This window comes from Panthera tigris, chromosome A1, assembly GCF_018350195.1.
Source record: "Panthera tigris isolate Pti1 chromosome A1, P.tigris_Pti1_mat1.1, whole genome shotgun sequence".
Classification (NCBI taxonomy): Eukaryota; Metazoa; Chordata; class Mammalia; order Carnivora; family Felidae; genus Panthera; species Panthera tigris.
Genome location: NC_056660.1, coordinates 26,476,473 through 26,620,651, shown reverse-complemented (window position 1 = coordinate 26,620,651; position 144,179 = coordinate 26,476,473). Strand labels below are relative to the sequence as shown.

The 144,179-nt window shown below is 37.7% G+C and overlaps 2 protein-coding genes and 1 pseudogene across 15 annotated transcripts; 2 read left to right on the top strand and 1 right to left on the bottom strand.

Annotated features, from left to right (window-relative positions):
- Positions 1-56,202: 56,202 nt before the first annotated feature.
- CCDC122 (coiled-coil domain containing 122) lies at positions 56,203-87,933 on the bottom strand. Of its 10 annotated transcripts, XM_042976604.1 has the most exons (8): positions 87,515-87,579; positions 85,526-85,615; positions 82,606-82,691; positions 78,634-78,722; positions 78,004-78,119; positions 68,129-68,527; positions 67,250-67,366; positions 56,532-56,681 (listed from the first exon to the last, which is right to left on the bottom strand). In XM_042976604.1, the coding sequence occupies exons 4-8, from the start codon at positions 78,677-78,679 to the stop codon at positions 56,532-56,534; spliced, it is 828 nt and encodes a 275-aa protein (XP_042832538.1). In that variant the 5' UTR covers positions 78,680-78,722; positions 82,606-82,691; positions 85,526-85,615; positions 87,515-87,579. The 10 variants fall into 10 exon arrangements, with proteins under 10 accessions (XP_042832590.1, XP_042832538.1, XP_042832758.1 ...); XM_042976656.1 differs by lacking the exon at positions 87,515-87,579 and having other exon boundaries at positions 56,203-56,681; positions 85,526-86,180; XM_042976824.1 differs by lacking the exons at positions 85,526-85,615; positions 87,515-87,579 and adding an exon at positions 87,818-87,872.
- Positions 87,934-88,043: 110 nt separating this feature from the next.
- LACC1 (laccase domain containing 1) lies at positions 88,044-121,122 on the top strand. Of its 5 annotated transcripts, XR_006214014.1 has the most exons (8): positions 88,240-88,553; positions 89,249-89,885; positions 90,771-90,949; positions 91,688-91,853; positions 94,622-94,847; positions 96,243-96,403; positions 97,390-97,509; positions 121,052-121,122. XR_006214014.1 is itself a non-coding variant. In XM_042976375.1 (7 exons), the coding sequence occupies exons 2-6, from the start codon at positions 89,303-89,305 to the stop codon at positions 96,400-96,402; spliced, it is 1,314 nt and encodes a 437-aa protein (XP_042832309.1). In that variant the 5' UTR covers positions 88,044-88,128; positions 89,249-89,302; the 3' UTR covers position 96,403; positions 97,390-100,809. The 5 variants fall into 5 exon arrangements, 4 of the variants coding, with proteins under 4 accessions (XP_042832309.1, XP_042832400.1, XP_042832452.1 ...); XM_042976375.1 differs by lacking the exons at positions 88,240-88,553; positions 121,052-121,122 and adding an exon at positions 88,044-88,128 and having other exon boundaries at positions 97,390-100,809; XM_042976466.1 differs by lacking the exons at positions 88,240-88,553; positions 121,052-121,122 and adding an exon at positions 88,053-88,137 and having other exon boundaries at positions 97,390-100,809.
- Positions 118,592-118,950, top strand: LOC102956381 (annotated as a pseudogene).
- Positions 121,123-144,179: the final 23,057 nt, after the last annotated feature.

Below are 144,179 nucleotides of genomic sequence, written 5' to 3'. Positions count from 1 at the left end.
TTTCCAGACAGCTTTCCATCACAACCCATCCTGCATCCTTCCCCCACCTCCATCCCCACAGTTGCCACCTTCACTTTGGTGCTGACCATTGCTTGCCTGGGCAATGCCACCTCCTAACTGATCTCCAGGCTCCTGACTCTTCCTCCATGAATCCACTTGCCACACACCTGCCAGCATGATCTTGCTAAGAAGCAAATGAAAAATGACAATGCCTACGTCTTAATCCTTCAGTGGCTCTCCATCATCACCTGAGACCAAGTCTCCCAAATTTGCCTCTTTATAAAAACCAGTGGGGGCATTAATAAAAAAATAAAATTAAATAAAGCAGATTCTTCAGTATCTTATGTTGGGATCCTCCAGAAACAGATCTTGAGACAGAATGTAAGTACAAGTTATTTATTTAGCAGATGATCCTAGAAGCACTGGTAGAGGAAAGAGACAGTCAACAAAGCACAGATATCTAACAGATTGCCATTATGGGCAACTGAGGTTCAGTTTCACTAGGCAATTTGGGGACACAGTGTGGAACGTGTGTCAGTTATCACACCAGAAAGTCCAAGATGCTGGTGTGTTACCTCCCAGCTCCCTTCTGTCATTGGCCTAGGTCCAGTCCTGAGGCCATTAACTTCACTGCCCAACCATGCTGCCCTACATGTGGGAGAAAAAGCCTTCGCGTAGAGAACAAGAGGTACTTGCAGAAGCATTCTGCAGACATGAACTGGAGCAGTGGGCATTTGGGCAAGTAAGTATGACACTGACCATGTCTGCTCCAACAGGCCATGTCCCTGAAGATTTTGGTACAGTGGGTCTGGGGTAGGACCCAGGAATCAGTAGTATAGCAGGAATTGCATGGAATTGTGTTCAAGAGGCAGATTGTGAAACTAACATCATGAAGCTCAAAATCTTGTATGGGTTTCACTAGGTCCGCCATTGTGTGTCTCCCGTCCTGCTCTCCAGACCTACTGATCCTCCTGCATAGTTACCTTTAAAGTCACATTTGTGCAACTTCCCTGCAAGCAACATATTCTCGTCTATGAGCAGGAACTGTGCCTTAAGAATCTTTATGATACCCAGGGCCAAATACTGTACCATTCATGCAGTAAATGCTCAATAAATGTTTGTTAAAGAAATAATCCTAAAAGAAAATAATACGATATTATTTAAGTGTTCCCTGGACAAAACTATCTTCCCTATGCATCAAAATAGTAGGTACAATTCTACTAGTGAAACTAAACACATAATTATATTAATATATATGTTATATTACATAATTATATTTAGAACACAATGTATGCAACATACTCAGGAATCTCTCCAGGAAAGTATTATAGCCTTTTAACAGTATACACCTTAATACATTTTTCCCCCAAAAGGGAGTCTTGATAGAGATGGGCAAAGAGGGGACATGACTTGGCCCTGGTCAACAGATGTGGTAGCTCCCTCTCCCCAACCTGGAGTGACCCGAGGTCGGCCATGGGAGAGGTGTTTTTTAAAAACATAGCAGGACTAATTCTCTCACAGAAAAAGGGAACTCAGGAAGCAGTCTGCTGGAGCTTTGCTGATACGAAACTATTAATTAAGCCCTACAAGGGAGATAAACAGCTGGGTAGTGGTGGAAAGCTGAAGGATGTTTGAGACTAATTGGAAGCATGTTAAATTTTACCTACCTTGTGATCCTGCCATGGTTGTCCCCAGAGACACTATCACTCTCCACCTACTTCACAAGGATGGCACAGGACAAAGAAGAAAGACTTATTTCAATGTCACTGAACTCTTGGGATTATGACTTCATCCAATGACCAGAAATTTGGTACCTGGGATCTAGAATGGTAACTCTGGGCTCAATCCCTTAAGTGCAAAACAGTTGTTGTGGTTTTTAAGCTACTAAAAGTGCTCTCTTGCAAATGAGACCAAAGGAGAGGTCTGGCCACTCACAGTCACTAAAGACCTCATCCATGGCTTTTTTCCCCACTGTTTGCGATGTTAACCACAGCCCCTTGGCCACATTCCAGTCTGGATAATTACACTGGGGCTAGCAAACCTCACCCTCTAGCTCCAACTAAATAAAGTATTCCTTTGGACTAGCTGCCATAACCTTTGTTCTGCTGCTGTGGGCTATTAAAGAGCTATTCTGTACTTAGGATGGCTGTATTTGTGAAAAATCAATACTCCTGGTATAACTTTCTACACTGACAAGAAGTATATTCCACAATATCTCACTAAGTTATTTTTTTAATATAGTGCCAGAAACAATTAGAAAACTACAGTAATTTCTTCTCCATCTTCTCAACTTATACTATTCATGCAGACACCGACTGAAGTGTTTGCAACATTATATATACAAAAGGAGGGCAGGTGAATATTCCACAAAATAGGTACTGTGTGTCTACTACATGCCAGGCTCTATTGTAGGTACTGGGAACTGTCGTAAGGGTTGTGGGTTATGTTCTCAGCATAATTTGGAAATCTTACAAAGGGAATAATTCAATGAAATTCTTCCTATGCTACTATATTTCTGAAAATCTGAATATATACACTTTACTAAATATACCAGCATTACCATGCACAGAGCTCCCAATAAACACACTATTCCTGTCCACTCTTAGAAGAGTCTATAGGACCTTAAACTCAATGTCTATGTAGGTATGTGTGTGGAAGGATATGTGTGTCTAAAAATAAGAAAATATGCTTTCTTGGCTAGCTTGGAGGGTAACAAATGGGATGCTGCCTATATATACGTATATATACCTATATACATATATATAAATATATATACACGTATATGTATATATACGTATATATACATATACGTATATATATATATATATATATATATATATATACACACACACATATACACGTATATATGCTTGTTTTTAGCAATCATCCTATTAGTGTGGGTGAGAGTTTACATGTTATAATAGCGGAAACAGACATAAGGAAATTGAAAACATAAATATCTTTTGTTTAAAGTTTCTCTTTACTGTATGAAAAAAAACCATAAATCAAGTCTTTTAGTGTTCTTCTACAAGGATGAAAACAACAAAAGGGGGGAAATGTAAGTATTGTGTGTTTGCACATTCACATACACACACATTATCTTGGACTTGAAGATAGGATAGGGAAGTTAAATATCAAAATTCCAGTGAGTGAAATTAAATGCACAAATGACAGAATATTTAACATCCCACCTTGCAAAGAAAAATGGCTCAGAAATTTTAAAAAATAATAATAGCAATCTTGAAATTCCGATTAATCCTAGAGGATCCGAAACAAGTACTTGCCCTGGACAAACTATAACCAGACTGTGGAAAATAGTTTAAAAAATTCAGTGAAGTTCACTTGAATCTGCCAAATTATTATTCTGCTTGAAAATTCTCCTAGCTAGAACAAGTTAATAGCAGGCTTCCAAAACTAGGTTAAACATGCTCTAAATCAATTTATTCCCCCCTATAAATCTGCTAAAGTGCATGCTTTTCTGGTGAAAATGGTTCTTCAATGGTACTTAATACTGTCACTTTATTGTTTCTCCAACCAGACCACTTCAAGTTTTTCTACTGCAATTGTTACATTAAAGTTAAATGCCTATCTTTGACATAAATAATAAACAATGAAATACAGATTCTTTAAAATAGCATAAGGGACCTCAAAATGTATCACACAGGCAATACATTTCCTAAGTTCAGAAGAAATGCCTAATGATGCATCTGTGATCCAAGTTTGCCACCCAGTAATTTATTCATTATCATCTTAGAGTTAAGAAACAATCGGCACGATTACATCTCCCACAGATACGCGACTTGTCCTCCACCAACACGCTTCAGGTAGCATCTTTGGCAAGACAGCTTTGATAAAAGACTGAAATGAATATTGTAGCAACACAGTCTGCCCCATGTACTTTAAAGACCCCAAATCACTACACCAACAGTATTTCCACCACGTTGCAGACAGAAGACCAGAACGAGTGATTAATTAGCTGTAATGTTTAAACTCTCGCTGGTATACAAGCTGACCAACACAATCTTCAATCTCATCCCTGTTTAAAATTCACTCAGAGAATAATAGATCATTAAAGATTGTCCAAAAGTATAAACAATTACCAAAGCAAGGGATGGGGCTTCCCCACTTGGGGGGAAAAAGACAGGAGTCCTAGGACTTTTTATATTGAAGGGAGAACACATGATATACAATGCCTCTAACACCATAATCTAGCCTGGTGTCAATACTGAATTTGTACTCCCAAATATTGCTGTATTTTCTAAGTATCTTTATTAGGATAAAAATCTTTTTTTATAAACTTTATGTAACTAAAGGACAAGAATAATTCCCGGGAGGAAATGGGGGAAACTTTCCAAATGTGACCCAAGGGAAGACATTCTAGAGATGGTTCTGTCACCAGGGTCAAGTCACATGACCTCACTGTGCCTCAGTGTCCCATGAAATTAAAGAATGAGGCCAGAGCACAAATCTCTAATTCCCTGCTAGCAGTGAAATCCAGCTATCTATTTAGGTGTCACGGAGAACTCAAGTTTTTGTAAAACCCCAAAAGCATCTGACAGCAGCAGAAAATGTGCTTACAGTGTCTAACGACTATAAAGGGAAGAATGAGAAGGGTCTAAACAAGTCACCCTATCTTGCATCTTTCAGTTTATACTAGGATTAAGAGGGCAACTGAAATTAGATGCTTCATTTCATCCCACAGTAACAATGTAATTCTTATGACAAAAAAAAATGTAAATACTCTTTTTAAAAACATCCCCCAAAAGAAAGAGCTTCACCTGACTCAAATGAAACTTAGATCTGTCTCACTTGGAGGGCTTTGATGCTTGAGCTACAGTATGGGTATCAGGATGTGGAAGCAGCTGTCACTGCTTTGTTTTTCATTCACAGTAGGTGGTTGCCAAGCAACAAAATACTATTGTCTGTTTCCATGATCTATTGGCCAATTCTACTGGTAATAATGCTTTCTACAGTTTAAAACAGGGCCACCTTTCGGACAAGAAGAAATGAGAAACAATTTAAGAATGACAATAACACATATATAAATAAATACACTGAATGTACCCCAAAATGACGTGTATACATATATAGCTGTGTGGGTCTATACATACATATATTTTGCAGATATACATATGTGCGACTATATACATTCATCTTCTACCTACCTCAAAAGCCATCTAACTTTGATAGGCCAAAAACTAGAATCTAAATCCCTTGAAGGCAAATCAAAGTATGACCTAGAGATACAAAAACATAGTAAGACCTATTTTTTCAACAATAGCAATAATTTCCAGTTTGCCAGATGTATCAAATCTGCCCCTTCCATACAAAGTCCTACAATCATAAAATCAATTTTGTCTACTTATATAAAAATAATATCAAATGGAAAACCTTCACTATCTATCTACTTTGGAATTACCTAACATATTTAACATGCTGTAGGACTTATTGAGTTTTTATGTGCTACCACTGCGTACAAAGATAATAATTGAAATGGGAAAATACTGTTGCTGCTTACACCCAAGAATCTTAAAATACATTCATTTTTAAAATAATTGAATTGTTCTCCTTGGAATAGCCTCATGTGATTCCCCACTTTGTTTTGATACGGGTCCCTGGGGAATAACAGTCATGCTATGTTACTCTTGCATATTTCACTAGCTTGCAAATAAAATAACACACAGTGTACTCAATATAAAGTTGTCAACATTAACTTGCATCAGTTGCTGTTTGTTTTGCATTGACAAGGCTTCTAAAGATAAGAATTACAATATTCTTAGATGTACAGACACAACATCAAAACGGCCTGAAGGAATTAAAGCTTGAAAATGCTAGAGGCAATCACGTTTTGAAATAAAGAGAAATCAGTATCATTTATACATAATTTATACATACATATATGTATGTGTGTGTATGTATGTATGTATTGCTGCAAAGGACCTAAATAACGCCAGAACAATCTTTGGATTTTATGCAATGCTCATCCGTCTTCCTTCCCAATATTTCAAAAGCACTTTGCCTTAACTATTTAGTGCATCCCTCTAAAGGAGCTTTTAAGTTCACTTTTTGAAATTCATTGCCACTTGGAAATCTATATATTACAACAAAACGGGAATAAGCAAAATCCATTACATGGCTTGACATCATTACTATAAAGTCTCCTATCAAAAGGACAACGCCAGCAAAACAGAAACAAAGTGTGCTAATAATGAACTAAATATTATCGAAAATTACCCGTTTCTGGAACGGAGACTTCTTCAGCAGAACCCACTCACCTCCCGGGATGCCCGTATGGGTTTCTCCTTCACATGTCACCCCATAAATGACCCAGTTGTTTTTTTTCCCCTTAGCTTCCCAAGTTCACCCACCTTTGTCTTTATCCAAGAAACAATTTCCCTCCCACTTTCTGCATCTTCAGATCTCTTAGCCACCCATTACTTTCTCCAAACTACTGGACTCAAACTGCAGCCCAGTCTGCCACGAACCGTCCCCAGATGCATTTGTTTCCCTCATTCTTCTAGATATGCTTTCCAAATCTCTACCACCAAACAAATGCAATACTGATAAAAGTAGGGTTTCAAGCCAGTTTTTGTTTTTGTTTTTGTTTTTGTTTTTTTGTTTTGTTTTTTACTTACAGGAGCAAAATGTTGAGAGAAAAGGAGAAGAGCAGGAGTGTATTCGGAAGGAGAAGGGTGGGACACGGGGATCCTACCAACCCGGGCTTCCCCACCTGTCGACCCCACTTTCCCCATGTGCGCGCCGCGGGATGACAACCACAACACTCCAGAACCACCCCCTCCGGGAAGGAGGCGGGGTTACGCCTTCAACCAATCAGGACCCGCGAACTCCGGGTGTCCAACCTATGGGGTGGCCGTGGCCGTGCAGGGGGAGGACGTGGGGTGGTCGGGGAGGGGCCGCGTCCGTGGGAGGCGCGCACGTGTCGAGTCCAGAGAGGCAGGGAGGCGGAGAGGCGGCAGGCGTCCAGGACCTGAGGCGCGGACTCTGCACCCTGGCAGCCACCGAGTCCAGCTGCCCAGTGCCTCTTTTGCCTTCGACTCGGCGGGCCAGGACCTGCTCCCGCCGAAGAAGACACGTCCAAGGTGTCCGGGTTCCCCGTGTAAGGGGACAGTCACAAAATAACAACAGTACCTAGCGCAGACGAGAAGGGGAGTAAAGTTTCCGGCCCGCACCACAGCGGAGTCCGCCAAGACAGAGAGGACAAGTGATGCAGGGCGAGAGGGTGACAACCTGACAAGAAGAGGGTAGCGGGAGGGCTGCGCGAGCAGGGCTCCGTCCCGGGTGCCGTGCAGGGGGCGGCGGGCGGCTGGGTGCGCTGTCCAAGGTGCAGGGGAGGTGGGAAGCGCGCGGCGGGCTCGGAGCCCAGAGCCAACACCGGCTGGCGGCGGCGGGGAGAGCAGGACACAGCTGTCTGGAGCGCCGGGCACCTCCAGGCTCGCAAAAGTGACAGGGCTGGAGCTGGTGTAGAGCGGGGAAAGGCGCGGGGGGCTGCGCGGAAGCCTCCACGCTTCCACGTACCCCTCCCCACCAGCCTCACCTCTAGCTCTATTCCCCTCCCCCTCCCGGGAGCCCACTCCCCTCCAAGCCTCCGTCCCGGGGCCATGGCGGGGGCGGGACCGGGGAATCCCGGCACCAAGCCCGGACACCCCAGGGATGCTGCGGGCCCCGGAGCTGCTTGCTTACCTGGATCCGCGATACCGGGAGCGGGGGCAGCCCGCCGCGCGGAGCCGGGAGCCGGGCGCTGGGCGCGGCGCGGCTCCTCCTCGCCTTGTCGTCCTCCTCGTCCGCTTCTCCCGGACTCCGTCCCGGACACGAAGCTGCAAGACGCGGCCCGGCTGCAGCTGCGGTTCCCTGTGCTGCCTCCGCCGCTGCTGCCGCAGACAGAGGACGCCCCGTGGCGACTGGAAGCCTGTGTGAGTAGCGGCGCCCGAGAGAGTGGGATCTGCTGGAGACTCCGCGGCTCGGGGCGCGCGGGCGTGCGCACGCGCGCCTGCGAGTGTGAGTGTGTGTGAGTGTGTGTGTGTGTGTGTGTGTGTGCGCGCGCGCGCGCGCCCACGGGGTGGGGGAGTCGCGAGGAGAGGGGGGGAGAGGCCAAGAGATGCTGGTAGGGACTGAGGCAAAATTCTTTGCCCCCGGAAATCCGTAAATCCGGCGAAGGAGGATCGAACGTGCGTCTCGCCGGGGGGAGCTGCCCGCGGGGCGGCGGCAGAGGGGGAAGGGAAGGCAGCGCCGCGCGCGGGCTCCGGATCCGAGCGGGTCTGAGCCGAGCGGAGCGCGCAGCCACGGATGCAGCAGAGGCGGTGCCCGTAGCCCTCGGTCGCGCGGCCCCCTCTAGGGAGGGGCCGAGTCGCTCTCTCCCGCCACCGCCGCCGCGGTCCGGACTTCTCGGCTAAGCGCGGAGGGACAGAAATCGGGACACTACGGTTGCCACAGCCACCTTGGAGGCGCTCGGCCCCTTAGTGGGCCGATCGGAGACCGGAGCGCACGTGGCCGACTACCGGCGGGAGTCGGCGTGTGCAAGCGCTGCGGGCGTGGAGTGGGCGGTGGAACCCCACCGAGCGCGGCCCACCGCCTCGCCAGTGTAGGGATGCGGGGCGGGGAGCAAGGGTGAGGTCAGTCGGGAGGGAGGTGGGCTTGCACGGTCTGGGGGAAAGGGAAGGCGCTTCTTACTCCAGGTAGAATGCTGCCTCTTTTCCTCCTCGGAGGCCACTTTTCCTCAAAGTTAATCCACTTCCCAGGTAAAAGTGCCTCTTTGTTCGGATTCAGCTAACTGTGCAGGATCAGAGCAGCGCCTTTTTGAAGTCAGGCTTGGCCAAGAAGGGGCCCTTGTGGCCAGCCTGGCGCCGCTCTTGGCCTGTTAACTCCCATACTCCTTCATTCATCCAAGCCACGTTGTGTATACCTTAGAAACAAAAATTTTAGACACATTTACATACCTTCTTCCTAAAAGACATAGCGTCTTTTCCATTACTTGCTTTTCCAGTTCTTGCTTATTTTAAATTAGAAGTGCAATTTTATTCACCCAAGAATTTCTTGAAGGATCATAAGGTCTGAGTAATACTTGAAAATACCCTTCCTGGCGGGATTCCTCCACGCAGGGATTGTGTTTTGCATACTTTCGCATGCCCTCCAGTACTTCGCACAGTACCTCGTACATTGTATGTTTTCTATAAACGTTGAATGAGTGACATTGTTTTTTAGCTTCACATATCCTGAAGGCAAAGACTTGGATGATGGGAAAGTCATTACCACCCCACTAGGCTTACTTGATTTTAACTTGCACCATTTCCCTGTGTGTGACCATTTTCCCCTCTGGCTGCCAGAGACCCAATGTAAAAAAAGACTACAGACAATAGTGACCCATTGTGCAGCCTTACCAAAGGGTGCAAGAAGAGAGCACTCTGCAGGGAACCCAATGGGATATCCTGTGTGTAAGAAGGGTAAAGCACACTTTATTTTAGTCCTGGGGGAATCTAATCTCTTAAAATGTGAAAGTCACTGTTCATTAGCAATTTATAATGTCCCTTCTAGAACAGAAGGACAGGAAAAAAATAACTTTTAAGAGAAATGCACATTTCTACTAGCTTGTCGGGTGCAAGCTTTTCTCTTATAAAGAGCATTACTTCATGGACACTGACCAATGCAAGGTCACCCCAGACTATTTCTGCTGTAGCACCAAACCCACGTCCTTCACCCTTGGTATTTCCACAACCATCCTCTTAGAAGTAAAAGCCCTCAGTTTTACATTCCATGCTAAATTTCAATTTCTTTGAACTCAGGCTCTTGTATGAGCTGCTTCCCTCTCCACTCATGATATCACAGCTTTAAAATGTAGTGGAAATAAAGTGACAATTAAAATGGATTTGTTTGGGTGCTGCCAGTGTGTTCTCTAGGGGGGGTCCTTTTAAATAACTTCTTCTCTGTCCCTCAGTTTACAATCTTCTTAAGAAGCCAGGTGCTTTTTTGTTATGTAGAACACCTATATATTTAAAACTTTTACTTGAAAGGAAGCTCTGGAACTTACAGGAGGAGCAGAAAAACTCTTGACACCCCAAATGGGTTCCTGACAGCCAACCTAAAATAGGTATGAGTCAAAGTCTTGCAAAATAATTTTAAAGCTTTGTTTTCCTTAGAGACATGCCTTTAGGCTTCCCAAGTGCTTGTCTTGGGATGCAGAATGTAACCAAGTTTTAACTTCTCTGATGACCACCAAAGGGGGCAGTCTTCTCTTTGTAAAAATAAATGCATTGAGAAGAAGCCAACATTTAAAAATAATAATGGGAGCGCCTGGGTGGCTTAGTCGGCTGAGTGTGCGACTTTGGCTCGGGTCATGATCTCACGGTTTGTGAGTTTGTAAGTTCGGGCCCCGTGTCAGGCTCTGTGCTGACAGCTCAGAACCTGGAGCCTGCTTCGGATTCTGTGTCTCCCTCTCTCTCTGCCCAGCCCCATTCCCCCCCCCCCCCACAGCTCATGCTCTGTCTCTCCCTCTCTCTCAAAAATAAATAAATATTAAAAAAATTTTTTTAAATAAGAATGTAGGCTTATAGCAATCTTAATTTATGTTCACTTAAAAGATAACAGAAAAGATAACAACATAAGATATATAGTGTTTATGACCCACTTAAAGATAAAAGTTTAGAGGGACAGCCAGGATCAAAATGCCATAAACCATAGGCCCTCACGCTACTTACACACTACATAATAATAAAATGTACTGCTGAGAGATTCACTGTTATATGTTATCATAAGTAGGACTGAATCAATAGCATAATCATAAAGGTCCTATTTTTCTTCCTAAAAAGGGCATGCTCCTTAACAGTAACTGCTTTTTTCAATTTGCAACAATGCAATACACTAGTCAAACATTAACTTTCTTAAGAACATAGTACTGGGGAAAGGTGGAGTAGGTAGAGAAACACTTTAACCTGATTTGACCACAACTAACTAATCTATTCTGTCAGTCTAAATTAAAAAAAAAAAAAAAAAGAAAGAAAAAGCTTTCTACCTCTGAACTCATAAATTTTGGGTGTGAGATGTATCATGGATTCTAAAGTCAACTTCTGCTGCTGGGAGCACATGGCCTCACATTCTCTGAAGTGAGGTGGCAGGAACCGTTAGTTGAAGTGCTGCTGTTGGTTTTAAATGGTTGTGAGCATGCATAAGGAGACAGGTAATTTCCCCCCATAATCAGGTCCCAGATCACTTAGTCCATTAGAACTTTATATGATTAAAAAAAAAAAAAAAAAAAAAAAACAACCTTGACCTGCACCTGGACTCAAAGTGCCACTTTGGTACAGAGTGTCACTCGGGAACAAGGAGAAGACAGGAGCTATCCTGTTTGCATCCGTGCTTTTATACGTTGCTTTATTCCTGGTACTACTTACGGTGCTAATTCTGAATAAAGATCTTTAAGAAAGTCAAAAATCAGAGAAAAAAAAAAGTTATACTTTATTCCAAGCAAAAGTAGATAGGTTTCTGTCATCATCAGTGCTGACATTTGTGGTACAGGTGAATATATTAAATAACACCCATTTTTAATAGTTTCTGATAGAGTTATGGATTTCCTGGAAGCTGAAGAAAGCTATGTATCCTCTCCTCAGGAAAGTGAACATATGAAGATGTAAAAACAATTTTTTTAAATTTTTTTAATGATAGTTTTTGAGAGAGTGAGTGGTGGAGGGGCAGGGAGAGAGGGAGACAGAGAATCCTAAATCGGCTCTGTGCTCTCATGGGGCTCAAACTCAGGAACCCATGAACCATGAGATCATGACCTGAGCCGAAATTGGACGCTCAACTGACTGAGCCACCCAGGCTCCCCTGAAGATGTAAAACATATTTGAGTAAAATTTCAGGAGTTAAGGGAATCCACTCTGAAACTGAGGTAAGGAATCCCTAACATACGTCCTTTGCACATTGAGATTTACAGCTATAGAGAGATGAATTGGTAGATTTACTAATATCCTCATTTCTATTTTTAACCTGATAATTTAGTTGATTGTCAACACCAAGAAGATGCATAAACAAATCAGGAAACCAAGCAAGTATTTATTGAGTACCTACTTCATAATTAATTCTGTTCCTTATGCTGTGGTTTTTACCAAAAAGTATAAAGTGCAATCTATTTCTGCCTTTAAAGAGCCTATCATCTAGCTATCATTATTCTTAGGAACAAAAAAGCTAACATAAGCATACTTTAGCACTTGACCAGATACAACAAGCCTCAATTTGAATTAACTAATACAACTTTTTAAACCAATTGTTAAACCATTCCGTTGAAAATTGGTTATTAGCGACCTATGTCTAAATGCATGTTTTTATATTCATACACCCCTAGTAATAATCACTTAGACTATTGCATGATGTATAATGTAAAAAGCTAGTTTATTGCTGTATTGTGAATTTTAGATTAGAGGTAAGAATAAAATTGCTGGCAAGAAAAAATGGACTATGTTGGCAATGGCAGCTATGGATTATCTATCACAGGATCCCTGGGCAAAGTGGAATTGATTAGGATATATTAGAGCTAATATTTCCATTGATCAAAGAATTGGGGGGGGTACCCATGCATTTTGAAGAGTCTAGGTCTACAGAGACCCAGCAGTCTATTCTTGGAGAATTTTATATAATATTTTATTTTAAATTATAAATGAATAGAATATAAATATAAAATAAATATTATAATATTTATTATTTAACATAACATACTATTAACATAATATTTTACTAAGGACTCTCCTTAAAACTTCTTAATTTTTGTCTTCACGGTTTCTTTTGGCTTGCTGACACAGAATTACTTTTGGTTAATATAATTTTTAAAACTGCAACTCCTTCACTTAATTCATGACAGAATTATGAAGAGTACAAAAGCACCAACATAAGGAAACAAGAAGTTTCCAGTGGTTAGAGTGTTACCATGAATTCCCCCTCCCACTTATACAGTGGCACAGACAGAAAGCCAGTCACAAAATTAGAACTGTGGAAAGCCCAACCATCCACGTGTTGAACATTTTACACAGCCTGCCTCCCCAAGGACCCCAGAGGCTTTCATGTGGGGAAAGCAGGAACATCAATCATATCTTTTTACTTTTCCGGCATCTTAGCATCATATAAAAATAGTACTGGGCACCAAGTCATAAGATCTAAGTTCAATCCTATTCTGGCCGACAGCTTACTGTGAGACCCGGGGCAACTCACTTTCGAAGCATCAGGTGGCCCTCCCGTGTAATGCGGATAATAATAACTGACTCATTGGTTAAGACAATTACATGAAATAACGTGAGAAAGGATCCCTCACGTCGTAGGAGCTAAGTAACTCTGTGAAATCTTGGATCTAAATAATAATTTTTTTAAAAAATGTATGTGGCAGAAAATTGGAGCACGTACATGAATGGGAGGCTCCTGAAGAAATTTTGGAAGTTTTTGTTAGAAGATAACTCAAATAATGTTGAATGATTTGATGATTCCTGGGAGTCCCTTCCAAGGATATTTTAGGAAAACCACAGACAACCAAAAGTTGGCAGAAACAGACACATGCAGGATATTGTGGGTTCCATAATTCTAGAGGTGCTGTAATTCTATAAATTCTACTGCTATTGCAAAACCCAAGCTTTTGTGTTCATTTGTTTTTAATTAGTCTCTGTTTTTTTTTTTCAGTCACACAGATTCTCCTTTCCCAGTGATGGTTTGCCCTGCTAACTTGCCTATGTGAACATTTATTTTAAAAATTAATACCAATAGTAATTTTTTAAATCAAGAATAGTTCACTGTTTTCTGCCCCCTCCCCTTAACTGTAAAAGTGGTGTATGTGTTTGTTGGGTTAAAAAAAAAAAAAAAAAAAAAAAGGCAATGCAGAATGTATAAGGAAGAAAAAATTGCTGTTACATCACCTCTCAGGGACCAATCACCATTACTGTTCTGGTATATATCCTTCTAGACATTTTATTTGCATAGATTCATTCTTTAAAAAGTGATTCAAGTCAATGTTCAGCCATTTAAATGCATACTAGCATTTTAGTAAAAACGGTTCACAAAAAAGTTCAACAGTTTTGTTTTGTTTTGTTTTGTTTTTTCCTTTCATACACTTTTCTTCCAAGATGGGCCCTTTGTTCATCACGCAGCTTAAACAGGATTTTAACCAATCATCTTTGAAAACTTCCCTTCCTGGGGCGCCTGGGTGGCTCCGTCCGGTGAGCTTCTGACTGACTTCAGCTCAGGTCATGATCTCACCATTCCTGGGTTTGAGCCCCATGTAGGGCTCTGTGCTAACAGCTCAGAGCCTGGAGCCTGCTTCAGATTCTGTGTCTCCCTCTCTCTCTGCCCCTTCCCTACTCATACTCTGTCTCTCTCTGTCTCAAAAATAAACATTAAAAAAATTTTTTTTTAAAAGAAAACTTCCCTTCCTATTTCCCCACTTTCACCACTTCTAACAATGAGTCCTTTTTAATGACCCTTTAAAAACTTAGTCTCACCTTGAGCTGACGTGATCTGGAGTCACAAGCCCTGCTCCTTGGCCTCTGGCCATTCTGTGGGTGCTTTGCATTACTTAGCCTCCACCCCCAAGATGAGGTCCAGCTCTGACCTTGGATCTGGTACTGCATTCCCTGATGGAGCAAAAAAGATTCTTGATTTCAATAAGTAACCAGAGTGTGCATTGGAGTGACCATCTACTGGTTCAACAGAAGGTCTGTGTAGTGGTGAATTATTTGAGTTCATGTTTTATGTCAATTGCTGCAGGCAAAATTTGGGAAGTTTGTTTTATTTTGCTTTTAGGAGTCTATAAACAGTCCTTCGCAATGCAAATGCCAGCGATAATTCCAGTAGAATCTCCAACTTTCGCAATTGAGCATGTTCACTATTTTACCCAGAAGCTATCATTATTAATGAAACATATAACAATGTTTGTTTATAATTTTGCTGGTTCGCTAGTTGTACAGAAGGCTACAGGTTCCCAAAGTAAAACAACCACAACCCAATCTGTCCCCCTACAAATCCAAGAGACCAGGCCCTCTGCCACCGCTCTTAAAACGAGCGCTAAAGAACTGACAGAAGGAAAGAAAAAAAGAAAACGAGGTGAGATTAATTACATATAGTTCTCTGAGAAATATATGCCCTACATTGTGAATTACAAAAGTTTTAAGTAAATAAGTTACAACATTGTATGTACAACTCATAAAAGAAAATAATGAGATAATAAAATGCAACATATGAGACAAGCTATAATCTTAGAAATTGTATACAGGGAATAACAATATGTATTAAAAACTTTCCAAGAATTGATAGCATGTGTCTGACATTAATCAAAGGAGAGAGCCATCAAATTTAGCAAATGAGAGAGTTTCAGCAACTAGAAAGGTATTCCCTTATTGCACATGATTACTTACCTTGATTCTTTCCTGTGCCAGATGTCATAAGATGCCATGTTCACACCATTAAATCTGAAAGGTAAGGTGAGGGCAGAAACAGAAAATCTGAGACTGGGAGACAGGATGAGGCCAGTGCTCCAGAACCAAGTCCTTGAGAGTTGAGTAGCCATGAAATGATCCTCGTATGTGATACACGGCTTGGTTGAAGCTCCAAGAGATGGATGCTATGCACTTTAAATTTGTTTGACTCTATTCTCAAAAACCAGCCTTTGAATTATTATAATAAAAACATTTGACCAGAGGAACTAAGAAAAATTGAAATAAATGCAACAATAATTTTAATTTACTTTCTGCTAAAATATGGTATGTTTTATATCCTTTAACCTAAACTTCACAAATTAGAATCACTAGAATATTTTTTATAGTTAGCATAGAAAAATAAAAATATGCAATTTAAGATCAGATTAAGCTAGATTTAAGTCACAGGTCTGTCACTCTCTGAGTAAACTTGGGTATGTTTCTTAACCTCTCTAGGCCTCAGTTTCTTCATCTGAAAATAGGGATAGTTTAATACCTAACTGTTAAAACATTTTGTGATGATCAATGAGACAACACTAAGCATTTCCCAATGTTGACCTGCCCCTGGGGGATACTAAGGGCATATAGAGTTTACTTTCTGTGATGGTTAATTTTATGTGTCAACTTGACAGGACCATAGGGTGCCCAGATATTTGGCTAAACATTATTTCTGGATGTGTCTATGAGAGTGTTTCTGGATGAGATTAGCATTTGAATCAGTAGAGGAAAGCAGATTGTCCTCCCCAAAGTGGGTGGGCATCATCCCATCTGCTGAGGACCCAAATAGAACTAAAAGGCAGAAGGGAGAATTTGTTCCCTCTGACACCATTGGTTCTCCTGATTCCCAGGACTTTGAACGCCAACCAGAACTACACCACTGGCTTGCCTAGGTCTCCAGCTTACACACAGCGGATTGTGGGACTTCTCAGCCTCCATCATCATGTGAGCCAATTCCTTACAATAAATCTCTTTAAATATAGATATTGGTTCTACTTCTCTGCAGAACCCTGACCAGCATACCTTCCTCCACCACCAAATGGACTTTTGAGTTCACATGTCTGTTTTCTCTACATTTCTTCAAAATGTCAGTTATCTCTTCTAGTTTGTATCAGTGCAACTGATCATAGCTTCTCCTCCGCTCCAAAGAGAATTCCATTTCACAGACTTGGGAACATCTATTTTTCAATACAAATAGTCTCGCTTTACTTACTTCCCATGTCTAGACTGTATTCTGAATACATAAAGTATTTATTGGAATTCAGTTTTTCAGATACACTGACATCTGTAAAAGAGCAACCCAAGCAGAAAGGCATACATCTGACCTTCCTCCTTCCTGATCAACTCTGCTCACCCTTCACGTCATACCACATATTCACCCTGAAAGGAATCAGTTTCTTGTGATTTCAGCTAGTATGAATCAGTTCCTCAGGGCCAGACCACTACTCAGTTTTTTGAAACTGCAAAACTGTGGACCAAGCCCCAGACCATGAAGGTTTCATTAAGGGTTACATCCTATGTGATCCAGCCTGAAACATTCAGTGCTTCCTATCATAAAAATCACAAGTTTTTGGAAATAAATGAACTGAATTTCTTTTTCATATTTAAGATACTCCAAGAGTTTGCACATGGAACATGTGTATATTTATATTTCTTAATCTGTGGCATATAAGGGATTTATAATCAAAGTATGAAGAAGAGTTTCCTGATAAAGTGATTCTATCCAAATTGAGTTAAGAAAGACAGTGGAATTGTCCTTTTATATATGTCCATATGAAGCTCTTTATAAACAGGTCTAAATAAAAGTGTTTATATACAGTACTTACTAAATCCAGACATTAGTGGTCAATCAAGTACTCTTTGTTTTTAATGTTTATTTATTTTGAAAGATAGAGTATGTGAGCAAGGGAGGGACAGAGAGAGAGGGAGACAGAGAATCCCAAGCAGACTTCACGCTGTCAGCACAGAGCCCCATGTGGGGCTTGAATTCCCAAACCGCAAGATCATGACCTGAGCTGAAATCAAGAGTCAGTCATTTAACCGACTGACCACTCATGCACCCCTCAAGTACTCTTTTACTCAGATGATTCTCTGATACTGTAGTATAGGAAAAGCCAGACCAAGATGTTATTGTGATACATTTTAATGGTTTTATTCAATGACAATTATAGAAGGAAAAATGAAAATAAATAGCAGTTGGACTTTAGCAGCTGTTTTAGTGAGATAATCTCCATTTTAGATTTCTAGAATAGCGATAGTAGTCTGGGAGAGAAGAAACAAGATTTTGTTCTTACGTGGTAAATGATCTTGTGTTAAAGATACTGTTTTTATTGTAGGAGGGTGGGGAGAGAGGGAATATGATATGCCAGTCTACCTGCTATGGATGGAATGTGTCCCCCCCAAATTCACATGTTGAAATCCTACCCCCTAAAATGACGTTATTGGTATTAGGATGTGGGACTTTTGGGAGGATACATCTAATAAGGTCATGAGGGTGGAGCCTTCAAGAAAGGGATTAATGTCCTTACGAGAAGAAATACAAAAGCTTGCTTTCCACTTTATGAGGGTATATGGAAGAGATGGTCATCTGCAAGCTAGGAAGAGAGGCTTCACCAACTCCAGAATCAGCCAGCACCCTGATCTTGGACTGACTAGCCTTCAGAACTGCAAGAAATAAATGTTGGTTGTTTTAGCCACCCAGTCAGTGTTATTCTGTAATAGCCTGAACTAAGACCCTACCCCAAGAGTTAATGTAGTAGTTGTGTTGTCTTTTACTTTAACTGCCATGTAGTGATCTGTTCTTGGACTAGAAGACTGTTAGTTCCAGGGAATCATTAACGTCTTGCTAACAACCATGCATAATTATGTGAATGTGTATGTGTTTTACTCATATAATCTTTGTCATTAATACAGTTAACTAGAACCTTGTTTCATTCTTACAGTGGAAATGTCAATTATGACTTTGGGTTTATCTTATATTTTTCAAAGCCATTTTTACTCTCTTTTCAGATTCCATGTTATACATTACTACTTATAGCTGGATGCAAATAAAATAAATGCTTTAAATGTTTTGGTAAATCTCCCATCAAGGCTCTTTTTTTGAGCATCTTAAATATATGAAAGAAATATGTACTATAGGTATGCAAAACCATAATCACAATCACACCTTCACAGTTTGGGCGCCTAGGTGACTCAGTCGGTTAAGCGTCCAACTTCAGCTCAGGTCACGAACTCGCCACTTGTGAGTTCGAGCCCCGAGTTGGGCTTTTTGCTGACAGCTCAGAGCCTGGAGTCTGTTTCCCATTCTGCGTCTCCCTCTCTCTCTGCCCCTCTCCCACTCATGCTCTGTCTCTTTCTCTCAAAAATAAATAAACGTTAAAAAAAAAATTAAACCTTCACGGTTTAATTGACATTCCTTAAGAAGGCAGTGTTTGCTCAGAACTACCATTTCACAGAATCCTTCTAATGACTGCATCACTCTGGAAACCAATGCAATTGACTTATAAATTCTACAAGTGGAATAAGATGAGGGGTACAAGGGACGATGCTTCCAAATTCAATCCATGCTTTGAATTTGCTTTTTAATTTATTTTCCAGGTCTTTCTTTTCCTAGCCTGTTATGATGGTGCTTTGTTGTAGACTGTTGATTTATTTATGAGGAGTGAAGATGGAAAATATATCCTTGTGTCAGAAAGCCTGGGTTCAAGCCATGCGTCTCCCACTTACTGTCTTACTTTGAGTAAATTATTTTACCAGCTCCTGCTCAGTATTTTCATCTCTAAATTAGAGAAAATGGTAATGCTCATCTCCCAAAGCTATTATGAAGATTAAATTGAATTTTTCACATAAAAATTTTGTAAAATCTAAGGCATCGTATAAATGCTAAAACATTTGGAGGGTATTACTACAGTTGTTACTATTTTAAAATATTAATATTTTCAAAGCTAAATATAGTAACACAGTCAACCATGAACTAATTTACTTGGCATAGTTTCTAGAGCAAAATAAAGAATGCATTTGCAAAGTGAGCTGCTATTCGTTCATCTCACACCAGTGATTCACTCTTCTAAGACTCAGCCTGGTACAAAGCATGTAGTAAGGTGTTCAGTACATCATGTTATTTATCCCCTTCTTTTAAAAAAAAATTTTTAATGTTTATTTATTTTTGAGACCGAGACAGAGCATGAGTGGGGGAGGGGTAGAGAGAGAGGGAGACACAGAATCCGAAGGAGTCTCCATGCTCTGAGCTGTCAGCACAGAGCCTGACGCGGGGCTCGAACTCACAGACCGTGAGATCGTGACCTGAGCTGAAGTCAGACGCTTAACCGACTGAGCCTCCCAGGTGCCCCTCCCCTTCTTTTAAAACAACTTTATTTCTTTTCAATCCTCCCGTACCTTTCCTCTTGGTTTATATTATTGGGATTATATTTTTGCAGTAAGCAAATATCCCAAGGACTATGAAAAATGCTGATAGCATTTTTCCATCTAAGAACCACATTGGCCCTTTATAAACACATTAATGATCATCACACAACATTGTCTATCTTGAATGTTTTCGCATCTTTTTATCATGCATGTCTGCCTAGTTTAAAATCACAGGGCAGGAACTCTGTCTAATTCTATTTGTAAATCAGAGAGAGAGCATTGTTGTTCAATAAATGCCAAGAAGCGACAGCATCCATGTGAGGTGAATAGGTGGAAATTATTATTTCTGTGTATAGAAAGGTGAAAATAAAATGGGTACTCTACAATTTTCAAAGCATTCTCATATCGATTATCTCGTTTGTCTATCACACCGACATTGTGAGGAAGCTAGAGAGGGCAGCTTTACTGTTAGCCTCCTTGTATGAAGGCAGAAAGTGAGACTAAGAGGTTAAATGCCTTATCCAAGACCCCTCAGCAAGTCAGCAGCACAGCTGGAGGGGAATCCAGACCTGCACAGTCTCTGCCCTGTGGTCTTCTCAGCTGATGCTGCAGGAACTTCATAGCAGTAACCGTGACGGGTCTGTGAGCATGTCAAGAAGCATCAAGAAGCTTATCTATTTTCTTCCCTTTGGGTCTCAGCACTTAACTCTGACCCTGGCCGACAAGTGCTTCATAAATAGTTGTTTAATTAATTAATATTATGACTATTCTATCAGCAGGACTCAAGAGTTAATTATTGAGTCCTGATGTCCTTGCGGTCCAGACCGCTGTTCAACCCACAAAACTATTCTGTATTGCTACTTTTCTGTTTCATTTAGTGACCCTTGTGATGCCAGTTTTCAGTACCACTCTCCGTCCTATCATTCTCCTACCAGGTTGCTACCTCTATTCAGCAGCTCCCCTACATACTACCTCTCTAATAGACTCGGCTATAACCTGAAAAATCCAATAAATGAAGGGCCTAAAAAAGTGTACGTCTAACCTTTCATTTCATTACGAAAGTATGTGATATGTTTACTGCTAAAATCTTCAGGGCTGTCCAGAAATCAGAAACTGATACGAGGACACACATGACTTACAATTGAGAGTCTGCTATGAATGTTCTCTGTTCATGCTAATGGCAAATGGAAGGTCTAAGACATTTGTGTGCTATATTGAGCTTTGGAAAAGTGTGAAACACACAAGCTGGATTGGGCAGTAAATGAGTTGGGGAACAGTAATAATGAAGGGAAGGGTGTGAGAATGGCTGTGCACACAGTGGCTACTTTTCTTAGATGTGGTAGGAAACAGTCAGTAATCCAAGTAGCTAGACCAGATTTGAACCGAAGGCATTGCTCATATAGTAGTTGTAGAGTGTCTTAGTGGTGCTAGAATCAAATGACTGCACATATTTGATATGAGCACTAGTTTAGGGACCAAATCGTCATCCTCGACATCCTTTCTATGTATGCTGTCATTTTGCAGATGTATTTTAGTCTTTTAGTAGCATTTTGGCTAATTATCTTTTCAAAATGGTTCATCAAGGAAGCCAGTGGTTGAACTCACTAAGTCTTATTTCTTAGACTCAAAACCAACTCAACAGACCAACAATCCTTTCTCACCCACACAGCCCCTATAAAACGCACATATTGTTAAATTACAACTAACCTTATGTCTGTCCTCAGTTCAGTTCTTCATTTTCCAGAGAAATCCACAAAACATGAAACTATTTCTCTTAGAAGAAAATCTTATTTAAAATGGATAACTTATAGTAATATATTCTAATAACATTTTGAGTATTAGAGAATATACAACCCCTGGATTCATTAGTGAGTCCAGTATCAACATGTGCCAGTTCAATTTCATTAACCCTTCAATAAAACCTGAAATTTTAGGTATGTACCCAACTTTTCCTATCAAGTGAGAGATCTGAGAGACATCAGAGAAAATGACAGGAGAAAGTGGGTCTAACTCCCTGAAGTCTTCTTTATGTTTATTGTGCTTGACCTTAATTTCCATGTACTGATTAGGCACACATTAAGCAATGTCTCTGAACAGGGCAAAAGAATATACATACATACATATTGACACTAGCTAAATGAACAAACCTCAATATCTATTAACCTGTCCTATTCAAAGTAAAACAGAGAAAAATACTTGTTAGGTATTACTCAAGGATGAGGAACTCATTTTTACTAATAGGAATGAACAAATGAATGGCCTAGGAGCAGCAGAATCATGATTTTCCCTTTGGTGTTCTGTTAATTCTACAGTATATTTCACTCTACTTAATGTGTTTTGTACAGCATTATTTTTGTTAAACTTCAAATGTACCAATACATGCTTTTGAAAGTGATTCTATTGTTATTTCTCTTAAAGTTGTGTTTAAAAGTAATTAACAACTCATTTTTAGTTGTTGTCTAGCCAGATTCTCGTATATGAAGTTGTTTCAGGGCTCACCTTTGTTCTAATTTCTAATCAAGTATTGAGCCTCTCCTACATTTCAGGTATTGTGATAAAATACACTTTCTGTAGGGCATGCATGATTATTCTCATTTTTTATAGATGACAAAGTTCTGTTCTGGAAAGGTTAAGTAAGTTTACAAGGTAAGAAGACTAATAATGATTAGTATGTATCCAGGAATCCAGATCTGTGTTCCTCCAAGGTCTATACCTTTGTCAGTATATCCTGTGGGCTGTTAAATTTTAAAACCATCAAGGTTTAATATGTATCTGTGTAGTTGCACACATGCAAACACACACACAGCAGGATGCTTTTTCCTTTTTAAAAATAGTCTTGGCATTCGAAACACAAATTGCATTGGAAAGACAGGAGTATCAGTAGTGAACTTCTGACATTTTGGTACATGCCTGGCTTAACCTTTGCAAAATCTTAATTAGCATTGGGCCGACCTTGATAAATCATCCTTACTCTTAGTAAAATAAGTATGACTTGTGGAAGAGAGAGTTTCCCATTCTCTGCACTTTTAAACAGTTCTGGCATCAGGTATAAAAACTACCAGTAGATTTAATAAGCTATTTATTTCTATAATGAGAGAAACCCTTATTATTCACTAGGAATAGACTGCATTTGGGGATACTATAATAGATGACAGAAACAACAATTGAAATTCTGAATACATTAGAACCACAGCATGTTGCAGACCAATTAAAATTGACAACCAAGTGAAGCAAATACACATGGATAAATATAGAAAATTCAAGTTGTTGTTAGGGTGATTCCCCTCCTCTCTGTTCTCTTTTCTGGGTGGTATTTTTCTTTCTTCTGAATATTCCTGTTCATTTTGTTAATCTTTTTCTGCTCTGCTTCTGAATTTTAATCAAATTGAATGCTCACAGATATAAAATTTTCATTCATAGAATACCTTGGCACTTGGATGTATTTAGTGCCCTGGTGTTGGGAAACTATCACTAACTGGAAACACTAACTTTTGTAGATAATAGATAATTTTCATAATCTTAAACCAAGATGGGGAAAGTAGATACTGTGCTAAATGTTTCAGCCACGTGTTCACCTTTCTGTATTAAATTAGTATTGGCAGCTGGGTAGGAGATTACAGGGTACAGTTGCTTTAACCTTCAACAGTAAATGGTGCTTGCTGAATTGCCTCTATGTACCTCTAAAGCCCAAGAAGCTTAAAAATATGCGTTTGATGCTGATGATCAGAAAACACAGTAAATTAACATCACTTAGGTTGATGGGGGTGGTGGGGGGAGAGTGGAGACTAAGTATATTGCTAATGGAAATAATGGAATTTATGTTTCTGAAGTTCTAAAAGTTTTGCATAAGGCCTCCCCTGATTCTAGGAGATTAAGTTTAATAGAACAACATAAACAACAGTCTGAGTAGCTACTGTGGATCATGCATTGAACTGGACACCCAGGGTCATGGGATTAGAGGTCATAGGATTAGGGCACCATACCAATGCCCCTTCTGATTCCAGTGACCTACCTACATTAACTGCACATTAGTTCATTCTCGTGTCAAAAAATACGATAAAGTATTTGTTCATAATGTGTCACACTGTTTGAAAAAAATGAAGTGAGAGAACTAGGTGTAATCCTAATACAAACATAATTTCATTGAAACACAGGTGCCGTTCTGGCCTGATATTGATTTTTAACCTACATAGTTTTTGAAGACAGAGTATCTGCAATGTATATGAGGACTAGTGAGGAGGAGAAATACAGCTATCTTGGCAGCAAGTGAAAGAAAGGAGCAAGTTAAATGCTTTCTACTCTCAGACATGATTAATAATCCTTAAGTACTGTTCTGTTTAATAAATTGTGACAGAGTTACTCAATGTGAGTCTGGAAAAGGACATAATGATCGGGCTCCTTGTAAGTAATGCTTTTTAAAAATGGAGGTTGGATTTATATTATTGTAAAAACAAATAGGTTTGGGGGTGAGGGGAATGTTTCCTTACTGAATTAACTTGTAAAAAGTAGCAAACAGTGCCATCTACTGGGATTTAATTTTCTCTTTTTTACAGGTTTTTCAGAGGATCCTTAATTATGCACATTGAATACGTGCACACAATATAAATAAGACATAAATTTTAAAAGCCCTTTGTTACCTGTCATGAAGATTGCAAGATTTTTTAAATGGCTGTGTTTGTTTCTTACTAGTACATTCCAAGTCACTTTACTATTAGTATTTAAAAAAATATTCAATAGAAATAATTGCCATCACAGTAATCTACTTTGACATTAAAAAAAAAAAAAACTTTCTGGAATGAAAGTTAAATTACCTTACATGGAAGCATAATCAAATAAGAATTGAGGAAAACCTCCACAGGTCTGTGAAATAACCCTCTCCTCTGCTCGGCTGACAACTCTCTGGTCCATCCTCAATCTGATCTACCCGAGAAGCCAACGTATTACCTTCTTTACAAAGAAAAGGAGGGAAAGGGGAACACTTTTCTTAGTGAGGAGAGCCAGCGGTGTGTACAAACGTTCATTTCATGCTACACACGGTGGAGAAGAAGGGGTTGGAGGTGTCGTCCCCAACACTTCCCCGGAAAGACTCAGCGTGCTGGGTCATCTGAGTTCTCTACCAGCCAGCGTGCCCTCGGTCGTACACAAGATGGCTTGTGAGACACACCCTGGCAACATGCCAGCAGCGTTTCTCAAATTGTGGTCCTCAGTCCACCTGTATCAAGATCCTCTGAGGAGCTTATGAAAGACACATGTTCTCAGCCTAGTCCTAGGACATGCTGAATCCTAAACTTCTGGTCTGGCACCCACTTTTCACTTAACAGGCTTTTCTTATGCACATTGGAGTTTGATGACCACTGTCTAGAACCCTGAAATTCTTTACCCCGTAACTTCTGTGGTGCCTAAGATCAAACTGCAGGTGGGTGAGCCTCCAGTGATCCATTCCAGGCCTCTTTTGGGAGAATTTTTCTAGAACAGGATGTGCCTGCACATTAGCACCATCTGTGGTACTTTTAAAAGTTGTACATTCCTGGGTCTCCTGTCAGTGGTTCTGATTCACAGAGTAGCTCCCACCACTGTCCACAGTGATCCTGCTGCTCTAGGGAAACTCCTGGACCAATCCTACAAAGACAGTTCTCAGGAAAACCATGGAGCCGATAGCATTTGCCGGCTGTCTCCCCACTGGCTTTTGAGTGCACCCTCTTCCTCTTGGCACCCCGCCCCCCTGTGGGCCGCTCTCGTTTCACTTAGTCCTCATACTCTGATTCCTTTCAGTTATCCCATTCTTGATAAAGCTTGTTGGCAACTAACCTCTCCCAGAGCATTAGCTTTTAATGAACTTACATGCACACGGGGTAGCCATGAAGTCTAGAAACATAAATATTATCTTGTCATATGCTTGGTATGATAACAATAAACCATTTATTTTGTATCTAACTAGGTTTTCAGACTTGATGCTCTTCCTTTAGTTAAAACGTCACTGACTTTGACTTGGTCAAAAGACATGGAGGCTTTTATGGTGATGGGCATGCATGGATCACAGAGCACACCGTGAATGGTGTGGCAGTGTGGACAGAGGTTTGATTACCTATCCCTTTGTGGAAGTTTGCTCGTGTGAGGTATCACCTCTCCTGGCAATGCTGGTGCACACCAGGAAGGCATTGAGGCCTCCTGAGCATCAGCAAACCATTCATGTCTCTGACCCCTACACACCACAGTGACACCAGGGAAGACATCTCCAGGACCAAGAACCCCCTCTTTCCACTTATCCACACCCAATTCAGCCATCAAACTCAGCTTGGGTCTAAGCCCCTATGAAGCCTTCTTCTAGGTGAGTCGTATCCATAGTGTCCTCTTCCTTCTCTAAAAGCAGAGTCCTTATGGTCTGAGCCACTACATGACAACCAATTACAGACTGTTTTTAAATAGCTCTTAAGTTGTGGTGAAGAAGAGTATAAAGAAGAATGATTCAAAAGTGAAAATTTGCGATGATTAGTAACATGAGTATTATCACAATTGATCTTTCCAGCCCATTGAAAATATGCTCATTGGAGGCAGGGACCATGTCTTATATTTATTTATATCTTCCACAATATCCTGCAAAGGCCATGTACTTAATAAATAGCTGATTTTAGGGGTGCCGGGGTGGCTCAGTCGGTTAAGTATCGACTTCAGCTGAGGTCATGATCTCTCAGACAGTGCGTTTCAGCCCCACATCGGGCTCTGTGCTGACAGCTCAGAGCCTGGAGCCTGCTTGGGATTCTGTATGTCCCTGACTCTCTGCCCCTCCCCTGCTCTCTCTCTCTATCTCTCTCTCTGTGTCTCTCTCAAAAGTAAATAAACATTCAAAAAATTTTTAAATAAATAGTTCATTTGATGCGACTTTTCCTCTCATATCTCTCCTTAGGAATTCAAAGTCTCTTTTAATGTAGGGTTTGTTGACTATTCTGCAGATTGGTGATTACAGAGTCAGAGTAGGGTGTGTCTTAGATTAAGAGAGTCTCTGGGCATTATTATCTTTTTATTCAGATTCAGCCCCATCCCAGACCAAGTCCTTCTTACTTAGTGGTTTTAGAAACCTGTGTACTTCATTCGATCCAGCTCTCATTCGTTCTCCACACTACTCCCTTTATACAAAACAGCTCCTGAGGCAATTCCATTATTATCCAAGTGGAACTTTTGTCCTATTTCCCATAGTCTTCCACAGCTGTAAGACACATCCGCTTCTCAATCATTGCTGGTTTATCTTTTCCAGTGGTCACAATTCTAGCTACCCATCAGAAACATTGGGATAACTTTGTAAAATGCTGATCTCCAAGCCTCCTAAACAGGTTTGACTTAATCAGTTTGGAATAGGACCACGGTTTCAGTATAAAAAAAAAAAAAAAAAAAAAAAAACCTCTCAGATAATTCTAATATGTAGCCAGAATCGAGAACATTCCATTTTTCTTGTGCTCAGCTAAGAAGATCCAATTTTGCCTTTCTCTTCCAATTTAAGTCAAAATTCTTGGCTTTAGGTTTAACTATTAAAAATTAACAAATGCAAGTATAGACATTTACAAAAAGTAAGCAGACAGTGATATAGAGTATCTCTACCCTACTTTCATCACCTTAGGGAGATACTAGAATCCTCAGGTATTTTAAAGGTTTCAAGGCAAGGGATGCCCTAAATGGGTTTAAGAACCACTTTGTTAATGCATTAATTATAAAGTGGCATGACATGGAAAGCTCTGGTAAAACGAGATCTCGAGAATCCTCACCAATACTCTCTTCCCAAGCATTTTTCCCAATCTTTAATGCCAGAGAAATGAAGGAATCAAGAGATGTAATTTGCTGTGAGGAGAGGGTTGCTTTGAATGGAATTTAGAAATAGGACTCCCACTCAAAGGTACTGCACACTGGCTGATGTTGCCAGCTATCACATCTAACCCGATTTAGTGCCCACTCAGTGCACTGTTTCCAAGATTTTAGATGTTAATTACCATTGAGAACAATAGCATGGGATATTTTTCAGCCCATCACTCTGCTTTGCCTAGCACATAAGTGTGCAGGGGATATGTGAATGGCTAATAAATATATGTGTGTAATAGGTTTCACTAAAATAAAATGATTCATATTTGGACAAAATGCCCTCCTCCATCCATTTGAAGTTGTTTCGTTTAATTTTATTCTACACTATTGGATCCCTAATATTTCTGTCAGTAATCAATGGAAATGATGATGGCTTAAAATCTGCATGTCTAACATTTACTTCATCAGGAAAAATTAGCATATCTGAAATACATAATTAGTTTATCAAACGTGTTTTTAAACACATTTACAGAATGAGAGTTTTTATCTGCCAATTTCACTGAAGAAGCGTTTATGGACATCTAGGGAACTTAGAGTATGATTATGAAGGAACTCATAACCAATTGAGGGATGAGCCTGGGAAGAATAGAATGAACTATTGATCTGAAATTACTGCAAAACTATGTCATCCTCCCAGAACATATGTGCTGGGAGCTGAGAACAGCCATTTCTGTTTCTGTTGCATCTTCCTTGCTTTTTGTTTCTTGCTTTTTTCTTTTCTTTTCTTTTCTTTTTTTTTTTTTTTTTTGAGAATTTTAGCAGATTTGAGAGGTTTAGGTTTTGTTGCCTTCCTAAGGATTCAGGGATGTGTAACTGAAAAATCAAAAAGGTTTGACAAGTCAGAAAGAGTGAGAGGCAGAACACATAGACGTGTGATTCTTGAGAGACTCCCAACCATGCTGCCTTCCTTTTAATTTGCAGACCCATTACGTAGGTTTATTTACTTTGTTCTCTCTTTCCCGTTAACTAAGCATGTCCGAGTTGACCCAGCAACATTTAATACCTCTTTAGTGATAAAGAGGAATCTAGTGACACAACAGCATCATATACTTTTAAGTATGAAATTTTGTTGTTTTAGAACTGTTAATATTGGGTAAAAATGCCCAGCTAACAGTTTCTCCTCCCCAGCACAGAATACAAGGTTTTCTTGGTAACTATCTTGAAAATTATAAGAGAAGATCAATGGAACAGAAAAGTATCAAACATGATGGTCCCCTGATGCCACAATAAGGACAAGATAAAATCTATAAAGTGGATCATGAACAAAAGTCAACTTTGTGACAATTAGTGATTAGCAGTAACTTGAGGATTTTGAGCTACTACTGACAAAGGAGGAAAGAGGGAGGCCAGTGTGGGGAGAGGAGGGAAAGAAATCTCTTTCTCCATATTGCTCTACTAAAGAAGACTGTTTTTCACTCTTGTTATGAGGAGCACACTTTTTTTTTTTTTTTTTTTTTTTTTTTTTTTTTGAGTTGAAATGGTTTCTGGTTGGGAACCACTGAGCTTTCTGTCCCTGCCTCTTCTGTGGTGGCATTTATCATATTTTCCCTTCTGTTTCGGTATCTGTGACATGTCATACCCTCTTCTACTTGTTAAACCATATAGTCTTCTTTGAATCCTATAGCCCTTGTATCCAGTAGGAGCAGAATGAATGTTTAGCGAATGAATATCTTTTTAAAAGAAGACTGTTTTTAAAATCTTGAGTGAGGGGGTGCCTGTGTGGCTCAGTCGGTTAAGCGTCCAACTTCAGCTCAGGTCATGATCTTGCAGTTCATGAGTTCGAGCCCTGCATCAGGCCCTTTGCTGATAGCTCGGAGCCTGGAGCCTGCTTCAGATTCTGTGTCTCCCTCTCTCGGCCCCTCCCCCAGTCACGCTCTGTCTCTCTGTCTTTCTCAAAAATAAATTAAAAAAAAAAAAACTTTTTTAATCTTGAATGAGAAACCAGAAGGTACTCTTCATTGTATACCATAATTTCCGTGATTAAAATTAGTTAGAAAGTAAATTGTTCCTTCAACCTCCTACTTTGCCTAGGACAATGGCAATTGACTTCTCCTATGTAACTTTCAAAAAAGTCCAAGGAAATGTATTGTAATAGGCAACAACTTCTTGGCATACACTAATAGATGATTAGAGCCATGTGTTACACAATTCCAGAGGCAACATTCATATAAGGGACTTACCATTTAGCAGGTGAGATTCTCAAACTGTAAACTTAGAAATGCAATGAATATCGATTTATTTTCTATAAGTCATCTTAATTTCTGACTCTGGACTTTCTATCGTTCATGCTTGTGAGGAAATTTAACCTCCACCTCTCTTGGAAACTTCCCCTTCCCCAAATGTGCCACTGTTCTGGGATTTTGTACATCAGCAAGTGAACTCCACAGGGGAGCCAGGTTTGAGCCAGCTCAAGGACCCCAGCAGAAAGAGGCTGTGTGTGCACCACTAGAAGGCGACAGCTGCAGGGGATGGTAAGAGGTCGTTTGGAAGGTATCCACTAGGGAAAGGTCCAGACTAGAGTTCCTTGAATGAGGGGTATTTAAATAATCTGCAAATATAACCTAAGAGAGAGACTCTACATCTGACAGAACTACGAACAGCGACCTCTGAGTAAATAAGCCTTTGCTCTTTCTACTCAGCCCTCCTGCTCCACCTTGGGGTGAGGAGAAGAGAAGGTCCTGTCAGCAGTTGAAGTTTAGAAGACAGCAGTAGGGACAGCCTGCCTGTCCTACTCCTAGTACCTAATTAAAGCCTGGAGTCAGACCTCACCTGACAGAAGAAAAGCTTTAGTCAAAACAGGAAATTAAAGTTAGGCCTATTGCTTACCTAGGAGACTGTAGCTATGGTTGAAATTGTCCAGAAATGCTATAGGATCTCTCTGAGATGTTGCCAGGTGGTAGGGAGGAGACACCCACCAGGACACAGATGAAGACAGTGGTTTCCTGATTGGATCCTACTGAATTCATGCTCATTGTCACGTTCCACATGCTCTGTCCTTTCCAGTGTGATGGCCTTCTGATGCTACCATGCTCTCCTTCCTTGACAGTCATACCTATGACTTGAAGGTGTTCCACACTAGGCTCTTCTGCCTCCCTGGACATTTCCAGAAGACTGCATCTGACTCCTGCCCCAGGACCTCCGTCCTTGGGGAAAGCACTTTCCTTCCTTCTACTCTTTTCAAAAGTTTGCTCCTGCAAACATTTTCTCCCTAATGCATCCTCTATAAGCATTGGAAGTTCTTCTAGGGGCTTTGTTTTATTTTTAGAAAGAAAAGCCAGAAAGGACAGGGACAACTTCCTATACCTGAGGCATAAGAGCACAGAGCCAGCTATTGGCTTAAATATGGAAAGGGTAAAGGAAAAAATAGGTGAGAAAAAAATGTAAATCATATATCAAAATATTATCCAGCTCCATTTTGATTTCTGATGGATTTTAGTGATCTTAGATTTGATTGAATTTAGCTACTGGATGCAGAAGACAAATGTACATAAGCTAATCCTAGCATATTTTATACCTTGATGTGCTTGCTTCTTCCCTTATGCTTTATATGGACTATGGAACAGAAGCATCACAGCATGGTGGTTGAGGGCATCTGAATCCAAATCTTAGCTAAGCCATTATGTCATTCTGTGACCATACACAAGTTCCTTAGCCTCTATGTGCCTCAGTTTCCCCACATATGAAATGAGAATGATGATAGTAATAGCATCTGCTTCATAGGTTATGAAGATAGAGTTAAGATTCATAAGGTGCTCATGAGAGTGTATGAGACATTGTTGATGATAATTTTCTTGTTCTTTACATTCTGGAATCTCTATGGGGCAATAAATTGCTACATGTGTAGCATTCCTTAGTTGGACAACTCAAGACTTCCTTGAGTCCTCCAGACTAGGTCATTCTCTTAGCATCTCCACGTATTACTTTTTTAGAGCACTTAGCATCTTTACAGTTCAATAATTAACCTTGTAGTTATTTAACATCTGCTTTCCCTGCTCGGTTATAAGCTGCATGACTGCAGAGAGCACATGTATTTTTTTTTTTACACTGTATCCTAATAGCTTGCACAGAGTGACTGCTCATAAGTATTTTTGTTAAATGAGTGAATCTGTTGAAATGTTAGGTGTAGTGGGAAGTGTGGGCCAAAAGGTGTGACAGCATGGGCCAGCCTACCGATCTAGCTGCTTTGCTTGTATGAAGATACAAGGATTTGGGGAGGTGAGTTGGCCTACATTGACTCCTGAGACCTCTTACAACTCATACAACTGTCCAAGGCTTTCTCTCACAGTCAGCATGGTGTTCTATCTGACCTTGTGTAGGTTGGGGGTTATAGGATATATTCTGGAAGGTTTTATTCAACCATTTGTCAAAATAAAATTTACCAGGCTATTTCTTTTTTATTTTTAAGAGGCATGATAAAATGGTATCAACCCCTTAGCTACTTTTAAAGCTATAAACACTAAAAACATCTGAACTCAGTTTTTGGCTCTAGGAGAGAAACTTAAAAACTTAAACTGCTACATATTTATTTAGTATAGTTTAATATTTAAAAAAGAAAAAAAAATCCTAGGTTACTTGAAGGCCTTGTGGCTTGCTCCAAAGTTAGTAGTTTCCAGTTTAACTTGCACTAATGGGTAGGTCAGCTGAGGACTGCTTGGGGGAGAGGGAATTACATTAATGATTACAGACAACACTGACTCTTTCAGACTTCATGTTTTGAAAATCCTTATGGGGTACCTTGGTGGCTCAGTCAGTTGAGCATCCGACTCTTGATTTTGGCTCAGGTCATGATGCCATGGTCGTGAGATTGAGCCCCATGTTGGGCTCTGTGTTGATAGCACGGAGCCTGCTAGGGATTCTCTCTCTCCCTCTCTCTTTGCTCCTCCCCAGCTCATGCTCGCTCTCTCTTTCAAAATAAATAAACATTTAAAAAAAGGAAAATCCTTATGATGGAATAATGTTCATAGAACACTATATAAAAAACATGGCATGGTCAGGATTTCATGTCCAAAACAACCTAGAGGAGCTACAACTATCAGATGAACCCATGGTGCAGACTCTCAGGGATATGTTTCTCTTCTCTCTTTGCACCAAGCAGCCCTCTCACCTGCCACCCAGCCTCTGAATCTCAGTGTATCTGATTCAAACTTTCTCTTTTACTTCCCAGAAGTAGTTAGACCTATGTACTGTGGTCATTCTAGCACGCAACAGCTGTGGTCTGAAATATCCAAGCCTTTCCTCTCCACTTCATCAAAATCCTGTCCATCATTCCAAAAACATCTCATGCTCTTCATTCCTCTGAAAATTTGTGAAACATAGTGATACTTCATTGTACTTACCCTTTCAATGTTGCTAAAGTGATTAATCTGTTTCATGTATTACTGGCACAACTGGGTGTAAGATAAAGGAGAGAAAGAACTATGTACTGTCCATTATATTATGTTGCAGAGGTATGCAGTTAGTAGATGCACAATTGTTGAATAAGTGATCCAGAACTTTTAAATAAATGATCCAGAACCTTGGAATATTTAATTAAATCAAGTTACATATGTGTGTGGTGCCCAAGCAAATGTCTAATATTTCTCAGGTGTTCAATAAATATTAGCACTCCACTTGTAATCTGAGATACTGAATTTAGTTTTAAAATATACCAACAGGGGCGCCTGGGTGGCTCAGCTGGTTAAGCATCTGACTCTTGATTTCAGCTAAGATCATGATCTCACAGTTCATGGGATCAAGTCCCACACATTGGGCTCTGTGCTGACAGCATGGAGCCTGCTTGGGATTCTCTCTCTCTCTCCCTCTCTCTCTGCTCCTCCCCTACTTGCTCTCTTTCTCTCTCTCAAAATAAATAAACATTAAAAAATAATAAAAGAAAATAATAAAATAAAATAAACCAACAAACCAAACAAACTACTTCCCAGGTATGTTTTGAGTTCAGCCTTATCTTTTATAACTTATATATTTAGTGCTATACTACCATATTAAGAGAATAGCTATTTAAAATCCATAATTATTAAGAAAGAAATGTTAAAATGTGTTTGATGTACTGAATTTATTTAATCCAATTTCCATCCCATCTTTTGCTGTGCTTCCTTATCCTGGACAACAGAACATACCAAAATAAAAATGGCAAAACTGAATTTAGTAGGTTCACTATGGATTTACTCTAATCTGTATCACTTAGACCATTAATGCCAATCCCTCTTTCATAGCTTTATATACCATTTCATCGCTCAAATGTGCTAACTCCACACCATCACCCTCAGCTCTTATCCTTCCTCCATCTAAACAAGAACTCCTTCCATTTCCCTCCTCTCTTTAAAATTTAATTTTCCTGGGGCACCTGGATGGCTCAGTCCGTTAAGTGTCTGACTCTTGATTTGGCTCAGGTCATGATCTCACGGTTTGTGAGATGGAGCCCCATGTGGAGCTCTGCACTGACAGCATGGAGCCTGCTTGGGATTCTCTCTCTCCCTCTCTCTCTCTGCTTCTCTCTCTCTTAAAATAAAAAAGTAAACTTTAAACAATAAAATTTTATTTTCCTTATCTGACTTTTTTCATTTAGCAAAGTACTCTCTAGCTCCATCTACATCATTGCAAATGGCATTCACTCATGTGGAATTAAAGAAACAAAACAAGCAAAGGGATGAGAAGAGAGAGAGGCAAACAAAGAAAAATACTCTTAATTATAGAGAACAAACTGATGGTTACCAAAAGGAGGTGGGTGGGAAAATGGGAGAAATCAGTGATGGGGATTAAAGAGTGCACTTGTGATGAGTACCGGCTGTTGTATGGAATTGTTGATTCACTATATTGTACACCTGAAACTAACATTACACTGTATTTTAATGAACTAGAATTTCAATAAAAAAGAAAGAAGTTTCCTTTTCCTTTAGTTATTTTCTCTTTTTTTTTCCCCATTCTTTCTCGGATGTGATTTTTTCCTCAAGGCTACCCCCTTCCTCTCTTCCTCTCTTACCATCTCGTATGTGCAGTGTTGCCCTTTTCAAGAGCTCTACAAGTATGGTCAGATTTCCCAGACCCTAGAAAATCCTCTTCCTAACCCTTTTGGCTATTTTATAAATTATTGTTTTATGTTTGGCTTCTCATTTAGTATCTTGTTTCTCAAAAATGCAATCAACATGTTATCTACATTTATCTGATTTTTGTTTTGTTTTGTTTTGATGCGTGGAATCTCTCCAGTCCTCACACCTAAGGCCACAAATCCCAGTCCTATGGGAGTGAGCTTGTGCTTAGATTCTAGGTTAAATCTAGTCATAAGGAAGCAACTCTCACTCTTTAGATTCCCAGTTTCAAATCTCCATGTCAAGTGCTCCAACCTGGAACTAGATTCTGCCTATATCACTACTACTAGAACTTACTAAAGCCAACCACCTATCAGCTTCAATTTCTGCCTGTTGCTGACCTCTGTTACACTCTTTTTTTCTCCTTTCATGTTTGGACAAATACACATCAAAACATTAACTTCATTATTGATAAAGCTGATTGGGAAATGTGTCTGTAGCTGTTTGGGCGAATAGCTTTATTACATGGGATTGTGTCCTATCATAGCAGCCTAGAATGTACCCTGTCTGCACTTGGTTTGCAGGCTAGCTTACAGGGAAAAGGGGCTAAGCCTTCTTCCAAATTAATTAAAAATATGTTACTCATCTACTGGGATGAGAGATAAGCTAAAAATGTTCCTCCCATAATTTTCCATTCCTGGAGAGTAGATTGGACATTCTCTTCCCTTTATGGAAATATGAGTCACGGGCAATAAATGTTCCACACCATCCATCTTCTGCCTCCCTGCTGGGGCTTCTCCCAACTCCTGCTATGCCCCAGAAAGCTTGTCTAATCTTAGCCACCATGCCAGCCCTTCTGTTGCCAAATACACTCACTCCTAAACCCTACATACCATGATTTCTGCCTCAGAAATCAACCATAGGATCTTAATTACTTACTCTGGTGACACCTTTTCAGTCCTTATCTTCTCTGACTTCTCAGCTCTAAAGTTTGTGGAAAAAGAGGCAAAGATCATGGATTCAAGTATTATGCTTTTATACACTAAGTTTCTTATGTAATTGCCATTGTTTCTAATCAGAAGACAATTCTCTTCATAACCAAGTCCATCTATTGTAGGCTTTTCTAAAAATCAACATTCATGTGAAAATGACTTTCAATTGATGTAATAGAGAGATAGGAACTTTGGAGTAAAAACAGTCAAAGGTTAGGTTCAAATCCCAATTCTGACCTTATTAGTTATTTGACTTTATCTACTTTCTCATTGCTTTGGTAATCTTATTTATAAACTGAGAAATTTATGAAATAATTAGTACTAATTTTATTAACAGTAGTTAATATATATTAAATACTTAATTTTAATCTCTAAAGACTTTATATACATTATCTAATTTAATTCTACAACAAGTCCATGAAGTAAATCCTATTATTATTCCCACCCTACACATTTAAAATTGAGACTTAATGAATGTAAGATATTTGCCCAAAGTTGCACCACCTGTAAGTGATAGTTTGGAACTAATCTAGTAAAACATGTATTAGAACTCAGGCTTATATAACTTCAAAGTTAAAGCTCTTAACAATTGAGTTTTTCTTTTTTCCCTATACTTAACTGTATACAAAGACTTCCTACAGTGCCTTGTACAGAATATGATAGTTATTATCATTATCATCCTCCTCATCATTATGGTTATTATCATTATCATCCTCCTCATCATTATGGTTATCTCCATTACTATTAAGCAGAAGATTACATTCTAACTTGACCAGCAGTCTTTGTATAGTCTTTTATCATGTTTCTACCAAAAGGGGTCAACTCTTCCTCTGAAAACCTTACAGTGTTATTCATGCACAAATGAAACCATGGGCATGTTCCATTATAAGTTAAGTATAGGCAGACACATGAAAAGATGCTCAACGTCACTCATCATCAGGGAAATACAAATCAAAACCACATTGAGATACCACCTCACACCAGTCAGAGTGGGTAAAATTAACAACTCAGGAAACAACAGATGCTGGCGAGGATGTGAAGAAATGGGAACCCTCTTGCTCTGTTGGTAGGAATGCAAACCAGTGCAGCCACTCTGGAAAACAGTGTGGAGGTTCCTCAAAAAGTTAAAAATAGAACTACCCTACCACCCAGCAATGTCACTACCAGGAATTTATCCAAAGGATACAGGAGCGCTGATTAATAGGGGCACATGCACCCTAATGTTTATAGCAGAGCTTTCAACAATAGCCAAATTATGGAAAGAGCCCAAATGTCCATCAACTGATGAATGGATAAAGAAGATGTGGTTTATATATACAATGGACTACTACTTGGCAATGAGAAAGAACGAAATCTTGTCATTTGCAGCAACATGGATGGAACTAGAGAGTGTTATGCTAAGTGAAATAAGTCAGAGAAAGACAGATATCATATGTTTTCACTCATATATGGAACTTGAGAAACTTGACAGAAGACCATGGGGGAAGGGAAGGGGAAAAAAACAGTTTCAAACAGAGAAGGAAACAAACCCATAAGAGACTCTTGAATGCAGAGAGTAAACTGAGGGTTGATGGCAGGGGGTGGAGGGGGAGAAGGGACAATGGGTGATGGCCATTGAGGGGGGTACATGTTGGGATGAGCAGTGGGTGTTGTATGTAAGCGATGAATCACGGGAATCTACCCCTGAAACCAAGAGTACACTGTATACACTGTACGTTAGCTAGCTTGACACTAAATGATATTAAAAATAAATACATAAATACATAAATACATCAAATACATATGAAATTTAAAAATAATAAAATTAAATTAATTAAAATAAAAAAGTGCAGGGAAATTTTCCTATGAGACAAAATACAAAGGAAATAAATAAAAACAGTGATAAATTTAACTACATAAAATTAAACAACTTTTGCGTGGAAAAGATAAGTACTGTAAACAAAGTAAAAAGACAAATGACAAACTGAAATAAATATCTGCCACTTGCATGACAAACAAAACTTTATTCTGGCATCAAGACAGACACACAGACTAATGAAGTAGAATACAGAGCCCAGAAACAAACCTTCACATATATGGACAATGATTTTTGACAAGTGTGAAGACCATTCAATGGGGAGAGGAGGGTCTTTTCAACAAATAGGGCTGGAAAGTGGATTTTCCCATGCAAAAGAATGAAGTTGGACTATTACCTTACGTCAAATATAAAAATTAACTCAAAATGGATCAAGGACCTAAATCTAAGAACCAAAACAATAAAACCCTTAGGAAAACACATAGAGGAAAAGCTTCATGACGCTGGATTTGGCAAGGATTTCATGGACATGATACCAAAAGCACAAGCAAAATGAAAAAATAGATAAATTGGATTTCATCAAAATTGAATATTTCTGCACATCAAAGGACAGAGTGAAAAGTTAACCCATGAATTGGGAGAAAATATTTTTGAATTATATCACTGATATGGGATTAATAATCTAGAATATATAAAGAACTCCTACAATTTACCACCACCAACAAAAATAACTCAATTAAAAAAATGGACAGGGGCGCCATTGTGGCTCAGTCAGTTGAGTGTCCAATTTTGGCTCAGGTCATGATCTCACAGTTTATGAGTTTGAGCCCCACATTGGGCTCACTGCTCTCAGCGCAAAGCCTGCTTCAGATCCTCTGTCCCCCTCTCTCTCTGCCCCTCCCCTGCTCACGCTCTCTCAAGAATAAACACTAAAAAAAATTCATAAAAAAAATGGACAAAGGACTTGAACAGACATTTCTCCAAAGAAGATATACAAATGGCCAATAAGCACATGAAAAGATGCTCTATATCACTAATTAGGGAAATGAAGATAAAAACCAAGCGAAATACCACTTTATATTCATAAGGGTGGCTATTATAAAATAAGATAAGCGGTTGAAAAGATGTTGAGAAATTGAAAACCTTGTGCATTCCTGGTGGGAATATAAAATGGTGCAGCTTCTGTGGAAAAGGCAGGGTGGTTTTTCAAATAAATATAGAATTACCATATCATCTAGCAGTTCCACTGCTAGGTAAATACTCAAAAAGAATTAAAAGCAGGGACTCAAACACGAACGTTCAGAGCAGCATTACTCATAACAGCAAAAAAGTAGGAAAACCTCAAATGTCTATGGAGGGGTAAATGGATAAACAAAATGTGGTACATACATACAATGGAATATTATTCAGCTTAAAAAGGAAGGAAATCCTGACGCATGCTACAATATGACACTATGCTAAGTGAAATAAGCCTGACACAAAAGGACAAATGTTACACAATTTCACTTACATGAGGTACCTAGGGAAGTCAAATTCATGGAGATGTAAAATAGGAAGGTAGTTTCCAGAAACAGGAGGGAGGAAGAATGGAAAGCTACTGTTTAATCAGTACAGAGTTTCAGTTGAAGATGAATAAGTCCTGGATATGGATGGGAGTGAAGTTGCTGGTTAACAGCACAATAATGTGAATGTACTTAAAGCTACTGAACTGTACACATAAAAATAGTTAAAATGGTAAATTTTATGTTATATATATTTTACCACAGTAAACAACAACAACAAAGGATTATTATTGCTTATACAAGAGGTCTCAAAGAATTGAGAAGAGCCATCAACTCTAATTTTTTAAAGGGGTAAACATTTTAAAAAGAATTCACAGAAAAAGAAATGTTTATGGCCTTTGAACATATGAAAGATGCTCAAATTCAATTATTAGAGAAATGTGAATTAAAATGAATTTATATAAAAGTTCACTCTCCTATCATGTGGGCAAAAATCCAAATGCTTGACAATGTACTCTGATGGCAAGACTTTGGAGAAGCAAGCAGTCTCATACATTGCTGTTGACAGGGATACAAAATGGTTCAACACAATGGAGAAAAATTTTATAACATCAAGCAAAATTTTGTGTGCACATTATACACTTTATGTATATTTTTATATGTAAAGTATATATAAATATATGTATTTATTAAATATATATAAAGTATATACAAAATTCAACTTAGCAATTCCACTTCTAGAAATCTATTCCAAAGACATACTGGCTAAAATAGAAAATGACATTTTCACAGGAGGCATTCATTACAGTACTATTTATTATAGCAAAAGATTAGAAAAAAACTCAAATGTTCATTAAGAGTTGAATAAGCTAGAGGGGTCAGGGGAGGGTAAAAAAAAATTGAATTGAGGGGCACCTGAGTGGCTCAGTTGGTTAAGAGTCCGACTGTGGCTTACGTCATGATCTCACTGTCCATGAGTTCAAGCCCTGCGTCGGGCTTTATGCTGACAGCTGCTTCGGATTCTGTGTCTCCCTCTCTCTCCCACTCCCCCACTTGCGCTCTGTCTCTCTCTGTCAATCTCTCTCAAAAATAAATAAACACTAAGAAAAAAGAATAAGCTATGGACATCCATTAGAATGGAAAGCTATGTAGCTATAAAAAATAAATTAGATTCTACAGAAAAAATTAACTTGTAATTATATTATTAAAAATAACATCATGATATTTTGAAAATAAATATTCATAATAATGTGATTCAGCAACTAAGATTTTCAGCATTAGAGGGAAAAAAACATACACCTATGAAATTGAAGGTAAAATTGAGTAAAAACTACATGTAATCTTTGAATTTAAAATACAGTATAAATTCAATTTTTTTTTTTTTGTCCAAAATACTGATATCCCCTACCTCCACCTACTGAAAAACCCTAGGAACAATGACAGCCTAAGTTGCCCTTGTAAACTTAGTTTGCATTATTAGAAAACTAGCCTCATATAGGATGAAATATGTTTCTACAAGCAGCTGATGAGACTGTATCTTAATTATCAAATCCTGGTCTGTACCTCTCACAGGACAATATCCAGGCAGAATATAACCAGAGATGACACTAGGATGTTGAAGGGACTTGAACTTATATAAATTGTTACAAAAGAACTGGGAATATTTAGCCCAGAGAAACAGTCTTTGGGCTGGATATGGGCTAAATATTCCTAGCTTTTTGAGACAAAACTCACTATCACTTTTTAAAAAATGGAGTTAGAACATATCATTCATAATGTTTTATAATCTACATTTTGTCTTAACTCAGTCAATGAATTCAGACTCTTGGTAATATGCATATTAATAAGCTCTTTTTTCCATTATTTAATTAGGTATATTTGGCCTTTCACTTTTTTATTCCCTCCTCTCCAGTGCCCATCATTTTAAATAGTGCTACATTTTAATTCAGATTCAAAGAATGCTTACGATTTCAAGGACTTAGGAGAATATCGAACTTATTTGCCTAAATCATGATGTATTAGCAATTACAATAGTTAATATCACAGAATACACATTTTCTCTTTGGTACATGGGATATTAAACCACGTTACTATGGTTGCTTATCAGCTACTTGGTGCTTTTCCATTTCTCTACGTAGATTATTTTTCAAATAACCTTGTTAAAGCAGCCATAATTGTACTAAACTGTATCTGAAAATTAAAGCATCTGGGAAACATCCTAATGAAAGCTCAAAACTCCCTTTGTATGAGAAAATTAGCACTCTCTAAGGCCTAATAAGCATGGCTAAAGATACCTCTGATGCCAAAACTCTGAAAAGTACTCAAAACCCCTGTGCCATCAGCTAATGGAATATTGTAATTTAAGGGGAAAAAGTAAAGAATATTTGAAAGTGATTAACAGAGAGGCTATTTTCAGTGGTGTAAAGAGTAATAGAATAGACACAGAAAGCTGGTTTCCTGAAAATGATTTTGCTACAAATGTAATTAGGAAAGATATAAAGTGTGTCATTGGGAAAATTACATTAAAATTATAGTTAAACTTCATAACTATGCATAACCCATAGAGAAACAATAAAAACAAAGTGAAATTTCCCCAAATTACCCTAAGTATGCATTAAATTTATGATTAATGTACAATATTAAGAGAAATATTCTGGTTTTCATTTTTAATACAGATTTTCTTTCTATTCCCATACAGTCTCATTTGTTGAGTTGTATTTTCATAAAGCTTATTACCAGCTTTCTTTTTTAAAGGATAGAACATTTTATCTAATTTTTCAATATATAAAAGCATGGTTATATATATAAAATATATATATAATATATAAAAGCATCTTATAAAGCATGGTTCAATCAAAGTATTTATAATTGAAGAAGACAAAAAGCATATTTCTTGTGGCTTGTTAAGCATGTTTACTTTCATTAGGGCTACACTAAAAACATAATTTCATTTTCTAGAAAGGCATTTTTTAAAACAGTTTGTCTTTTTTTTTTTAATTTAAATTCAAGTTAGTTAACATACAATGTAGTCTTGGCTTCAGGAGTAGAACCCAGTGATTCAAAAAAGTTTGTGTTCATAAATATTCACATTTTGATTTAAAATTACAAAAGTAGATTTTGGAATAGTCATGGAACAACTAATTCTCATGTTCTTTTATAGATGATAAATGAAATTATCTGTTATTTGGTATTATCCAAACAATTCCATGCCAGACTGTTCATAATAAAGCCCAATATTTAGAAGTCTAAAATTATTTTATTTATTTATTTTTTTTTAGAGAGCCAGAGAGCACCAGCAGGGGAGAGAGGCAGAGCTCCGGAGAGAGAGAGAGGATCTTAAGCAGGCTCCACACTCAGTGCAGAGCCCCACACAGGTCTCAGTCCCGTGACCCTGCGATCATGACTGGAGCCAAAATCAAGAGTCAAATGCTCAACTGACAGAGCCAACCAGGCATTCCTTAACCTGTTTTAAACAAGGATTTGTACATAAGTTCTCTAAGTTGTAAGCAAATATTTGTGTTGATTCAGAAATCATAATATAGGTTTCTTAGTATTTCTAAGCCGTGACATTACAGAGAAATTGAGGCTGAAGACTGAGTTAGAGTTAATTCCTGAATGTAGGCGAGAACTTCAAGGCAAAGAGAATAATATGTGAAAATACATGCTTACAGAAGAGTTAAAATTTTGCTCTGACTGGAGTATAGGGTTGTTAGGTTGAACAGGAAAAAATGAGGGTGAACAAGCGGGTTGGGACAGATTTGTAAGTGTTTACTATTTAGTGATGAAATGGATTTTGTGTCCACGTAAAGTTTTTCTTTTTTCTTTCTTTTTAGGAGAAGCATTGCATGCTCAGTTTTTACTCATAGAAAAGAACTCAAGTAATAGCATTAACAATAGTACTAGAGCTAAGAGAGACGGAAGATAGGAATGTTGGGAGATATCAATAAGAATATTGGTTGATTATCTTATTCACTAACTCATTCAACATACATCAGAGTACTATTTATACACTCCAAGTATCTGCTAGGTTGTGGAGATGCAAACAGGAATAAAAAACTTTCAGGGTCTGATGAGTGGAAACAATCACAAGAACTTATAATGCTTTGCAGTTCACCTCAGACATCATGTCTTCTTTTAAGCCTCCCTGCCTCCATTTGGAATTAAGCGCTCCTCATTTTGTGTTTCCAAAGTTGGGTTAATTGTTTCTATTGCAGGGTGCTGTACATTGTATTTGAATCTGTTATATATATGTCTCTCTTGCCAACTAAATTGATCTCTTGGATGAAAAGAATCATGCCATGTTTATTTTTGGCAGTTACCTAACACAGAGAAGGTATAACTTGAAAATTGTTTCTTTGCAATTAGTTCAGTGTTTTGAGCTATAACCTGCACTAGTTAGCTTCTTTTTTAGACGATGTTACAAAAATGAAAGTCTGTATTCAAGTTTTGATCCTATTGCTGGGCCTCACTTGCATTTGCAGTAGTTTTAAATTATTCATATATCAGCTAGAAGTTTTGAGGACCAGAAACATTAACTTTGAAAGCATTCTGAAGCTCAGAGCAAAAAGGATTATATTTACTTTAGCTTAGGATAAAATAATTTTCACAACAGCAATAATTGTTTTTGAGAATTATTAATTTTATATTTTGAATGTTGCTATGGTAAAAATATCACAAAGATATAATATATTATTAGCAGTAAATACTCTCAAAGTTACAAATTTTAAAAAACCATGCTGGCAGATGCTTGACTTTCATATTTACAATGTTCTGTCTTATAGATCCATATGTCTTGGTAGTTTTCTGAGTTAATTACTCTTAGTCTGCAACAGACTATTATTCCAGTGTTCTTGAGCTATAGGTAGCATAATGAATTATTAAAAAGGAGAATTACTAATTTAAAAAAAATGGAAAAGATGGGAAAGAATGGCTTGAGAGAACCAGAATGACTATATAAAGAAGTAGGGTCTGTGGATGTGCACACATGATTTATTCCTGTCTCTGTCTTGGCATCTGGTTGGAATGAGAGTAACATAGATGTTTTCCATAAATATTACCCTTTTGGTCTGCTTGCATGAGTCTTCTAATACAGCTGTATAAAGTCATGTGACTTTAACACAGTTGGAAAAATATCCTACACTTTGAAATTGGGATCTCAGAATCAAGATTTATTTAATAAATTATCGTATGCACCAACATAGTAGTTCCTAAGAACACTAACATCAAAAAAGATAAATGCAACATAGTGATTTATTTACTATATTTGAAGGCTAATAGTGTAATTTTATATTCACACTAAATATATGGAATAAAGTTTGTGCCTTTTGGCTTTTTAAATTTAAAGCAAATAAATGATATCAAAATTATGCTAAATGGGACAGTGATTCAATTTCAAAGGTGTAAGTTTCTTCCTTTTTTTTCCTTTTCTTTTTTTTTTTTTTTTTTTTTTTTTTTTTTTTTTTTTTTTTTTCGCTGCTGCTGCTGCTGCTACTGCTGGGAGAGGGATTGATCTGGAATGAGCAGCAGGAGTAGAATAATTGTCATCTCTTGAAAATAGATTTCAGTGTGTGATTATTTTTGCAAGGGGACTTACTTTGGGATTCCCAGAAGCAGACTCTGAGCAAGTGATTTATTACTGAAGCCCTCCCAGGTGAAATTGGTAAGGGAAGCCAAACTAGTAAGGAGAAAGCCAAGCAAGGCGGCAGTATCAGGCAAAGTCTTTTTTGAGGGAAGCAAACCTCCCACAGGAAGTCTTAGGTGAGAGCTATTGGAGGCAAAAACATGTCTTAGTTGGGAGAAGGATGCTCATAAAGGATAAAAGAAAGATCTGAGAGGATCTGGGCAGAGTCCGGACCATGTCCACTGCACAGTGTTTCTGAGAAAGCTGATCTCTGTGAAGCATCTCAAAGTAGAAAAAAGAGATTCTCTTGCGTAAGCCAGTTATAAATGAAGAGATTGTTTTCAATGTTCAGGATCTAACTTTAAGCCATGGATTAAACTTTGGAGTTACAACAAAAATGAGAACTGGAGCCTGAAGATGACACAGCTATGGCTCTGCAGAGACCGAAAACAGGTGAGCTCTGAATGAGGCCATGGCATTTTTAATGGAAAGGAATGTAAGAAAAATGAGAGAGTTACACTAGTTATTAAAAAACTGTGCAGGGGTAAATTACATTGACAGATTGAGACTGAAAGGCTTAGAAGATGAACAACCCAAATTACTGGAAGATTAGAAAAAGATTGGACCTTTCTGCAAGGTGAGTGCTTAATACAAATCTGTATGAACCACAAATTAAAATAATATCAACGTTATCTAACAGCCCAGCAAAGTTAATGTTACATCTAAGGGATGGAAGTGTCTCCAAAGAGGTCTCACTCTAAAGAATGACAGACACTTAAGGATGGCTCTATACAGTCTCTGTGGATCAGGCAGATGAAGAGAAAACTGTGATATTTTCAGCCAATTGGATGTGCTGACATCTGGTTGGATCACTGTGCATGAGTTAGTTAACATTAGTCACTGAAGACAAAACAACTCATGCAGATTGCAGGCTTGCTAGCTAGCTAGCTAGCTAGCTAGTTATTTATTTATTTATTTATTTATTTATTTATTTATGCCAGGTACACAAAGAAAGCAGCACTGTGGACTCAAGGAGACATACATAGTCTTGAGAACACCTTGATGAAGCTTCTTCATTACAAGCAAAGTGATTACATTTGTCTATATACTATGTCAAATAATGTCAGGGGGAGTAATAAGTAATAGTAGATGAGGGGGATCATATGTCTTGAGTTAAACATTTTGGACAGAAACTATATCTTAGATTGTTAGTGTATTATCACTGTCTCTAAATTACCTTGTGCTGTGTGGACTGAGCAATACTGGAACACATCTGTTATTTATGTGTTTTATTCCAATTTGGACATGACTGTTATGCCAGGGAACTTTTGGGTAATAAGCCTTTTAAAACTATTTATTGCATGAACTCTGATTTTCCTTTTGAATACATCATCTCATTAATTAAGAGATTTAAATTTCATTACTTCATGTCTCTCTTCACTAGATTATGTAAACAGCTCTGCCATTACCAAATCACATACTATTTTTATTTTTCTAAAGTTTTAGATCTCAAAGCCATCGTTTAAATTGAAAATTACAGAAAAGAAAAAGCAATTTGGAGCATCCCATTCTTAGCTATGTATTGAATAAAGCTATCCTGCTATTAGTATCTGTTTCAATTTATTTTTCCTGGTTTTGGTCATAGTTCAGCAACATTCAGGAGAATATTATATGATAAATAATGTGATATCGAAAACCCATTACTCACACTGCCAAATTTATCAGAAAAGGAAAAAAAAAACCCTTTCCTTAGAAATACATTATAAATTCAAATAAACAAATATAACATAGATTATTTTTGAAAGGCATATAGTTTTTAGATTCATTAGCATTAGTTATCCTTAGCTTAATGAAAAATATGTGTAATATTGAAAATATAAGCAACTAACAAATCAAATAGTTGCAAAACTACAAGCTCTTCTCAATCTACTGATTCCTCCTGCCAAAAAAATGGTCTCAAATCTCCATATCATTAATATAGGCCTGAATGATTTTTATATGAGCAATGGATTCCACATTCACTGTTAGGTGATACAGGAACGTAGAGTTTTCATTGCAGTCACCTATATGAATTTTAAAAGGTTCCAAAGTAATATTTATAAGCAGGATTTCACTTCACTTAGCAAAATGTTTACTGATACTGACCTTGATGTAGTGTTAACTACATTTGAGTGCTTTTTAAAAAGACTATTTTTAAGAGCAGTTTTAGGTTTACTACAAAATTGAGAGGAAAGTACAAGATTTCCCATATACTCCTTGCAAAGCTTTCCTCATTATCAACTTCACTCACCAGAATGGTACTTTCACATCATAATCACTTAAAGTCCATTGTTTACCTTAGGGTTCACTCTTGGTGTTATACTATGTACGGATTTGGATAAATAGTATAATGATATATATCCATCATTATAATATCATACAGAGTATTTCTACTGCCCTAAAATTCCTCTGTTCTCTGCCTATGCATCTCTCCCCTACCCTTCCCCCGACCCTAGCAGCCACTGATCTTTTTATTATCTCCATCGTTTTACCTTTTCAGAATGTCATATGGTTGGAATCATGCGGTATTACTGCCTTGTCAGATTGGCTTCTTTCACTTAGTAATATTCATTCAGGTTCCTCCAAGTCTTTTCATAGCTTAATAACTCATTTCTTTTTAGGACTAAATAATGTTCCATTGTCTGGATATACCACAGTTTATGTAGCTAATCACCTACTGAAGGACATTTTGGTTGCTTCCAAACTTTGACAATTATGGATAAAGCTGCCATAAACATCTGTGTTTTGGCGTAGACATCAGTCTTTAACTCCTTTGGATAAATACCAAGCAGCACAATTGCTGGATTGTATGGTAAGAATATGTTTAGTTTTATGAGAAACCACCAAACTGTCTTTCAAAATGGCTGTATATTTTGCATTCCCACCAGAAATGAATGAGAGTTCTTATTGCTCCACATCCTCATTAGCATTTTGGTGTTGTCAGGGTTCCTGACGTTGGCCATCCTAGTAAGTGTGTAGTGTATCTCATTGTTTAATTCACACTTCCCTGGTGACATATAAAGTGGAACACCTTTTCATATGCTATTTGCCATCTGTCTTCTTTGGTGAGGTTTCTGTTAAGGTCTTTGGTCCACTTTCAAAATCTAGTTGTTTGTTTTCTTGTTATTGAATTTTAAGAGTTCTTCATTTTAAATAACAGTCTTTTATCAAATGGAGCTTTTGCAGTATTTTTCCCAGTCTGTGGCTTGTCTTATCATTCTCTTGTGACAGTGTCTTTTACACAATAGAAACTTTTAATTTTAATGAAGTTTAGCTTATCAACTATTTATTTCATGGGTTGCCTTTGGTGTTGTATCTAAAATGGCAACACCAAACCCAACATCATCTAGATTTTCTCCTATGTTACCTTCTAGGAGTTTACAGTTTAGCATTTTATGTTTAGGTCTATGATCCACTTTAATTTTGTTGTTTGTTTGTTTTTAAGCTTATTTATTTATTTATTTTGAGAGAAAGAGAGAGAGACAGCAGATTGAGTGGGGGAGGGGCAGGGAAAGAGAGAGAGAGAGAGAGAGAGAGAGAGAGAGAGAGTGAGAGAATATATCCCAAGCAGGCTCTGTGCTGTCAGCAGAGAGCCCAATGCGGGGCTTGACCTCACAGACCATGAGAGCATGACCTGAGACTAAATCAAGAGTCAGTTGCTTAACCAATTGAGCCACCCAGACACTCCTTGAGTTAATTTTTGTGAAGGGTGTAAGGTCTGTGTGTAGGTTCATTGTTTTGCAGGTGGATATCCAATTGTTTCAGCACCATTTGTTGAATGGGACTATCTTTGCCCCACTGTATTACCTTTGCTCCTTTGCCAAAGATCAGTTGATACATTTATGTGGGTCTCTTTATGTGGCTGTCTGTTACATTTACCTATTATTTCACCAGTACAACACCATCTTGATTACTGCAACTTGATAGTATGTCTTGATGTCAAATAAGGTCAGTGCTCCAACTTTGTTTTTCCTCTTCAATACTGTGCTGGCTAGTCTTTAGTCTTTTGCCTCCCTCTATAAACTTTACAATCAGTTTGTCAATATCCATAAAATAACTTACTGGGATTTTTATTGGGATTGAATTGAATCTGTAGATCACCTTGGGAAGAACTTACATGTTGGCTATAATGAGTCTTTCTACCAGTGAACATGGAATATCTCTCCATTTATGTAGTTCTTCTTTGAACACCTTCATCTGAGTTTTTTAGTTTTTCTTATATAGATCTTGCACATATTTTATTATATTTGTACCTAAGTATTTCATTTTTAGGGGTGCTAAGTAATTGGTATTGTTTTAAATTTCATATTCTACTTGTTCACTATCATTATATAAAAGCATTGACTTTTTTATATTACCCTGAAACTTTGCTATAATTGATTATTGGTTCCAGCAGCTTGTTCTTTTTTTCAATTGTTTTCAGTTTTATACCTAGATTATCATGTCATCTATAAACAGTTTTATATCTTCCCTAATCTGTATACATATTATTTCTTTTTCTCACCTTATTGCATCAGCAAGGACTTATGGTGTGATGTTGAAAAGGAATGGTGAGAGAAAGTATCCTTGCCTTGTTCTAATCTTAATGGGAAAGCTTTGAGTTTCTTACCATTAAGTATGATGCTGGCTGTAGAATTTTTTTGTGGTTAGTCTTTATCAAGTTGAGAAAGTTCTCCTGTATTGTTACTTTACCGAGTGTTTTTATTATAAATGGGATTTGGATTTGTTAAATGATTTTTATGTATCTATTGATATAATCACATGATTTTACTTTTTTAAGTCTGTTGATGTGATGGATTATGTTAATTGATTTTTGGATGTTGAGCCATAATTGTGTACCTATGACAATTCCCACTTGATCATGGCATACAATTTCTTTTATACTTTTTTGGATTTGATTTGCTCACATTTTGTTGAGGATTTTTAAATTTATGTTCACGAGAGATATTGGTTTATAGTTTTATTTTCTTGTAATTTTTTTTGTCTGGTTTTGGTATTAGGTTAATGCTGGCCTCATAGAATGAGTTAAGAAGTATTCCCTTTGCTTCTATCCTCGGAAAGAGATTATAGAGAATGGGTGTAATTTTTAAATGTTTGGCAGAATTTACCACTGAACCCTCTGGGTTTGGGGCTTTCTGTTTTGGAATGTGATGAATCATTGATTCAATTCCTTAAATAAATATAAGCCTATTCAGATCATCTGTTTTTTCTTGTGTCAGTTTTGGCAGATTATATCATTCAAGGAATTAGTCCATTTCATTTAGGGTATCAAATTTATGGGCATAGAGCTATTCATAGTGTTCCTTTATTATCCTTTTAATTTCCATGAGATCTATAGTGATGTCTCCTCTTTCATTTCTGATATTAGAAATTTGTGACTTGTCCTTTTTGTCTTAGTTAATGTAGCTAGAGGTTCAGTAATTTTACTGATTTCTTCAAAGAACCAGATTTTGGTTTCATTGATTTTTCTCTACTGATATCCTGCATTTTATTTCATTGATTTCTGCTCTAATTCTTATTTCTTTTCATCTACTTACTTTGAATGTAATTTACTGGTTTTTTTTCTAGCTTCCTAATGTGGAAGTTTAGATGATTAATTTTAGATTTTTTTTCTTTTCTAATATATGCATTCAATGCCATAAATTTCCATCTAAGCACTGCTTTTACTGTGTTCCACAAATTTGGATAAATTGTGTTTTCATTTTCATTTAGTTCAAAATATTTTATAATTTCTTGAGATTTCTTCTTTGATCTATTTATTTGGAAGTATGTAGTTTAATCTCTACCTATTTGGGGATTATTCCAGTTATTTTTTGTTATTGATTTCTAGTTTAATTCCATTATAGTCTGAGAGCAAATGTTTTATGATTTCTACTCTTTTAAATTTGTTAAGGTATGTTTTATGGCCCAGAATATTGTCTATTTTGGTGAATGTTCTATGTAAGCTTGAGAAAAATCTGTATTCTGCTGTTGTTGGATGAAGTAGTGTATAGGTGTGAGTTGTATCCAGTTGATTGGCGTTGTTGAATTCAACGATGTCCTTACTGAATTTCTTTTGGTGAATCTGTCCATTTCTGATAGAGTTATGTTGAAGTCTGCAACTATGATAGTGGAGTTATCTATTTTTCCTTGGCAGTTCTATCAGTTTTTGCCCCACATAGTTTGATGCTCTGTTGTTAGATGCATCCACATTAAGAATTATTATGTCTTCTTAAAGAATTGACCCCTTTCTTACTATGTAATGTCCTTCTTAATCTCTAATAACTTTCCTTACATTGAAGTCTGCTCCGTTATGAAAGTATATAGCTACTCCTGTTTTCTTTTGATTAATGTCAGCATGGTATATTTTTCTCTATCCATTTACTTTTCATCTGTATGTGTATTTATATTTAAAGTGGCTTCATATAGACAACATATGACTTGTGTTTTTTGATCCACTCTGATAATCTCTGTCTTTAATTGGTGCATTTACATCATTGACATTCATAGTGATAACTGATATAGCTGGATTCATATCTAGCATATTTGTTAATGTTTTCGATTTTTGCCCTTGTGTTTTGTTCCCATTTTTGTCTCTCACTTTTTTTCCTGCCTTTTGTGGTTTTAGTCAAGCATTTTATATGATTCCATTTTCTCTTCTTGGAGAATATCAGTTACACTTATTTTTTAACTTTTCTTAGTGCTTGCCCTTGAGTTTGAAATATATATTTACAACCAAACCAAGTCCACTTTCAAGTAACACTATACCATTTCACTGGTAGTATGAATATCTTTTAATAACAAAATAATCTTAATTCTTTCCTTCCATACCTTCTATCATTGCCGTCACTCATTTCACATATAGAAGCATTCATAACATATTTGTATATATATAAGCATGTATATTTGAATACATTGTTGCTAACATTATTATTTTGAGCAAATTGTTATCTGTTATATCAATTAAGAATAATAAAAACATGGGGCACCTGGGTGGCTCAGTTGATTAAGCGTCCGACTTCGGCTCAGGTCATGATCTCGCGGTCCGTAAGTTCGAGCCCTGCGTTGGACTCTGTGCTGACAGCTCAAAGCCTGGAGCCTGTTTCAGATTCTGCGTCTCCCTCTCTCTCTGACCCTCCCCCTACTCATGCTCTGTCTCTGTCCCAAAAATAAACAAACGTTAAAAAAATTTTTAAAAAAAGAATAAGAAAAATACACCAGGGGTAAGGGAAACAAAAGCAAACATGAACTACTGGGACTTCATCCAGATAAAAAAACCTTCTGCACAGTGAAGGAAACAATCAACAAAATGAAAATGTAACCTACAGAATGAGAGAAGTTATTTGCAAACAACATATCTGATAAAGGCTTGGCATCCAAAATCTATAAAGAACTTATCAAACTCAATACCCAAAAAAACAAATAATCCAGTGAAGAAATGATCAAATGACATGAATAGACACTTTTCCAAAGCAGACGTCAAGATGGTTAACAGAAACATGAAAAGATGTTCAACATCACTCATTGTCAAGGAAATACAAGCCAAAACCATAATGAGATACCACCTCACACCAGTCAGAATGGCTAAAATTAGCAACTTAGGAAACAGCAGGGGTTGGTGAGGACCCTGAGAAGGGTACAATTGCACTATTAGGTATTTACCCAAAGGATACAAAAGGTGTATATGCATCCCAATGTTTATAGCAGCATTATCAACAATAGCCAAACTGTGGAGAGAGCACAAATATCCACTGACTGATAAATGGATAAAGAAGATGTGGTATATATATACAATGGAATATTACTCAACCATCAAAAAGAATGAAATCTTGCCATTTGCAATGACATGGATGGAGCTAGAAGGTATTATGCTAAGCAAGATAAGTCAAACAGAGAAAGACAAATACCATATGATTTCACTCATATGTGGAATTTAAGAAACAAAATAGATGAACATATGGGAAGCAGGGAGAAAGGAGAGAGGGAAACAAACCACAAGAGACTCTCAATGATAGAGAACAAACTGAGGGTTGGTGGAATTAGGTGGGTGGGGAATGGGCCACTTGGGTGATGGGTATTAAGGAGGGCACTTTTTGTGATGAGCACTGGATGATGTATGCAAATGACAAATCACTGAATTCTACTCCTGAAACCAATATTGCACTGTATGTTACCTAACTAAAATTAAAAGAAAAAAAGAATGAGAAAAATAAAATGTTTCCTTTTACCTTCACTTATTCCTTCTTTGATACTCTTCCTTACTTTATACAGATTCAAGTTTCTGACTTATATTATTTTTTATTTCTCTAAAGAACTTCTTTAACATTTCCTGTGAGGTAGGTCTACTGCATTAAATTCCCTCAATTTGTCTGAGAGTCTTTATTTCTCCTTCACTTCTGAAGGATAATTTCATAGGGTACAGAATTCTAGGTTGGTGGATTTTATTCTGTCAACACTTTAAATATTTCACACCACTCTCTTCTTGCCTGTATGGTTCCTGAGGAGAAGTCAGTTGTAATTCTTATCTGGAGATAAATCTCACAGTATTGTGGGGACCTACCTCTGCCTGGGTTCCCCTGGGGTTTTTAACTCTTAGAGTACGCCAGGACTCCAGAAATTTATCAATTACAGTTAGGTTTTCCTGTCCTGACACTGTTTCCTATGGCGGTTTGTGAGTCTCTGCTCTGGCCAGCAGTGCCTTGTTGTATTTGCCTACCTGTGTCTCCATCTTCAGAGACAGTGGTTTCCCTTGTGTCCTCACCTCTTAGGGATCCAAGAAGAGTTATTGATTTTTCAGCCTATTAACTTTTCACTTGTTAGGACGGTGTGGTGACCTATATGTGGAACTCCCCCCTTTTTTTAACCATAAGATTTCTCCTTTAAGTTAAATTTGTCTTATGCCTTGTAATTTATTTTAAAAATTGATTAAATATGCAAATAAAATATTTATTTAATAATAAAATTGTAAAATTGAGGCTTGCTTTGGGATCATTTCTTGCAGGATATTTTATGTAGCTAAAAAAAATAGGGCAATGAATTTCAACTCTGCCCCTGATGAGCTGTGTGATAAGATCTTAAGCAAGTCCCTAAGCCTCAGTTTCCCCATCTGTAAGTCAAGGACAATAATATATACTTTAAGCCATTATTCTCATTATTCTGAAGAGTAAATGAATTAATGTATGCAAATTGCCAAATAGGGCATTGCATAGTTGCTCAATTATGTTACTATTGTTGCTATTTCATATCTTTAGTCTTTTAGAAAATAACATGAGTAATCAATTGACTAGAATAACATGGCCTAACAGATAACATATAGATCATTTATACTGTCCATGACAGTGCCTATGATAGCTGCTTTGACAATGGAAATCACCACTGTTAATATATGACTTAAAAGTAGATATCAATTTATTCACATTGGTCAACTATAATTTGCCTATAGATTGCACATGTAGTAAGTAATATTTTGATATATAACTGTATGTTTTTTTTCCTCCCACTGCTTCCTTGTACTACTTACCTTTTCCTGATCATTTAGATAAGAGAACTTAGCAGGCTAGAGTCAGGACACAACTACTCAGAATTTAGAAGTCATTTATCAGCTTTGAGCGTCACATTAGGCTTTTGAAAGAGTCCACAGTAGACACAATAGGGTTAAAATCATAGCTTTCCTTTGCAGAACACGGGGCATTTTGAGAGAAAACTTTGCTGAGCTCCAAAGCACTGAGAGACTTGAAAGACTCATTTTATACCAGGAATCAAAGAGTAAGGAAGAATTCGTGAGTAGAATAACAGGCCCCAACGAGGTAAAATTTGTCCTACATACAGAAAAAGAGAAGTAAACATGAGCAGAAGAGACCTTGTGATTGGGTGAGGAGGCTGACCACATTAATTAGAGACAACAACTGCAGGTGTGGCATAGGCAAACTCCTCAAGACCAAGAAGATGGGTTACAGCTCTGCAGAGGCCAGTGAGAATGCTGCTTGGACCAGGACCCTTCCCCTGATGACAAACAATGTAAGTGTACTGCCCATCCCCTGCTCCAGGAATTTAGACTACCTCCAAGAAGAAAATGAGAAGAAGGAGAATCTGAACTGAATGATTACTCAAAATAGACTGAGTTGTAAGGTAAAAGTGTATGTGACAAAGGCCATTAAGCAGAAGAGCTCATATTCTAATCTAGATTCGGCTATAGAGAAATTTAAAAAATTACTTCATTTTCTAACTTCAGAGTTTATGATTATGTTGAGATATCATATCCACTAACTATATGATCAGGCTTGAGGATACCTCAAGTTTTAGTTCTTCTTGGTTAATCTGAAAGCCTCCATCATCTGAAATGATTTTCAAGATTAGAAAGAGAAAGGAAAGAAAAGAATTTCTCTTTCAAATAATTCTTTCATCTGTCACAAAATTTAAAATAGGTACATGTATTGTTATCATGGGTATTTCAGAAAACTACATTAAAAACAACTTTCTCAAATAGAACACATTATCTTAAGCAGATTAAACCTATTTTTCTATCTTAATTTAAAAATAACTTTCACAAATATAACTCAAGGTGTTTAGCTATCACATACAAATATTTTGAAACCTATTATAAGCTTAAAAAGTTTAGAAAGCTAGAATTTTCCTATTATAAACTGTAAATAAAATTATAAAGTATAATTATAAAAATAACCTTTTAAATATGCAAATTACACTGAAATATTTTTTATATCATCAGCCTTTGTGTCAGCCTTGTCTTCCGCTGAGCATAGTGGATACTCTCTACAATCTGCAGGTTTAGCCATTTTTAGTCTAACTGCATTTCTGAGTCATGCACCAAGGCTGATTGTGTTAACAGCAAAGATATTTGACATGTTAGCCATATTGAGCCATGCTAATTCATAATAGGATTATTAATGTTAGACATAACAAGATTATTTATGTCAGGTTTTATATCAACTATCCTCTTACTTAGTCGTAGGCACAAAGAAAGGTGAGGAGAAAATGGACTTGAGATACCTTTTTGATGTTGTTGCTTTCAAAGCATTAAGTCCTAAAAGTAAATATTTAAAAACCATTATCTTCAATACTTTTTTGTTCCTAAAAATTTGATTCAATGGAGCCATAAGAAGGAGGATTTTTATCTTAGTATCAAGTTAAATTTTGAAATGTTGCCATGGACATAGTATATGACTTTCAGTGAGAAAAAATACATGGTAGTGTATACTGGTTAATATTCTTTTTTTAAGAGCTCATATTTACCTTGCACGATGCTATAACATCAATTTCATCACAGAATATTACTAACAAATTTACAGACAGAAAAGTAAAAAATTTTATGCATTGCAACACTCTAAAATTATGTTATCTAATAACAAAGAAAAAAATGATTGCTACCTTCAGAATAAAAAACTGAGTAAAGTACCTGAAGCACTGAACATATAACAACATTATTATAAATGTCAATATTTATGGACTACTGTGAAGGCAGCGGTAAAAAAGCAAGTTTTAATAAAATGTTTGAAACAATCATTTAAAATAAATCATTTAAAATAAATCATTTAAAATAAATCATTATAACTTCAAGTGTTTCTTTCCTTCTAAATTTTTACCTCATATGATAGTGCAAACAACACATTTATAAAATAAGAATCATGAGTACAGTTTATCTTATACACTCAAAGTGTTTATATAGAATCTTGCACTATTCTTACATAAGCATTCCTATTGTCTCTCTACTGTTGTCAATTGTAGGCTTGGAAGGTAAACAGGTAACTGATTCAAAAAAAAAAAAAAAAGAGAGAGAGAGAAAATACATCTGTTATTAAGACAGACCTCTGGTAGTAGATGCTGGTTGTTAAGAATCCAAAGAATTTTCTGTTTTGTTGGCACAGTCTATGTTCTACATTGCCCTTTAGCCACGTTAGTATTTCATTCCAATGCGTTTTCTCAGTTCAGCTGCAGTTTTTTCCAGTTGTTGAATGTTCGATTGCCATTGTCTTCTATTTGACCGAAGCTTGTTCACTTGACAATGCAAACGCTTAAGAATTGCATTATATCTCTTATGTTGTACCTGTTAAAACAAGAGTACACATCCTGAATCTCCCCTCTGCTTTTCCCCCACCAAAGGTCACTCGTTTTGTTTCCAAGTTCCTGCCTTAGCTCAGACCTTCTTTACCGTTATTATGCCATGGGTCCTTTTGACAATATGGTGAAGACTACGGACTCCTCAGAATAATGCTTTTAATGCATAAAATAAGACATACATGATTACAAAAAAATAAATTATATCAAAATACAGCTCTGCAACAGCATCAGGGGAATGGGAACAGAGACATCAAAATACTACCATAAAGATAAAGTGAAAACTTGTCAACTGACACTTCAAATAAAGTTCTATAAACTTTATGTCATTCTAAGTTTTCATTTTTGTTAATTCTTTAAGTTCAGATAATTCATTGAAACTGGTGAACTAACCCTGCTAATATGTTTACAAAATAAAACATGACTTGAAAAGGATTAGAAATAAATTAATATAAACTGAAACATCATATTAGATGTGAAACTATATTCAAAAAGATTTTTTATACATTGAATATACTTAAGAGGATATATATTTATATCTATATTTCTATATAAAAATATACATACCCACTATACATAATATATTTATATATTATATCCACTGGTATATTAAATAGAATATATTCATAAGGAGAGAATAGTTGCTGAATGTGCACATACTGCTGTTCATAGAATATATTCATAGTAATAAAATAACTAAAACAAATTTTTGTTTAATCAGTAAATTTGGTCAGTTGCATAGTAGCATGCTTCTAAAATTATTCTTCAGTAGTAAGCTACGAAACTAATACACAATGGATCAGAGTAGAGATGTACAAGGTACCCTTAGTGGGACTCCAGATCACCAGTCATAGCTAGATGTCACAAAAGGTATTAATACACCTAAAGAAAGAATGTATCATTAGAAGAGGTTTTGTGAAGAATGTAGCACACACATAGGAAAGTTAAGGAGTCATGTGCTGGTAGGAACTGTTTATCTGACAAGTATAATTGTGTTATGGGGATTGGCTCCTTGAGCACCCAGAGCCAGAGGCCAAGAACATTCAAACTCAGATGACTGACTTGATTTCCATGCTCACTAACCAGCTCCTGGCTTCCAATGTAGTTCCCTTACAGGGAGAAGCACCAATGGCTGACATAAGTTATCTGGTTTCCTTGAGAGTTTTATTATTGTAAATTAATAAGCTGATATTTGAGTTATATACATCAGTTTCTTGTGAAATTACTAGCATCTCTCTATGTCTAAGCAACTCTGGGATACTAACAAGATTAAGTTTCTAAGCTCACAAGGCTAAAAGGCAGTTTGGCCAAGAAGTGACTTTATTTTTTTCTTTTTCACATGCCAATATTTCATTTGTCTTATTTTGTATTATTTTAATTCCAGCTAGTTAACATACAATGTTATATTAGTTTCAGGTGTACAATATAGTTACTGAACAATTCCATACATCATGGAGTGCTCATCATGACAGGTGCACTCCTTAATCCCCATCACCTATTTCACCCATCCCTCCTCCACCCGTTTCCCTCTGGTAACTAACTAGAATTTAAATAAAAACTTGAAATTAACAAATAAACAACCCCCCCATGCATACAACAAATGAAGAAAGGGAAAAAAGAGAGAGAGAGGGAGAGAGACAAGAAGTGACTTTGTAAAGGCAAAGTTCACATTGTGAGCCTTCTTGAAAGTCAGCCATTTGTTCAGCCTCTACTGATAACATTCAGACTTTGAGATGTGTCTTAATGTTCAAATTTGATTATCTGTAGGCAGCCAAGGATGTAAATGGTTCTGTACAGAAAGTAACTTTTTTGCCTCTAGGAAGTGGATGGGCCACTACTCTCATTTAGTTACTGTTTGTGGCTAGGAAGAAACAAGCAATAATGAAGGAGAGGTGGTGGTCACAAAACACAGTGGCAAAAAGAAAACAAGGCCCTGTATAAGCCAAATCTGACCTCATCCACTACTGTTTTCTTCCTTCCCTCCATTCTAGCCACACTGCTCTTCTAATCTCTGAGCCCAGGAATGGTCTCATCTTAAGACCTTTGCACTTGCATTTACTTTTTCCTGGAAAGCTCTCACTCAGATCTGCATGCCTAGCTCCTTCACTTCTTTTAGGATTTTTGCTGAAAGAGACCTTCTCAGTGCAGCTTTTGATGGCTAGAAGATATAATATTTCGCCTTCTCTCTCCTTACACCACATATATTACATATTCCCTTCTCTGCTCCATTTTTTTGTCCTTAATCCTATCCTTAGCTAACATGCCATATATTTTACTTACATATATTGTTTATGTCTATGTCTCCAACTAGAATGCAAGTTCAGGAGGACATGTATCATTAGAAGGGGTTTTGTAAGGAATGTAGCACACACATAGAAAAGTGAAGGAGTCATGTGCTATTTGAGACAGTTTTTGAAAATCAAATGGCTGCTTCCCTATTTTGAGAAGAATGTTATATAAAATATATTGCAAAATTCCGTATTGTTCATATACAGAGAACAAATTGGTGGTTGCTGAAGGGATATTGGATGGGGGAATGGGTAAAGTAGGTAAAGGGGATTAAGAATGCATTTATTGTGATGAGCACTGAGTAATGTATAAAACTGATATATTGCATAATACCCAAAATGATGTTGTTATGTTATGTTATGATGTTATGAAGTCTGTATGTTAATCAAATTTCAATTTAAAAAAAGAACACCTCATCTATAGGGAGAAAAACAATTTGGATGACAGGATTTTTCATCAGAAATCATGGAGGTCAGAAAGAAGTGACACAGCATTTTTCAAATGAGGAAAGAACTTTCAATCCAGAATTATTTTATTTTATTTTATTTTATTAAATATAATCTATTGTCAAATTGGTTTCCATACAACACCCAGTGCTCATCCCAACAGATGCCCTCCTCAATGCCCATCACCCACTTTCCCCTCTCCCCCACCCCCCCATCAACTCTCAGTTTGTTCTCAGTATTTAAGAGTCTCTTATGGTTTGCCTCCTTCCCTCTCTGTAACTTTTTCCACTCTTCCGCTCCCCCCTGGTCTTCTGTTAAGTTTCTCAGGACCCACATATGAGTGAAAACATATTCAACCCAGAATTCTATATGCATCAAAAATATCCATCAGGAGTGAAGGGGAAACCAAGACACTCTCAAATGAAAAAAAACTAAAACACTTTGTCACGAGCAGACCTATTCTAAAAAGAATGAATTTATTTTTCTAAAGAGACAGGAAATGATAAAAGAAGGAATTTTAGAGCATCAGGTAGGAAAGAAGAATATGGTAGAGCAAAAATATAGGTAAACAAAATAGACAAAAGAAGAGGTCACAGCTACAGGGTATGATGTTTCCTTTTTGAGGTGATGAAAATTTCTAAAATTAAATGTGGTAATGGTTACAAATTATTGATAAATATACTAAAAACCATTGAATTATGCACTCTCAATGGATTAATTATATGGTATGCAAGTTATATCTCAATGAAGTTATTTTTAAAAACCAGAATAGTGGTAGCCTGGGGGAAGGAGCACAGAAGAACTTCGTAAGCATGATGGGTAGGTGTTCTATCCTGATCTAGGTGATGGTAATAACAGGTGTAAATATATATCTTAGTCAAAATTAGTCAAACTAAACCTTTTCATTTGTGTACCTACTCTTACAACAATTTACCTCAAGAAAGAATATTAGAGTTAAAAATTACTAGGTAATTTCAAATTCCTTTCCAAAATACTTTTTACCAATTTACACTCATACCAACAGTATATTAAAATGTAGGTACTCCACAGAGAACTCCCTTCAGATGTAACTTGACTTGATCTTCTGCACAACATATCATAGTGAAACTGGCAAAATACAAAGATAAAGAGAGAATTCTGAAAGCAGCTAGGGATAAACAGGCCTTAACATACAAGGGTAGACACTTAAGGTTAGTAGCAGACCTATCTACTGAAAGTTGGCAGGCCAGAAAGGAGTGGCAGGAAATTTTCAATGTGATGAACAGGAAAAAGATTCAGCCAAGAATCCTGTATCCAGCAAGCCTGTCATTCAGAATAGAAGGAGAGATAACAGTTTTCCCAAAAAACAAAAACTAAAGGAATTCATCACCTCTAAATCAGCCCAGAAGAGATCCTAAGGGAGACACTGTGAGTGAAAGATTGCAAGGACCACAAAGGACCAGACACATCACTACAAGCATAAAACTTACAGATAACACAATGACTCTAAACCCATATCTTTCAGTAATAACACTGAATTTAATGGACTAAATGCTCCAATAAAAAGACATGGGGTATCAGAATGGTTAAAAAAACAAGACCCATCTTTTTGCTGTCTACAAGAGACCCATTTTAGACCTGAGGACACCTTCAGATTGAAAGTGAGGGGATGGAGAACCATCTATCATGCTACTGGAAGTCAAAAGAAAGCTGGAGTAGCCATACTTACATCAGACAAACTAGACTTTAAACTAAAGACTGTAACAAGAGATGAAGAAGGCATTACATAATAATTACGGGGTCTATCCATCAGGAAAGCTAACAATTATGAGTGTCTATTCACTGAATTTGGGAGCACCCAAATATATAAAACAATCACAAACATAAGCAATCTTATTGGTAAGAATGTAGTAATTGCAAGGGACTTTAATACTCCACTTACAACAATAGACAGATCATCTAGACAGAAAATAGATAAAGAACAAGGGCCCTGAATCATAACTGGACCAGATGGACTTGACAGATATATTTAGAACTTTTCATCCTAAAGCAGCAGAATATACATTTTTCTCAAGTGCACATGGAACATTCTCCAAGATAGATCACATACTGGGTCACAAAACAGCCCGCAATAAATACAGAAGAATTGAGATCATACCATGCACACTTTCAGATCATAATGCTATGAAACTTGAAAACAACCACAGGAAAAACTTTGGAAAACCTCCAAATGCATGGAGGTAAAAGAACATCCTATTAAGGAATGAATGGGTCAACCAGTCAATTAAAGAAGAAATCAAGAAATATATAGAAACAAATGAAAATGAAAACACGATAATCCAAACTCTTTGAGATGCAGCAAGGCAGTCCTAGGAGAAAAATACATTGTAATCCAGGCCTATCTCAAGAAACAAGAAAAATCCCAAATACAAAATCTAACAGCACACCTAAAGGAACCAGAAGCAGAATAACAAAGAAACTCCAAACCAGCAGAAGAAGAGAAATAATAAAGATAAGAGCAGAACTAAACAATATAGAATTAAAAAAAAAAACAACAGTAGAATAGATCAATGAAACCAAGAGTTGACATTTTGAAAAAATAAACAAAATTGACAAACCTCTAGCCAGGCTTCTCAAAAAGAGAGAGGGAGAGGATCCAAATAGATAAAATCATGAATTAAGATGGATTTATCACAATCAATCCCTCAGAAATACAAGCAATTATCAGAGAATACTAGGAAAAATTACATGCCAACAACTGGACAACCTGGAAGAAATGGACAAATTCCTAACACCCACACACTACCAAAACTCAAACCAGAAGAAATAGAAAATTTTAACAGACCCATAACTAGTGAAGAAATTGAATCAGTTATCAAAAATTTCCCAACAACTAAGAGTCCTGGACCCGATGGCTTGTCTGGGGAATTCTACCAGACATTTAAAGCAGAGTTAATACCTACCTTCTCAAGCTGTCCCAAAAAGTAGAAATGGAAGGAAAACTTCCAGACTCATTCTATGAAGCCAGCATTACCTTGATTCCTAAACCACACAGAGACCCCACAAAAAAGGAGAACTACGAGCCAATATCCCTGATGAACATGGATGCAAAAATTCTCAACAAGATACTAGCAAATTGAATTCAACAGCATATAAAAAGAATTATTCACCATGATCAAGTGGGATTCATTCCTGGGCTGCAGGGCTGGTTCAATATTCACAAATCATTCAGTGTGATCCATCACATTAACAGAAGAAAAGATAAGAAACATGATCCCATCAATAGATGCAGAAAAAGCCTTTGATAAAATACAACATCCTTTCTTAATAAAAACCCTCAAGAAAGTCGGGATAGAAGGAACATACTTAAACATCATAAAAGTCATATATGAAAAGCCCACAGCTAGTATTATCCTCAATGGGAAAGACTGAAAGCTTTTCCCCTGAGATCAGGAACACGACAGGGATGTCCACTCTAACCACTGTTGTTTAACATAGTGTTGGAAGTCCTAGCCACAGCAATCAGACAACAAAATGAAATAAAAGGCATCCAAACTGGCAAAGGAATCAAACTTTCACTTTTTGCATGATACTCTACATGGAAAACCCAAAAGACTCCACCAAAAGACTCCTAGAAGTGATACATGAATTCAGCAAAGTCGCAGGATACAAAATCAATGTCCAGAAATCAGTTGCATTTGTATACACCAATAACGAAGCAACAGAAAGAAATAAAGAAACTGATCTCATTTACAATTTCACCAAGAACATAAAATACATAGGAATAAACCTAACCAAAGATGTAAAAGGTCTGTATGCTGAAAACTATAGAAAGCTTATGAAGGACTGAAGAAGACACAAAGAAATGGGAAAACATTCCATGCTCTAGGATTGGAAGAATAAACATTGTTAAGATGTCAGTACTACCCAAAGCAATCTACCCATTCAATGCAATCCCAGTGAGAGTGCACAGAGCTAGAATAAACACCCTAAAATTTGTATGGAACCACAAAAGACCCCAAATAGCCAAAGTAATGTTGAAAAAGAAAACCAAAGCGGGAGGCATCACAATCCCGGACTTCAGCCTCTACTACAAAGCTGTAATCATCAAGACAGTATATGGTATTGGCACAAAAACAGACACATAGACCAATGGAATAGCATATAGAACCCAGAATTGGACCCACACATGTATGGCCGACTAATCTTTGACAAAGCAGGGAAGAGGATCCAATGGAAAAAAGACAGTCTCTTTAGCAAATAGTGCTGACAGAACTGGACAGCAACATGCAGAAGAATGAAACTGGACAACTTTCTTACACCATACACAAAAATAAACTCAAACTGGATGAAAGACCTAAATGTGAGGCAGGAAACCATCAAAACCCTCGAGGAGAAAACAGGCAACAATCTCTTTGACCTCAGCCACAGCAACTTCTTAATCGACACATCTCTGAAGGCAAGGGAAATAAAAGCAAAAATGAACTATTGGGGCCTCATCAAGATAAAAAGCTTCTGCACAGCAAAGGAAACAATCAACAAGACGAAAAGGCAACCAACGGAATGGGAAAAGATGTTTGCAGATGACATACCAGATAAAGGGCTAGTATGCAAAATCTATAAAGAACTTATCAAACTCCACACGCAAAAAGCAAATAATCCAGTGAAGAAATGGGCAGAAGACGTGAATAGACACTTTTCCAAAGAAGACACCCAGATGGCCAACAAGCACATGAAAAGATGCTTAATGTTACGCATTACCAGGGAAATACAAATCAAAGCCACACTGAGATACTACCTCACACCTGCCAGAGTGGCTAAAATTAACAAATCAGGAAACAACAGATGTTGGCAAGGATGTGGAGAAATGGGAACCCTCTTGCACTGTTGGTGGAAATGCAAACTGGTGCAGCCACTCTGGAAAACAGTGGAGGTTCCTCAAAAAGTTAAAAGTAGACCTACCCTACCACCCAGCAATAGCACTATTAGGAATTTATCCAAGCGTTGGGGCGCCTGGGTGGCTCGGTCGGTTAAGCGTCCGACTTCGGCTCAGGTCATGATCTCGCGGTCTGTGGGTTCGAGCCCCGCGTCGGGCTCTGAGCTGACAGCTCAGAGCCTGGAGCCTGTTTCAGATTCTGTGTCTCCCTCTCTCTGTGACCCTCCCCCGTTCATGCTCTGTCTCTCTCTGTCTCAAAAATAAATAAACGTTAAAAAAAAAAAATTTAAAAAAATAAATAAATAAATAAAGGAATTTATCCAAGGGACACAGGAGTGCTGATGCATAGGGGCACATGTACCCCAATGCTTATAGCAGCATTTTCAACAATAACAAAATTGTGGAAAGAGCCTAAATGTCCATCAAGTGACAAATGGATAAAGAAGATGGTTTATATATACAATGGAATACTACTTGGAAATGAGAAAGAATGAAATCTTGCCATTTGCAGCAACATAGATGGAACTGGAGGGTATTATGCTAAGTGAAATAAGTCAGTCAGAGAAAGACAGATATCATATGTTTTCACTCATATGTGGATCTTGAGAAACTTAACAGAAGATCATGGGGGAAGGGAAGGGGAAAGAGAAAAAGTTACAGAGAGGGAGGGAGGCAAACCATAAGAGACTCTTAAGGACTGAGAACAAACTGAAGGTTGATGGGGGGTGGGGGAGAGGGGAAAGTAGGTGATGGGCATGGAGGAGGGTACATGTTGGGATGAGCACTGGGTGTTGTATGGAAATCAATTTGACGATAAATTATATTAAAATGTACACACACACACACACACACACACACACACACAATAGAATACTACTTGGCACTGAGAAAGAATGAATTCTTACCATTTGCAGCAATGTGGATGGAACTAGAAGGTATTATGCTGAGTGAAATAAGTCAGTCAGAGAAGGACAGATATCATGTTTTCACTCATCTGTGGATCTTGAGAAACTTAACAGATGTCCATGAAGGAAGGGAGGGGGAAAATTAGTTACAAACAGAGAAGGAGGGAGACAAACCATAAGAGACTCTTAAATACAGAGAACAAAGTGAGGGTGGATGGGAGGATGGGGGAGAAGGGAAAATGGGTGATGGGCATTGAGGAAGGCACTTGTTGGGATGAGCACTGGGTGTTGTATGTAAGCCAATTTGAGAATAAATTATATTTAAAAATAATAAAATTCAGGTGCTCCATATCTTCCCAACTGTAATATTGATAATCTAAGGGACTAAATATGTCACCCCATTGTGGTTTTAATTATCAATCCATTATTATTAATTAGGTTTGTCAATTTTACCAGTGTTTTTGGATACTCATGTTTCAAAAAATAAGACTTCATATTTTATCCAGTGTTCTACTGGCTTGTTTGACATCTTTTATCTCTTAGTCACTTGTATAAATTACAAATACCTTCTATGAGTCTTATCTTCTTTATTGTAATGGTACATTTTAATAATCCAGAAATTTATGATATTGTCAAAAGCAGTATTTAATCATGTGGTTGTGTGTGTGTGTGTGTGTGTGTGTGTGTGTGTGTGTGTCTTTTAAAATAAATAGTTCTCTGACACAAATGGTTAAGTTTGTTTCCTATATTGTCTTGAATCTTCCTGGAAGTAGTTGTATGTGTTATAAGATAGAAATATAATTTTATTTCCAAATTTGCTTTATTTTCCCACATGGCTAACTTATTTTGTTTGTACCATTTATGATGGATTATATCCGGAGTCTTTTTTCTATTTCATTAATCATTGTACTTCTATTTTGATGCCGCTGATAGTGTCTTACTGTTTCTAGTTTTATAATAAATCTTGATCCAGAAGGTAAAAAAGTAATCATTTATTTAGGTTACTACTAAATATATGATAAAGTAATGGTATTTCTTAGAAAAATGTTTTGTAAAGGTGAGGATTTTTATCTTCAAATTCCTCAGATGCTTTTTTATTGTGTTAAATTAGCCACAAGCAAACATATCTTTTTAGTTTCAAATTAATGTCTTAAGGGTGAAAATTATTTCACATAATATTTCACATATTATTTCAAATAATAATTTCACATAATAATTTCAAATAATAAATAATTTTTTATTTCCTCAACAACATATTCTTTTCTATTTTTGTTCTCCATTTATTTAAACAATAATGGTCATAGAAGTCTACTAGTGGTACCCCCAATTTAATTTCATTTTCAATTTTGCATATCAGTTTTTTTATTTGATTCTTAATAATTGAAAATGTGAAGTCAGAAAGGATTAGGATACTAATGACTTCCATTGCCTTTTACTCTATTTCAAGGAGTTTCTGATGTCTATCTAGTAACTTGATAGCCTCTACTTTCTAGCTACTAATTGAGTACCAAGTTGTTGATGGAATGAGACCTGGAATAATTCCCAGTCACATTTTAAATTTTTTTTAAGTATTTATTTATTTATTTATTTATTTATTTATTTATTTATTTATTTAGAGCATGCACAAGCACACACACAAGTGGGGGAGGGGCAGAGAGAGGGGGAGAGAACCCAGGCTCTGTGCCTTCAGTGAAACCCAGATGTGAGATCATGACCTGAGCCAACGTCGAGTGGGATGCTTCACCAACTGAGCCACACAGGCACCCTCCCAAGCCATATTTTAATAGGAATGAGTGTTTGCTTTTTTGAATACATTTCACATATTTAAGTATCTGAATGAGAGAGTTATTTCTGGTAATGATTTGAACTTTATTGCTTTTTATAGTTCTTTTTTGTTCTCTAGCTGTTTTAGGAATTGAAAATAAACTATGTAAATTATAAATATAGTATATGTTAAGAAATGATACCATAAAACATTGAAATCCAGATAATTAAGACTTACCTCTATTTCTTTTCTTAATTTTTCATGTGTCTTTTCTTCTTCCTCAAGAAAGAAAGTTTTTTCAATGATAGATTCTTTTACAGCTATAATTTTAGCCTTCAGCTTTATAATGTCTTCCTGCATATTTATAAAATTTAAAATATACAAGTCAAACAATGAATGATCAATATAAGTCCAACATTTTCAATGTTTCTATAATTTAAAAAAAACTAGACATCGTATTTAATTTTGGTAAACAGGATTAGAACATTACTTCTATAGGTACAAAGAATAAAGAACTGTTATTCAAACAAATAAACCTTTGATTTAAAGACATAAAATTAAAACTAAATGTAGATAAGACATAAAAAAAAAGTGGTAGTCATAGTGGCAATTGCCCAGCAACAGTATAAAGGATACTTTTAAATTCTCTAGCAAGAAATGATAGATATTTTAAATTTATATCTCCCCATCTTCAAACAATACTCTAAAAAATAGAAAATGCTTAAGGTGCAATTATTCATTGATGCTGTTTGTATAACAGCATTACGCATACTAAATTGATTTGAATTGGTTGGATCCATTAGCTTAAGCTAGGGCTTCAACGTTTTTGTGAGTCACCAGTTTCTGCAAAAAAATGGATTAATTGTTCACTGCAATTGTTTGAATTTTTTTATTAATCCACATGGGATTTGAGAACAATTCCTTTATGCATTTGTTCATTTGGCATAGCTGTTATATAACTCATGTATTTAAGTTTTTAGAAGTTGTGAAAATAGTTTCTAAATCTAGTTAAAGCAGCTATGGGTGTTTTATTAAGTTAATGATAAATTTATCACTTAATAAGTGTGCTTGAAAAAAGGAGTAATAGAAAAACTTTTGGTAAGTGATATTTCAAACCTGTGCTTGTTTTATGTGGTTTCCTTCTGGATTTTTGAGATTTTGCATAAGTTCCTCTTTCATTGTTTTTAGTTTTCTAACAAGATCTCGTTTTTCATGGAGTGTAGTCATGAATGACTTTTTGCTTCCAGCCTCCCACAAACTATCTTTATGCTCTTTTATTTTTGCATAATATTCATTATATCTTATCATGTGTTCCTCAAAGTCTTCTTGAGCTCCTTCTATGTCAAATTTAAGCTTTACATTTTCTGTATGTAAGGATTTGATTTGAGTTTCCAGGTTCCCACACTGTAGTTTGGTATTCTCGATGGCAGCATCTTGCTGATAAATTTGCCTTTCTGTTTCTTTAGTTTCTGCAGAGACAGATGCTATTTGTTTTTCAAGCTCATGGAGTTCATCCTGTAAAATATTTCAATATTATTATTATTAATTTATGATACTCAAAAAAGAGGATACTATTGTTTTGATCCATAATTCATGATGTAAAATCACAACATAAAAATACATATTTATCAGATATTGAAAAAGTTATACAAAAAGAACCATTCAATAAGTAACAAATTATCTTATAATCTTGAAGTGAGCCCAGAATTATATATTTCTTACTTTTTAATGTTCATCTAATTCAAAATATTAAAATTTATCATTTGTGTTAACATTTCATACTAAAACGTACTTTACAATCATTTAAATAATATATTTATGGAATCAAAAGTATGCACTGAAGAAAGATAATATGATGAAAATTATAAAGCCCTAGGTTAAAAATCAAAAGATCTATATTCTAGGGCCCTTACTTCCATTTACTAGTTGGTATGATCACATATAGCAAATTTAATTGCCCTATCTAAACCTAAACCTCACTTTATTCATTTATAAATAAGTATAAAGATGTCTACCTTACCTCTCTGGGGCAGTTGGCATTTCTCACCAGCACCTCCTTTTTTTTTTAATGTTTTATTTATTTTTGAGAGGGCATAAGTCGGGGAGGAGCAGAGAGAGAGGACAGAGAATCCAAAGCAGGCTCTAAGCTGACAGCAGCAAGCCTGATGTAGGGCTTGAACTCAGGAACTCCTAGATCATGACCTGAGTTGGAGTTGAATGCTCAACCGACTGAGCCACCCAGGTGCACCACCAGCACCTCCTTTTTATTTTTTTAATTATTATTTTTAATATAATTTATTGTCATATTGGTTTCCGTACAACACCCAGTACTCATCCTAACAAGTGCCCTCCTCAATGCCCATCACCCACTTTCCCTTCTCCCCCACCCCCCATCAACCCTCAGTTTGTTCTCATTATCCAAGAGTCTCTTATGGTTTGCCTCCCTCCCTCTCTAACTTTTTTTTCCCCTTCCTCTCCCCCATGATCTTCTGTTAAGTTTCTCAAGATCCACATATGAATGAAAACACATGGTATCTGTCTTTTTCTGACTGACTTATTTCACTTAGCCTAATACCCTCCAGTTCCATCTATGTTGCTGCAAATGGCAAGATTTCATTCTTTCTCATTGCCAAGTAGTATTCCATTGTGTATATAAACCACATCTTCTTTATCCATTCGTCACCTGATGGACATTTAAGCTCTTTCCATAGTTTGGCTATTGTTGAAAATGCTGCTATAAACATTGGGATACGTGTGTCCCCATGCATCAGCACTCCTGTATCCCTTGGGTAAATTCCTAGTAGTGTTATTGCTGGCTCATAGGGTAGTTCTATTTTTAACTTTTTGAGGAACCTCTACAGTTTTCCAGAGAGGTTGTACCAGTTTGCATTCCCACCAACAGCAGCACCTCCTTTTTAAAACATAGTTTTCACACCACCATTCTTCTCTGGTTCTCCTCAGATACCTGAACATTCCTTCTCAATCTCAGTCATTCCTTCAAATATAGGTCTTCCTCAGGGTGCAACCATCGTCATCTCCTCCTCTCATTCTATGTATATTCCTTGGGTAATCTTACCCATACTTACATCTAGAGCTACATGTATGCCAATGATTCACAGAACATAACTGGCTGTTAAGTCCTATACCCAGGTATCACCGGCCATTTCAAATTCACCACGTCCCCAAATCAGACTTATCTTTCTCCCCTTCCCATAGTGTTCTTCCTTGCATTACTTATCTATTGTCAGGACCACAAAACCTTAGTGACATACAACAATACATACTTATTGCTCACAGCTGGAATTGGCTAGATGCTGACATTGGTTAGATTTGCTCAAATGTCTGAGAATTGACTGGCTGTAAGATGGTTTGGCTTGGCTGACTGGGCTGGCTGTGATGTCTTGGCTTTGCTTCATATATATCTTACCCTCTAGTGGGCCAGACCAGGCATATCCTTCCCATGATGATAGCAGATGCAAAAGAATGGAAGTATCCTTTTTATGGAATTATGGAAGAGCTTTTTCAAGCTTCTATTCATAACATCTGTTAACATCCCAGCTAGTCATATGATGCAACTCACAGTCAAAGGGTAACAGTATGCCCACCCGTGGTAATGATACATGGGGAAGGGTATGAATACAGACAAGGATGAAGAATTGGGACCAAAAATGTGAATTACCATACCCCTGGATTCCCAAACTAATTAATGAATGGTACTACTTTGGGAGCCATCCCTAATTATTTCCTCCTCCTTATTATCTACATCTGTTAATCAAATTTTATAGATCCTCCCTCCAAAACAACTCTGCAGACCATCATCCATCCTTTTCTTTTTTTGTCTAGTATGGCCATTCTCTTTAAATAAATTTTTAATTTTGGGAAGGGGCAATGCATTAAAAAGTCAGACCAAGTTATCGTTTTCCTGGCAGAGACAAGAAAGAGAAAAATACAATATGTTGAGGAGCCTCTATTTTTATCTCCAGTTCTGATATTTCAAATACCCACTTGATTTTTTTATTTGGATACCCAATAGACATCTCAATTATACATGTTCAGAAAATAATCGACACACCCAATATGTTCCTCCCCTAGTCTTCCCGATTTCAATAAATTGCACCACCTTATACCTAGATACACAAGACCTACAATTCATTCTTGATTCTTCCCTTTACCTAACTCCCCACAGCCTAATTCAGCAGAACTTGATGGTTGGGCCTCCAAAATAAAATCCCACATTCACTTCTGACCAATCTCTTTAATGTGGCCGGACTCCTGCCTGGTCTCCCTGTTTCCATTCCGCACCCCCTCTCCCACATCTGGGCTCCATATATCAGGCAGAAGAATCTTTCAAAAACATAAATCATATCATGTTACTTCCCAGCTCAGAACCTTCCAGTGGTTTCCTATTCCATTAATAATAAAATTCAAATTCCTTAATGTGGCTTACAAAGCCATATATCCTCTAGCCACTATTTACTGTGCCATCCCTCTCACATGCTACTCTCCCCTCCTCCACCTTCCTTTCTGTTTATTAAATGTGCCTAATGACTTTCTATTGGAGAGTAATTGTGATCTCAACCTTAGATTTGTCTACCTTTAGTTATTACCTATTGGGGTCTCTGTCTTCCACAATTCAGTTTTATTATTACTCTTCAAATAGTCTTCTCTGAATTAAAATATAGATTAACCATCCATCCTTCTCCTTGCATTACTCTCTATACATTATTGTATTTCCTTTGAAACACATCAATTAATGGAATTACCTTTTTTATTTTATTTCTTTATTGCCTGCCTCCCCTGACTAGAAAGTAAGCCCCCTGGGTGCAGTAACCTTGTCTATTTTCTTTACTATTATGTTCTCAGTTCTTAAAATTGTACCTAGTACAAAGAAGGTGCTCAATAAATATTAAATGATTGAATGAATGATGCACAGGGACACATGCACTGCCAGCTAGATGAGGCTATTAACACTATTGATCAATATGGGGAAAGATATTTCCACTGATTTGGTAATCACTTCTTCTCTCTCCTGGACTAATATAATAGGTTATTAATGTTTCTCCCTGGCTTTAGTCAATTCCTCCTTCAATCCATTTCTATCCTTTCACTAGAACTATATTTTTTGTTCTCCTCCCTCTCCTCCCCTTCTTCTTCATGCCCAATGCCTCCTCCTTTTACTTCTCCTCTTTCTTCTTCTGTCCCTTCTTCTTCCCCTCTCCCTCTTCTCTCTTTTTTTTTTTTGTTTATAGATTTATTGAGGTAGAATTTACATAAACTGCACATATTTAAACTTTACAATTTGATGAGTTTTGATTTATTTTTATGCTCTCGAGACCACAATTAAGATAATAAACATATCCATTACCAACGAGCTTCCTCCTGCTGCTTTGCAATCCATCCTTCCTCCCCATCTTTCCATTCTCAGACAACCATTTATTTTCTGTCTCTTACTAAAGATAAGTTTGCATTTTCAAGAATTTTTTATAAATAAATTATCACAATATATACTTTTTAAGTCTTACTTCTTTCAGCATAATTACTTTTAGATACCACTGTATTGTTATATATACCATTAGCTCTTCCTTTTTATTGATGAGTAGCATTCCATTGTATGGGTATACCACACTTTGTTCTGATGGGTATTTTAGTTGTATGCAGTTTTCCAGTGAGTATACACTTTCATTTCTCTTGGGTAAACAAATATCTAGAAGCTGAATGGCTGAGTTATACAGTAAATATATTTTAACCTTTTAAGAAACTGTGAACTGTTTCCTAAGTGGTTGTATTTACATTCCGAATAACAGGATCTGAGAGTTCCAATTCTTCCATATCTTGCATCTTCTTTACAATACTTGGTATGGTCAGTCTTCTTAAATTTAGTCATTCCAGTGGTATAGAGTAGTATCTTATGATGGTTATAATTTGCATTTCCTTAATGATGAATGATATTTATATTATCTTTTCATTTGCTTGTCTTTTGTGATATCTTCTTTAATAAAATGACTATTCAAATATTTTGTCCAGGTTTTAATTGGGTTGTTTGCCTTCCTGAGTTGTAGGATTTGTTTATATACTGTAAATATAAGCACATTGTCATATGTGTTTTCAAATAATTTTCCTAGTCTATGACAATCCAAATGTCCATAGGGCCCCAACAAATATACCATATATTCATTTTTAAAAGTGTCTCTTGAGTAGAAATTAAAAAATATTTCTGATGAAGTCCAATTTTTAAATTTTTGTGTTCTATTTAAGACATCTTTACCAAACTCAGTATCACTAAACTTTTCTCCTGTTTTTTTCTAGACATTTTATAGCTTTAATTCTTACACTTAGGCTGCTAATCCATTTTGAGTTAATTATTCCATGTGGTATGAGGTGAAAATTGAGGTTCACCTTTTTTTGCATGTGGCTGTCCTCTACCATTGTTGAAAGATTATTCTTTCTCTAAAGGATGGTCTTTGCACCTGCCTTAGCCAGCTTGGCTGTTAAGCCATCATAGATTAGGTGGCTTAAATAACAAGCATTTATTTCTACAATTCTGAGAAATTAAGGTGCCAGCAGATTCAGTTCCTGGTGATGACCTTGTTTCTGGTTTGCCGATGGTTGCCTTCTTCCTGTGTCCTCATGTGGAAAACAGAGTTCTGGTTTCTCTTCCTCTTCTTTTTTTTTTTAATCTTTTTTTTTTAAGGCTTATTTATTTTTGAGAGAGAGAGAAAGTTCTGGTAGGGGAGGAACAGAGAGAGAGAGAAACACACACAGAATCCGAAGCAGGCTCCAGACTCTGAGCTGTCAGTATAGAGCCTGACATGGGTTCAAACTCATGAACTGGGAGATCATGACCTGAAGTCAGATGCTTAACCGACTGAGCCACCCAGGTGCCCCTTTTCCTCCTCTTCTTATAAGGACAGTAACTCTATTATAGTGGCACAACCCTCATAAAGTCACCCACATCTTACTTTCCAAAGGCCTTACCTCAAAATTTCATCACACTAGAGGAAACACAAACATTCAATCCATAATAGCACCTTTGAAATCAATTGATATGTGTGGGGCTATTACTGCATACTCTGTTCTGTTCAATGGATCTGTAGGTCTATCTTTATTCCTTATCATACTGTCCTGATCGCTCTATAATAAATCTTTAAGTCAGGTAACATATGAACTTCTACACTGTTTTTCTTTTTCAAAATTGTTTTGGCTATTCTAGGTCCTTTCCATTTTCATATGAGTTTTAGAATCAGCAATTTCTCCAAAAAAAAAAAAAAAGCCTGCTGGGATTTTGATTAGAATTGCTTTTAAACTATAGATAAAATTGAAAGAACTTACATGTTAACAATACTGACTCTTCTGACTCTTGAAAATGGTATATCTGTCTATTTATTTAGGTCTTTATTTTCTCTCATCAGTGTTTTCAGCACACCAGTCTTAAGACAAATTGTCTTAGTCTGCTTGGGCTGCCATAGCAAAATACCATAGACTCAGTAGCTTAAATAACAGACATTTATTTCTCATGGTTCTAAAGGCTGAAAGTGTGTCAGCATGGTTAGGTTCTGGTGAGAGCTCTCTTCTTGGCTTGCAGACAGCCACCCTCTCACTGTATCCTCACAGCAGAAAAAGAGAGAGAGTAAGCTCTCTGGTGTTTCTTCTTATAATGGCACTACTCATGTCATGAGGATGACTTCATCTAGGCCTAATTACCTCCTAAACCCCCCATCTCCAGATACAATCACATTGGGGGTTAGGGCTACAACATATGAATTTGGGTGAGGGGGACACAAACATTCAGTCCATAACACAAACATTTTGTCACATTTACCTATAAGTAAATGATAATGCTACTGTAAATGATATTGCTATTTAAATTTTGATTTCTGGTTGTTTCTTTCATATACAGAAATACAATTGATATTTATATACTAATCTTGTACCCTGCAACCTTCATAAACTCACTTATTAGTCCTAATCTGCTTTTTTTAAAGATTCCTTAGGATTTTCTAAAGATAATCATGCTACCTGTGAATAAAAGTGGTTTACTTCCTCCTTTCCGATATGGATGCCTTTTATTTATTTTCCTTTCATGATTGCACTTGCTTGAACCAGCAGTATGACAGAAAGAAAAGAAGTGGTAAGAGCATACATCCTTGCCTTGTTCCTGATCTTAAGGGAGAAACAGTCTTTTGCCATTAGGTATGAAGTTGGCTGTAAGATTCATAAATGGATATATATGCCCTTTTTAGATTAAGGAAGTTCTACTCCTAATTTGCTGAGAGTTTTTTTCATGAATGGATGTTGGGTTATGAAAAGTGTTTTTTATGCATCTATAATTCTCTTTCTAAAATATAAAGGTAATCATTTGCAAACCCATCAAAACCTTCCTATCACCTTTAGAATACATCCAGGTTTCTGATCACAGTATATATCTCCCACCATGTCTGAAAACACACCCTATGCTATACTGCCACCAAACTACATGTACAGTTGACCCTTGAACCACACAGATTTGCACTGCATGGGTCCACTTATAGGAAGATACACACACAGTACTGTCCACTATAGGAAGATTTACACACACACATACACACACACACACACACACACACACACACACACACACAGTACAGTACTGGAAACGTATTTTCTCTTTCTTGTGATTTTAATGACATTTTTTCTCTAGCTTACTTTATTGTAAGAACACAGTAATTAATACGTATAACTTACAAAATATGTGTTAATAGATTGTTTATGTTATTGGTTAAGTCTTCTCATCAACAATAGGCTATTAATAGTTAAGTTTTTGAGGAGTCAAAAGTTATATATGTTAGGGGTGGGCGCCTCTAACACTCTGTTATTCAAGGGTCAACTGTAGGTCTACGAATGTATCAGTGTATCAATGCTACATGCACCTGTGGATTTTCTTAGGATCTTGTCTGGATGTCTGGAATACCATCCTCCTTAGCACCTAACCCTTAAACCTGTCCCAGATACCCAATTATCCAAGTGAATTCCAACTATCTTCTTTTTTTTTAAGACTTAAAAATTGTTTTTATTTTATTTGAGAGAGAGAGAGAGAGCGCGCAAACAGGGGAGAGGGGCAGAGGGAAAGAGGGAGAGAATCCCAAACAGGTTTCATGCTCAGCACTGACAAGGGGCTCAATAAATACCACAACCCTGGGATCATGACCTGAGCCAAAAATCAAAGAGTCAGATGCTCAAGTGACATAGCCACCCAGACGTCCCTTCAGCTGACTTCTTTTAAATTCAACTGAAAAATCACTTTGTGATCACTCCTTTTTCAGTGTTAAATCTGCCTATACTGTTGACATTACTACCCTGCATATAATTATGTATTTATTTGTCTCCCTCATAAATAGATGATGAGCAACTTAAGAGTGAGGACAATGCTTGGCAAAATGCTTAATAGAAAGTAAGCCCTGAATATAAGTGAAATAACATCTGTGCAACTTATTGAAGATTGAGAAGTTTTATAGATAATTTCTTTATAAACTGCTAAGACATTATTATTTTTGTATTATATTCTATTGCAAAAAATATATTCTTTTCTAAAAGTGACTAATGCAATGCAGATATTTGTAGGAGATCCGTATTACCTTGAGAGTATAATTATCATCATCATATTAATGATGAACTAATACCTAAAGCCAATATCAAAATCCAGCTCTATACTGTCCACCAGGGCCCCAGCAGGATACTTTACACGTATTTACAAATATTAATTCATTTAACCTTATGAAACTTCTAAGTAGGTCATATGATTATCTCCATTTTACAAATAGGAAAATGGAAGCACAAAGAAATTAAACCATGGAGCTAAAGGTAGCAAACTTTGTCTTTCAAACTAGGCAGCTGAGCTCTAGAGCCTATTCTTTTCATTTCCATATATATATATTTTTTTAACGTTTTATTTATTTTTGAGACAGAGAGAGACAGAGCATGAACAGGGGAGGGGCAGAGAGAGAGGGAGACACAGAATCGGAAGCAGGCTCCAGGCTCTGAGCCATCAGCCCAGAGCCTGACGCAGGGCTCGAACTCACGGACCGTGAGATCGTGACCTGAGCTGAAGTCGGACACTTAACCGACTGAGCCACCCAGGCGCCCCTCCATATATATTTAATAATAACCTTTACAAAGCAGATAGTAAAGATACGGTTTCCATTTTTGCTTCTTTAGCTATATTAACGGAGTATAGTTCATCTAAATGTGCTGCATGCTAAACAACAACAATAACAACAAAACAAAAAACAAGTATGGCTTCCAGATTCCTTGCAGTGGAATTATGAATATATTATGAAATATAAGGAACACAAAAATGTTTCTTATCAACTTGAAATGTTCACTGACAACTATAACTCACAAGCCATGGCTTTAAAAATACTAGCTTAGGGGCTCCTGGTTGGCTCAGTCGGTTAAGCATCTGAGTTTGGCTCAGGTCATGATCTCACGGCTTGTGAGTTTGAGCCCCATGTCAGGCTCTGTGCTGACAGCTCAGAGCCTGGAGCCTGCTTCAGATTCTGTGTCTCCCTCTTTCTCTGCCTCTCCCCTGGTTGCTCTCTCTCTCTCTCTCTCTCTCTCTCTCTCTCTCAAAAATAAACAAAAACAAAAAAATTTTAAAAACCCACTAGCTTAAAAACTTAACTTTTCTTCAATTTAACATTTTAGAAAAAACTATCAAATGGCAGTGAATTTAAAATAATTCTGTGTGATAGATGGGTTTCATATGTACATACTACAGTTGCAATGACATTGCTGAATCCTTGTATATTGGGTGTGCAAAATGTTCCATGACACTGGAATACTTGTATACACTTCATTTAGGGATAAAAGAATAATTAAGAAGGAGTAAACATGAAAAATAGAAGTTTAGAAATTGCCTCCCCAAATTAAGTATCCTCAATAACTTCTCTATTAATAATTTAATATAGTTTTGAAGACAGTAAAGGCTCATTTAAAAACTATATGAAATAGGTTACCTGCAAATGGAATAGAACTTTTTTATTTTTTTCTATGTCTGATGTTTGTGATTGTTGTTGCTTTGCAACTTGCTCTACAGCAGCAGTTAATGAAGATGTGCCTCGGTTAGCCAGAGCTAGACAAAAGAATAAAGTACGTAATACAAATTTAAGTGTAAACACTCAAAGAAAATTAGTGTTTCTTTACTCAAAGTCATGAAAAATGTGATGTTTGTCATCAATAAAGTAGATTTAGGGTTGATAATATTCCCTTTCTGACCATAAACAAAACCAAAATCAAATGCCATAATAATACACAACTCAGAATCACCTACTGTAATGTTATACCTGTTCCTGTACAGAACGGTAGAAATATTTTGATTGTCCTATCTATTTTATCCAGACCATTTATACATATACATACAATGCTACTGTAACAACTATATAGCGATTATAGTTGATGAATTTTCATTATAGGCCTGTATTTCCAGGTTGTTATGCCTTTTCTAAACAACATATAAGTTCCTTCTTCGAGAAATTTAACAGTTCCCTTCTGTTCTATTTGGCTATAAATTTTAACACAATTATCCTATCATACTACCTTTTTGTTGTTGCCTATCTTTTATTTATTTCTTAAGATTGCTTCATTACCTTCTTCAGGAACTCCTTGACTCTTCATTTCTCTGTTGCCTGACATTCTTCTGTGTCTCTTCCCCCTTTTTGATTCACCTTTTTTGTGCCTATAAAATAATCAATATTGATAATTTCTCACTTTTCTTTGTTTTTTTTTTTTTTCCTGTCATATATCCTGGTGATCCTGAAAGCAAATTAATTGTCAAAAACCTCAAAGGGATGGCAAGGATATTTCATCATTAGTTCCTAAAATTAAAACACAATGGTTAAGTGAAAAAGCTTTGGAGGAAAACTGAACTGTATTTGAATCTTGGTTCTCCTGCTCTTTAGCTGTTATGACCTTGAGACAATTTCTTAACTTCTTTGACCATCAGGGTCCTCATCTATAAAGCCTCACAGTGCTGTCATAATAATTAACGTAATATAGGTAGCATGCTTAGCATAGTACCTGACATATATAGTGAGTAATTATTATGGACTTTGTCTAGGGTTTCCTTTGCTAGTTCCTCTTCAGCTTTCTCATCTATGTCAATGTCCCAATGCTAAGTCCTCAGGCATCTTCTCCATACTCACTCTTCAACTGATGTCACCTAGTTGCATAGCCTTAAAACCCACTTACAGGTTTTATCCTATTCATATCTCTAATCTGAACATCCTTCTTGACCTCCAGACTCATACCAAAATTGCCTACCTGATATCTTCACTTGGGTTTTTACAGGAATTTCAATTTAATATAGTCCAAACTGAACTATGTATTTCTCTGTTCACTCTACCACCACCACTAAACCTGCTCCTTCCCAGTCTCCTCCATCTCAATAAATGAAGTTTTTCCTGTTTAGGCCCCAAACCCTGGAGACATTAGTAAGGAGTTCTCTAAAAAAGTATAGAACAGGAGGGAGCAAAGCTAAATAAATGGCAGCTCCCTCTCCAATAAAGAAAGAAAGAAAGAAAGAAAGAAAGAAAGAAAGAAAGAAAGAAAGAAAGAACACTCAGCAATTCAACAAGACTTCTTCAAGATAATCATAGACAAGAGTTCATTGTGGATGTTTCATAGGCCCTTTGGGAAATCCCTTAAGATACTCTCCAAATAAGTGGCCCAGGACTTCTGTCTCAATTATCTACCCGAAGGACAAGCCAGAATCTTGACTTTTCTTTTACATGCTGCATGCAATTCTTTTAGCAAAACCTGGTAGTTCCCTCTTTAAATTATATTAGGATTCACTCACTACTTAGCACTTCCAAATACTATCTTAGTAGAGAAGACTTCCCTGATAACCTTCTTTAAAACATGACCTCCCCTTCTTCATTCTCCATTTTCTGACCCTGCCTCATTTTTCTTAATAGCATTTGTCACTACTGATATTTTATATACATTTGTTTCTTCCTATCTCCCTTTACTAATATAAGGTCCACAAAGGTAGAGACCTGAAACAGTGCCTGGCACTTTCTAGGTGTCTGTTTGTAGTCTATCTTCATTCCAATTTACCCTGTTCTACTGATAGAATCTCCTAAAATACTGTTCCTGCCATGTCAACATCACAACCAATCTTTCAACTTCATCACAGATGGCATCTTCTTTAAGAAGTCCTTTTTGATCTTTTTGGGTAGATATAATCCCTCCCTCTTTCTGGTGCAATTTTTTCTATATCTGTTATCCTGTGATGACAGTTTAGGTCATAAAGTAAGACACAGCCAGATTTGAATTCAGATTGTACCACTTACTAGTTTATTAGGCCCAACCTGGGCGTCAGATTCTTTATCTATAAAACAGAAACAATAGTAATGCCTGTTTCATTAGAATTATTGAGGACTCAAATAGTGCATGACAACATTTAGCAAATTCCTGCTACTTAACAATTTTTCTTTTTTTATTAAAAAAATTTTTTTAATGTTTATTTATTTTTGAGAGAGAGAGAGAGAGAGAGAGAGAGAGAATGAACAGGGGAGGGTCAGAGAGAGGGAGACACAGAATCTGAAGCAGGCTCCAGGCTCCGAGCTGTCAGCACAGAGCCCGACGCAGGGCTGGAACTCACGGACTGTGAGATCATGACCTGAGCTGAAGTCAGATGCTTAACCGACTGAGCCACCCAGGCGCCCCTACAATTTTTATTCTTATTATTTCCATCATTTTATACATATTTCCCCACTAGACTATAAGCTCCAGGAAGACACATACAGTGTCTTACTCATTTTTGTATTCCCTAAAAATTTGTTGGAGAAATCTCAAAAAATGGAAAACATTAGATTTATAATAATAAAAAATAACATAACTGGTACTTCTTGATCTCTATTTCTAAAGCAACATAAATTGAAAAACCCTTGGGTGACATTTATTTAAACCAACTATTTGTGAAAGGATATATGCTTTAAAATTGGGAAAATTGTAGTTTTTTCTGGTCTCTATTGCAAAATGGACAAAAGATAAAAAAGAAAACAAACTACTGCCATCTACTGATAATTCATTACAATCATTTAAATCAATGAAAACAAGAGTTTAGAGACTAGACAGTATCAATTTCTTTCTTTTTTTTTTAACATTTATTTTTGAGAGATAGAGAAGACAGAGTGTGAGCAGGGGAAGGTCAGAGAGAGAGAGAGAGAGAGAGAGAGAGAGAGAGACAGAATCTGAAGCAGGCTCTAGGCTCTGAGCTGTCAGCACGGAGCCCGACGCGGGGTTCGAACTCACGAACTGTGAGATCATGACCTGAGCCAAAGTCAGAGGCTCAACCGACTGAGCCACCCAAGTGCCCCTCAATTACTCTTTCATTCAAACCACATATGTGGGTACATATAATACGTAAGGTATTTTGAGGAATATAAAGACAAATTAAGTGACTCTGATAAAAAAAAAAAACTGCAGTATTTGATAGTAAATGTTCAAACTATATATAAAACACAATCATTTAGAAAATATACTTTCAACTAAAAAATTAGCTTTACAGAAAATAAGTTAATAAAAATACTATAATAAACTATCATTTTTCTATATTAACTATAATCAACATTGATTGAGTACTTACAAGTAACTGACATTGTTCTAAGTGCTTTTACATGAATTATCTGTATTTTCCCTCAGAACAATCCTATAAGCTAGATACTATTTTTACCTATATTCTATAGATGAGTAACTAAGACTTGGAGAAATTAAGAAATTAGCCAAAGGTCACATATCCAACAAGTAGGAAGGATGGAATTTGAAACAATTAGGATTCAAATTCACATTTATTAGGCACTTAACATGTATGAAAGCACTGTGATAAGCATAATTTGTGCATTATCTCTTTTGCATTGAAGAGGCAAGCCCCTCTATTTGACCCTTGGGATATTTTTAAAAGGCCATGGTTCCAGCTTTTGGAAACTCATCATCTGGTACCTCTTCCAAGTTAATGAGCAAAATAAAGCAAGACTGTCAAACTCCTCTGGGCTTTTGAGAGCTTTTGGCTTAGAAGCACTACGAGGAGGTAATTGTGTATGTGCAACCATGTCATATAAGCACCGGTTTTCATTCTGAATGGGAAAAGCTGTCATGTGACAGCTAGGCAGTTAAAGTAGCTTATAATTTCATCCTACCCTTTTAAAATAGCGACTTTTCAGAAAACAGAAAATATTACCAGAAACATAATTTTTGTGTGAAACTATTTTTGCTTTCTAAGTGGGTGGGGGAGTTTAATATCTAAAGCTGATATTTAGCTGGGAAAGCTAAAGAAAATTAACCTGGGGAAAGATGAGATTAAAGAGTTCCCTGGAATCAAGCAAATTTTAAATTATGGTCTTTATTTGCCATAAACATGATGAACTCAGATCTGGGTGGTTCAATTCTAACAAATAAAGATAATAGTGGGGAAAATGTCACCCACCACACAAATAAGTAAGAATACACACCTTTCAGGTAAAAAAGACTATAATTCTTTTCAACCACATGTTTTTAAGAGAAGTTATAACATCATCCAAAGGAACTAATTAAATGGATCATTAAAAATGTATTCATACCTATTATATACTAGTGTGTTGGGATCTGCTAAGAGTAGTCATTACTCTCTTCTTTGACTAGGCAATGTGATTAAGGTTTCAGGATGCTGAAAACAGAAAGAAAAAAACCAGGATTTGCAGTGTTCCTTAACTTCCTATCAAAGACAATACAGGCAACATTAATACATTAACCACCCTGCTTCTAGCTTTCTACAAAAGGTGAGATTTCTCTGAATGTCCACTAGTAATAGACTACCAAGATGTCTTGTTTTAAAGTGTAAACATACAAAGATTGATCCGCAGCTTGAATCCAAGCTTTAAGGGATAGCTAGGCAACTGTTTCAAATAGAAATGATAGGTGTATGATGAAATCCAGTCACAACCTACCTACGTGTTTCATTCAGGACAGTAAGAAGCAAGGTTTTTCGTTTTTTGTTTTTACTCTGTGTACAAGTAAGCATGATTTCTAAACCAACAGGAGCTTGTAGGTTGAATGGTGCCCCCACACCTATATGTCCATGTCCCAAACTCCAGAATCTGTGAATGTGCTAATTTGGAAAAATGGTGTTTGCAGTTGAAGTTAAGGATCTTGAAATGAGATCATCCTGGATTTAGGATTAGCCCTGAATCCAATGACAGGTGAGAGATGGGCTATGCAAACAGTGGGCAGACCATATATAAATACAGAATTCTGACCTACAATTGGCAGCAACCAACTTAGGAAACCAACCTGTTTCCTACAGTAACCAGACCAGGAAACCATCCTGCTGTCTATAAGCCAGGCTTGTAGGAAGCCAGACCACTATCTCTAATAACAATTCTAGAAGCCAAACAAAAACTTCTGTAACAACTGGCCCCAAATGACCAGTGTTTGCTGGTTTGCTGAATAACTGACAGCTTCCCTAATTTTTGTCACCACTTCTATCTTGGGATCAATCAGAGAAAGCCAAATATGCACACTTAACCAATCGCATAGGATGCCTTGCTTCTAGTTAGCCCACTTACAGCTTCCCCATGCCAATTGCCTCTAATCAGGGTATACTTGAAGATTTCCTTTTTTTCCACTATAAAGCTTTCCTACTTTGCCAACCCACAAGTGATGGTGGCTGACTTCCTTGCCATAGCAAACTCTGAGTAAATAATCTTTGCTTATTCTCATATGGTTGGCCATTATTTCCACACAAGTGTTCTTACAGCAGAAAGGTAGAGGGAGATTTGAGATTCAGATGCACATTAAGAAGTCCATAGGAGGCTCAAGACATGGAGCCCCAAGCCAAGGAATGAAACACCTGGAGCTACCGGAAGCTGAAGAGGCAACGAAAATGAGACACTTTGAAAGAAACATGGTCATGAGAACACCTAGATTTGGGACTTCTCCTTCCATAACTACGAGAGAATACATTTTTGTCGCTTTTAGCTATCCAGTTTGTGGTAATTTGTTATGGCAGCCTTAGGAAATTAATATAAGCTTTTAACAAGGAAATGTGCAATATTACATTTACTTTTCTTGAGGGACCCATGAATTAATGTAAATGTCTTAAAAACAACTGTTCGTTTTTCAGAATTTCATTTGTTTTCATAAGAAGATTAAAGATTTATATGGTGACAGAAGAACTTTTAGGGATTCCCCCAAAGTTTCCTTTAATAGCCAGGCACTATCTCTGCCCTCAGAATGCTCTACATTTCTATGAAGGCGATAGACACACAGTAAAATAATTAAAATGTAGAGGTATAGTAGTTGCTCTCTTAGTCTACTTACACTAAAAACTCTAACCAATTAACTCATTCTATTTCCTTTATAAATCATAACCTGCTAATTCCCACATCATGCTGACTGGTTAGGAAACTACTCTCCCGTGAATCTGTCTACTTCTGCTCCTATCAGTACAATCTGACACTGAGTTACCTGTGTTTGTTCCCAAACCTGTTTATGCCAGTTGTACTTGTTATTGTGCTTTCATAATTTAGTAATATGTAAAGTGATGAAATAGTGTGGAAATAAATTTCATTGTTTCTTTAAAATCTAAAGTTTAATATTCTGGAAAGACCCCCAAACTGTGAGTTGTTTGAATGTGAGATCACAATAAAAGATTATAAAGGAGAAATCTGCACTCAGACAGCTCTGCAAGTGCCTTTAAATTATTTTCCTCTTAAAGGAATAAAATCTTAGGAAATCTTTGCTGATGGTTTAGAGGTGTAGTTTATGCAAGAAATGCCACACAAAACTCTAATCAGCAGAACTTGTGCAAAGAAAACGCCATGGCTTTCTCAGTAGATTGGCAAATGAGCATATAGTTGTTTTAGGCTAAAACAAAATGTTTAAGATATTTATGTTATATTTCTATCACGACTCTCAGGGTTAAACTGACCAAAACACATAAAACAAAAACAAAAAACAAACAAACAAACAAAAAATAGCTTTGGGGTGCCTGGGTGGTTCAGTGGGTTAAGTACCCAACTTCATCTCAGATCATGTAGCTCAGGTGGGGATCTCAGGATTGGTGAGTTAGAGCCCCACATTGAACTCAGCTTGGAGCCTGCTTGGGATTGTTTGTCTCCCTCTTTCTCTGCCCCTCCCCCACTTGCATGTGCTCTTTGTCTCTCTCTCTCTCTCTCTCAAAATAAATAAACTTTTTAAAAAAGCTTTATTTAGAGAAAAGTCATATACGATCAAGTTCATTCTTATAAAGTTTACACTTCAGGGCACCTAGGTGGCTCAGTAGGTTGAGTATCCGACTTCGGCTTAGGTCATGATCTCATGGTTCATGGGTTCAAGCCCTGAGTCAGGCTCTGTGCTAACAGCTCGGAGCTTGGAGCCAGCTTTGGATTCTGTGTCTCCCTCTCTCTCTCTCTTTCTGCCCCTCCCCTGCCCACTCTCTGTCTCACTCAAAAATAAACAAATATTAAAAATATTAAAAAAATTAAAAAATATGAATAATACCTTCAATGTATAATTGACTTTTTCAATTTATTAGTAGGTTATGGGTCCAGAGTACATCAATGAGAGGGCTTCTTCTGTGTGAACAAAATGCTAAGGAAGAAGCAATTAATTCTGTCTGGTGAGGGGATGGGGATTCAAGGAAAGTTATGATTGGCTTTAAAGATCTTAAATAAGCAGCAAATAAATAAGCGTAAAAAGAGAAGGGTGTTTTAAGTAAAAAGGAATAGCAAATGTAAAGGATAAAAATCTTGTAGTTCATCCAAGGAACAGCCTTTAGTTTAAATGGCTTGGGAATAAGGCATTTGTTTTTTCAAACCTAATTATGCATCTGAATCATCTGTACAGATTAAAAGAAAACAAATAGCAGGGAAAAACAAGCCCAGACTTGACTCCCAGAGATTCTGATTTAAATGTATATGGAGTGGAGTCCCTAGATCTATTTATTTTTTTTGTAGGTTCTACTTGTAGTTCTGAGATGCAGCCAGGATTAAGAACCACCGGAGTGGGGTAAACCGGGATGAGGGAAGAGAGAGTTAGGAGATGAGGCTAGATAGTAGTCTAGGAACAACTGGTGAAAGGAAATAGTATGTAAATACAACAAGATGACAAACTATAACTTTCCTGGTAGCTTCCCTATTTTGAAACATTAAAAAAAAATTTTTAACCTTTATTTATTTTTGAGAGAGAAACAGAGCACGAGCAGGGGAGGGGCGGAGAGAGAGAGAGAGAGAGACACAGAATCTGAAGCAGGCTCCAGGCTCTGAGTTGTCAGCACAGAGCCTGATGCAGGCTCTCGACTCTCCAACCTTCCAAGGGGGAGATCATGACCTGAGCCCAAGTCGGCTGCTTAACCGACTGAGCCACCCACACGCCCCTGAAATATTTTTAAACTTTTTACTGCCACTACTGTTTCAGGAAAAGAAAATAAATTCCCACCATTGTCTATAAAAACAGGGATAAACGTTTTAAACCAGCTTTGTAACTCAAAGATTTCTATTTTACTTAAGGTAATACTTAAAACTCAGAGAGCAGAGTGCACCTTCTGATCAAGTGTACCATCTACCACTCAGAGTTTTTAACAAATGTCCAACAAAAATCATGAAAATACAAATTTGGACAGAACACCTGCCAGGGACACTAAACAGCAAGTTCCTGTTCTGGGCTGGTGATCCCATCACCGAGTTAAATAGAATGGAAGCACTTGCCCACTTCCAAATGCTCTTCTAAACTCCCAGATATGTAAGGCTCTCTCTTTCAGGTTAAATTTCTTCAGCATTTATCATCTAAGCAACAATGAAGACAAAAGGGACCTCTCCTTCCATCATAACCAGTTCCACAGGAAGCACCCTTTCTCCTACTCTGTGAAGGTCGGATTGACTCTCCCTTTACCATGGCATCTGCCTTCCATGTAGCAGCTGTTCAATATTTTTAAATGAGTGTTACCCTCTTCGAGGTTAGATAAGGGATGCTAATTTATTACATTTCTAAGAGTCACTGCCTTCTAATGTTCTACAAGGGGCTCATGTTTTTAAACGGGCATACAAAAAAAAGTCAGTACAAGGGGCTGTATGGAGTTTTGGTCCCGTCAGCAAGTAAGGCGGAATCAGCAAAAAGGCAAAGGAAGGTTCAACCAAGTTGTTTCCGGGAACAAACAACACACTGTAAAAAACAACAGCAAGCGGCCGCCTGGGTGGCTCCGTGGGATAAGCATCTGACCTTGGCTCAGGTCTTGCTCTCCGGGTTGGTGAGTTCCAGCCCAGATCATGCCCTCCGCTGTTAGACCAGAGCCAGCCTTGGATCCTGTTCCGCGCCCCCCTTCTGCCTCTCCCCTGCTGGCACACTGTCTCTCAAAAATAAACAAACAAACAAACAAACAAACAAAAAAGCAAGAACAACAAACCAAATCCCCGCCCCGGGAAGGCCTGTTACTTGAACCATAGGAGGTTCTCAGGGTTGGGCTCTAGGGATGAAACCAAAACTCTGGCTCACACAGCTGGTCCGGGACTGCTTGGGCGGGAGTGGGGTGCCGATTTGGGGAAGCCCACTCCCGGAGACGGAATCCATTCACAGAACGGCGTCTGCGATTGGTTCCCCACGACGTTCTCCCGCCTTACCCCGCACAGAGGCCAGCCCGCCAGCCCGCCCCTTCGCGGACCCTCCTCCTCCCCGCCGACCCGCTCCCCTCACGGGTCCGGCCTCCCGCCGGCCAGCTCCTCACAGGGGCCCTCCAGTCTAGCTGCCCGCCCGCCCGCTCCCCCTCACGGCCGGCCGCCCTGGCCCCCGCCCGCTGACCCGCCTGGCTCCGGCCAAAGGGCCCCGGTTCCTGTTTCTCTTGCCTAGACAGGGCGGCGGAGGACGGCCTCGACGGGCCGCGCTGACCCGGAACTACTGAGGTGGCCGCCTCTCGGCTCTTCCCGGGCTTTCCCCGTGCCGGGGCTCGGCCCGCCTTGGCCGCTCGGTGCCCAGCCCTCTCCCTCGAACTCGCTCGTGCCCCCGTGCCGCTCGCCGGCCTGGCCGGGCCCGGGCCTCTGCAACAGCGGGACCCCCCGGCCGTCGAGTCCACGCAAAGCCGGCACACCACCCCGCGGCTGGTCGGCGGTGAGGTGGGTGAGGTGGGTGAGGTGGGGCGGGCGCCGCAGTGGGCGGGGCCGCGGGGCGGGGCTTAGGATTCCAGGTGCCCAGCTCGCGGCTTCCGGGTTCCGTCCTGGCTCGGGGCTGGGGTGGTGGCGGTGGCTGCCGAGCGCTTCCGAGCTCGCAGCAGACTGGGAGTATAGGTCTAAGCCGAGCGTGGGCAGGCGGCACGGGGAAAACTGCCTACGGTGCACGTCCGTATGTCAGGAAGTGCCAAAGGGGCGGGGAAGAGGCGGTGGTGGAGCTCGGGCAGGTGGAGACCGAGCGTGGGACCGGGCCGGGACAGACGCTTTTTGTGGCATTTCCCAAGGCAGAGGGGAAGGAGGCCGTCACCCTCCTAGCTTCTCTCAATGTTTTTCAAAACTGGCGAGGTGAACTTCAGCGGGAGCCCAGTACGGTATGGAGTGGAGGTTGGGAGCGGCCCCTGAAGAGAAAGCGGAGGCCCTGGGGTGGGAGTGCTGGGGCTGGAGGGGTGAAGATCCACTCTGGGCGGGGCCTGGGCCCTGAGTAAGCAAGAGGGTAGGCAGCGCGTCTGATCCAAATCGTGGTAGTCTTTGTGCCCATTGCCCTACTTGGAGTGCTTTGTAAATCCTGGATCGTCTCAGCTTTTATCCCCTTAAAAGCGTGAATTTTAGTGCAGCTCCATTTAATCTGTTGAATTTAAGGCCCCAATGTGTCATGAAGAGGTGTGACCTAATATGCCAGTCACATCAAGATTAATGATGTATGTAACATAAACTGACACCCTGTAATTAAAAAACAAGACTTCGTCTAAGTCAACAAGTAATTCCCTACTTAAAACTTGCTGTGTGCAAACACACACACACACACACACACACAGAGGAACTGTAGTCCTGCTGAAAAGATGTACAGATACTTTCACAAAACAAATTAAAAGATGGTTCTCCTCTCATGGTTCACGTAGGACAGATAGTGGACTGGCTTTAATGGGAGAAGTCTAGATTTACTATTTTACTACATTTTTAGATCCGTGAACCTTTTTTTTTTTTTTTTTGATGTAGGCACAAATTTCTGTTGTAACCATAAGAAGGTGATATAATTTTGCATTCTTAGGCTAATTTTTCTTTATAGGTAATTTCTTAGGAGGCACAGAAGTGTTTGAAGGGCTGCGTACCCTACTGAAGGATGGCAGAAGCAGTGTTGATTGATTTCTTTGGTTTGAAATTTAACTCTCAGAAAAACAGTCACCAGGTATTACTGAAGACACTGAATGCTGTCCGATACCATCATGCTGCCAAGGCCAAGTTTCTTTGCATAATGTGTTGTAATAGCATCAGCTGTGAAAGGGATGGGGAACATAACTTTGAATTGGAAGCAAGCAATGGATTATCAGCTGTCTTGAGAGAGTTTGAGACTGTTAGCAATCCTAGTATGGCTGCCTCTTTGTATACCATTAAACAAAAAATTGATGAAAAAAACTTGAGCAGCATTAAGGTAATTGTACCCAAGCACCGGAAGACATTGCTGAAAGCTTTTATTGATCAACTCTTCACCAACGTTTACAATTTTGAGTTTGAAGATTTACAGGTGACTTTGAGGGGAGGTCTTGTGAAACAGTCCATGATCATGATCACAGATCAAGAACAAGAAATAAACATGATCACAGATCAAGAACAAGAAGCAATCCAGAATGAAATAAAAACATATTTGAGAAGTCTGCCAGCTCTGAAAGGAGAATTAACCATTATCACATCTCCATTAATCTCAGGTATATTAAACACTGTGTTGTACATGAAAAAAAACAGTCTTTCTTTAGAGGCTGGTCACCTTTTTCCCCCTCCTGTCTTTTGTAGACTGTAGGGTTTATAAGCTCATTGGCATCAGCTGCAACATGGGAGTATCAGGGATGGCCTTGTAGTGTCAGCAGTGTTGAGGGACAGTCCCTTCAGAGCCACCCTAAATAAATAAATTTGCTTTGTGCAATTGTGTGTGTGATTTAAGACAAATCCCCCAGGCTTCCTTTATTTTTTTTTTTTTAACTTTTTTTTTTTTAGCGTTTATTTATTTTTGAGACAGAGAGAGACAAAGCATGAACGGGGGAGGGTCAGAGAGAGGGAGACAGAATCTGAAACAGGATCCAGGCTCTGAGCTGTCAGCACAGAGCCGGACGCAGGGCTCGAACTCACGGACCGTGAGATCATGACCTGGGCCGAAGTCGGCCGCTTAACCTACTGAGCCACCCAGGCGCCCCATCCCAGGCTTCCTTTAAAATGAGATTTATGACCCTAAGCATCTCCTATTTAGAAATTCTGGAACCTTAACTCATTGGCGTTTAGACAGAAGAATGAAATTTAAGAGTCCATCTTACTCTTGGTTAAATGATATTTACTGTGAGCTGTATGCTATGAGGAATACCAAAGACAAATGGGACAGAAGATACCCTTTGAAAAGCAATAGTCCCATGGGGAAGGTAGAGCAAACACAAATCGTGTATAACAAGAATACATGGAGGTACACAGTGCTGTAGAAATTGGAAGCCAGAAAAACATGCAGCTTGAGGTGATCAGGGAAAGTCTTACTGTGAGACTGGGTTGGTAATGCTCTATAGTCTTTGTATAGCATATTTTTAATCTTCACTACTTCTATTCGATAGATATTTTCTTGCATGGATTTACTACGAGGACAGGTGGAATATCTTACATACCAACTCTTAGCTCATTCAATCTCTTCAGTAGTTCCAAACGGAGGGATCCCAAGGTTGTTGTCCAAGAAAATCTGCGTAGGTTGGGGAATGCCGCAGGATTTAATGTGGAGAAATTTTACCAAATAAAGGTAAAGTTTTGTTTCATGTTTCAGAAGATGCAAAGTATATTCTTGACTCTGCTAATGACTTCATGGACTTTAATCAAGCTGTTTAACTTTTGCATCTGGTGTTTTACTGAAAATGTTAGGATAATGCTTATGGTTGTTTTTCTTAGATCTGTACTCTATAGCTTAAATATCAATTCTGTGATAGATTTCACCTGAAGCTACTCATGTCTAAAAGTACTTTTAATTCTCAGGGTATGGTATCACTGCCCTTTTTGATTCAGAAGGAAGATTCCAGAATGATGGGAGAAAAAGGCTATTATTTTCTAAATCAACATTAGGAGGAACTAGGGTCACAATGGATGCCTTGTTCCTTACAGAATGCTAGGTTTATTTGAATCAGGAAAAGTAAAAATATCATTGATTTGGTAATTAACTTCTTTCCTTAAATAATACTCTTTGGAAAGTGCTGCAAGTAGAGATTTACTCATTTCTGGTAGGAGATGTTTGTGATGTACTGTATTAAATTTTTAAGTGTTAAAGTGTGTTTTCCTTTGACTAAAATATGCAGAGATTATAATACCAAAAGTTAAGTGATAAGTAAATTTGGTATTTTACCACATACAGAAGTGATATACTTAATGCTTGCTGGTAATAGTAAACTGATTGTTTAATTTTGTACAAAAAGAGTATTTTCAGAAAAGCTTATGGTATGAGAAATCCTACTTTCAAAATATTTTTATCACACATCTTTGATATTAGACTGATCATGCCAATGACGTCTGGATTATGGGAAGGAAGGAGCCTGAATCTTACGATGGAATCACCACAAATCAGAGGGGAGTCACAATAGCAGCTCTTGGTGCTGACTGTATACCAATAGTTTTTGCTGATCCTGTCAAAAAAGCATGTGGGGTTGCTCACTCTGGTAAGTATCCTTAATGAAGCATTTAAGGTTTTACCAATTTTGTAGTATAGGCAAAATTATAATTTCTTTATGGCGTGCATTACAAGACAGTTAATTACATGGTATTAAGTATAAAGGGGTAGAACCAGCATACTCTTATTATAGGAGTAGGTGAGGGCAGTACCTAAGTCAAATTATATGAATCAGAGTAGAATTCCCAAAGGAAGCAGTAACCAGGCTGATTTCTGAGGAATTTGCAAGACCTAATTAGGTACCAATGTTTCTCAGCAGGGGTGCCAAAATGTTAACATTTTGGGCAAGATAATCTTATATTGCAGTTTGCTTGGCTTCCAAAATTCTTAATGCCAGTAGCAACCCCCCCCCCCCCCAGTTGTTGTAAGAAAAGCAGCAACAAAAAGAAAGCCTTCATGCTTTTCAGAACATTCCAAAGAGAGTGGTACTGCCTCTGGTTGAGAACCCTTGAAGTCTGGGCAATGGGGAATAGGAAGGTTAAGCATGCTGCAGAAAGGTATTCATGAAGGGGAAGGTACAACAGCATGTGTAAAAGGTATGGAGGTAAGAAAAAGCAAGATATGTTTGGAAAAAGTCGTTTAGTTTAATACGTTATAGTCTAGTGCCTTTATTATCTAAAGATAAGAACAAAGGATTTTTAGATGCTGTGTTAAGGTTATGGAATTTTGTTTTCTAAAGGTATTTTAAAATGCTATTTAAATTATCTTTTGGTTACTACTCTATGTGAAATAAGGGATGATCTTTCAGATTTCCTTCTGCTTGTAAATCTAGGACTACTTTGTTTTTTAGACAAAAGATAAATAAGAAAATGGCATATTTTTCTTTTGATCTAGCTAGAGTTATGGGATTGGATGACTAGAAGTCAAATTTTGATTTGCCATTATCAAAATGTTATTTAACGTTTGAGTCTTAGTTCCTGGATATAAAAAAATCTTATTTGTTACTTCTTAGGTTTTGAAACATTATTTTTAAATATCAAAGATTAAAGCTGTCAAAATGAAACACTCTTGAACAAAGTTAGAGGTCTGACACTCTCTGATTTCAAAACTTATTATAAAGCCACAGTAATCAAAACAGTATGGTACTGGCATAAGACAGACATATCGACCAATGGAGCAGAACAGAGGTCCCAGAAATAAACCCTTGCATATGGTCAAAAGATTTTTAACAAGGTGCCTAGACTATACAGTGGGGAAAGGATAGTCTCTTCAACAAATAGTGCTGAGAAAACTGGATATTCACATAGAAAAGAATGATATTAGACCCTTATCTCACATCATATACAAAAATTAACTCAAATTGGGTTAAAGACCTACATGTAAGACCTAAATCTATAAAATTCATCAAAGAAAACAGTGTAAATCCTTATGAACTTGGATGAGGCAGTGGCTTTATAGATGTGATACCGAAAGCACAAGGAACAGAAGTATAAATAGATAAATTGGATTTCATCAGAATTACAAACTGAGCATCAACACAGGTAAAAGGCAACCCATAGAATGGGAGAAAATGTTTGCAATTCACATATCCGAAAAGGGATTAATGTCCAGAATGTATAAAGAACTCCTATAATTCAACAACAAAAAAACAACCCAGAAAAATAGGCAAAGGACTTGACTAGACATTTCTCCAAATATGATAAGCAAATGGCCAACAAGCATGTGAAATATGCTTAATGTCACTAATAATTAGGGAAATGCAAATCAAAACCACGATGAGATACCACCTCACACTCCTTAGGATAGCTGATATTAAAAACAAACGAAAATAGCAAATTTTGGTAAGGATGTGGAGAAACTGGAACCCTGATGTACTATTGGTGGGAATAGTGGGAATGTAAAATGGTGCAGCTGCTATAGAAAATAATGTGATGGTTCCTCAGAAATTTTTAAATAGAATTACCATATGATCCAGCAATTCTACTTCTAAGTAGAAGTCCTGGTATCCAGTACTTCTGGGTATATCCAAAAGAATTGAAAGCAGGATCTTGACAAAATACTTGCACACCCATACTCGTGGCAGAATGATTCACGATGGCAAAGAGGTGGAAGCAATCCAAGAGTCCACAGATGGATGAATAGATAAACACAATGCGATATATACAGACAATGGAATATTATTTAGCATTAAAAAGGAAGGAAATCCTGACACCCGAATGAGGGGTTTGAGGACATCATGCTAAGTGTAATAAGTCAGTCACAAAGAGACACTTTTAAGATTCCACTTACATGGCTTATCTATAGTCGGCAAATTCATAGAAACAAAGTAGAATGGTGGGTACCAGGGCGAGGGGAAAGTGGTGAGGGGGAGTTGTTATTTAATGGGTATAGAGTTTCAGTTTTGCAAGATGAACGTATTTAACACTACTGAAGTATACACTTAAAAAGAGTTAAAATGGTAAATTTTATTTTACATATTTTTCCCCACAATTTAAAAAAATTTGAAAGAAGTGAAGGAGAGAGAATACTAACAAGTTATATATAATCCCAGTGGAAACTGAAGCTGTAGAATATTTTTAAAGAAAGTGGATGGGACCCCTCATTAAATATGTTTTCTGTGTCAGGTGCTTTGCATAACATACCTTATTTAAAAACCAGTATTTTAGTTAATTGATTATTTAGCTTAATTAATTTTGTGATTTATTTGCTGTTTCTGGACTGAAAAATACACAAACTGTTCATTTTTAGGTTAGATATAAATTAAGGTGCAATGTTACATTTTAACTTCCCTTACCTTTTTTTCTTCCTATTTACCAGGTTGGAGAGGTACTTTGTTAGGTGTTGCTATGGCTACAGTGCATGCTCTGATCACAGAATACGGCTGTAGTTTGGAAGACATTATTGTTGTACTGGGACCTTCAGTAGGACCTTGCTGTTTTACTCTGCCAAGGGAATCAGCAAAGGGATTTCATAATCTTGATCCTGAATGTGTACAGTTATTTGATTCACCAAATCCCTATGTTGACATTCGTAAAGCCACTAGGTAGGTTTGACTTCATTACAGAACTGCAAGTTTGGTTATTGCTTATTGTTTCTTTCTCTCTCTCTTTTTTTTTTTAATGTACAGTTTCTATGGCATGAGTGCCTCAGTGTATTTTATTTTATTTTATTTTTAAATATTTATTTATTTTTGAGAGAGAGAGAGAGAATGCACAAACGGGGGAAGGCCAGAGAGAGGAGGACATTGGGTTCTGTGCTGAGAGTAGTGAGCCCAGTGTGGGGCTCAAACTCATGAACCATGAGATCATGACCTGAGCCCAAGTCGGATGCTCAACTGACTGAACCACCCAGCTGCCCCTGTTTCTAAAATGAAAAGTACTTTAGACAACAATTAGTAACTCCAAGAAAAATTCAGGTGGCAGGTATTTAAGTAGCTGACATACACATATATATAAAAACTTATTTTAATTATGAAATACATTGTCATTTAAGTTTGAATAATGAAATTTTCCTGTCTGGTACCTCTTACTGATTTAAAAGTGAAGGAGGATATATTTACCATGTAGTTTTGAGAGACCTACTTAGACTTCATGTAGAAAAGTTGCCATGTACTTAATAGACATTCCTCAGCTAAAATGTCCTAAATACAATAAACTATCAGAAAGCTGATATTTTAAAATTATTTTATTCTATAACTAGAGGAATATATTTCTTAGAAAAAATGTTAGATAATATAAGCACATAGTCACTTTCAAGGTTTTTATGGCCCCTTACAATTTTGAGTTACAAAGTGTTGCTGTTAATAGCCATTATCATTCCTATAAAGGAAAATTGTCTGATTTGAATTGTGTTTCTGTTCCAGCCAACAAAACCTTGCTGAGATTCTGCTTCATTTAGCACATAAGTAGAAAGGATTGAAATTGATTCTTAAATGTGACTTGTGGAATTAGTGTCACTAATTTATAGTCATATTTCATATCATAAAGTGTTTATGAAGAAACAACTTCTCTGTGAAAAATCTGGTTAAGAGGAGGACAGGAGAAGGGAGGGCCAAATGACTAAAAAGCATGTTCTGAATCAAATAAATCTTGTCTGCCAATACCCTGGTAACTTTAGAAGTTTCTTCTGAATAAGTACTTGATTTTGATTATAAAATTCCCAGGTCATGTCTGCAGAACAATATGGAAGGTTTTACAGTTTATATATGAATTTAAGTGATTAATGGTGATAAAATCTACCATTTCCTGGACTTGTTCATGTTTTGTATCTGAAAATCGACTTGCATGGGAAGCAGATCTTTCCCAGAATTCTTTTATACCAATATCCAATACACACACACACACACACACACACACACACACACACACACACACACATTACTGCTTTGTCTATTGGTAAAATAAACTCTTGCTATCTTTTAAAAAATCTTTATCCCAAGGATTCTTCTAGAACGGGGAGGAATTCTACCACAGAATATTCAGGACCTGAACCAAGATCTCAACATCTGTACATCCTGCCATCCTGACAAGTTTTTTTCCCACGTCCGAGATGGCCTTAATTTTGGTACACAGATTGGCTTCATATCAATTAGAGAATGAGGTACAGTAGGTTCTCTCTCGTCTTTCCCTTCTCTCCTTCTTCCTCTTTCCACCTTTCCCTCCCCTCATTTTTAAAAATAATTAATCATATTGAACTTTACCCCTTTATTCTTGTAGGAAGAATTAAGTTTCTACTTTTTATTGAAGCAATAGAGGTAGAAAAGTTAATTTTTAGTGACATGCTATAATATAAAGAATAGCCACTCCTTTTCCTAGTTAATGAAGAATAATCAGTCTAGCATATAAGTATAAAATTAAATCATTTATTCTTTTTAAAAAATCCAGTATGAATACCATTTATCTTCTTTGTATTTCATATCAGTATACTTCCTATCATAACATCCTCATACCTTTCTTTTTTTATTCTTTTGATTTTTGAGAAGAAATCGTTGCATAAAGATTCTAAATTCTAGAATAATAAAAAATCCTCACATACACAAACTGGCTTGGTTTTCAACTAGATTTCCAACTGATTATAGCAGGAATTTGCTAGTTTTCTTTAAAGGATAAATAATAAATAGACTTTGTAGTATGTGCAGTCTCTGTCTCTACTCAGCTTTGCCATTGTACAGCAAAAGCAGACAGGAAAGACACAGAAACAAAAGAGTACGACTGTATTTCAATAAAACTGTCTTTATGAAAAAAACAGGCGCCAGGCAGGTTTAGCCCACAGGCCATAATTTGCTGATACCTGATCTATAGTCATAGAGCGAGACAGAGTATAATTTCATTAAGTTAGTATTTATTTCAGATAATTTTCTCAGAGTTATAAAAAAATAGTTCATGACAGCGATTTAGTGCTGACCCTTTAGCACATATCTAATTTTCCTTAAGTTTACTTTTAACTGAATTAATATTATTTTTAATCTTCACAATGTCTTTAACTCTTTAATATACAAAAGACTTTAGTATACTTAGTGATTTTTACCTTGATATTACAATAACATTAGTAAGGGTCTCTTATTTGATTTCAATGTATTTTTACAGATATTGACTGGATTTTTACACAGCTGTTTCCTGCCTCCTCCTAAACCAACGACAAGAGACAAATTTAGCTGTTTGATTTACTTAAAACCAAAAGGATTATAATGGATAATTCATCTTTAGGTATATTTTCACTATTATCCAAAAACAAATGATTTTTATTTGATTCTAACAAAATCTAGATGAGGATTATTCATAAAGTGTGGTCTATTTTCTGTGTTGCATGAATCAGGAATAGGTCTGTTCATTTCAGTATTTATTGGGTACCCTCTTTGTCAGGCACTGGTGAAGCATAGGTGAGTCAAAATAAGTAATAATTTTTCCCCTTGAGTCTAATGCAGTGGAGGAGATAAACACTTATAATACTTAAATTTAATTTTGATAGCCGTGGAAGAGTACTGAAGAAGAGAGGATTAATTCTCTCTGGAAGGCAGGATAGGGAAAGTGCTATATAGAAAATGATATATCACATGGGCCCAAAAGATGTACAGGCTTTTGACAAATGAAGAACAACCATAACAGGTAGAGGGAACACCATGAACTAGGGCATGAAATTGAGTGTGTAACATGTTCTAGAGAGAGAAGTGTGTAGGCAGGAGTTACTGGAAAAACAGGTTCGGAAAGAGATCAGTTAAGGTCTCACATGCCATGTCAGAGAGTTTAGAGTTGATTTTTCAGTTAAAGAGTAGGCATAAAAAGTAGGGGAGTGTTTTTATTTTCTCGACATCTGTAACAGGATGGATTTAAATTGCAAGAGACCAGGCCAGAGAGAATTAGTTAAGAGGCGAAATACTTTAAAAAAGAAATAATGAAGCCTAAATGAAGACCATGGAAATTAAGATGGAGGAGAATAGATGGAGAAACGTTTCAGATATAGAATCAGTAGATCCTCTTAATAGATAATGAAGAGGACAGGTGAGGAAGAGTGGGGAAGTCATTGATGACTCCAAGATTTCTGGTTGGTTGACTACCAAGAGTGGCAACAAGAGGAAGAAAGAAGTTTGGGAAAAGGGAGAAGGATAATGAGTTTGACACGCAGACCAAAGTATATCCAGATGGAAATATTTGGTCAATGACTAGAAATACAGCCCTGTCACATTGGTGGGAGCTGGGAGAAAGATAGAGCTTTAGAAGTTGGCTTTGCAGAAATGAGGCCTGAGGCCATTGGAGTAGACTGAATCATCTAGGCAGAATTACACGATGAGTGAAAAGGAGGTTTGAGGGTGAAACCTCATACAACACCTGGGTTTGAAGAACCAAGAGGCTGAACCAGTAAAAAAAAAAAAAAAAAAAAAAAAAAAAAAAAAAAAAAAGATTAATAATTAGAAATAAGGGAAGAAAACCAGAGTATTCCCATTTTGAAGAAAGAAGTCAGTGTGGATGTGAGAGGAACTCAGAATTTTCAGAGACACAGCGTACAAGAAATTTTCAGAGATGGAAGAAAATGAGAACTGAGAAGAAACCAGTGGATTAGCCATATTGAAGCTGTTCTATAGGCAATGGTGGCAGAGTCGGATTTCAGGACACTGCGGAAGAGGATGCGTAGGTGTCCACTCTTCTTTGATAGTATTTACTAGAGAAGAGAAAGCGCTGGGGGCTGTGTATCTCAAAGGAAGGGGTATTTTTTTTTCTTTTGATCAGGAGTTTTAAATATATTTGTAGGCTGAAGAGAGGAGTCAAGCTATGTGTACATGGGGCAAAATGGTATATGTGGCGTGTATTTTTAAAGTGAGTAGTTCATTACATCTTCAACTTTTTTATTTTATTCATATGTGTCTTCTATGAACAGGTAGTAGAATAATGGAAAATTACATTTGTTGGGTATTTACAAAGGGCTTTTATATACGTTACCTCATTTTATCTTGACAGCTATTCTGAAATACATAGGCCAGTTGTTATTCTTTTTATTCAGATGAGGAAACTTAAGTCTCATTGAGGTTTAAAATCATATACTTTGTGATAAAGCAGGACTTGAACCCACATCTTATGACTTCAAATCTCATTTTAGATTTTACAGTTAATCAAAGCTATCTAAGTTAAATTTTTATTTTCAACGTTCTGTTAATATCATCCATTCATATATTCAGTCAAAATTTTGTTGAGGTACTAGGATAGGTTAAAAAAAAAATACACTTGTAGCCTTTAGGAGGTTTAATGTCTACTGAAAGGTGGCAGTCAATAAACCAGCAATTGCAATTCTGTGATATGTGTTGTTAAGTCGTCACAACCTGATACCTTGTTCAGTTGAATTCTTCTATGCAACTCGTAAGACAGTGTAAAATTTAAATACCTCGTCTCTTCCAGTTCAGGGAAGGCATTAAACATAGGACAACAATTTCAAACTCAGGAAAAATACTTTTGTTTAATGATAACAATGAAGATTAAGAATAATTTCACACATTAAGAAAGGTTGATCATTTTCCAGTTCTTCACTATGCATTATTTATAAATTATAATGGAAATTTATAAATTTCCAAGAGGATTAGGTGACCATATTTCACTTTATGTACCAGAATATTCTAAAACAAAATAAAATTATATTTGACTATGATTTTGGATTATCTGTTCCAAAGCATTTAATGAAAAGTCTCCTTGCTGTTTTACTCAGTGAAAAAGTTTTGATTAACTCAGAGACAGAATGACTAGGTTGTTAAATAATCATGTCTTACTGTTTCTATAAGATCTTTGTCACTCTCAAGCATTTATATATAGGTTTCTGGTACTTTGAGTGTAAAACCACAATGATGATTTTTATTTTTAATAAGTTTAGTTTTCAATCTAAGCTCTGCTACTAACTGCGCATATGAAATACTGGTTGTCATTTTATTAAGAAGAGGAATCACGTTTGTAAATCACATGAGAGTTCATGACATGATTCTTTTGGAGGTACTAAGTATCAAACTAAACTTTGTCTAACTGTAGTTTTAAATTGTGAATAGTAGTATAGTGACCAAATAAATGTGCTGTACTCCAGTGCTTTATAAAACAAATGAAAAAGTGAACTTTCCACTAGGAGGCAGTATTTCTACAAGTAGCTTTGCTCTTTTCCTTGGTATAAAGTTGAACCAACCTTACTCTCTGTATTTATTTGTACCAGGAAAGAAAAAAAAAAAAAAAAGAGGTGCTTTTAAAGTTAATGAATGTATTGCTCTTACTTTATATATGGACCATCTTGTAGTTCAAGTATATAAAAGCATTTAGGAACCCTCACCCACCTGGATCTATCTCACTTCTACAGAATCTCCAGTAATTCCTTTTCTGTAAGTAGAATTTTGGGGGAGAAATTCAGAGAAGCTTATTCTATGACACATGACAAAAACATAACACCCATGGATTCAAAAGCTGGAGGATAAGATGTCAATTACATGTGAATTATATCATTTTATATTTCAAAGTAGATTTAATAATTGTTTTTACTTGGTTGTATTAAAGTTATACTTAAAATATATCCATCCTACTTTTTTTTTTTAATAGAGAGCAAGAACGGGGGAGAGGGGCAGAGGGAGAGAAAGAGAGAGAGAATCTTAAGCAGGGTTCACACTCAGTCTGACATGGGGCTTGATCCCACAACCCTGGGATCATGACCTGAGCCATATCATGAGCCGGACGCTGGACCGACTAAGCAACCCTGGTGTCCCAACATCCTATTTGTTATGTGAACTCTTAGATGCCACCAATCTATGGAAGTCCAGCACTTTCAAGAAAGCACTGCTCAGTTATCTATGTGTTTGTGTGTGTGTGTGTGTGGATCTGAGTGTTTGTGCTAAATGGCAAGCAAGAAATGTGTATGTATTATATATAGCCTGTTTGCCCTAAATAATGTAAATTCACACACAACATATTGGATGAGTGGAATTATGGATTTCTTTTTATAAAGTTTTTGTAACTTGTGCAGTAAAGAATGGGAATCATAGTTTATATGCTTTCTGTATGTGTTTATGTGAACTGTGGTCTAGAGCACATGTGTTTCCATCGTAGGCAATGTTTTTAAACTTGTGATATCAGAGATGGGGCGGCTGCTACAAGTAATGAGTTATTCTGTGCTAGCTATTTGCTTAGTGAAGGAAATAGAATCTGTCACTACTACTTTTTCCAGATTAACACATTTAGTTTGGACTCATGATGATCACGTATCAATTGTGTAGAGACAAACTTTTCTTACTCTCCTTAAATAGATTTTCTTTCTAGAGAAATAAATGCTTACATCGTATTTCCTGTGTCCTTGTGCCAAGTGCCTGTGGTAAACTATGTCCCTTCTAAATCTGGAGCAGGCTTTTTGTTTTATTTAATTCTCAGAAGGCTGGGGTGTCCAGTTACTGTATTCTATTAAATAATTAAAGCTTCCAGCAGACTCTTTAGCTCAAAATGTCACATTCCTTTCTAAGAACAACAAAAAGAGAGTTCTCTCATTTAATGAGAAGCATTTGTGGAAAATAGATGTGTTCATGACAATTGAGTTTTGAGTTTTTAATATCCTCCATTTTCTTTTCTCTTTTTTTTTTTTAAATGTTTATTTCTTTATTTTGAGAGCAAGAGAGAGGGAAAGAGAATTCCAAGCAGGCTGCATTCCATCAGCACAGAGCCAGATGTGGGGCTTGATCTCACAAACCGTGAGATCATGACCCAACCCAAAATCAAGAGCTGGACCCTCAACCAACTGAACCACCTAGGTGCCCCTATCCTCCATTTTCTTAATTCCTAGTTTTGCGTTATACATTGCTTCAATTTACATATTATCAGTACTTCCCTATTCCTTTACTTTCCTTAAGCACATGTTTTAGAGTTTATTTTCTATCCCACCCCATCATCCTCGTGTTTATAATTGATGTTTCCTCTACATAAGGTAACCTAATTCTTTAATTTTTATACTTTCAAGTACATATTCAGACTTGGGTATAGTGTTGCTTATTGGACATATCCTATGGGCCCCTCAAAACAATATCCTCCAAACTTAACTCACCATTTCCCCTCCAAAATTTTTCCCCTCTGATGTTCTATTTCAGAGAATGAAACCATTTTTCATGAAGTTGTTCATCCAAAAATCTTAAGGGTGTTTCTGAATGTCTCCCTTTCCTTCACCTCTTCTTCCCCTATACCTCTGCCTTTATAAATCTATCATCTGTTCCCAAGTCTCTCTATCTTAACTGCCAGACATTCAGATCATCATCTCTCAGGTGCATTATTTGGCCAGCCTTCTAACTAGTCCGCCTTCATTGAATCTCTTCTTTTACTGCCATTTTTGTTCTAAAATGCAAATCTGGTCATATTACATCCTTCTGTACTATATGATGTTTCTGCTATCTCCAAGATGAAGCCCTACTCACTAACTTTTATAGGAGCTATTATGATCTCACCCCTTTGTTACCTTTTCTATTTCTACCACTCCCCACTCTCTATTGCATATTCCATCCATTCTGTGCTTTTTTTTTTTTCATTTCCTGGAATATACCATTAAGCTCAGTCAGACCACAGAGGTTGGTTTGTATTCAAAGACTGACTAGAACTCAAATTAGCCTCAAGGTTACTTTTACTTAGGTTTTCTCCTGAGAAAACAAGCAGCACCGAGGACATACATAATATAAACATCTAAGTGAATGGATACAGCACTGGAGTGTCCCCCCCCCCCCCAATTCCATGGAGACATTTGACCAAAATTCAGTTGTCAATGTAGTGTATACTCAGCAATATGCCAGGTCATATATAGAAGAATAGTAGTTTTTGTTCCATTAGGCAGGGTGAGGGGCTATGTTAATGTTCAAAGGTCTACCTTCAACAAAATATAACAAAATTTTGCCATATCTAAGCAGTATTGTATACGGTGTGCTCTTGGCTTTGGGAGTAGATTCCCATGATTCATCACTTACATACGACATCCAGTGCTCATCCCAACAAGTGCCCTCCTCAATGCTCACCACTCATTTTCCCTTCTCCCCCAGGCCCTGCCATCAACCCTCACTTTGTTCTCTGTATTTAAGAGTCTCTTATGGTTTGCCTCCCTCTCTGTTTGAAACTATTTTTTTCCCCTTCCCTTCCCCCATGGTCTTCGGTTAAGTTTCTCAAATTCCACATATGAGTGAAAACATATGATATCTGTCTTTCTCTGACTTATTTCACTTAGCATAATATCCTCTACTTCCATTCACATTGTTTGCAAATGGCAAGATTTCATTCTTTCTCATTGCAAAATAGTATTCTATTGTATATATAAACCACATCTTTATCCATTCATCAGTTGATGAACATTTGGGCTCTTTCCATAATTTGGCTGTTATTGATAGCCCTGCTATAAACATTGGGGTACCTGTGCCCCTATGTATCAGTACTCCTGTATCCTTTGGATAAATTCCTGGTAGTGCTATTGCTGGGTGGTGGGGTAGGTCTATTTTTAACTTTGTGAGGAACCTCCACACTGTTTTCCAGAGTGGCTGCACCAGTTTGCATTTCCACCAACAGTGCAAGAGGGTTCCCATTTCTCCACATCCTTGCCAACATCTGTTGTTTCCTGATTTGTTAATTTTAGCCATGCTGGCAGGTGTGAGGTGGCATCTCAGTGTGGCTTTGATTTGTATTTCCCTGATAATGCATGACATTAAGCATCTTTTCATGTGCTTGTTGGCCATCTGGGTGTCTTCTTTGGAAAAGTGTCTATTCACGTCTTCTGCCCATTTCTTCACTGGATTATTTGCTTTTTGGGTGTGGAGTTTGATAATTTCTTTATAGATTTTGCATACTAGCCCTTTAACTGGTATGTCATCTGCAAACATCTTTCCCATTCCATTGGTTGCCTTTTCGTCTTGTTGATTGTTTGCTTTGCTGTGCAGAAGCTTTTTATCTTGATGAGGCCCCAATAGTTCATTTTTGCTTTTATTTCCCTTGCCTTCAGAGATGTGTCGATTAAGAAGTTGCTGTGGCTGAGGTCAAAGAGATTGTTGCCTGTTTTCTCCTCGAGGGTTTTGATGGTTTCCTGCCTCACATTTAGGTCTTTCATCCAGTTTGAGTTTATTTTTGTGTATGGTGTAAGAAAGTTGTCCAGTTTCATTCTTCTGCATGTTGCTGTCCAGTTCTGTCAGCACTATTTGCTAAAGAGACTGTCTTTTTTCCATTGGATCCTCTTCCCTGCTTTGTCAAAGATTAGTCGGCCACACATGTGTGGGTCCAATTCTGGGTTCTATATGCTATTCCATTGGTCTATGTGTCTGTTTTTGTGCCAATACCATATACTGTCTTGATGATTACAGCTTTGTAGTAGAGGCTGAAGTCCGGGATTGTGATGCCTCCCGCTTTGGTTTTCTTTTCAACATTACTTTGGCTATTTGGGGTCTTTTGTGGTTCCATACAAATTTTAGGGTGTTTATTCTAGCTCTGTGCACTCTCACTGGGATTGCATTGAATGGGTAGATTGCTTTGGGTAGTACTGACATCTTAACAATGTTTATTCTTCCAATCCTAGAGCATGGAATGTTTTCCCATTTCTTTGTGTCTTCTTCAGTCCTTCATAAGCTTTCTATAGTTTTCAGCATACAGACCTTTTACATCTTTGGTTAGGTTTATTCCTATGTATTTTATGTTCTTGGTGAAATTGTAAATGAGATCAGTTTCTTTATTTCTTTCTGTTGCTTCGTTATTGGTGTATACAAATGCAACTGATTTCTGGACATTGATTTTGTATCCTGCGACTTTGCTGAATTCATGTATCACTTCTAGGAGTCTTTTGGTGGAGTCTTTTGGGTTTTCCATGTAGAGTATCATACAAAAAGTGAAAGTTTGATTCCTTTGCCAGTTTGGATGCCTTTTATTTCATTTTGTTGTCTGATTGCTATGGCTAGGACTTCCAACACTATGTTAAACAACAGTGGTGAGAAGGAGACCCCTGTCATGTTCCTGGTCTCAGGGAAAAAGCTTTCAGTCTTTCCCATTGAGGATAATACTAGCTGTGGGCTTTTCATATATGACTTCTATGATGTTTAAGTATGTTCCTTCTATCCCGACTTTCTTGAGGGTTTTTATTAAGAAAGGATGTTGTATTTTATCAAAGACTTTTTCTGCATCTATTGATAGGATCATGTTTCTTATCTTTTCTTCTGTTAATGTGATGGATCACACTGAATGATTTGTGAATATTGAACCAGCCCTGCAGCCCAGGAATGAATCCCACTTGATCATGGTGAATAATTCTTTTGATAAACTGTTGAATTCAATTTGCTAGTATCTTGTTGAGAATTTTTGCATCCATGTTCATTAGGGATATGGCCTATAATTCTCCTTTTTTGTAGGGTCTCACAGAAGCTTTCCTTCCGTTTCTATTTTTTGGAACAGCTATTAACTCTGCTTTAAATGTCTGATAGAATTCCCCTGGGAAGCCATCTGGCCCAGGACTCTTATTAGTTGGGAGAGTTTTGATAACCAATTCAAATTCTTCATTGGTTATGGATCTGTTCAAATTTTCTGTTTCTTTCTGTTTGAGTTTTGGTAGTGTGTGGGTGTCTAGGAATTTGTCCATTTCTTCCAGGTTGTCCAGTTTTTGACATATAATTTTTCATAGTATTCTCTTAATTGTTCTTATTTCTGTGGTGTTGTGATCTCTCCTCTTTCATTCGTGATTTTATCTATTTGGGTTTTCTCTCTTTTCTTGAGAAGTCTGGCTAGTGGGTTATCAATTTTGCGTATTCTTTCAAAAACCAACTCTTAGATTTATGGATCGGTTCTACTCTTTTTTTTTTTTTTTTTTTTTTTTTGGATTCTATATTGTTCATTTCTACTCTAGTTTTTATTATTTCTGTTCTTCTGCTGAGTTTTGGTTTTCTTTGCAGTTCTGCTTCTAGTTCCTTTAGGTGTGAGGTTAGGTTTTGTATTTGGGATTTTTCTTGTTTTTTGAGATCGGCCTGGATTGCAATGTATTTTCCTCTTAGGACTGCCTTTGCTACATCCCAAAGGGTTTGGACTGTTGTGTTTTCATTTTCATTTTCTTCCATATATTTTTTAATTTCTTCTTTAATTGCCTGGTTGATCCATTCATTCTTTAGTTGGATGTTCTTTAACCTCCATGCATTTTGAGACTTTCCAAATTTTTCTTGTGGTTCATTTCAAGTTTCATAGCCTTGTGATCTGAAAATATGCATGGTATGATCTCAATTCTTTTGTATTTATTGAGGGCTGTTTTGTGACCCAGTATGTGATCTATCTTGGAGAATGTCCTATGTGCACTCAAGAAGAATGTGTATTCTGTTGCTTTTGGATGAAAAGTTCTGAATATATCTGTCAAGTCCATCTGTTCCAGTGTATCATTCAGGGCCGTTGTTTCTTTATTGATTTTCTGCCTAGATGATTTGTCCATTGTTGTAAGTGGAGTATTAAAGTCACCTGCGATTACTGTTTTCTTATCAATAAGATTGCTTATGTTTGTGATTAACTGATTTATATATTTGGGTGCTATCAATTAGGGGGCATAAACATTTACAATTGTCAGCTCTTCTTGATGGATAGACCTTGTAATTATGATATAATTCGCTTCTTCATCTCTTACAGTCTTTAGTTTAAAATCTAGTTTGTCTGATGTAAGTATGGCTACTCCAGTTTTCTTTTGACTTCCAGTAGCATGATAGATGGTTCTCCATCCCCTCACTTTCAATCTGAAGGTGTCCTCAAGTCTAAAATGGGTTTCTTGTAGACAGCAAAAAGATGGGTCTTGTTTTTTTATCCATTCTGATACCCTATGTCTTTTCATTGGAGCATTTAGTCCATTTACATTCAGTGATTTTTGAAAGATATGGATTTAGTGTCATTGTGCTATCTGTAGGTTCCATGCTAGTGGTGATGTCTTGTCCTTTGTCGTCTTTGCAGCACTCCACTCACAGAGTCCCCCTTAGGATCATTTGCAGGGCTGGTTTGGTGATCATGCACTCCTTTATCTGGGAAAGCCTTTATCTCTCCTTCTATTATGAATGACAACATTGAAGGATAAAGGGTTCTTGGCTGCATATTGTTCTTAACACATTAAATATTTCCTGCCACACCCTTCTGGCCTGCCAAGTTTCAGTGGACAGGTCTGCTACTACCCTTATGTGTCTACCCTTGTAGGTTAAGGCCCATTTGTCCCTAGATGCTTTCAGAATTCCCTTTATCTTTGTATTTTGCTAGTTTTGCTATGATATGGTGTGGTTAAGATCTATTCTTATTGATTCTTAAGGGAGTTCTCTGTGCCTCCTGGATATAAATGTCTGCTTCCTTCCCCGGATTAGGGAAGTTCTCAGCTATAATTTTTCAAGTAAACCTTCTGCCTCTTTCTCTCTCTCTTCTTCTGGAACTTCTGTGATACAGATATTATGTTTCATTGAATCACCTAGATCTCTAATTCTCCCCTCATGGTCTAGTATTTTCTTATCTCTCTTTTTCTCAGCTTTATCATTTTCCATAATTTTATCTTCTTTTTCACTTATTCTCCCCTCTGCTTTCTCCATCCTTGCTGTCACTGCAACTAGTTTATTTTGTACCTCATTTATAGCATTTCTTAATTTGTCATGACTGTTTCTTATTTCCTTGATCTTTGCAGCAATAGATTTTCTGGTATCTTCTATGCTTTTTTAAAGCCCAGCTATTAATGTTAAGACTATTATTCCAAATTCTTAATGAGATATATTGTTTATATCTGTTTTGAGCAATTCTCTAGCTGTCATTTCCTGGAATTTCTTTTGAGGAGAATTCTTCCATTTCATCATTTTGTTTGGTTTTCTGTCCTTTACGTGTTTTAATAGCTTGTTTTGTGTCCTGCAACTGTGAGAACTACCATATTAAAAAGGGGTCATACACTGTCCAGGGCCTGGCCCTTCAGGAGGTGGAGTGTGTTGTGTTTTTGGAGTGTGTTGTGTGCTCTCTGTTATTTTGACTCTAGTTGCTTTATCTCCCTACTCATAGCGGTGGTTTGGACCTTCTTCCACTTGTGCTTTGATTTGTTCATTGAAGTAACCCTGGAAAAAATTCAAAATGGGGGGTGGTGGTAGAAGAAGCCTTATTCCATACAAAGAGAGAAATGACTAGAGTGGGGAAAAAGAAAAGAAAAAAAAATGACCAGAGAATCAGAGAAACTATACTATATGGCTTAATCCAGAGAGAAAGAGGAAAATAAAGAAGAAGGAGATACAAAAGAGGTGTAAAAAGAATAGATTTAAAATGTCCCATTAAACAAACCACCAACTAGAATAGAGAAGAGAAGAAATAAGAGGAAGAAAAGAAAGAAAAAAGTTATATATATGTGTGTATGTGTATACATATACACGTAAACATATACATATACACACACACACACACACACACACACACACACACACACACAAAATAAGAATTGACCAAGAATCAAACCAGAAAATGCAAAAACACTGGGAGGATATCTGATGCTGCCTTGGAACCAGTGGCTGTGCTGGTTTGGAGGAGGGGCCGTCTGGTTCAGTCAGTGTCAATCTTGGTTGGCAGATAGCAGTTACCAGGCACGGACGGGCGCGGTTTGGTGTAGGTGGGTCCCGCCTCCACTGTGGCCCTCTGTCCTATTCCCTGAAGCCCCACCTTGTTGGTGATGGAGAGAAAAATGGCACACCCAGTCTCTTTTCCCTGGACTGGGTGTCCCAAATCACTGTGTTCAGGCGTTTGTCACAGTGCTGGGTGGTCGCGAATGGGCTGGCTTCTCTTGCTCTACAGTCATTCGTGCCTCCCATGTGCTTGTCTGGGATTCAAACCCTGATGTCTTAAATTCCTCTTCACCTGCCCCTGTTCCAGGGTAGTGCCACTCCACCCAGCCAGGGGACAAAGGGCCTCAGGCTGGCCGGCACCTGCAGGATCTTTTGTCCTTGGAGAGGCTATATGCCTTCTTCCCACAGCACTCAAGGGAGGGGACTGTGCTCTCTGACTGCGCCTCTGAGCTCGCTACCAAGCCAGGGTTCGATCCCCTCCCCAGGCGCACGCACAGGGCGGCTGGCCCCAGTCCAGAGGAAGTCCCACAACCCTGGTTCGTCACTCCTAAGGCTGTTTGCAAGTTAGAAATTGGTTCTTTCTCCATTTTTTCCATTCCCCGGTATGTGGTCCAGAGAGGTTTTTCTCTTGTCCAAATATAATCCTACACTTCCACAGCCTCTCTTTCTCTTTCTTTTGTCTCTCCACAGAGGGGGATCCCTCCCCTCCTTGCCTACGCGGCCCATTTTATCTCTCCCAATTCATAATCACATGCCTATGGCCCACCAAGCTGTCCCCGTGGGCCCCTGGAGATATTTTTGTCACCCTGTAGCTCGTCTTCTGGCCTCCATACTGCTGTGTTTGAAAGATGAAGGAACTTCGGGCCCCCTACTTCTCTGCCATGTTGACTCCTCCAACTCTAGCCATTCTTTAAGACTCAGACCAGGGGTCATCTTTTCCAGAACATTTTTGTTGGTCATTTTCTTGAGTACTATCTTGTGTATCATTTTTTTAAATAGTCCTCAGTGTACTGATTTTTAAGTGTTGGTCTGTTTACTTGTCTACTGGTATATGTCAGCTCTATCAGAGTAAAGACCAGGTCTTACTCATCTTCATTTTTTAAATATCTAGCGAAGATTAACACATTGTAATCACCTATATCTATAGAAAGAAAAAAGGGAGGGAAAAGGGGAGGAATCCTTTATTGATCAGCACAAAGTCTGAAAGGATAAAGATAATAAACCATTTGGGGCATTGTTGTGTGTGTGTGTTGTCATTTTCTGCCAAGTAGTTTTCTATCTTCAATATTTAGTTGAATTTATTTAAATATAAATTATAACAATACATTAATGTCATTTTAAGGAAAGAATATCTAAGATGGAGATCTGTTTTAAAGTGTTCATCCATGTTTCTTTAAAACATTAGAATTTCCAGTTTCCAATTCATGTAACAATATAAACTTTAAATTATTGCTTTAAAAAACATGTCTTCTATGGGAATGATGTATGTTAGAGATCAATATGTGTTTTCAAAACTGTTGATTTCTCTCCACTCCTGTAATAATATATTCTAGTATTTATCTTATATTACACAAGAGCCTTGGTCCCTGACCCCATGGAATGAACTTACTTACATCCCATTAATGAAAGGAATACATTCATTTAATCAAATCACTATGACAGGGATCCATAGAGTGAAGATCAAATAGGTAGGTCTCTTCCATGAAAATTCAATAGCTTGTCAATAGTTCTGTTGATATTTGAAAGTAAAGTAGTAAAAGTATTTTGTTTTGTTTTGGTAGACTCTATTTCTAGAGCAATAGTTCTCAACATTGGCTGCATTAATAGACTTACCTGTTAAGCTTTAAAAATCACCCCAAATCAATTCAGTTAGAATGGTGGGTACGAGTGTTACACAGTAACATCAGTGTACTTGAAAGCTTTCTTGATGATTTTAATGTGTAGCCAATGTTGAGGACCACTGCTCACTGGGTACTTTTATATCTTCAATGTTTAGCTGAACTTATTTAAATGATGATATATTAAAGGCACTATAAAGAAAGAACTTTTGCAATAGAGATCTATTTTAGGGCTTTCAGCCATGTTTTTTGTTTTGTTTTGCTTTGTTTTGTTTTACCCATCATTAGACTTGCTTGTTTCCAACTCGTAGTAAATTTGGGAATATTGAGTCCAATCTGATCTAAATTTAAAACTTCTTCTCTTCCCAACTTGGACCAGACAGGCATTGTTTGATCCCATTGGCAAAAGGCATACTTACTTACCACTTATTATAAAAGTGGTGGATTCCCCGAGTTAAAGATTTTTAGCATAGGACACAAATAGATGTACAAAGAATGCACCTGGGTCCCTCTCCAGTGCGCCTATGGGACTTGGCAGTAAGGGAAACTCACTCAAATGTAATTTCATCCTACTTGCTAATTGTGAATAATGAAGTCATTTGTGCCTGACTCAGGCATCTCATGTCTTCTGTCAACATTCATGAAACAGTGATAGGCTAACTTACTAGCTTATAAGTAGGATTAAATGAATAAATCCCAGACCCAGCAAAGAACAAGCACCCTAGTTACTTGACTCCCTATCTAGAGTTGTTCAAAAGTGGATGGATAAATCTCTTCATGAGGATACTGCATAAACATAGCAAGATATAAAACCCCAAACTAGTTTTCCTTGGACTTTCAATGTCCTTCCAATTGCGTGAATTTTATTATTCTTTTTAGAAAACATAGTACATAGGTTTAGACTTGTCTACAGAATACCAGAAGAATCTTATGGAGTTATTCCATGAGAAGTATATTTGTTGTGCCCCTTCAAGTTGAACCACTAGGAAATCTCTCCATAAACATGACGTCAATACATAAATGACCCAGCTTCCATCCATTGTCTCTATATATCCCTACTCTAATAAATCTTTATTTGCTTTCAGATGAAGGGAAACTCAAGATTATTATGCCAAAAATGTAATTGATCAAAACTGTTAGCACCCTGGGGAGTTAAGGTTTAAATGTCTAGTCTCTGCCTTGAGAACCCTTTCTGCCTTATTGTAAGTTAAATACGCCTGACTTGTTTTATTGGAAATCCATGGACATTAAGTTTCATTGGCATTAATGAGACTTTAGTATCTAAAGCAGAGGTAAGAACGCTCAATATTTGTCTCTCATTGCTGAAAGCCTCTGATAATGTTTATCAGAATACTTCGAAAATGTATATTAAGATCTAGTCTGGCATTCTAAATGAGTGGTAATGCAGGTTTGGGTCACCTATGATATCTGACCTTCACTGAGCATAAACATAGCTTTAACACTAACATGGTCATAATTAACCTCTTACTGTCATCGTCCTTTGTCTTTCCCTTTGCAAATGCTTTGTGTATCATGCACATGCATCCACTGGGTGGCGATATGTACTCAAGAATGTATACTGTTTCTTGTCATTACCTCCCCGCCCCCCCCCCCCCCCATCTAACTGAATTTAAGATGTCAAACATTTTTATGTGGAAAATAGCCATTGTATCAAATAACAAGAAAGAGTATTGTCGGAATTCAAGCCCCTAACTAGAAGTGACTACAGACATTTTAATAATGTTAATACTTCCTGCCACTTACTGACAACCACGTTGGCTCTCCTCCCAATATGTCCACAAACACACATTTGCAAAATAAGTGATTCTTCATGCTCTTTCCATCTCTCAGCATTTTATGGATTCATATGTCACTCCTTGAAACATACACATGCCCTTTTTAAATTCCCCTAACCTATTTTTCCAACTCCAATACTCTTATTATCTTCTTATTTCTGTGGCTCTTGCCTGACAATGGACCCTTCCCTTTTTCCATACACATTTATTCAAAAAATCAAATAATGTTAAGAGATTTTTACATATCATTAACTTTGACTACCTAATTTTTTTTCCAGATGAGCCGACTGAAGTCCCAATATAAAGTCAATAATGTTAGTGCTGGACGGGAGATTAGAAATCATCTACTTAGAGATTCTGCATATACCAGTGTTGAGACCCAGAGATCTAGTGACTTTCTTAGGGTCATCCCACAAGTAGTGATGTGGAACCACACATTTACTCTCTTGACCTTCAGGCCAGAGCTCTTTTCACCACAGAGCTTTGCCTTGTTTAATCATTGATTTATACACTTAACTAATTCACCCATTCAACAAAAATTGTTTGAGTAGCGGCTCTGTTCCTGGCACTGTGCTAAGGTTTGTAGGTACAAATTTGGATACTTTACACCACTTTAAAAAATTGAATCTAAAATTGGGTAAACTGCCACCAGGTGGCATAAGTCCTCAAATTGGCAAGGACATTTATTAGGCAGTTTATAGGTAACCATTCAGTTTTCCTTCTTAGACATTTTTTTTTTTTTCAAACTGAGATGGTGAGAACTAGTCTGAATGTGTAATCCAGACTTCTTTTCTGTTGAGGTGCTGCCAATCTGCCAGCCTCCCAGGTACAAGTCTTTGAGTTATTTTTCTGTTTCATGTTTTGCTGATTGAGTCACTGTTCCTTCCCTCACCTTTAGCTTCTTTATAAAAACCTTCAATTTAGCAATGTCAGGAAATGTCAGGAAAAAAAAAATACCTTGGGCTAGTCTCAGCCTACTGCGAGTTCACTGCTACTTCTGAGCCTTTGTTCCTGCTGTTCCCTTCCCTAAAATTTCTTCTCTTTTAAACTCATCCTTGACTTACCAGTATCCAACAAATATTTGAATGGTAATTATGGTGATGGTAATATATGAAATGCCAAACCACATACTCTCTTTCCATACCAGAATTTGCGATGTCCCTCTCTACCCTTTTGAGAGTAAAGAAGATCTAGTCGGTAAAATGGGTATATGAAAATAGATTGAAGGCAATTACCAGACCATAGTATCAGTCTTGCAGTGGTGGTCGAGAAAGAAATTGGTCCTTGAGTTAGGCTTGAAGGTAACTCAGATAATATAAATGGGTAGAGTCAAAGGTGGTTTTAGAATAGTGAGATGAGGGGCGCCTGGGTGGTGCAGTTGGTTAAGCGTCTGGCTTCAGCCAGGTCACGATCTTGCGGTCCGTGAGTTCGAGCCCGCGTCAAGCTCTGGGCTGATGGCTCGGAGCCTGGAGCCTGTTTCCGATTCTGTATCTCCCTCTCTCTCTGCCCCTCCCCCGTTCATGCTCTGTCTCTCTCTGTCCCAAAAATAAATAAAAAACGTTGAAAAAAAATTTTTTTAAAAATAAAAAAAAAAAAGAATAGTGAGATGAAATGGCATGGTATTTCAAAGTTTGACAATTTTAGCATGGGTAGAAGGTATGATGTGTATAGGTAAATGGTCAAAGTTGAAATTAAAAAGAAAGGGACAGTTTATGAGGGTCCTTGAATGACATGCAAAGAAGTTAGGACTTTGTCCTTTAGGCATTAAAAGTCATTACAATATTTAGGAAGGAGGGTGACACAAACAGATTTGTATTTTAGAAAGATCATCCCTAGGTGTATGTGGCATGAATTGGAAAGAGGTGAGACCAGATACAAGGCCAGCAGTTAGGAAATGACCATAGAACCTGGTGGGGGGTATTAAGGCCTGAACCAAGGTAAAAACTGTGCTGAAAGAAAGTCAGGGATGGATCTGAGAGCATCAACAGAATTTGACAATATGATATTGTGATTTATAATAAGAAATATGTATTTGGTCTTTGTCCCCTTTCCTGGCAGGGAGCTGCTAAAACTCAAGGAATTTCCTAACAGCAGAGAACCATAAAGGTGTCTTTTTTTACGTTAATGAGATGACTTTTGGAAAACTCCTTTGTAACCAAAGGATGGGGTCTGGTTGCCAGGAGAACTGAGGTAATACTGAAAGGTTTCAGACTGAAAGTTCCCTGAAGGAAAGGGAGAAAGAGCCAGGACTAGAGGTTGAATCAGTCACCAACGGTCAGTGACCAGTGGTTTAATCCATTGTGTCTATGTAATGAACCCAAAATGATGGGTTTCTGAGAGCTTCCAGGTTGGTGAACACACAGTGTGAACACACAGAGATAGTATGGAAGCTCCCTGCCCTTTCCCTATACCTTGCCCTATGCATTTCTTCCATCTGGCTGTTCCTGAGTCATATCCTTTTATAATAAACCAGTAATCCACTGAGTAAAATGTTGCTCTGAGTTTTGTGAGCCATTCTAGCAAATTTTCAAACTTGAGGAGGGAGTCTTGGGACCCTCCAATCTATAGCTGATTGTGACAACCTGGATTTGGGATTGGCAAATAAAGTGGAGGGGGGTGAGGGTAAGAATGGGTGTAGGGGATGAAGACAGTCCTGTGAGACTGAGCCTTTAGGCTGTGGAATTGGATGCTATCTCCAGGTACTGTCTTCACTGAGTTGAATTGTAGGACACCATCTGGTGTTGGAGAATTGCTTGGTGATGTGTGGGAAAATTTCTCCCCACAAATTGGAGTTGGTTACAGAACATTCAGATGAGGAATAAAATATGAGCGTAAGGTGGCCGCCAGGTTCCTGGCTTAGGTCACTGGGTGAATGATGATGTCATCAAATATGATAGAGGATGCAGGAGGCCAGACAGCCTTAGAGGATGGTGGTGAATGTCTTGAGTTTACTTTAGGACATATTGTCTGATTATTTTCACTAATCAACTTCATACATTATGAACATATAGGTTAGAATGAAAGATCTCAGTAAAGAAAAACTCCCTTATAAACATCCATCAATTAACATGTCTGTCAAAAATATTTTAGTGCTTCTTTTATGTCTTATAAGGAGTCAAGTGCACTAGGTATGTGGACCACACATCCCAAGTTTTCCACAGTAGTTTCACTTCCATATTATTCTTTTCAATAGAGGCAATTCATTAAATGTATAATTAATGTGATTTAATTTTTATGTCTTGTAAGCCTTTGCTCATAAGTTCAAAAGCATAAGTTTTAAAAGGTTTAATAAGGCCTGAGTCCTACCAATAAGAAATGTGTAGTCTAATCTGGAAGAACTCAACATCTATTAAAGAACCATTTAGTGCTAAATTTTGATATTGTGGGGCATCCAGAAAGTGGCTGTCATTTTTGGAAGGAGGAATCAGGGCTAAGGTGAAGCTGGAATTGCAGCAGTGCTCCAATAAGGAATCTGAAAAAGTATCTGGAAAAGCAGACAATGGGTGAGGAAAGCAGCATTAGGAAAAACACTTAAGTTGGACATGGCCTCAGTGTGTTTAATGGAGACTGAGGACCATGGCCTGCCTATCTTGATTAGTCTTTTGATTCAGCCACAGAGAGTGGCTGATAGGTTGTTCGACTCCTATTCCTGCTTTCCCACACCTACCTCCTCTTTAGTGTTCACTTTGTGATTATTTTTCTAAGGTATAATGAAGATTTCTAGCGATGCAGTTTCCATGATCTCTTTTTCCATTCCCTTGCTGTCTTTTTAAAATTTTCATCTCATTGTGAATTTCCACTTTTCTGACCTACATCCTAAAAGTTTGCTAAATTTTATATTCCCTAATCACCTTAGTTTCTATGTTTGGTAACATTCCCATTTGCCTATGAGGTCCACATGCAGCCTTTTGAGGCAATGTAACTGAAATTCCCATTAGAACTAACTGTGTAATAATGAGATCTTCTTCCAACATATTTTCAAGAGCTATGGACAAATAAATGTGGAAGTGAAACATCCGTAATGTGACAAGGATATGTATCAGTGCCTCCTGCATGGTAGGCATTTGATAAATCTTTTCAAATGAATTGGTTTTATATAATAACCTGTTCATAAGGAAAAGAATGCATCTTTTCTGGCGTATGCTTTGCAGAGCACTTTTTACTATCAGAACAAGAAATACAGTAGGAGGCTCAAAGGATAAGCAGTTAGGCCATGGTTCTTCTGGGTACAATTTCCTCTGGCATCTCCTTCAGTCAAGTCAAGCTGACTCCTATGCTCTGAGTGGAGGTGAGGGACAGGGAAGTGGTATGCCAACCCCCTTCTGTCCAGCGGGCCCTAGCCCAGAGATCTGTATGAAGTATATCAAAACACTCGTCCAAATGGCTAATGTCCACTTTAGCTATTTGTTCACAAATAGGAGTTCTGAATGCTTTGGAAACAGTTTGTTCTTTAAACTTTGTGAGCATTCCTTTTATAATTTGTTTATACTCTTTGTTGAATAAGCTACTAATGTCTCTGTTAGAGCAAAATTAAAATTCATCTAGGCTCACTTTGATGGTTAATCACAAATTTCATTTTAGCAACGTCCAACTTAATGAGATTTTTATTATGTATGTATGTATATGTATATAGGGTTACATGTGTATGAATTAAGAATGATAGCAATTTAGAACTGGGAGGAAACATACAGAAGAGTTCTGTTTAAAGCTTACATTTTACCGATGAAGAGATTTGTGACTGGTAAATTATTCTTTTTTCTTGGACTCAAGAGACTATTCTATATTTAAACACAATCCAGAAATAGCCTCTTTAAAGACATAATTTGCTACGATTCCATGACTCTGGAGCAGGTTACATGTTACATAATGCTCTTATTTTTATTAGCTGTGTCTTATCATCGTCTGTAAGTCTACAGGCACTTTGAAAGTAGAGATTTTGTTGTATTTATTTTGCATTTTACACAATACCTGCTTCATCCCACATCTGATACTGGACTGAACATTAAGCCATCTGTAGGCAGCCATGATCCTACACTGAAATTAAGGAAACAAGCCTTACGGTGGTAGGTCTCCTGTGAGTTTTGCACATTTTCTTTTGCTTCAGAACATCTGATAGTTTCCCTAGACCTTGTTTGCTGATAGAAACCTAACCAATTTGACAATAGATTTCATATTAAAAAATAATAATAATATAAAAACAGGGAGGGGGACAAAACAGAAGACACTCATGAATATGGAGAACAAACTGAGGGTTACTGGAGGGGTTGTGGGAGGGGGATGGGCTAAATGGGTAAGAGGCATTAAGGAATCTACTCCTGAAATCATTGTTGCACTATATGCTAACTAACTTGGATGTAAATTAAAAAAAAAAAGAAAGAAAGAAAACAAGTTTAAAAAAAGAAAAGAAAAAAAGAAACCTAAGTTGACAGTCTTCACCTGATATTATAAAGCTGCGTCTCTGCGTTCGGGCCCTCCCATCCCATTGTTTCCCCACCCCAAAACCAACACCTGATTTGGACTGGACCGAATTTACCATTCCCCAGTTTGGATACAAATTAGAATTGTTACCACTGTATGGGGCCCCCTTCCTTGTGCCCCTCAGCTCATCCTCCTTCCTGCCATGCTGAGTATAACACAGGCAGCCTGCTGTAATCCCACTCTTTGAGAGCTTAAACTATTGCTTACCTGTCACTATTACACAAATGAAATTGGTGTTGAACAATTTGAAAGAAAAGATTTTGTCAATTATTCACTTGACAAGTATTTATTGAGTACCTAATATATACGAATACTGCATGATGTTGCATGTGCTAGAGATACAACAGGGAACAAGACCAAATCCCTGCCCTCATGGAGTTGACATCCTAGTCCAGAAGAAACATGAAAAACAAACAAATGAATAGGTATATAATATAAAGTTATTGCTAAAAAGTAAGTGCTGTGAAGGAACATAAAGCAGGGAAAAGGAATAGAAAGTGACATCACTAATCAAAATCACTAACGTGAAGGAAATGCAAATCAAAACCACAATGAGACATCACCTCATACCTGTTTGCATGGCTATTATCAAAAAGACAAGAGATAACAAGTACTGGCAAGAATGTGAAGAAAGAGAGCCTTGTGCACACTTGGTGGGAATTGGTGCAGCCACTGTGGAAAACAGGATGGAGATTCCGCAAAAAATTAAAAATAGAGCAACCAAAACTGGGTAACTGAAGACATGAATGAGATGCTGGTGGTGACGGGGCCCTATAGACAGCTGCAGATGAACTGCTTCGACCCCGTGAAGATGGGCTTTTGTGATGGGCTGTGCAGTGGGTGTGGTGGCTGAGGCACTTTCTGGCACCTTTTCCTCAGGAAAAGGATTAAAGTGTGGGGTCAGGAGTTGATGGTGGTATCAGGAAAACCATGATGCAGGGTGGCAGCACCTTTGGCACATTCATGGCCATCGGGATGGGCATCCAATGCTAATCAGGGCAGTGGTTGCCCACTACAGCTACTCCTTCCCATCAGTCCCAGCTCACATACTATAATAAAAGGTTTTGAGTAGTTAAATAAGAGCCACCATATGATCCACAAATTCAACTTCTGGATATTTATCTGAAGACAACAAAACCACTGATTTGAAAAGATAAATGTACCCCTATATTCATTGCAGCATTATTTATGATAGCCAAGATGCAGAAACAACCTAAGTATCAATGTATGACTGGATAAAGAAGATCCACATACACAATGGAATATTAGCCATAAAAAGAAGGAAATCCTACCATTTACAATGACGTGGATGGACTTCAAGAGCATTATGCTAAGTGAAATAAGTCAGATACAGAAAGACAAATACCATATGATCTCACTTATATGTGGAATCTAAAAATATATATATAAAAATAAACTCCTCCCCCCCCCCAAAAAAAATCAAGTCCATAGATACAGAGAATAGATTGGTGGTTGCCAGAGGTGGGGGTGGGGTGGGCAAATGAGTGAAGGAAGTCAAAAGGTTTAAACTTCCTGTTATAAAGTAAAGAAGTCCTGAGGATTTAATGTAATAATGGTGACTATCATTAGTAACACTATAATGTATATTTGAAAGTTGCTGAGAGAGTAGATTTTTAAAGTGATAAAAAAATAGAAAAAAAAAATGACAGGAGGGAGTGCTGTTTTAGAAAGAATGATCAGGGAAGGCCTAGACTAGAGACATTTTGGAATCATTTGCGCAGATGGTATTGAAAGTCATCGGACAAGTGAGATCATGTAAGGAAGAAATGTACTTAGTGAGGAGACGTCTGAGGGCTCAACCCTGAGGCATTCCAGCATGAGAGGTAGGGAACTGAAGAGGATTCAGAAAAGGTCAAGAAGGAACAGCCACTGAGGTAGAAGGACAGGCAGGAGAGTGTAGTGTTCTTGGAAGTCAAATTGAGAAAGTACTTCAAAAAGGAGGACAATCAACTTAGACCAGAAATCAACTTTAGAATTTGACAATTAGAAGTTAATTGGTGATCAAGGACACAGTTTTGTTGAAATAGTGAGACCCTGATAGGAGTAAATTCTAGAGAGAATGAAAGGAGAAGAAAGGGAGGGTGAATGTGCACACTACCTTTGCACTACATTGCTACGAAAGGAAGCAGAAGATAGGCAGTACCTAGAGAGGGCTGTGACTAAGAGAAGCTTTGATTTTTCTAAAATGGGAGAAAGAACATCACTTTTGTGTGCAGAGAACAAAGATACAGCAGAAAGAAAGCTGATGATGCAAGAGAGAGGGGTTATCGTATAGGCAAGTTGTGGTGAGATTCAGTGTGCGTGCAGACCACATTTCCTCCAGTAAAAGCCTAACTTTCAGCCAAAGAGTTAAGGCATTGCAAAAGAAGGCAAACGGGCAATGGTAAATTAACCATTTTGGCGAGTGTGTATTTCATTTCTGCTCCATTTTGCTCTCTCATCATTAAGTTACTATGCATAATATAAGTGAAGTTATACTGATAGTAAGAATGTTGATATACAGATTTTTAGACAGTGACCCTTCAGTGAAATTAATGGTATCTGAATGAATTATTTGTGGTTTCGAATCCTAGAACAACTTGAAATGTACACTCTTCAGTGTATGGTAAATAAACTATCACATCCTTGCAATTAGACCCACATCATTAAAGTAATAGCAGCTTCCTTTTTGTAGCATGTCTGCTAATGGAGCTTTGGTTTTCTTGAGGAAAGCCTCAGAGAAAACCCAAATGGGAAAAGTATGACCCTACCAACAGAAAATACAACCTTTCCTGTTTGGATTTTTCTCTTTATAGTACTTCAGTTCTTAGTTCCCAGGCATAAATAGGGGTAGAAACTGACCTAAAGTCCAATGTACTTAAAAAAACAAATTCTACAGGATGAGGAATTTCGATGAGATAAATAAGAAACAAGATTTTCAGGACATCACAGTTGTGATCAGAAAGGGGAGCACTCTCAGTGAATATAAAACCTTAAGACAGATGTGATGGATTCCTGTCAGTGTAAAATTAGAGACTTTTAGATTTAGAGAAAGACAATAAAGATCATCTATTCCAACCACTTTATTTTACAGATGAATAAACTCCGTGACCGAGTGATTAAATTACTTAATACGAAGATGCAGAGGTGATTAGTGGCTGTGTTGAGTGAGTTTTAGAATTAACACAAAGAAAACTAAAATAATGATGATAACATTTATTGAGTGCTTTCATATACCAGGCGCCGTGCTGACTACTTTACAGTGATAACCTCAATTAAAATTTACAGCAACGGTTATACAGCACTATACGAGGTGGAAAGTAGGAGATTTCTTAACTGCTACTTAATTGACTTACCAAATTCACTACTTATCTCCATTACCTTCTCTTTAAATAACTGATTGATGCAGGTGCCATGATGAATACTTGAGGCTGGTAAGTTTCTTTCAAAAATTTCTTTCTACTTATCTAATCTGTAATCTATCTGTAGGCATAATCTACATTGGTGTCAGTATCACTTGGGGACTTGTTTAAAAAAACATACCCAGACTCCAAGGCTTGATAGCAAGTGTCTCTCATCCTCTTTGGACTAGTGGCTACTCAAGACATGCTTGTCTCATAGTAAAAGGCAGGAGTTAAGAGAGCAAGACCAATTGTGCAAGCACAGTTCAAACTTCTGTTTATGTCACATCCACTAACATCCTGTTAGCCAAAGCAAAACAAATGATCAAGCCTAAGTTTAAGGGGTGAGAAAATACACTCTTCTCATTAAGGAGAGGGATGAGGGTGAATATTTCTTAAGCAGTGATCTAATCTACCATCTGAATTTAAAACTGGTATTTTCTTCTTTACAAAAACAATACTCAGTATGTTGTTAGCAAAAGCAGTGCAAATTGCTGACTCGGTACAGTATAATGAGTGACTTTTATTTGTTGGTGTGTGTTAGGCGTTCAAGGTACAGAGATGGGTGAGACAGTCTCTGCCCTCAAGAAGCTCAGAGACAGATTTATAAGCAAATCAGAATTTAGTGTGATGAGGGTGTCTGGGTGGCTCAGTTGGTTAACTGTCTGACTTTTGATTTTGTCTCTGGTCTCGGGTCACGATCTCACAAGCATGAGATTGAGCCTGAGTTGGAATCCACACTGGGCATGGAACCTACTTGGAATTCTCTCCCCCACCGCTGCCCCTCCTCTGCTCATGACCGTTATCTCTTTCTCTTTCTCAAAATAAATAAACATGAAAAAAATTAATGTGATGAATGCAGCAAAAGCATTTACAACTCTCTAGGGTTAGTGTTATTATTTTCATTTTATACATAAGAAACTGAGTCTAAGAAGGATTAAATGATAAATGTCCAATATCATATAACAATCAAAACTGAAATCCCAAGGTGCCTGAGTGGCTCAGTCAGTTAAGTGTCTGACTCTTGATTTTGGCTCAGGTCATGATCTCACAGTTCATGATATCGAGATCCTTGTCAGGCTCTGTGCTGATTCTCTCTCTCTCCATCTCTTCCCCTTCCCTGCTCATGCTCTTTCTCTCAAAATAAATATACTTTTTTTAAAAAACCCAAAAAACTGAAATCCCACCTCTTTTTAGGGCAGAGGGTTAAAACCCTAAACTCTACCTGTCATTCCGTACAACCTTCCTCAGAAAATGAGCACAAAAGTGATTCCGTGTAATACCTCATGTGACGCCGGAATCCTTGTCTCCTTAAGACAGCAAAAAGCCAACATCTCAGTGAATTGAATCCCATGATAAAGGGTACAGAGTGGATTACATATGCTTTCCCCTGCTTTGTAAATCTGCCATTTCTACTATTTGTCTTAGATTCCCCATCAAACTAACCTTTCTGAGATAATAGAGATCTGAGATGCTTGAGGATACTTTGGTCAGTTTTAAAAATATCTGAGTCACAGGCCATAGGCTTTTAGTGGATGGAGTTTTTGTAAATATAAACTATTGTGATGATAAAGGGAAGAACTAAATGGACTACTGGGGCTTCTATTCCTGAGAAGTAAAAAGGATTATGGGCATCAATAAAGTATCCTGAGGGCTAGAGGGTATGTATAATTATGACTTTCAGCTCTGTTAGCCACCATAAGCTATTGGTATAATGTTCAATATCAATACTAGTGTGTAATAACCATTTTAGTATGAAATGGCTCTTCATATTTGTGCAGAAGAATATCCATGAGCTAATGTTTGCAGAACATTCACCATAACCCTGTTAAGGCAAATTATAGGTACCATGTTTTGTTACCATGTTAAAAGAGAGAGAGAGAGAGAGAGAGAGAGAGAGAGAGAGAGAGAGAGAGAAACTAGGGCACCAGTGTGGCTCAGTCAGTTAAGCATCCGATTCTTGGTTTCAACTCAGGTTATGATCTCCCGGTTTGTGGGTTCCAGCTGCTTGTTGGGCTCTGTGCTGACAGTAGAGAGCCTGCTTGGGATTCTCTCTCTCCTTCCCTCTTCGGCCCTCCTCTACTCATGTGCTCTCTCTCTCTCTCTCTCTCTCTCTCAAAAATCAAACAAAAAAGAAACTTAAAAGAAAAAAAAGACAGATGGAAACCAGCTCTTCACTTGGGTAAAGTAACAAGTCACTGAAAGAATCCAGGACTTGAGTCTAGCAACTACTAGCTTGGATGGTAGACTTTTGGCTCTTGAAAACTTTTGGGGAATGTTAAGGGCACAAACACAAACCCAGCCACTAAGTCTTAATTTTATGTGACCTGTCAGAAACTAGCACATTTAATGCTTAGGCAAGAACCAGGATAATTACGAATGTTAGAAAGGATAAGGAAGCTTGAATCAGAACAATTTTTCTGTGCCATCATTTTATACTGGAGGATGTTTGTGTTGTGTTTGTTTCTTGCAGTGAGTTTCATGTTGGTTCTTTGGGGTCTGGATGTTAGTTCACTTCAGTTATAGTTAATGTAATGATAAATGCCAACATTTTATTGCTTCAATTTACCCTCTTCTTTCCCAATTCCCAAGCTTGTCAGCACCAGAGAGATCCCTTCCATGGATGCTTCGTTCTGAAAGTCCGTCTCAGTATTGAGAGTTTCTTACACAAACAGAAGTCCAGTGAAAGCTGCAGACATTGTTTCCCCTTCTTGATGAATGAGCTTTGGAGCTGAGTTGGACCTGTTCTTCAGGGAGTTCCCACTATTAAATCTGTTAGAAAACACTTCAGTAGACCTCTAATAGAATCTGGAAAATAGTGAGAAAAAAAATATACATCACTCTTAACTTCAGCTCTAGATACTCAAAAGAATTTCTTATTTACAGTGGGCAAATATCCTTAGAGAGTTTTAGGAGCTATTCCTGTCTGTGTACATTTGATATAGAAACGAGGGTTCAGGTTGCCTCTATCTCCTAAGAGAATATTTGATTACACAAAAAGGAGGTGAGGTGATGGCCTGAGGTTTTATAATGACTTGTTTATGAACATACGTGAGCAGGCCGCTGGTATAAAGAACTAGACCTATTAAGAATCAATATATTTTCTTTTCGTTATCTTTCTTTTTGTCTTATTCTTAAAAAGATAAGTGGATAAAAAGGCTTGTTGGCCCTCTTTATTTGGATCAGAAGTTAAACATTCTCTCAGCATGGGATAAATTATTGAGAAAGGGTAAATTAAAGAGTTAGAGCAATTTGAAATGAGAATGCTTTAGCTTGTCTTTATGTCAGTAATAGATATTACCTCATGGCAACACTTCAAATTTTCCTCAGCCTGCCTGTAAGGGCTGGAATTTATCAATTCAAGCATTTCCATGACAAAAATTGGATGTCTCTATCTGAATTTCACATAGTTGCATCTAGCTGAAGGTAATTTTTCTGGCTCCTTATATATATTTAAAAAATTTTTAAATGGCAAAAGTTTCCAAGGGCATTTCTACTTTTTTTTTTTTTTTTTTTTTTTGGTCTTTTTTTGGTAAAACTACATTGCTTCAATAGTCGTTTGCCCAATGAAGTGATTATGTCCTTAACTATCCCCACGACTTTCAGGATTATGGTTTTAAAAAGTACGTCCTACAGAAAAATCATGTAACTCACCCTAGCATCTTTTAGAAATTAGATCCTTTCTTTAAAAAAAAATCCTACCATTTTTCTCTCTCATAAAGATTGAATAACTTGCATATCCTTTTTGTTTTAAGGCACACTATTCAATTTCTTTCAGGCCATTGATTCAGTCATTATCCTCTATATAACTATGATTCAACTAAAATTATTATTATAATTTTTTGATAAAAATATCTTTCTTTTATTTTGAGAATTGGATAGGTACGTTAGTGTCTTTCTTTCTTTCTTGTGAGGGAGCCTTATTGCTGTTATGTAGGTTCCTATTTTATTTGGATATTTCTAGATTTAATTCAATTTAGTTTATTTGGATATCTCTAGATTTTATGGTAATGGGACTTATCTTTCCTTTGGATTGACACCTGTTCTGTGCCTTTCCCTTTCTGTACTTTTTTCTACTCATGATTCAGATGGTACCCCTGGTCTACCTTTAGGAGGAGTTAAGTAATCAGGTGTGACTCACATTTCTTTTGTCCTGTAATAGGGAAAGCAGAAATGATTATTTAATGAAGAAGTGTATAACAAATGAAAACTAGAGGTTGAGATGGATGAGCTGTTTTTCAAAGTGCCTTCAGAACGCCAGTATCAGGGCCAGAACCCAACTTCTTCCTCTCTGATTTCAGATCCTAGATTTGTTTATTGGCTCTGTTGTCTCTCTTCATTGACCAGTCTGCGAGGCAAAACAATGACTGAGAAATATCAGGAAGCTAGTTTAGATCTTCCAGGACAGATTTGGCCCTGGGAACTCTATGTCCTTCCCCTATGCTGTTGAAAGTTCATTGACACTCTGAAGGAAAGACATCAGAATTTTTCATCACTCATCCATTAATTAACACATTAATTTGCGTTACTGTTTACTATGCCAGTTACTGTAGATATGCAGAGATAATTACAGATAACGGCTTCCATTTATTGAGCGAATTCTTTTCAGGGAACTTTGCATATCCTCTTTCTAATCCTCACAAGGATCTTTCAAGAGAGGAGTTGTCCTCCTTTTGCAGATGTGTAAACTGAGACCCAGAGAGATGAGGTGACTTGTCCAAAGTTACACAAGTAAATGGCTGAACTGAGATTTTAACTCCAGTCTGTCTAACTCCACACTCATTCTCTTTCTATTATATCACATATTCTGCTCATTAACTCTTTCTTCCAAGAATAAGACTTTGTCTCTGCCTTTAAAAGACTTACAAGTATGTAAAAGATCATATATCAGATGGTTCCATTTATATGAAACGTGCAGAATAGGTAAATCTATAGAGGCAAGAAGGAAAATTAAGGTTTGCTGAGGGTAGGGGAGTGCAGAGTGCAGAGTGACTGCTAATGGTATAGGGTTTCTTTTTGCAGTAATGAAAATGTTCTAAAATTGTTTGTGGTAATGGTTGCACGACTCTGTGACCATACTAAGAATCATTCAATTGCACACTTCAAATGGGTGAATCATATGATCTGTGAACTAATCTCAATAAAGCTGTTATTTTTCATAAGGTTAAAAATATAGTATAGAAGACGGATTTATAAACAGCTAACAGGATACCAGGCAATAGGAAACAGCATGAACAATGCACTCTGGAAACTCAGGGGAAGGTGTAGTTGTTAGGTCCAGGGAGCTGGAAGATGGCTTTATGAAGTAGGTGCATTGGAGCTGAATGTGAGAGCAAAATTAGAATGGTAGTGGGCAACTGAGGGTAGAGGCTGAGAAGACAGCACGGGCAAAGTCACAGGTAGGTGAAAGGACAAGGTTCTGGGTGGCAGATCATGGGAAGTCGTCCAGTTGGAAGTGTGTGAACAGTGAGTGGGGGGACACAGAAAGAAATGAGATTGGAAAGGGGTCTATGTGGAGGGTCTTGAATGCTATGCCAAGAAGTTAGGCTTCATCCTGTACACTCTGATCTTCTTCATGGTGGGAGAGAGTATATTTTACTTTAAAAAAATTTTCAGTTTATTGGGATATAATTGACAACATTGCATATATTTATAGTATACAAAGTGATGATTTGACATTCATATGCTATGTGAAGTGATTACCACATATCCATCACCTCACATGGTTACTATTTTTTATTTGAGTGTGATAAGAATGCTTAAGATCTATTCTTTAGCAAATTTCAAGTGCATAATGCAGTATTTTTAACGATAGGCACAGTGCTGGACTTAGATACCCAGACTTACTCATCAAATACTGGAAGGCTTATACTCTTTGATTGGTATCTCCCCATCTCCTCTACCTCCAAACCCCTGGTAACCCACCAATCTAGAGAGCGTATATTTTAAAATTGGATCTGAGTTGAGATTTTTCTACATCAGAATTCTACTTTCAGCAAAGAAACACCATACATTAAGCTAAATTAATGTTGCTAACTTGATTTTTCCTGATTTTGTTTTAATACATATAGTATATAAGTATACATTTCTTTAGGTTTCATATTTGTATAAGTGTTTAAAGTATAAAGAATTTATATCTAGTTGTATGCTTTTATTAAAAAAATAAAATAATATGGATTATTTTAAAAATTTCAATGTAAAGGGAGTTCATAATTTAAATAAGTGAGAAATATTAGTCCAGGAGATAGAATATTAATCAGTGCCTCTTCCAAACTTGACCTGGGGAGCCCCATTCTCTACAAGGGAAGACTCCTCTGAGTGTCCTGTTCTGCAGAGCTGAGAATCTGTACCTAAATCTCAGTACCACTACATTATAGTAGAATTTTTATACAGTAACAAAATAAGAATATCATAGTTTGTTAATACAAACACAAAATCAGGAAAATCTGACCTGTTAATAAACGAAAATTTAGATAGTTGAACCATCTTGAGTAGTCACTAGGCATGATCTTAATGTAGGATGGAACCTTTGATATAGATTTTATTTGATGACTTCAAACTTTATTTAGAAATAGTATTGCTCTAATCACTGCTATGGGTAACATAGGAAATGAATGGCCAAATATCCAGCAACTTTTACCCCTTGTCTACTCGTTTGATTTAACATTCTAACAGACTGATTTGGCAAAAAAAAAGATTGGCTGATAATTTAACCCTTGAAAGAAAGAAAGAAAGAAAGAAAGAAAGAAAGAAAGAAAGAAAGAAAGAAAGAAAGAAAGAAAGAAAAAGAAAATGGAAGGAAAAGGAAGGAAGGAAGGAAGGAAGGAAGAAAGGATGGAAGGAAAAAAAGGAAGAAGAAGAATTTCACGGTATTTTAAATCACAGGCATTGGGAAGTAGTAATCTTTTTTCCTTTCTTTGTTTCAGAGAGACTACAATTGACATGACCTTGAATATAAACTCAGGGTCCATTTTCTGGTCAAAAAGATATAGGCACTTTGAAAGTTAAAAAAAAATATACTAAGTTTTCCCCATCTCCTTCTATGTTTCAACTGTGAACTGTTGTGTCATGATGCCTTTCCAAATAATGCAAGAAGCAAAGTTAGTATATTTTGTCAAAAAAGACCTTGTTAAAATTTGAAAATTTCTAGGTAACTATGTTTTTATTACCCTTTGTAACTTAAAAATTAAAACATTAAAAAATTCAAATGTTTATATGTTCCCTATCATCAACATTTAAATTAAAAGGTCATCCCAAATTCAGTAAATAAGTGGGTAAAAGGAATGGAAGGAAAAGGCATTTTATAATTACTTCAGTTTTTACCCCCCAAAATTAAGTTTGTTATCCATACTCATTTCACTTGTTTCTCTTTTATTTTTATTGGTATAGCTGTCTTTTTGTTACTCTTTACCTCCTTCATTTTCTATCTGCCTTTCTCCTTTTCCTTCTCGTCTCTCTCTCTCTCTCTCTCTCTCTCTCTCTCTCCCTCCCTTTTTCCCCTTTCCCCCTTACTGGACCATACTTGGGACTAAAGGGTAATTTATAAAGATAATTTAGAACATATTTTGTGTATTGAGTATGATTTGATCTTATTACTCTCTTAAAATGTGATGAATTAAACTTTTTATGTTTTTTCTTCCTAAGAAAGCAAAGCAATTACTTAGTTTTCTTTTATGTATAACCATTTACGAGAATGTTGGACTTCAGTATAAGGGGTGATGGAATCAGATGTGTGTAGGAATAATACCAGCATGCACTCACTGTAATTTTCTTTAGCTAAGAGAATTCTTTGGGGCTCTAAGCACCCATACCAAGGTGTTTTCTTTGCCTTCTCCCTCCTCCCTACTGTGGTCCTAGCATGTAGTGCTCATCTGCAGTTAGATTATATGAATTTAGTATGAGTTTTGTCTGCACATATAAACTAGTTCATTTTCCCTAATTCCAACATCAGTGTGCACATCTTTGCCTAACTGCTCCTGCATTCGAGAAATAATTAGAAATTGACAGCAGTGTTTGGGCATCCCTTTCTGATATTTCAACAACACTGAAGAGAAGTGGAAGCAGAGATTCCTCAATGTCTCATAGTAAGAATACCCTTCCTTTTTCTTCTAGGACTCCTAGCAATTGCTTCTTAATTATTTGAGACCTCAAATTGCCTCACCAACACATTCTTATTAAAACTCTTGCCCATATAGGAAGTGAAATTATTATTTCTACTTATTGAGACTGAAGAACAGGAAATGAAATCATTATTGTGGTCACTGAGCAAATCAACCTGGGAGCCAGGAATGGGTCTCAGTAGTACTATAGGGCGCTTGACCATTTAGTATCTAAAGGAGGCAAAAGGAGCATGTATAATTATTATCCTTCCAGTGAATTCTCTGAATGAAATTCTCTAATATCTTATGACCATGCTAATCACACTTTTACAACTACAAGTACTAGTTTTTATTTGATACTTTTCCAGGGGCATTTCTGCCAGAAGAAGGGATCAAATCTTATTATAAAAATATAATGATGGGGTGCCTGGGTGGCCTAGTTGGTTAAGCATCTGACTCTTGATTTCAGCTCAGGTCATGATCTCATGATTGGAAGATTGAGCCCCATGTCAGCTCCACACTGGTGTGGAACCTGCCTAAGATTCTTTCTCTCCCTCTCTCTTTGCCTCTCTCCCCTGCTTGCACTCTCTTAAAAAAAAAAAAAATATATATATATATATGTATATATATATATATATATACACACACACATATATATGTATATTATATATATACACACACACACATATATATACATATATATGTATATATATACACACACACATATATATAATGAAAAGTATAGATAGTATAACTAATTGGAAATAACTAATAATTTAATTAGTGAGTGACTTAAAAGAGATAAAAATGTGTGTGGTTTGTGTTCTTGAAATCTATGCAGCTAGATATTTTTTGTTAAAAATAAATTTATTTTGAAAGAGTTTATTTATGGCAGTGGAAAAGTCAGAGTCCAGATAATCAGCATTATTAACAGTTTTATTTGATAAAAGTGAATATTGGTGTTATGGAAAGAGGATGTCAAGATAGTAATCTCCCATGGAACCATTTCCACTTTCTGTAACACATCAATAAAGGGTAGAATTGACAAAAATATACCAGCCACTAATAATACTCAAATTGTTAACATCGTGTGAAAAATATATTTATTTTATTTCTTTCCCGTGGTCAGGCTCAAAGATTGAGGGCCTATGACTGGAAAATGGATTGCTGTGAGAATACTGACTTTCTGATTTAGTCAGAATATCTCCACCCCACCTATCTAAGTAAATTGGGTGGGTTTTTTTGTTTGTTTGATTTTAGGATTCAAATCTATTGGAATTTAATCCTTTTAGGAAGAGTGTCAGTTCTAGGGATGCTACTAGTTGGAGTTTCTGGTCCTTGCTATAGTGCCCTTCCTTCAAAAAGCCTCTGCTTCATTTGTTTTGGTTTCTTTTTCTTTTTGCCTTCCATTAAGTGACTCCCTCTCATGTGTTCTCATTCTAAATTCTAAGAAAGGAACTCATTTTGGGTGAGGTACCCATCTTTGTTTCAATTTGCTTAATTAATGGAGAAGAGGTAATGCAGTACAAATATAACAGCAGGGGTTGAAGGTGAAAGGCCAGTCACAAAGAAGAGGCAGGGACTCAGCAGGTTCCCTGAATGTGTCTACTTCAGGATTGCGGGTTTTCAATAATCCACTAATTAGAGACAAGGCATTGGTGGTTTATGAAAGAGTCTGTCTAAATTTAAAAGAGTCGCAATAATTGAATACCTAGGAGAACTGGAATTTGAGCAAGTTAAGAGCCCTATGCCTTAATATGGTCTGCAGTTAATAGGCCAAAAATAGCCTAACTCTACTTAAGTAAGGAGTGAATGGTGGAGGTTCCACTTCCGGCAGGATGGCTGAGAATTTTCCAGAATTCAGGAAGGCTATAAATCCTCAGATTTAGGAAACATAATGAGTCCCATGCCAAAAAACATAGGAGACAACATTATAGTGAGACTACAGAACACCAAAAATAGATTGTTAAAAGCAACTGGGGGAAAAAATTAAAATATATAAATCAGTTATAAAAGGTAACTCTTAAAATGCTGTATGTGCTTGGAATTTTAACTATGAATTCAATTTCTTTAAAATATATAAGGGTAATCTAGGCTAGCTATTCTTAGGTGAGCTTTGGTTATTTGTGTATTTCAAGGGATTTTTTGGTTTCATCCAAGTTGTAGAATTTATAGGCATAAACTTGTTCCCAATTTTTCTTTTAATGACTATACGATCTTTAGCAAGGATCTTTCACTCTTGATATTGGTAATTTATGTATTTTCTTTACCTGATCAGTCCAGCTAGAATTTATTAATTGTATTAAATTTTGTTTAAAGAAGTCAAGGTTTTTTGGTTGTTGTCTCATTGATTTTTCTCTATTGCTTTTCTGTTTTCTATTTCATTAATTTCTGTTTGTATCCATTTTAAGTCCTTTTTTATCCCTATTTTGGTCTTAATATACTGTTTCTACTTTCTTGAGGTACAGACTTTAGTCATGAATTTTGAGTCTTTCTACTTGACTAATATATTATACTATAAGCACTTAATACAAATATATGATACTCCTTAAGCACTCTTCAGCTGGATCCAACAGATTTTTAAATATCTTGTTTTCACTTTCACTCAGCTTAATTTCTGATTTCAATTATGATTTCTTCTTTGGCCTATGGGTTATTTAAAAGTGTGTTGTTTAGCTGCCAAACACTTGGAGATTTTCTGAATACATTTTTGTTGTTGATTTTTAATTTAATTGCATTGAAGTTAGAGTACATATATTACATTATTTCATTCTTTTTAAATTTATTAAGACTTTTTTATTTGTCCATAGTGTGGTCTAATCTGGTGTTATGGGTTGACTTGTGTCCCCCCAAAAGATAGTTCAGGACCTAACCCTGGTACCTGTGAATGCAACCTTATTTGTAAAGAGGGTCTTTGCAGATCTAATAAGGTCATACTGGATTAGGGTGCCTATCTTTCAATATCTGTGAGAGAATAAATTTCTGTCATTTTTGAGTTACTTAGTTTGTATAAATAAAATGATATTTTATTATGGTAACCCTAGGAAACTAATACCTCTGGTAAATGTTCCATGTACATTTGTAAAACATGTGTTTGCAGCTCTTGGTTTCAGCTCAGGTCATGATCTCATGGTTCATGAGTTCAAGCCCCAGATTGGGCTCTGTGCTGACAGTATGGAGTCTGCTTGGGATTCTCTCTGTCCCTCTCTCTCTGCCCATCCCTTGTTTGTGCTCTCTCTCTCAAAATAAATAAACTAAACAAAAACAAACAAACAAACAAACAAAAAAGATCAGTTGCCAGCGTTAGGGAATGAATAGAGCACAGCTTTTTGGGCAATAAAAATACTATATGTGATATTATAGTGATGGATACATGGCATTATACATTTGTCCAAATCTATCAAATGTACAACACCACGAGTGAACCATAAGGTAAACTATGGACTTTGGGGGATTATGATGGGTCAGTGTAGGTTCATCCCTGGTGAAAAAAAAATGTGCTACTCTGGTGAGTGATAATGGAGGAGGTTATATATGTGTGAGTGCAGGAGACATATGGGAAATCTCTGTACCTTCCTCTCAATTTTGTTATAAACCTAAAACTGCTCTTTAAAAAGTCTTGGAACACCTGGGTGGCTCTGTTGGTTAAGCATCTGACTTCGGATCAGGCCATGATCTCACAGTTCATGAGTTCAAGCCCCACATCTGGCTGCCTGCTGTCAGCACAGAAACTGCTTTGGATCTCTGTCTCCTCTTTCTCTGCCCCTCCCCCATTCACAAGTGTTCACACACTCTTTCTCTCTCTCTCTCAAAAATAAACAAACATTTAAAAATTAAAATTAAAATTAAAAAGTCTTAAAAAATAAATAATGGCTTCTCTACACTGAATACTCTGATTGACTACCATAGCGCTCATTATTCAGAGGGATTCAGTTTTGCCAGAGGAACACAGGCCCCTTTTAGAATTGAGATTTGAACTTATTTTTTGGAGAAGTGTTTTCTAGAGCCTCCTTTCCTGCTTTCTGCTGTTCATTATTTTCCTCATTATCACCCTGTTCCTGATGGTCAACATCTAACAGCATAATAGTAAAGGAGTGATGTCATATATGTATCCTAAGACACTTGTCTTACTCTTCCTTGTGTTACATTCCTTTTTGTGCTTGAATCATCTACCCAGTTGTGAATTGTATCTTAACTTTTTTTAACGCTTATTTATTTATTTTTTTTGGGGGGGGGGAGGGAAAGCATGCATGCTGGAGTGAGTCGTGCAGAGAGAGAGAGAGGGAGACAGAGAGAATCCCAAGCAGGCTCCACACTGTTAACACAGAGCCTGATGCAGGGTTTGAACTCACAAACCATGAGATCATGACCTGAGTGGAGATCAAGAGTCAGAGGCTTAATGGACTGAGCCACCCAGGGGCCCCTGATTTTGAATTATGTCTTAACTTTTTATTTATCTTCTTCAGCATTTATACCTGTCCTTAGAAAGGATTCCATAAATGCTTATTAAGTTGAATTGAATCTAGGCAACAGGGTAAAACAGACCCAACTAATCCACTCTAAATATTGCAATAATCTATCAGAGGGATTAAAATAGAAAAAAAAAAGATGCTATGAGCATGGGACCTCGGGATGCTCTGGCATAAGAAAGCATTTCCTGAAATGTGGCAGATTATCAGTACTGGCAAAGTGAGAAGGTAGGTATGTCGATTACAGGGTGAGAGGTGAGTACTACCCTGAGACTTAGGAGCAACAACATAGGCTGAGCTCCCATGTACTGACTTAGCCTCAGGTGGTCCTCAGTAGAATGTGACAGGTAGAACCACATCACCCCCCCGCCCCCCCCCACACACACACACTCAACCTGGGGATCCAGGAAATATCATAAACCCAGGGATTCAGTCTGTTGTTAATGTTGATCAGGAATCACATACAGAATGAGTTAGGAAATACCAGAGTTCACAAAGCAAGTATGTTTCTGTCTCTTTTGTAGGCCTTTAAAAACGGATTTAACTGCCAATGGGAAAGAAAGAAATAAGCAAATATTTTAAGAGGGGAGGGGAAGGCTCTGATTCCTCTTTTTTTCTTACAGATTTTCTGTGGCTAGCAAAACTATTCTTACCAGTCCCTTGTGTTGACAGCAAAATATCGCACAGTATCTGCCAGGTAGCTGTTGATCTGTAAATCATCCTCCTTTCCCAGATTTATTACATTTGGAAAGACCCTAAGGGGCAGCATCCTTCTTGAAGCTGAAAATAATTGCTCATCTTTGAAAAGGGAGAGAGAGGCCTGAGGCAAGGGATAATGGGAATAGAGACTAGCAGCAGCAGAAAAAGGGGAGAGCAGTGGTTGGGGAGGGGAAGAGCTTGCATTTTAGAGGCAAATTGACAGTTTGCAAAGTAACATTTTCTTCAAAAATCCAACTGAAAGCATTCACAATTTTGCATATCCAGTCCTGTTGCCTGGTGTTCTGCAGCAGCAGAGATGGGAGATGATGACAAGGCTGTATGAATCCTGGGTGGAGGAAAGAAGTTCCCATGGTATGTCCCATGGGAGCTTCTGCCTTCTCGGTGATGGCATCGCCTGTTTAAAAAAAAAAAAAAAAAAAAAAAAAAAAAATATATATATATATATATATATATATATATATATGTATACACACACACACACACACACACACACACACACACACACACATAGTGTGGGTGTGTAGGCGCGCGCTTCCAATCAAAACTGAAGCTGAGGAATTTTCCTGACAGGGTGAAAGTTGTAGCATGCATGGTCTATTAGATTTGATTTCTTTGTTCAGTGAAACATAAAGTCACTACTCTACCAACAAACTGGAATACCTAAGATATTCTCTGTTTCTCCCTTTCCCGTGTGCACTCGCCCCCCACCTCCCATGTCCATGCGTGCATACGCACACATCCACCTTATTACTTTAGAATCAGGTCTCTCTCTATATATAGTTATGGTGGAATTAATCTATTTTCTCTCTCCATCTCTCTCTCTCTTTCTCTCTCTTATTCTAATATTTCCTAGGTTAATGGCTAACTTTCCACCCCCATTTGGCATTTTCAGGGCCACCCTAATAGAACAAAGGCTTTTTACCATTAAGGATATTTGGGAAAAAATGTGCCACGAGTCCTAAAGGAAATACAAAAAGGTCATTCCAAACAATTTTTTTGAGCAGGGATTAATTGCTTAAATCGGTGAAATAAGTGACAGTTTTGCACAATGGCTAATTTGAAGGAGACAAGAGGCACCTGGAAATACAGAGTTTGGTATAGTTGATAAAAACAAAAACAGTCTCCTTCATTTATAATTACAGCTTGCATTAAAGGTTTCTTCCTAATGTGGAGATGTTGCCAAGGCAATAGCTTGGCAATCTTCTACATGGCTGCTTTTCACATTAACCCACACAGGCTTCACGGATATTAATCTTTATAACGCACCTGTGTAGTCCAGAAAGGCAAAATACAGTTTTTAGTCTGTTTTTCAGGGTAGGGAAAGAACATTAGAAGACCAGGCTTTCTGGTCCCTTTTCTCCTTTCCAGGACATGCTGTCAGAACCAAGCCATGAATTTTGAAATGGCCTTAGTACCGCAGCCTCGGTCTGTGGGGAAAAGAGAACAGGAGACCTTAAGGACATGCAACAAACCAGATCAAGGACATGGCTGATGGTCAGAGCCAGAAGGTCTGCCACGGAGACAAGGTGGAAGCTAGGAGGCAGAAGCCCAAAAGGAAGCAGACCAAAAGTCACACTTAGCAAAGCCCAGGGCCAAAGCACAAGAAGGAGCCAAAGGAGAAATCAGTCTTGAGCAGGAATGTCATGAGATCAGCATTCAGAAGCTGTTCTCATGACCACTGTTGGTAGCGTTTCCTTACCCTCAACTTGGGGCAGCTCCCTTGGAAAGCATCTACTAGGGTTGGGCTTTGGGGATGTGATGAATCTTGGAATCAAGGTGAGCTGTTTAGATTCTCCCAGTCTTTCATCGTGAGGACATAGAATAAAGACAAGCTCTTTCTACCCAGGATGTCTCTGGAGTCACAAAGCTCATCCAAGTAGTATCACTGAAGCAGGGCCTCGTCTAGGGTCAAGGGGGGTGGGGTGAGTGAGCTGCCTAGGGTGTCAGCCTTAAGGAGGCATTCACTCTTAGGGTCATACAAATGCAGGTCACTGAGGCTCAGAGAGGGGAAGGGCCTCTCCCACCCAAGGCCTAGCAGCACTGGACCTGATACCTGACAGTCTGCTTCCCTTTGGGCCACGAGTCCATTCTGAATCAGTCTGTGGAGCTCATGAAGTTTCTTGAAGCAAAATACTTGATTAATATTGAGCTACTCCCTGGTATTTAACAATGTAGGATGGATGAAAATAAACTCCTAAGTTAATACAACAGAAAAATATTAGCACCATATTAAACACATTTTTCTCTTATCCTTTTGCTGACCAGAAAGTTCTAAGTACCTTCCAAAGAGTAATTGCTTCAAAAAGAACAGAGAGGAAGTTCCGGAGAGGCCCCGGCAAATGCTTGTTGGATGTATAGATGATGAATTGGAACTGAGGACAGGGAGCATGAGACTTACATGAACGCCATGAAAACACTCAGTATCCTTTATTTTAGTTCCATTTGGTTGTTCAAATAACAAGCTTATTTTTTTATACACTATTTTTTTCACCTTTTTATAGAAGGTGTAAGAGGTATCTGCATTAAGGGCCCACAAGATTTTCCTCTGAAGCATTATTTAAATCACTTTAATTGACTCTGATCCCAACCAGGTAAGATGTTAAGGAAAGAACAAGAAAAAACAGAAATAGTATGAAACTTTACCCAACCATTTAAAAAAGGATTTCTTGGTTAATTTTGATTTGGGTTATGAATATCTCCCCCAAATCCACCTTCTAAATCAACATAGGAGTTTCTTCAGTTTTCCATTCAAGACATGATTTTTTTTTTTTTTCTTTTTTTCCACCAGGCTCCATAGACTGGGCTGTCTCCTCTGCTTCTGAGGCTATTATCCGTCAGCAGGATTTAGAGTTGCTGACAGTGTGTTTCAATAATTCACAAGAAATGGGGCCCATTCTGAGCTCCTTGTTTTCTCAGTTGGCTCAGAGAAGCAGACAGATTAAAAACATGATTTTTTTTTTCAGTGAAATGAATCAAGAGAAATCAGAGACACCCTGGGAAGAACAACACTGAAGGAGTTCGCACTGCTAAACATGACCCCAGCAATGCACAAGTAGGAAAGCAGGCACACCAGTATCTGTGGCAAACTCTTGAATCTCACTTGCCTGGTGACTGCCATGAAGTTAAGCCTCCAAAATGTGGAGATGATTTATTCTGGCAGCTGAATGTACTGGCTTTCAAGTTTTAAGGAAGGGAAAGCTACGGACAAAATGAAATTCTAAATTCACACGCTCCCCATTTATGACCTGTGGCATTAGTTTGTTAATTATGTTGGTAAAATGTGTTGCTAGCAACTATTATACATTGTTTCCATACCTCTCTTCAAAAGATGTGTTTTATTTCTGAGTAGCCTTAGACAACAAGGCAGGAAAGAGAACGCCCCCTGGCTAAGACTTCCACTTCTCAGTGTCAAGGAGAAAGAGCCCCCTGGGGACGTGCCATTGCTTCATGTTTCTTTTAATATTAAATGTAACAAGTTCTGTGTCAGGTTTAAATCCCCAGCCTGGCCTCATCCCAGAGGAGGCCCAGAGCCTGTCAGGGCTTATAGTGTCCTGACTTTGTTGATTGATTCTGTTCATTGAAATTCAGCAACAGAGGAAGGTGCCTCCTCTGTGCAGCCAGCTCCTCTCCCTAAGCAAACAGGACTGCGGCTCAAAGGCAATGTAAACCAAGATTTCCATAGCCAATTTCAATACTCACTTCCTCTCCAAAACCAGTAACTAGACCCACGCCAGAAGGAAGACACACCCGTCCAGATAAAGAATGTATTTATGTAGGTTCATGCAGAAACCAAAGAAGGAAGGACAGGGTAGATGAGAAAATCCTATCCTGGACCTTACAAGTGAGCTGAGAGGTATTTCATAGAGCCTAGCTGACCAATTTAGCTTGCTTGCACACACGTATGATGTGCTTTTAGAGTTTGGCATGCCTTGAGTTTTCAGTTTGATTTTGGCATTTGCCGTTTACACAGATTTTGCTTCCTTGTATTTTCCACACATCTCAATCCATTTGAAAAGGATAGACTAGTCCTACCAATTGAGTAAAAAATTATGGCTCTGAAGAGTATTATTTTCAATAGGATCTTAAAAACTTCACTATCTGGAAATCAGTTGACCTCTGATATATCCTTATATATCTATTAATGTCTGTATACATAGATATGTAGATAGTTCTACACATAAAACATTAAGAATATTCATATGTGTTTTTCTTTAGGTAACTATATGTAACATCTAACCTTAGTTCCACTTGGCTTGGGCAATAAGTTAGCATCTAGTTTTTCATCTATTTGGTAAATGCACATTATAAATAAGTTTAAAGAATATAATTTGTCCTTTTGTTTTCTTTAAATTATAATTTGAGATTGGCGTAAATGGAGTGTATATCAATGGAAGTCCGTCCTTCCTTCTTTCCTTCCTTCCTTCCCTCCCTCCTTCTCTTTCTTTTCTTTTCTTTCTTTCTTTCTTTCTTTCTTTCTTTCTTTCTTTCTTTCCCCAAATATCTGTTATTCTCCAGATGACATACAAAGAAAGAAAGACCTTGAAGTGTCTGGTTGTGACTTCTCTAGACCTTTATATTCTGTCTTTGAGTTACAAGAAAAGAAAGAAAAAAAGAAAAGAAAAAGAAAAAACAAACAAAAAACCACAGAAAAGAACTCCCAGTCTAACAGCAAAATTTCTCCCTCAAATAACACTCTATATATTATCTTTGGTTATTTTGACAGGTGTTATACTCAGTCTTAAACTCATTCATTCAAAATCCAGCAACTGTTTGTTGAGAACCTACCTACTACATGCCAGATAGGTAAGGTATCTGTCTTCATGGTATTTAGTTTTAATTGAGGGAGATGTTTAATAAATGAGAGACTATTTTTAAAAAGCAATAATTTCAGATGATGACACATGCTTATAGCGAATTCTATGGTGAACTTTCCAGATACCCTTTAGGTCTAATGTTCTTTGACAGTCCCATTGGGACTGCTGACAGCAGACAGCCCTCATTTCTCAGCCCCCTTTGAGAATTACCTTACCTAAAGAGAGTTACCTTACTCAAGGTTATGTTCCTTTTCTGGGGTAGTCCATATCCAATAACTCATCAACATAGAGGTATGATGGATGGACACCCTCATGTTACCTCAGAGCAACTCTAAAGATCGACACCAGCTTTCTGTAGGGTCAGCTGCGTCTTTTGTTAATGCATCATGTCCAGACTTCTTCCTCTGCCCTATCCTATTGCCTTCCCTTCCATAGGCAAGAACCCAACAGCACTTCCTAATAAACTCCCTGCTCACTAATCTCTGCCTCAGTCTGCTTCTTGAGAGCCCTGACCTGCAATAGTTCATACCATCATGGGACCAAGGAAATAGACACTAAATTAGAATTTGGAGTCTGCGTCAGCTACTGTCTAGCTAGGAATAAAGACTCACCGGTAGCAGAAATGAATGCTATGCGTTGGCCTAGTGGAGGTCTAACCAGCCAGCAGGAAAAACCAATGATGAGTCCCCAGTAAAGCACCAACCCTTCAAGATACCAGCCAGCCACTTGGTAGCAAGTTCACCACATTAGACCTCTTCTGGCCTGGAAGGGACAGCGTGTCATTTTTGACGGGGATAGAAATATATTCTGGGTTTGGGTTTGCCTCTCCTTCCCATGGAGCTTCAGTCACCACTACTATTTGAAGGCCTACAGAATATTTAATTCATCGGTATGGGATACTTTATACACTGCATCAGAGTTAGAGACACACTTGAAAGAAAAGGGGATGCACGTGTGGGTACGTGACTATAAGATCCACTGGTCCTATCACATCCTGAACCACCAGGGGCTACTGGCTTGGCAGAGCAGTGGAATGGTGCATTCAAGGCACAGCGGAGGCAACAGCTTTGAGATTACACTTTGTGATGAGGTGGGGGGTAGTGTGTACTTTGAAATGAATTTCATATGGTGCTGCATTCCTAGTCAGTAGAATACATGGGTCCAGGAATTAAGGGTTGGAAGCAAGAGTGACCTGCTTACCATCACGTCCCGTTACCTGCTTGGGGAATTTGTCTTCCTCTGTCTCCTTGCATCTCCGGGTTCTATAGCTTTAGTAGTTCTGATTTTTAAAGAGGGAATGCCTTTATCACAATACACAGGATGAGTACTATTAAAGTATATGCTATAACTGGTTGCTGGGCATTTGGGGTTCCTTGTGCCAAAGGACCAACATTCAGGGAAGGGGGTGACTTTTGGTATCAGGAGATTGGATGACTGTTATACAGAGGAGGTAGGAAAGAATATATTGGCACCCAGGTGATTTATTTAGGGACCTCTTGGTATTCCTTTGCCCAATTTTGACAGTATTAGGTAATTTCAGAAGCCACAGTCAGAGAAAAACATAGTTACTGGGAGCTCATACCCCTCAGGGATAAAGGACTTGTCATGCCACCAGGTAAGACATGGTGGAGGTGCTAGGTGATACTGGGGGAAATATAGTAACATATTTTATATAGTAATGGATAGTAAATAAGACAATGAGTTTCATGTGTGAACCTAAGATAGGCTGCAGTAGCTAGGGCTGTATTTCATTCCACTAAACCTCTATAAGTTTTACCTGAATAAGAGATACACCAGCATCCTAACAAAGCTATTTCCAGATTGTATATGAAACAGTGGATTTAGAGGGAGACTAGTGAATTCTGTGAGGTGCTACCCAGATGCTCATTTAGTACAAGAAAAACAAAAACAAAAATACTTCCTAAGCTCTTTGAAATATTACACTTTTTCAGCTTTCTCTGGGAACTGTCTCAACTGAGGAGAGCCATGTGTCTCCTTGGTGCTCCTGGCAGCCAGTAACTGGTTGATGTGGGGATAGAAAAATGTGTCCCCTCTTGCTGAAACTTGATCTATCTCTAAAGGGCTATTGCAGCTTCAGAGCTCCCAGAGCTCCCTGTGGGGTTGGTTGAGACCTTTGCTGACACTGGACTTGTAGCCCAACTTTTCCCTTTGTCCAAGCCTCTTATTTTCCTTCCCTACTTTGGATGTTGGTCAAAAGAACCTCTAATAAGCTTCCTACAAGCAAAACCACTCCCCAGTCTCTGGTTCCTGGGGACCCCAACCTACAACTGTGCTATGTGTAATGGGATAAATTACAGTAGTAGGAGGGGGTGCTCTAATTAAGATGGCCAGATAAGGCTCCTCCACCCAGCTGATAATTGAGCTGATGTGTGAATGTGAGAAAAGACACAGAAAGAATCAAAGGAGTAGCATTCCAGATGGGGACCATGAAGACCTTGAGGTGAGAATGAGTTTGACATGTTCCAGAAAAAGAAGGAAGGCCAGTGTTAATGCAAGCATGGTTAATGAGAAAGAGGCTGGTAGAAAGAGTGGCTGGGTCATGGAATTTGAATTGTATTCTGCATTCGATGAGGAATTATTAGAAGTAATTTAAAAATGTCACTTTGACTTCGTGTAGTGAATGACTTATAGGAGGTGAAGAGTAGAATAAGACAGCATAGTGAATTATGAGACTGATAGTTACCCAGGAAAGAGATGGGGTATTTTGGAGGATGTAGTGACAGTGAAGTATGGTTGACTTTTAGTATATATTTTGAAAGGGAATCCAAAATAAGTTGTGATGGATTGTATGCAGGACAACGAAAAGAGAATAAAGATTACCCTTAGGACTGTCCTGAGCAACTGGGGCTAGGTCACTACCAGAAAAGACTAGTAGAGGAGTATGTTTGGAAGAGGGAACTGAAAGTAACCCAAGGTTGTATATTGGTTTGATATAATTGCAAATCCACTTGTTAATGACAAAAATGAAGAATTAAGAGTAAAGTTGTTTTGCTGTAAGAGTGAAGTCCATTGTGCCAGAGTGTCATCATCCCATCTGTTGTTGGTGATAAGCAGTCAGTCGGTGGCTCAGCAGCTGGGGGGTGCTCCAGGGGGCTTATCAGTAAAACCATGAAGAAGCAACTACGGAAAGGGGACATTTGGACTATAAATACTGAGGGTTTGTGAGGACGATCTGAGAGGTGTTCATTAACTCCTGCCAGTAAGGACGACTCTTCGTTGCAATGGTGACAACCATGGAGTGGCCCTCAGAGATCTTCTTGCTGCACAACACCAACCCCCATGGCCCACATTCCATAGCAACGTGCTTTAGAAACAGGGGACTTTTGTGCTGGCAGCTGGACATCAGCTCTCCTGTGAAGGGTACACCTCAACTAAACTTGGTCTTTATTCCTTTCATCTTCCCTTGCCTGAAACAATATTGTGATTAATCCATCATTGGCTTGAAGCATGTTATTTCCTTATTGGCTTATTAAGGCATATTATCCTGTATGCTATTGGCTCATGGAACTCCCTCAGTGAACCTGTGTTAAATAAATTGCCGGTGAGGACAAACCCAGTCTCTGAGCATTAATTTGCCCCTGAAACAAAACACCTAAGGATGGGTACAAAGTTTCTGGAGAAAAGAAACAGATTCAAAGATTAGATTACTTAATTAACTAGTGAATTCTACTCTGTTAACCTTTTCAGTCCCTGGGTGCCTCAGCCTCTTAGTTTTCCACTCTTTCCTAAGCACCTATGAGATTTGGCAGACCTCAATCTGTATTTATCTGTAAACTGGTTCATATTTCTCAGAGTTCTGCATTTTCAGCAACCTCCTGAGTGACACTAATGGTGTGGGTGTTTTGAACAGCAAGGTTCCAGTGAAAATAACACCGTTGGGTCAGACAGACCCAGTTTTGAATTATTTCCCAGCCAATTATTACTTGTAGAATATTGGGCAAGTTTAAATTCTCTCAGAGCTCTAGTTTCTTGTAAAAACAGGAATAGTATACCTACCTCATAAAGTTTCGGGGAGAATTAAATGATGTCATGTCTCTTGAGCTTAAGGCAAGTAACCTAGTTCCTTACTCACAATAGAACTCACTAATTTAGTCTCCCACCTCCCCCCCCCAAAAAAAACAGCTGTATACTCACAAATTATATTAGAATTTAAACAAATCATTATAAGACCTTTGGCATTCAGAGAATTAACATGTGCAGCTTTGACTATTGCTAAGTAACTCCACTGGTCCACATAATGTAATCGTTCCAGTTTTGCGGAGGTACACATTTGAATCCTGCACACTGAGAGGAGACTAGTTGACAGGAATGAGTCACTTTCTTCTGGTGGAGCCTATCCAATGCCAGACATCCTCATCTCAGCTTGCCTTTATGGTTCTTGGCTCATCTTCCTGTGCACACACCTTCAGTGAAGCAAGAAAGTCTCTGTACTTTATGGAATTGCCCCTGCTAAACAAAGGAACAAACGGGGAAAAAGAAAACAGGAAACAAAACCAACTAGTGAACAGTGTTGACATGGAAGTGAAGAGAAAGTTAAAAAAACCTAAGAAATAGATGATACTTACACCGTATGAGAAATAGATATTTGGGATAAATTATGGGGAAGCTACATTGGCAGTGGCTTGGATCCATGCTATGAATATTTTTACCATGTGCTCCATGAGGAAATAAGGAAAGGCAATTCACAAACTATTTCAA

What these genes read in the sequence shown, in the direction of transcription:
- LACC1 (XM_042976375.1), top strand. Translation starts at nt 89,303, where the DNA reads ATGGCAGAAGCAGTGTTGATTGATTTCTTTGGTTTGAAATTTAACTCT. An exon ending in AGAAATTTTACCAAATAAAG is followed by an intron (nt 90,950 to 91,687) that starts GTAAAGTTTTGT and finishes CTTTGATATTAG; the next exon opens with ACTGATCATGCCAATGACGT. An exon ending in GACATTCGTAAAGCCACTAG is followed by an intron (nt 94,848 to 96,242) that starts GTAGGTTTGACT and finishes CTTTATCCCAAG; the next exon opens with GATTCTTCTAGAACGGGGAG.
- CCDC122 (XM_042977008.1), bottom strand. Translation starts at nt 78,679, where the DNA reads ATGTCAGGCAACAGAGAAATGAAGAGTCAAGGAGTTCCTGAAGAAG. An exon ending in TCAAGGAGTTCCTGAAGAAG is followed by an intron (nt 78,120 to 78,633) that starts GTAATGAAGCAA and finishes TCTTTTGTCTAG; the next exon opens with CTCTGGCTAACCGAGGCACA. An exon ending in ACCACATAAAACAAGCACAG is followed by an intron (nt 67,367 to 68,128) that starts GTTTGAAATATC and finishes ATAAATATGCAG; the next exon opens with GAAGACATTATAAAGCTGAA.